Source organism: Biomphalaria glabrata, chromosome 1, assembly GCF_947242115.1.
Source record: "Biomphalaria glabrata chromosome 1, xgBioGlab47.1, whole genome shotgun sequence".
Lineage (NCBI taxonomy): Eukaryota > Metazoa > Mollusca > Gastropoda > Planorbidae > Biomphalaria > Biomphalaria glabrata.
Genome location: NC_074711.1, coordinates 17,120,306 through 17,264,484, shown reverse-complemented (window position 1 = coordinate 17,264,484; position 144,179 = coordinate 17,120,306). Strand labels below are relative to the sequence as shown.

Below are 144,179 nucleotides of genomic sequence, written 5' to 3'. Positions count from 1 at the left end.
CAGAATGAAATTCTATCAACTCCTGTATTGATTTTGCAGGTCACGCGATAAATTGAAAAACTACTTATTAATTGTTGTTTTAAATTATGTTTCACTTATATGCATACTAGATAGAATCTTTTCTCTTCAAAAATAATTGTAATTTTAGGTGTTAGTATCACAGATCTTACTTAACTTTGTAACACAATTGTAAAATTATTTTTTTTTTACAAAACATCTAAAACCGTTTTAATAAATGTGTTAAAAATATGGTGAATAGTAATCTCCCTTACTAAATAGACTCCAGTGTTTGGTACTATTAATAGTAAGTAGTTGTAAAAATGGTGAATTTTTATGAAAAAACTGCTTGCATACTTGATTTTAAAAATTAGATTTTTCTCTTTCAGAAAAGAAACAAGTAGCTTTTGCATCAGAACTTTGAATGATCTAAAATGCTATTATGTCGGATTTTCCCTATCTTTTCTAGTTTACGAGATCTAAACGGGACGGACGGACGGACATTATTTAAACTCGTTTTATCTGTTTGAAATAGGTGCTTCCATGACAACTAGTAAAGCGTGACTAACAGAGAGAAAGACAGACAGACAGACAGACTGATAGATAGATAAATAGATAGATAGATAGATAGATAGATAGATAGATAGATAGATAGATAGATAGATAGATAGATAGATAGATAGATAGATAGATAGATAGATAGATAGATAGATAGATAGATAGATAGATAGATAGATAGATAGATAGATAGATAGATAGATAGATAGAAAATCAACTCCATGGAATCTACACAAAAAATTCTTGCTATGTTTGTTATGAATATAATGTACGCTGTTAATTCGTTTTTAAATGGAAATATTTCGTAAGATTGAGAATGTAAAAACCACACTACAACTTTTAAAAATCCTTTGTTTGTGTCTAGACGACTCCATTGCCCCAGAAACACTATTCATCTGAATCTTTTTATGGCCTTCGTCCTGCGGGCTTTGCTTTCATTTCTGAAGGATAATCTTCATGTCATTCACATTGAACTGTTTCAAGAGATTGAAGAGTTTGCTCCCGGAAGATACCGATATCAAAGTCCATCTGGGTCGGTGAGTCAGTCTTTTCTTTTGAGTCAAGATAGAGGGAAAAACAACTCCAATATTGCAGGGGGGGGGGTAGAGAAGAAGGTTTAAGAAATAAGAGCCCATTGAATAGAAATGGTAAACAAAACTATTTTTCATTCATTTAAGCCCATGACTAGAAACACAAAACGACTAGTTGAAATACTCAGTATACATTGTCAAACTTCGTTACACTACATCGACACAAGGGTACTGCCACTACAACTTTTGTCACAATACATTGTCACACTTTACTGTCACACTACATCGACACAAGGCACTGTCACGACTGCTTTTGTCACAAGACATTATCACACTACATTGTCACATTACATCGACATAAGGGTACTGTCACTAATACTTTTGCCACAAGACATTGTCACACTTTACTGTCACACTACATCGACACAAGACCTGCCACAACTACTTTTGTCACAGGACATTATCACACTACACTGTCACACTACACTTTGCATCACAGTGTCACACTAGATCGGCACACTACACTGTCACACTAGATTGGCACACTACACTGTCACACTACACTTTGCATCACAGTGTCACACTAGATTGGCACACTACACTGTCATACAACGTTGACACAAAAGTTGCACTACACTGTTTTATAGGCATTGTCACAATGCAATGCCACACTACACTTGAACTTTACAATGTCACGTGACACTAATGCAAGACACTGCCCCACTACATTGTCACACGATACTGATAGAAGGCACTGTCACAATGTGCTAAATCTCCTATCAAAGCAACTGACTCCAAAAGATACAAATACTTTTATATTTTCACGTTTGTTTTAGGTTTTTACTTTTAAAAAAATAAGTACACTAAAGACTTATTGCAAAATCAGCGATTACTTTTACACAATACCCAACAGTATTTGATTTTAAGAACGAGGTTATTAATAGATACAATTTGTAATAGATCGTGATTTTAAACAGAAATAATGTTATTTCTCGTATCAATCGATGGGCTGATTTTTTCAAGAAAAGAATTAAGAGAAAAAAATAAATAGTTATACTTATAACTATAGTTATATTTATAGTTATATTTATTGTATGCTATAAAACTGAGTGACTGGCTGACCGCTTGGTCCATTTGTTTCTCCTTCATTACAGCACTGGCAGTGTAAGATTCTCTTCACCACATTCCACTACGTCCAACTGACCAGCAGTGCCTGGGTCTTCATTGAAGGGTTCTACCTGTACATCCTGGTCACGGTCACCATATTCTCAGAGCGCCGCTACATTCGATGGTGTACGCTTCTAGGATGGGGTCAGTACTCTAACTCGTTGTGTATCTCAACCTGCCATCCGCGGTCTTCTCAGGGTCCGTTATCTTCTCTCATTTGGTAATCGGGCATCAATTTTAATTTATAACATTTAAGAAATGTTAATACCTTTATGTTATTGTCTCTCGTACTAAAAATAGATAGTGTCACTGATTTGTATGAGGATTACTGCCTGTGTCTTTGAGATGAACTGAAATTATTTAAAATTACAAATAGCTTTCAATACATTATAAACTGCTTGGTATACTATTTACTCTCATGGACTACGTTCATTGTGTAAATTAGAAATGTGAATGTAAAACTAGGTTAAAGACTGTTAAATAGATTAAACTTAGTTTTACGAAAAATGTATATTCAAAAATCTATCGCTCATCAAATGCTTAGGTTTGAGCAGTGTTTCCCAAACTGTGTTCCCGCAAGCCCTACAGAGGTGTTCCATGAGCTACTGAACTACGCCCGTTGATGTGTTCTCTGGCTTTATTCGGGGCAGGGTATGAACCCTTGACCCTCGAGACAACCAAACGACAGTCCATCGCGCATACCGCACAACCAAGTATAGTCATGTAGGTCATTTAGTTGAAAGGTCATGCTAATGACGTAATTGTCGTGGATTCAATTTTTTTTCTTACGGTTTAAAGGATCAAAAACTAAGACTGATCACATCCTCCATGACATAAAATGGCGAAGATATAAGTGTCCTACGTCATCATATGCATAGTAAAATTAAAACTGCAAGGAAATAAATCACTTTCTTGGCCACATAAGCGTTGTGATATTTATCATGTTACAAAATTATGAACAAATAAATGAATGTTTTGTTTATCTGTACTATTTGGCCTTAATGTAATGGATTTTTTTCTTATATTACAGAACTTGTTTATTTTTTGCTGTTTTTTTTTTTTTTAACTCGAACATTTTAATAGTTCCATTTCTTTCAAAAACAGAATCGTGTTATTGTTTGTTTGTGTGTTTCTGTTGTTGATCACCATTAGCATTCGTTTTACTCTGGAGCAGTGGATCCCAAACCGGTAATTGATTTCAAAACTAGGTGCCATGAATTCAGAACTGATTAGACCTACTGATAGTTTCTTAACAAACCATGTAGGTGCTATATCCTTATTGACACTTAAATTTTGACACTTTGATTTTTTATTGAAAAATAATCACTAATTATTAGTGGTTGTTGACATAGAAAAACACAATGCAAGGGTACTCCTTCAGATTATCAGAACCACTGCTCCGGAGTCAATTTTCAGTGTTATTTTAACAAGATTCCAAAATCTATTTTTGCAGCTGGTCCCTTGTTATTTCTTGTGCCTTGGGTCATCATACGGGCCACCATTGAGGATGACTTGTGAGTACTTTTGATTACAGCTCTATATTTAGCCCTCGTTAGTCTTCGACTCAAACTCTTCCCTGTTGTACTTTGTTTTTGTTTTCAGAAGTGGCTATTTCTTAAGATTCTCGTCATTAGTAGTTGCTGTCTCTGGGCCTCTCCTAGTGACCACGTCCACTTTCGTCTGCTCGCTATCATCTCACTTTGTCAGAGTGTTGTCCAGAGTGCTGTCCAGACTGTTGTCCAGAGTGATTCATTTGTTCAGCGAAAACAATTCTCTCACTTTTATTTACTATTTGATTTTATCCGTTTATACCTATCTTCACATTGGTATCTCTATTCTCACTTTCTCTCTTTCTCAAACTATCTATCTCTATCAAACTATCTATCTCTATCTATCTATCTATCTATCTATCTATCTATCTGACTGTCTGTTTATCTATCTATCTATCTATCTGACTGTCTGTTTATCTATCTATCTCTCTCTCTCTCTCCCTATATATATATATATATATATATATATATATATATATATATATATATATATATATATATATATATATATATATATCACCCTGTCTGTCTATCTGTCTATATATATATATTTATAAATATTTATTTAGCTATCTATCTGTATGTCTGTCTGTTTATTTTTCTATCTCTCTATTTATCGATTTATCTATCTATCTATCTAATATCCACAACTACGTATTTGGTCGAGATGTTGAGCGATTGTTAAAACATAGATATGACACAAAGATAAACATGTCATTGTCATTAACTAGATCTATAGTCATCTTTTAAAAAAAAAAGCAACGCAGTAACAAAACAGAAATCTGAAGTTGTCTTTCAAAAGGATTACATTGAAGCGTTGAGGCTTTTGAAATCCTGGAAGCACTCGTTAAAAAACAAAATGAGACTCTGACGTGTACTTTGGAGAAGTAGAGTTTGTTGTTCTTTGTATAGTCACCCATTTCAAAGGTTTTATTTTCTGACATTTATTGTTCTGTTGCTTTTACCATGGGACTCCTTAAAGCTTGTTCATTGTTTGTGTTCCTTCTGTTAGCTTCTGGGTTTATTCAAATGTGGTTACCAGGACCCTGTCTGAGTGGTGGCGCGATTAAAACACTCATTCGTTATAACTAGGTCAACATCAATCGTGTATCCCTCTCTCTCTCTCTCTCTCTCTCTCTCTCTCTCTCTCTCTCTTTTTCATCGATATCTTGCAATCTTGTTTATATCACCAAGTGGCTGATTTTATTGTTCATTCAGAGCAAGATTGTCGTGTGTTTGAATCACTTCCGGTTCGATCATATCAAACATGGCCATGTGTATTTCTTGGGTCTGTAATCCATTTAAAAAGGAATGGGAGTGATAAGTTCCAGAGAGTCGACTAAAACTCTTCCACTTTTCATGACTTAATTACGTTTCAACTAATCGCGTTATATTTGTTTTTCTAAACTGCATGAATGACTGGGCTATGATGAAGAGTTGGTGTCTGTGGTATATTCAAAGACTATAGAGTCATTCTATTATAGGGGGGAAGGTACCAGACTCTAGACGGTGGTTTGGTTTCATATAAAATGATGGAAAATATTTCAAGAGATGGAGGTGAAGATTGTTACGTATCTAGTCGATACCCGACTCCCAGCTAGTGGCAAAATGCATAAGAAACGTCACGATGATTGTCTTAAGTCTGAAGAATGAACATTTAAACTATCGAGACAACAATATAAGAATTTTTCAAAAAAAAAACAAACTTTGACCCCATGTTGGGATTTTTTCGTCACACACACACACGCAGGCAAACACACTGAGAGAGAAAGAGAGTGTGACCTGATACGTAATAGTTGCCATTTTAAAATGTGTGTTATTTATTTATTGTTGTTTTTCTCTAGATGCTGGAATACACATCCAACTACAGGATATTTCTGGATCCTAAAATGTCCACAAGTAGCTATTGTAGTTGTAAGTCAAGCTATAGTGTAGCTATTGTAGTTGTAAGTCAAGCTATAGTGTAGCTATTGTAGTTGTAAGTCAAGCTATAGTGTAGCTATTGTAGTTGTAAGTCAAGCTATAGTGTAGCTATTGTAGTTGTAAGTCAAGCTATAGTGTAGCTATTGCAGTTGTAAGTCAAGCTATAGTGTAAAATAAACGTTACGAAACATTTTGTCAGTCAATGAAATAAACTTGTACCTGATACTCCCATTTGTAGTGAGTGCTGTGTTGGCTGACGTAGTTAGATATAAATCAGTTCAGTAGACAGAAGCATGAAATAAATGAGTCTGGGAAATAGACCTAGGCCTACTTCATGTATCAGCATCTATGAGTACTTCAGAAAACTTTTGGAAAGTACTCTTTTGTAATAATATTCAGTATTTAGAGTACGTTTAATACATCAAAATTGTCTCAAATTTTGTTTTTCCTAAATAACTGAATTGTATATTTCTTAAACAGGAGAAAATTAAATCAAATCTTTTTTTTTTCGTTTTCTTTCCAGATCAACTTTGTGTTTTTCATCAACATTGTGAGAGTTCTGTTCACCAAACTGGTTCGAACTGCTCCGCCTCGTGCCAGGAAATATCGATACAGGTGGGGTCAAGTGATCTTCCGTTTAATTAGCTCTATCAATGAATGATACCTCCCTTGTACCGCATTAAGAAGGCGTTTGATTACATCCACATAATGGAGGTAAAGGCAACTAGTTTTCCTGTCCATATGGAATGACTTCGGGGATTGATGACTTCATCTCATTACGGGCTAATCCGAGGGGGGCATCTGAGGACAACGTTACTCGCACTGGGACAATAGTTGATGCCATTTGAAATGTATGTCCATGCAGTTAATCTATTCATTTCGTTATTTTAGGGATAGAGGTTTTAAAAACGGGTTTACATCTAGAAGAAGGTTGTGTGGTAGGAAAATGTGCTTCAGACTGGCTTCACGGTTATCCCGGGTTAGAACCGTGCCCTCTGTCATCCCTTGCCGTCCTACAGGAGGTCTGAGCTAGGACCAGTGGCGTCACTAGGGTCGGTGTCACTCGGTGTGGACCGCACCTCCCCCCTTGTGACGCCACTTGCTAGGACGTAAGAATCTTTATTTTTGAAGAAACGCCCGAAACTTTTAAAAAGAAACAGTATCTGTATCGATACTAGATCAGCAGTCATTGAAGTTTCTCTGTAGTATCACGCTTAAGAATTCATTACAAAAATGTCGATTAGAGGGGTGTAAGATGGGGGAAAACAGAACATCACCTGCAGACTGTGGATTTTACTAAATAGAACATCACCTGAACTCTGTGGATTTTACTAAATAGAACATCACCTGCACTCTGTGGATTTTACTAAATAGAGCATCACCTGCACTCTGTGGATTCTACTAAATAGAACATCACCTCCACTCTGTGGATTTTACTAAATAGAACATCACCTGCATTCTGTGGATGCCACTAAATAGAACCACCTGCATTCTGTGGATACCACTAAATAGAACATCACCTGCATTCTGTGGATGCCACTAAATAGAACATCACCTGCACTCTATGGATGCCACTAAATAGAACATCACCTGCATTCTGTGGATTCTACTAAATAGAACATCACCTGCACTCTGTGGATGCCACTAAATAGAACATCACCTGCACCCTGTGGATGCCACTAAATAGAACATCACCTGCATTCTGTGTATTCCACTAAATAGAACATCACCTCCACTCTGTGGATGCTACTAAATAGAACATCACCTGCACTCTGTGGATGCCACTAAATAGAACATCACCTGCACTCTGTGGATTCTACTAAATAGAACATTACCTGCACTCTATGGATTCCACTTAATAGAACATCACCTGCACTCTGTGGATTCTACTAAATAGAACATCACTTTCCTCTGTGGATGCCACTAAATAGAACATCACCTGCACTCTGTGGATTTCACTAAATAGAACATCACCTGCACTCTGTGGATTCCACTAAATAGAACATCACCTGCACTCTGTGGATTCTACTAAATAGAACATCACTTTCCTCTGTGGATTCCACTAAATAGAACATCGCCTGCGCTCTGTGGATTCCACTAAATAGAACATCACCTGCACTCTGTGGATTCTACTAAATAGAACATCACCTGCACTCTGTGGAGTCCACTAAATATAACATCACCTGCACTTTGTGGATTCTAATAAATAGAACATCACCTGCACTCTGTGGATTCCACTAAATAGAACATCACCTGCACTCTGTGGATTCTACTAAATAGAACATCACCTGCACTCTGTGGATTCTACTAAATAGAACATCACCTGCACTCTGTGGATTCTAATAAATAGAACATCACCTGTACTCTGTGGATTCCACTAAATATAACATCACCTGCACTCTGTGGATTCCACTAAATATAACATCACCTGCACTCTGTGGATTCTACTAAAAAGAACATCACCTGCACTCTGTGGATTCTACTAAATAGAACATCACCTGCACTCTGTGGATTCTAATAAATAGAACATCACCTGCACTCTGTGGATGCCACTAAATAGAACATCACCTGCACTCTGTGGATTCTACTAAATAGAACATTACCTGCACTCTATGGATTCCACTTAATAGAACATCACCTGCACTCTGTGGATTCTACTAAATAGAACATCACTTTCCTCTGTGGATGCCACTAAATAGAACATCACCTGCACTCTTTGGATTTCACTAAATAGAACATCACCTGCACTCTGTGGATTCCACTAAATAGAACATCACCTGCACTCTGTGGATTCTACTAAATAGAACATCACTTTCCTCTGTGGATTCCACTAAATAGAACATCGCCTGCGCTCTGTGGATTCCACTAAATAGAACATCACCTGCACTCTGTGGATTCTACTAAATAGAACATCACCTGCACTCTGTGGAGTCCACTAAATATAACATCACCTGCACTTTGTGGATTCTAATAAATAGAACATCACCTGCACTCTGTGGATTCCACTAAATAGAACATCACCTGCGCTCTGTGGATTCCACTAAATAGAACATCACCTGCACTCTGTGGATTCTACTAAATAGAACATCACCTGCACTCTGTGGAGTCCACTAAATATAACATCACCTGCACTTTGTGGATTCCACTAAATATAACATCACCTGCACTCTGTGGATTCTACTAAATAGAACATCACCTGCACTCTGTGGATTCTACTAAATAGAACATCACCTGCACTCTGTGGATTCTAATAAATAGAACATCACCTGCACTCTGTGGATTCCACTAAATATAACATCACCTGCACTCTGTGGATTCCACTAAATATAACATCACCTGCACTCTGTGGATTCTACTAAAAAGAACATCACCTGCACTCTGTGGATTCTACTAAATAGAACATCACCTGCACTCTGTGGATTCTAATAAATAGAACATCACCTGCACTCTGTGGATTCCACTAAATATAACATCACCTGCACTCTGTGGATTCCACTAAATATAACATCACCTGCACTCTGTGGATTCTACTAAATAGAACATCACCTGCACTCTGTGGATTCTAATAAATAGAACATCACCTGCACTCTGTGGATTCCACTAAATATAACATCACCTGCACTCTGTGGATTCTACTAAATAGAACATCACCTGCACTCTGTGGATGCCACTAAGTTTTGTTTGAAAAGTCAATCCGATCTGGTGAATTAGTGTAAGATTGTAGAATAGCCTTATTGCAAGTTATCTATAACATAATAACATTATAACTAATGAGTTAGCCAGTTATCTATAACATTATAATTAATGGGTTAGCTAGTTATCTAAAACATTACAAACAGCTAGTCATTTATAAACATACACAAAATTGCCAGTCATTTAAACCACCACAAATCACTAGCCATTCATCATATTACAAATAGGCAGCCAACAGCATATAACATCTAGCAAGTCATCCACATCACAGCTAGCCACTCATTCACAACATCACGGCTAACCAGCCATCAACAGCATTACAACTAACCAGCTATCAACAACATCACAGCTAGCCACTCATTCACAACATCTCTTCTAGCCAGTTAGCCATACCATTCCAACTAGCCAGTCATCTATAACATCACAGTCATCTCTATCGTCAATCATTTGAAACTAACTTTCAACTTGTTTTCCAGACGCTTAGGAAAGTCTACACTTGTGTTGATACCGATTTTTGGTGTTCACTACTTAGTAACTATTGGTGTACCAGACAACATTGATCCTGTCTTGGAGACCATCAAGCTGTACTTAGAAATGTTCTTCAATTCCTTCCAGGCGAGTCTCTTGACAACTTACACACTCTATTATGACGTCGTATTACTCTACCTTGAATTTCATTGTTTCACTGTACCGATTAGCCATTAAAAAAATAGCATAGACCATGTCTGGAACTTGAAAACAAAACTGTAATTTAGATTTAATCTTTTCGTAGATAGAGACCTGAATTCTCTTCATGTTTTTTTTATTCTGTTGATATTGTTTGTGCATTGTCTAACACATAGATTTAACCTTGCGAGAAGAATGTCAAATGTCTAAAATGTAAATGACACGCTTGTCACAGGACATTTACATCCAAATGTCTCCTGTGACTGCCATATAAATCTCAAAATTTGCTAATTTGATGCGGCGACATTAGACATATCGTCAACTTTTGAGGCATCACGTCTAACCAAATAAGATCTGTAAATCTACAGTAACTGTGGGCACTTGACAATGTCAAATAGAAGTTACAGTCCTTTTCGTCTTCATTTGCTAGCACCTGCACATTTCAGTTTGGGAAGTGGGCGTAGCTGCTCTAGAGTGTGAGAACAAGGTCACAAAACAAATAAACGCTTTCGTTTCAATGTTTGAAACTTAGAAAGTGATTAAAAACAAAATGTGTTTGAGGTGGCGGGTGGGGTGGAAGTCGTCAAATATTGTAATAGATCTAGGCCAGCAAATCAACAAAAAGGAATCAAAGAAAATGTTGAGTTACAAAATGAACATGATAACTAAACGAACGCACGACCGTCTTGGACGCTGACTTCTACTTTGTCATCACTGTCTTCCACAACAATGTCTATAGTCCCGATGGTGTGATGGTGCGAGTATACATGTATCAAGAGCAAAGATTGAACAGTTTTAACATGAGATGCTTGCGACGCGTAATGTGCGTCTCATAGAGCGATGTTTTTCAATCAGGAAATATTGAAATTGGCCAATAGCCACACTAGAGACACAGTGAGCATTACGCTGGCTCGGACATGTCACCCGCTTACGAGATGGAAGATTTCCCAAAGACATTGTTTATGCAGAGCTTGTTTAGGGAGTCAGACTCTAGGACGCCCTAAATAAACCGACAGAGATGTCTGAAAGTGCAATATCAGGACTACAGCTATCAATAAAATGTGGTGAAGGGTGAGAAATCACCCAAGATTGGACAGCATGGAGAAGAAAGAGCGTGCTGGTTCGAACCTCGCCGAGAACATAAGAACTGAGGCGGCCCTAAACAAGAAAAATAGATAGAAAGCTGCCCTATCCGATAGCCCTAAAACAGGTGCATCTTCACGCGCGAACTGTGGCAAACTTTGCCGCTCCAGAATAGACTTAATTAGTCACAACATATTCTGCCTGATACAAGTAGAAGAAACCTACGCCAGTAACTTATCTGTTTCAAAGATTGAATTTTAAGATTTGTATATTTTTTTTCTTTATGTCTTGAACAATTTATTTTATGATATAGTTTCTCTATGTGTGGTGATTATAGTTATCATCTCTATGTGTGGTGATTATAGTTATCATCTCTATGTGTGGTGACTAATATGCATAGGGAGTTTGTGAATCGATATTTAAAGATAATAGTTATGAACATGAATATAAAAAAATGTTATTTTGCTTAGAGTAGTATCATTGTTTGAAGCCTCCTACGTAATCGTCCAAGATCATCAAATCTCATTTTCTCTGTGACTCGATGATGACTTTAAAGACCAATCTTCGCCAAAAAAAAAAAGATGTTATATTTGGCTGGAGCATTTTGTGTCTAGATCAGTTTTATTTGTATTCAGTTTCTCAATTTTGGATTGGATTTCAACTGAAATGAAATGTTAGAATGTATGGACTCCATTGTGTTTTAAGGAAAGAGAAATCGTTATTGTCCTCAGTTAAACAAATTGTATCTTTTTTAGCCTTTTTTATTTGATTTCTGGTGCATTGTAGGCCTATGTAGGTTTTTTTTATTTACTTTTTATTAATAGTGTAAGAAGCAGGGGATCTCAACAAGATATGATGTGTGAAAATAAGTACTTAGAATTCAAGTTTGTTTGTTTTTTTCGTTTGTTAATTGTTTTAATGTCTGGAAATGTCTTCATCTTTAAAAGCTTTGGGATATTTTGTAATCTTAACCTTGACCTAGATATAAATTCACTCAGCTTGAGTCTACAATCAGCGTGGGGTCATGATGGCGGAGTGGTAAAGCGCTTGGCTTCGAACCGAGGAAGACTGTGATTTTGAATTTCGGTATTTATAGTACGCCCCTGAGTCCATTCAATATTGGGTCCGCGGAACTGTTTTCTCAAACAGAAGAAGGGGCGAAGTAACTGGCGTCTAAATCAGTAAGCTTTGGGCTGGAGGGACTCATTAGTCTGGGCTTGCAACCCACCTAGCAGGGGGAAAACTGAATTCAAACCTCTTCTGCCTTGCAGATATACCCTAAACATGGGAACTGTTTCGTGGGTCAACCCTTGGAAAAATAAGGAGCCGATGACACTTAGGCAGTATGCAGCACACAGCGCTACATCCTGACAGAGCCTGCAACACCGCTGATCCCAAACTGTATATGTTGTTTGCAGAGAATTACAATCTTTTGTTATAACTCATACCACCGATGTCCCTACTGTATTGTTGCTTAAAGAAATGGGCTTTAGATAATATGAGATGTACGTTTAATTCAACAGTTTTTTAAACTACTTTAACAGCTGGTAAAATCAATGTTTTATCTATAGTGTTTTCCGTATTTGGCTATAAGTAAAGAAATTTTCTAAGACGCGCACAAACCATCATCTTCTCTATATGATGTTGAAGAAAGATTTTGTGGGTCTATAGTGAACTTTATCTTTGAGAGTTCAAAATGTTTTCAAACCTTTTTCTTTTTATCAGGGTGGCATAGTCTCAATTGATCCCCCAGCGTAATTAGTTTCATATCATCATAAAAAGGCACTTGGCAACCGCTTGTTTGACAAGGAAGAAATGAATCCCAATTTTAAAGTACCAACGCTGTATAGTCTACATTTCTTTTTGTTACATGTAGAAAAAATTAAGCCATTTAAATAAGTATTGAAATTAAATATCACAATTTTTCGTTTGAATAGCAGGATAAATATTGAAAGGATTAACTAAGGTACAAATCAAATGAAATAATTACATTGAAGGAATGTAAAAATTAAAGTCACGACCTGCTTAAATGAAATCCATTGTCATAGACCCCCATGCACATGTCATAGACCCCCAATTTATGTTTTCACTTTCGTAGACCCCTTGGAACTCATCGTAGACCCCTGGGGGTCTATATAGACCACTTGGGAATAACTGTTTTCCACTAACGTAATACCATTTTTAGCGGCCCCAGCGGGAAAAGACGCTATTAGTTTTGTGTGAAATGTCTGTCCGTCTGTCCATCCGTTCCGTTTAGATCTCGTAAACTAGAAAAGAGAGTCAAAATCTAACATCATAATATTTTAGTCCATTCAAAGTTCTGATGCAACGGCTACTTTTTTCTTTTCTAAAAGCGAAAAATCTTTTTTTTTTTTTAAATCACTTATGCAAGCAGTTTTTTCATTAAAACACTTGTGGACCACTTCGGGGGCCGATTTTGAGTTTGTGTTTCCACACAAACTGTCTTGTTTTTTCATTTATTTTTTTTTTTTTGTAACATCTGTATACATTTTTGTTAATTTGTGTATGTTGTAATATATATATATAGAACGGCGAAGAAGTGTATGTTAAATGTCGGAGAGTCAAGATGGCCCTAAAAATAGAAATTAATATACCTGAATTTATTTCTTTAGAAGAACGAAATTTTTTTAACAAATCGGCTAAACCCATTGTCACAGTACTTTATATTAACTATGAAATATATCAGCTAAACAAGTAAATCGGGGGCTTCCTTTGTAATACTCTTTGTAAACATGTTGATATATTATTGTTTTTAAAGTTTGAAGTTTATTCTAAATCGTATTATCGTGACTTAGATGACACAGTCAACTATATTTTGTATTCGACTTATCGCTTTGAGCAGCTTAGTGTAACACTGAACATTTAACAATCAATCCGAAAATATTTTTTTCTTCCTTTCAGATATGTTTTAGAGCGTCATAAATATGTCTAAAGTGCATTGCTATTTAGAGATGCCAATATCGAATGTAAGCCCCTCGCTCAGACCTCTGAGTGCCTCAAAGTGTAGACCCATTTATGAATGTTGACTGAGTCTAATGACGGGGGAGAGGCCGCGGCTGTTTTCCGTGGAGCTTAGACTTTGTTACATTTACGGCTTACTCTCCCCAGTCCGTGTCCTCTCTTACAGTCTCTGTATTTACAAAACATCTTAATGCATGCGTATTCCATCACATAGTAAGCAGAGCTGTTATAAATAAGCTGTCTCGTTGGCATAGAGATAAAAAAAAAAACATGTATTTCTATTAGGAATATTGCTGTACATAAAAATAGTAATATAAATGACTACATCTGGATCTATTTTATTGTGGTCATAACCATTCTGGTAAAGGATCATGAGTACTTTTTTGTGTGGTATTATATAATTTTGACAAAATACTAAGACAGGGAATTGTGTATTTTAAGCAACTTCCAAAATTAACTTCCAAGCCTGATAAAAAAGATATTTGAGTTACAAATCAAATTATTCAACATATAGTTTTAAAATGTCGTTTAAATTTTAACATAGAATATTTATCTTTGACCTATGTCTATTGCAAACAAAGGATCCTTTATTGAATTAACACAAGCTGTCACAATGATATAATATTTTTGACGTCTATCGTATGACCTATCCCTTACAGAAACCTGTTTTCATAGTGAACAAACATGACTTTTTGTTGAATAAATACAATCTGTCACAATGTAAATGTACTAGCCCCAACTCAAAACACACACACACCAAACCCTGCTTTAAAACAAGTTTCACGAGTATGCCATATCTAGCTAGGACAGCACACTTTCTATAGTTTAAAGTTGGTCAAAGTAGAAATACTCACGGCAAGTTCTATTTTCATCCCCATAAAGACTCATTGTGTACACTGTGTGGTCGCTTACAATGTGCCAACAGAGTTAATCGTAAATATCTCAAGGTTCCAGAACTCTTAAAGACGACATTGTTTCTGTAACATTGTAAGGTTTACAAAAAATACCGATAAATTAATTCTACGTTGTTGTTGTTGTTTTTTTCAGGGTTTATTAATAGCCTGCCTTTTCTGCTTTATGAATGGGGAGGTACGAGGCACAGTCAGTATATTCTATTTTCTTCCTTTAGTTATCTCCCCTTGTGCTTGTTTGTCTTCCCTTGTTTACACTAGTAGCCTGTTCCCTGGGAAGTATAATAGTTCCTTGTTTTTATTTCTTTATGTTCTCTACATCTCGACTTTTGTCTGTTTCAAGAATACAAACTTTGTTTTTTCTGTCTAAAGTTTGTGTTTACTATTTAAAAACAAATTTAGACACTACAAAAAGCTTAAAATCGGCACCATAACTAGTTGATGAAAGTAGGGGTTAAATGAACTTTTACTATTAGTATGGACTATTTTAGATACTTCGATAACAGTTTAAATTGATGTGTTTTCATTTTGTTGTTGTTTACTCCTGAAGAAATCGATGAAGTTTTATCTTGGAGACATTTTCATAACCTCTCTCGGAATTAATGTTTATGAAAAAAATTAATTAATTACGGCATTCTAGTAACAACTTGTTGTCATGGTTTTAATCTCTGAGTAATCTAAACATTTTTTGCCTCTGAAAGTGTACAAAAAAAAGTTAAAATTTAGACTGATACCGGAAGAAAAAAAATGATATTAAAACTGTAAGAGGTGAATAAAGTGCAGGAAAATATTCTTTGATTCTTTGCAGCTATTCGTGAATAGATATTAATGGCATAGATAACATGAACATGTTTTATGGTGTAAACTTGTAGTATTTGAATGTCAGTTTTGTTTTTTTCCAACCCTTTGCTTGTTGTGTCAGATTCATTGTACTAGATCTTTGATATTTGTGTCCAATTTTTTTTTTATTTGTAGATTTTGAAGATTGTTTTGTAATGTTTACTTTTAAATTATTTTTGTCAAGATTTTTTTTGTCAATTTTGTGCATAGAACTTATCTGTTTCGGGTACAGTCCATTAAGTACTAAATTAATTCCTAACCTCTCAAACGAAAAGATTTCCAAGTAAATGTTATTTCAATTGAGTTTAACGTTTATTTCATAACGTCACGATACAAGAAATCTCCCAGTAATTTTTAATTCGTTCACATGGATAGTTTTTATGAAGATAACTAGCTATGCTGGGTTTTTGTGAAGATAACTAGCTAGGCTGGGTTTTTGTGAAGATAACTAGCTAGGCTGGGTTTTAAATGAATATAACTAGCTAGGCTGGGTTTTTATGAAGATAACTAGCTAGGCTGGGTTTTATGAAGATAACTAGCTAGGCTGGGTTTCTCAAAGAAATTGTGCAACTTGATAAGGCCTTAAGCTATTAGAAATATGGGGCCCATTAGAGGCAATTTTTTTTTGTCTATAGGTAAACCCAGCACTGCTTATAAGTTAATTGTGGGCCAAATCTAAATAAACTTTTATTTTTATTCCAATAGCTATAAAGCTATTTACTAATTCTCTAGGATCAACGAGATTTATTGTATTCGTTCTTCCATTAGGTGAATGTTCTTCTATTTGTGAATTAGTTTTATAACCATAACAAGTTAGAGAGAGAGAGAGAAGGGAAAACGGGGGGGGGGGGGGGGGGGGAGAAAGAAAGAAAATAAGATAGATAGATAGATAGATAGATAGATAAGATCAAATAAGATAAGTTAAGATAAGATAGATAGATAGACAGACAGACAGATAGACAGACATAGATAGATAGATAGATAGATAGATAGATAGATAGATAGATAGATAGATAGATAGATAGATAGATAGATAGATAGATAGATAGATAGATAGATAAGATCAAATAAGATAAGTTTAGATAAGATAGATAGATAGATAAGATCAAATAAGATAAGATAAGATAAGATAAGATAGATAGATAGATAGATAGATAGATAGATAGATAGATAGATAGATAGATAGATAGATAGATAGATAGATAGATAGATACTCACAACCTAGTTTTTGTCTATTATAATGGTTCAGGTCCAAACAGAAATACGGAAACGCTATATTCGCCACAAGCTGAGGGTCAATTCGCGCAAGTTTCATAACAAGTACGCGACCACAGCCAGTTCCCATGTCCGGCCAAGGACCTGCCCTTCCTGTTCACCCCGTCACGAGTCTAGGTAAGAGCACGTAACTCCAGGTCCAGGGAGAGAAGTCAATAAATGTTTCGTCCTGTTTCTAGAGCAGCGGTTCTCATTCTTTAAGACTTGATTTGTTTCTTTAAGATTAATAAGGTCTTGAAATTATAGTTAGAAATTAAAAAAAATAGCTTGAATGCTTAATCCTTAATATAATGTTATGTTTACCAGTAAATTTATCCATTACAGAATGAAAATTTTAATTGTGGAGAATTTTATTTGCGTGAGATGTCATGTCTAAAAGACTTAGGGTTTCAAACGTGAAGGAACTGCTTCCTGTAAACGTGCGAACAGACAATTTCTTCTATCTCGCTATTTTTTTTTCATTCACTCATTTTTTTTTATTTGCCAGGACGGGGTACTTTCCGATATTTCTGTTCTTTTTTCTCTCTATCTCTCCCTAGGCCTACGTATCTTTTACTCTTTTCATATTTTCCATGTATCGCTTTTATCTCATTTCACGCTCTCTTTCTCTCTCACTTTCTCTCTCACTCTTTTTTTTTTCCTCTCCATCTCTATCTCCACGCACTAAAAAGATTGTAGTCAGTAATGCTTGCTGGCCGCCTGGTTGCATCCAAAATGTCTTCAATTACACTGGTCTTTCTTTTTAATCTACAAAAACAGAGACTGAGTCATGAACCAAAGGGCAAGGGTTCACTTTGGGTGTCATCATAGTCCAGGAGCTTTAAGAATGGGTTCCTCGGTTCATTTAAATTGAATGCCCCTTGTCAGGGCCGGTCGTAGGCCACTGCAACCTATGCGGCCGCAGTGGGCCCCGCACTTTCATAGGCTCCGCTCGATTCTAGGTGTAAATAATTAAAATAAACCATTTTAACTTATTATTAAAGGGTTTCTGGAATTCTACTGACATTGTAAAATATACGAAAAAATCATGAACATTTGATTATTAAAATCTTCTGAAAACTGATGCTAATCTTCTTAAAAACAGATAAAATTGTCATTTCGGGGTGTCCTTCAAAACGGAAAACGTCAATCCTACTAGCAATTTTAAAAAAAAAACGGCATTGTCAGCTTTTATTTAATAAAAATGTAATAATATGGCGAATTGTAACCAAAACAAGAAGTTCACATTCTTAATTTACTTTAATAGTCACTGGCATACAAATATAGATCTAAATCTATCTCGACCTTTAAAAACAAAACACCAAAAGCGATATTTTGCTAGTCGATAGTAAATCTAAAAGGCAGATCTGAATGTTTGTCGGCTTTTTGTTGGAAAACTACTATCTACTGTAGATGGCTCGTAAAGTTAATGTGACAGTGATTTTGTACTTAGTAAAGTCTAATAAAATGCAAAGACGAATTTAGTTTCTAATACAAAATCTTAATTTTTTAATTATTATCCTTATCACAATCCAGAATAGGCCCCGCGCTATCCGTTTCGCATAGGGCCCCGCAATCTGTAGGACTGGCCCTGCCCCTTGTTCATAAAGATATAGGCTAGTGTCCGTGTCAAGAGCTTTAAGAATGGGTTCCTCGGTTCATTTAAATTGAATGCCCCCTTGTTCATAAAGATAGGCTACTGTCCGTGTCAGGGCTGTTGCGGACCGAATGTTTTTTCGTTTCTCTAGTAGAAAGAGTTACAATAATTCCTCGTTTTGAACATGGACCGTGAAACATAACGTGCCACTAAATGGGGTATTTGGTTTAGGGTTCCGATCACACTCTCTGAAATAGTTTAAGGACAATTTTCAATTCAAAAGATGTCTCCTAAAAATAATCTATTCATTGTGTGATTCATAATCATTATTTGAAAGATGTGACCTTAATGAAGGAAGCCTTTGTCAGCATCTTTTTTTTTTTCAATGGGGAGGGGGGAATTTAACTCATTTCACAACATAATCTCTCAACTTTTGACTCCCCTGTTTCAGGGAGGTGAACTCTTCCAGCGGCTCGGACCACAACCAAAGTCTCGAAAGACAAAAGCTGAGAATCTACATCCAACCAATGCGCTACTACCGCGCCCAACCCCCGGTCTCTTCTCCCATTGACGTACGCCCTATCATCTACACGAGCAAGAAGAACAGTTATGTGTAGCATACGACACACTTCAGGTGCAAGATTTTGTAACACGTTCTATTACAACTTCCCTCAAGAAGCCTTACTTGACAAGGAGCGTAAGCTGGCATATCGTATGTCAGTGCTATGACAGAAGCGAGATAACTCTTACCTCTGGTTGGTCTGAGTAGTCTACCTTCATCTTCAGGTTCATGTCCAAGATTATGTCTTGCAGACCTTGGCAGCCCCACATATGTTTGCATGTGGTGTCAGCATTTACAGCATTTACGAGTGATGTATAAGCTCTTTAATGTCAAAAGAAAACATTTAAACTTTTGAAGATTAAATCATTTGTAGAGCGCGTTAATTTGTCGACACGGTTAATGACGTTTACCAACTTTTGAAACTAATAATGGATTAACTTTTTTCCATTATATCAAATCATCTTTTTGACTTATAGGAACATTTACATTTGTTACAAGTACAGTAATCGTGTGAATATTTTGTGAAAGATAAAATCACTTGTATTAACATATCATTAAAACAAACTATTCTGATGGCCCTTTTACATCCATGTGTTATATGTTTTAAATTCACATTATTTATCAAAAAGGTCCTATGAAATCCCATAAACTATCAGTAAGGTCTTATCTTGGTCTTATGGGCCTACATCAGCATGCTTTTTAATGAAGACTGTGCCAGTCTTTTGTGCTTGTTGCCAATCGACCAAAAGTTTTTTTTTATAGTACATGCCAAAAAAAGGTTATAAAAACTTATAATCTTAAATAAACGTATTTATACAAATTTGGAAAAGTGAAGACTGCAGATATAAAAAGTGTTGGTGGTGTTGGGGTTCCGTTATGTATTTTTTGGTATAAGACTGCCTAGTCATACGCGTAATGGGCGCACTTTGAGTCTCTGCAGTATAGCAGCCATTTTAGCTAGAGATAAACAAAATACATTTTTTTTTAACTCGTGAAGTTCAAATGTCCTTAGTTTTATATCATTACAAGCCCCACCCTTACCTTTACTATGTTTAGAGACTTAATGAGTTGAATTCGCAGGAATCAAATCAACCACTTTTTTTCTTGACATGTCAGTTTCTTCGATTCCATTAAGTCTTCTTTTCATCAAGGCTGCTAATTGAATAGATCTAATGCAATGTTTCTCAAATTATTACTAGTTAGAAAAATTTCGTTCGCACCCGCCCCCCTTTAGCATCTGGGGACCTAAAGGAGCACTATAGGCGACCCCCTCCCTTTGAGAGGATGTGGCGCGCCCCATAATTTGAGAAAGGCTGATCTAGAGTTTATCTCTATAGTCCTCCATTTGTTGAAATCAATATCAAGGCCTAAGTATTAAACGTGTTTCATTGATCCCATTTGTTGTCCACAGAAGTCAATCGTCTCTACATCTCATCTGTTTAATTTTCACCTAGTGTCTCAGTTCATTTTGTCTCTCATGTGATTTGTTTTCAAAATGATCAAAATAAATAAATTTGTCTGAAAACAAACTGAGTTCTTTCAAATCTGTTTTGAGAAATTGGCTAGTTAAAAAAAACAACTTTGTATTAAACGAAACAAAATATTAAAACATGAATTCAATTTCAAAGATAAAATGTTAACAGAAACTTATTACCCTTGGCACTGCTCAGCGGAAATTGTTTCACTTTCGGGCTTAACGCATTTCATGATTTTTAACTGTTTATGAAACATTTCTAAAATTTCTACTGATGTGTTGTCCATAGATTTATATATACTATATAATATATAAGTCTATGGTGTTGTCACTCTTTTCTAGAGTGGCAATGTTTTTACGACTACTAGAAATACGTGTCACTAAACAACTGATTCAAACAAAGGTCCTGCTTGCACATTAGTCTTATGTTTAGTAGTGTCAGTATGATCTTGTACATCTACTTGCAATTGAGATTGTGGTATTAGGTCAGACAGTGCATATGGCTTTTAATAACTCTTCTCATTTTTTTAATGCTGGGAAACTTATTCTGAGTCATCATTAAATCTTTTTTGAAAAACTAGACCTTATTTTATTAACACAACAGGGACTTTGAGCCAAAGTATAGCTTGACAACAAAAAAAATCCAAATAGAAATTAAACTGCTGAACCTTATTGATTGTTGGCTACTATCGTAGATTACAAGTTTTGTTCTTTCAAGTTTTTATTTTGACGAATTGGCAAGTTAATAGTTTGAATATTAAAAAAAAAAAAGAAAGAAACAAAATAAAGAATCGACAGATCATAAGATGCTGTCTTTACCGAAACTGAACGGTAAAGAAACCAAAAATGTCGTGTTGAGAGCTTGCATTGTTGCATGATGATTGCTATCATAGAGAAAGGCTTCCAAAATATTGAGTAACAAGTCCTAGTTAATGAGAACTGATCTGATTGCGAAGCTAACGGTGACAAAGAAATTTACGAACGCGGGGCCCCCCTCAGGCGCGGGACTTGCCACCCCCTATGGCCTCTACTGCCATGCATGAACATTGAATCAGGCCTGGAAACAAGGCAGAATTTGACGAGGTTGTACAGAAATGATATATTACATGTAGCACTGAGGACAAAACTTGAAGAATGTTTTATGCTTCATGCAGATATAATTAACAGAATTTTCTACCTGGGTCATGGTTTCATTATGTTCAAGGGTAAAGGCATTAAAGATTCAAATTAGTTTGATCAGCAAAGCATCTAACAAAAGTTTGTGATAACAATTAAGGTTCACAGAATTCACAGGTGCTATATATCATTTGGGTAAAATAGCTCAAGCAGTGTGTCTCTCCTGAGAAATAAATTTGGGTAAAATAGCTCAAGCTGTCTGTCTCTCCTGCGCAGTAAACTGAGCTGATAAAAATAGTGGAGCCCTTTTTGGCAACTTCTGTACCTAATGCTAGCCTTCAAAAGATATATTTCTATTTCTCTTGTGCAGTCTCAGTGGAACATAGAAAGAAATAGTGAGAAAGTAAAGCATAGTATCCAAGTAAAGTACAATGTCATTTCTAACTGTGAGCAATGCTTTGAATACTTGTTACAAGATAAGTTTTTAGACAGAATTAAAGATTCATCAAAATATGCAAGAACAACTGACATCTGGACTCTTCTTTATCCTATAATGGTACAAATGTCTCTCGTGGGTAAGAAAGAAATGCAATGTACTGTATTCAGAAATAATAATTGTGCTCCTGAGTACAGGCTGGGATAAATGCCACCAGTATAAGATTTTCATGCATGGCGAAAAAAAAACTATAAATAGCTAACTTTTGGGTGTACAAAATACTTCTTTTGAAAGGTTTGTGATCATTTTTTGTTCTATTTTTAGCACCGCAGAATCAAAAGTTCTAAGCTCTTGTTGTTAAAATTATAGCTCAGTTAGTTTTCACATAGTTGGCAGCAGTGAAGTTCAATTGGTCGTCCTTCACACTGTTTCGTTTCTTGCGGGCATCTCCAATACAGTGTGACCTTTTGTTTGGTTTGGATATTCAAGTAAAATGTCCATTTAGCGACACATGTGAAGACATTACCCAACGTCTTGGTGTGTTAAAATTCCAACAAAACATGTCGACTTATTGGTTCACAGCAGTACAATAAGCACAAAAATAATCTGTCCTGGTTTTGTCCAGGTTTTTATCTAGGACTTGTCCTACAACTAGTTCCCTCTATCTACTCACCCTAGTTAAACCTAACTTTTTATACTAATAAGAATTTGAATTACACACACACACACACACAAAGTGCTGAATAATCAAAAAATATTTCAGTTTAAAAAAGTCAAATATAGGCTTATATATATTTTTTATTCGAAAAAAAAAAAAAAAAAAAGATTCTTGGATTTTTATGGCACAATTGCCATTTTTTTTACTTGTCCTTAAAGCAGGACACCAGGAAGAACAGTGTTTCTCAAACTTTTCTCCATGGCGCCCCTAAATGAAAAACAAAAATTCGTTTGCGCCCCTTTAATCACCAGGGGACCAGAAGAAAAGCTGTAGACCATTATGGTTAGGGCCGGTTTTCTGAGAGTAAGAAGAGCGCATGTCAGACAAAAATGCTAACGTATAAAATGGGGATTGGGCGGTGAGGATACCGGAAGTGATTTCTTGTTAGCACAGTGCACTAGTCATCCTGGTAAAAATAAAAGGTTGCAGGTGTAATTAAGTCTAATAATTAAAGAGGCAGCACTGGCCTATATTACTATTGAGGGACATTCGATGTAAATGAGGTGCACGTACATATGTACTAAGCGTGATCGTCATAAGATCATCTTAGTGTTAAGTAAGACGTCATGTCAACGTTTTTTTTTCCTTTTTCAAAAGTGGTCAACATAATGATGTACAACAATCAGGAGAATTTCAACCCTACTGATACAATAAATTGACAAGAGATCACACCAGCGGAGACGTTTTGAAATGCTTTCTTTAAAGAGTTTTGAGTCAATATTGTTGGAGACGCTTCTCGAGTTCATGAATTAAACAATAAAATGGCGTATTTTACTTTTAAAATATTTTAATGCCTTTTTATCTGGTTAATATTCCAACATGGATTGACAATTACAATGAAAATATTTGTGTTCACCCCTTGAAAAATAAATGGACGTCGCGCGCCTCTAGAGTTGACAGTTGACTGTTTGAGAAAAGCTGGAGTAGAATGTGGGTTAGATGTGACAGAGGGGAAAGAACTCTCGACTTCTCAATCAATCGCCTACCTCCCTTTCTTTCCGACTGGTTTCATTTGAAAATGTTTTATTAGCTTCACTAATCTATATCTGCCCTCCCACAGACTTCAGACAGAAACTTTTGATGACACACTTTTAAAATCTATTCTCCATTTTCTTAAATTGTCTAATAATTCCATAAATAAATGCACTTCGTAAACATAATAATAATAATGAGCACCTTCATTGAAAATAATTAGACGTTTTTAATGTCTAAATTGCATTTGTTTATTTTCTTAAGGAGTCGCCGAAGGGAAACGTCGCTAATGGCTTTTTGTTGTCTGTCTGCCACGTACAGATATAAACAACAAACAATGCGATTCCGATTTCGATATATTACACATGCACCTTTTTTAAAACAAGATGTAAAAGTTATATAATCATACTTTAAATATGGACATGTAGATGTCCATCATTCACAATGCTCAAATCTTTAAATCTTTTTGTAATGTTTATAGCTCTATAAATAACAATTTAATGCAATAAAAATGTTAAACAAGTGTTCGTAGATGCAACAACTAATTATTTTCGTGCATTTTTTTTTAAATCAAGCCCACGTAGCCTATGTATTGTGTATGCTCAGTAGACGATAGCTGTCGCGTAGCAAGCGTCAGGAGAGCCTATTGCGCATTTAGAGAAGGTTCGTGTCTTTTACCCTTGAGGTTATGATGGTGAGGGAACTATACCATTCTGGTTGGTAGAATTGTATCTATGGTAATGAGGGAATTATACCATTGTATTGTGGTTGGTAGAATTGTGACTATGGTAATGAGGGAATTATACCATTGTATTGTGGTTGGTAGAATTGTGACTATGGTAATGAGGGAATTATACCATTGTATTGTGGTTGGTAGAATTGTGACTATGGTAATGAGGGAATTATACCATTGTATTGTGGTTGGTAGAATTGTGACTATGGTAATGAGGGAATTATACCATTGTATTGTGGTTGGTAGAATTGTGACTATGGTAGTGAGGGAATTATACCATTGTATTGTGGTGGGTAGAATTGTGGCTATGGGGATAAGCTTTAAGCAAAAAACTTTGAAACAAAGATCGGAATCTTAAGCTTGTGCTGCATTTTATTATAATTGTTTTCTGTAGTTGTCGATTCTATTTTTCAACTGTCGATAAATAGATCAAAACTTCTGAAAATCAGAAGCAAGAGTCTTTATCCAAAGATAGTTTAGAGACTTTACCCAAATATAGTTAGAGACTTTACCCAAAGAAAACTAGATATTTCACGCAACTTTACTTAAGGACGTTACACAAAGATGGTTAGAAACTTTACCCAAATATATTTAGAGTCTTACCCAAAGATAGCTAGAGACTTTAGCCAAAGATAGCTAAAGACTTTACTCAAAGATAGCTAGAGACTTTACCCAAAGATAGCTAGAGACTTTACTCAAAGATTATTTTGAGACGTTACAGAAAGATTGCTAGAGACTTTACCCAAAGATAGCTAGAGACTTTACTCAAAGGTTATTTTGAGACGTTACAGAAAGATTGCTAGAGACTTTACTCAAAGATTATTTTGAGACGTTACAGAAAGATTGCTAGAGACTTTACTCAAAGATAGCTAGAGACTTTACTCAAAGATTATTTTGAGAGGTTACAGAAAGATTGCTAGAGACTTTACCCAAAGATAGCTAGAGATGTTACACAAAGATTGTTTTGAGATGTTACACAAAGATGGTTAGAAACTTTACCCAAATATATTTAGAGTCTTACCCAAAGATAGCTAGAGACTTTAGCCAAAGATAGCTAGAGACTTTACTCAAAGATAGCTAGAGACTTTACCCAAAGATAGCTAGAGACTTTACTCAAAGATTATTTTGAGACGTTACAGAAAGATTGCTAGAGACTTTACCCAAAGATAGCTAGAGACTTTACTCAAAGATTATTTTGAGACGTTACAGAAAGATTGCTAGAGACTTTACTTAAAGATAGCTAGAGACTTTACTCAAAGATTATTTTGAGACGTTACAGAAAGATTGCTAGAGACTTTACTCAAAGATTATTTTGAGACGTTACAGAAAGATTGCTAGAGACTTTACTCAAAGATAGCTAGAGACTTTACTCAAAGATTATTTTGAGACGTTACAGAAAGATTGCTAGAGACTTTACCCAAAGATAGCTAGAGATGTTACACAAAGATTGTTTTGAGATGTTACACAAAGATTGTTTTGAGATGTTACACAAAGATTGTTTTGAGATGTTACACAAAGATGGTTAGAAACTTTACCCAAATATATTTAGAGTCTTACCCAAAGATAGCTAGAGACTTTAGCCAAAGATAGCTAGAGACTTTACTCAAAGATAGCTAGAGACTTTACCCAAAGATAGCTAGAGACTTTACTCAAAGATTATTTTGAGACGTTACAGAAAGATTGCTAGAGACTTTACCCAAAGATAGCTAGAGACTTTACTCAAAGATTATTTTGAGACGTTACAGAAAGATTGCTAGAGACTTTACTCAAAGATAGCTAGAGACTTTACTCAAAGATTATTTTGAGACGTTACAGAAAGATTGCTAGAGACTTTACCCAAAGATAGCTAGAGACTTTACTCAAAGATTATTTTGAGACGTTACAGAAAGATTGCTAGAGACTTTACTCAAAGATAGCTAGAGACTTTACTCAAAGATTATTTTGAGACGTTACAGAAAGATTGCTAGAGACTTTACTCAAAGATAGCTAGAGACTTTACTCAAAGATTATTTTGAGACGTTACAGAAAGATTGCTAGAGACTTTACTCAAAGATAGCTAGAGACTTTACTCAAAGATTATTTTGAGACGTTACAGAAAGATTGCTAGAGACTTTACCCAAAGATAGCTAGAGATGTTACACAAAGATTGTTTTGAGATGTTACACAAAGATTGTTTTGAGATGTTACACAAAGATTGTTTTGAGATGTTACACAAAGATTGTTTTGAGATGTTACACAAAGATTGTTTTGAGATGTTACACAAAGATTGTTTTGAGATGTTACACAAAGATTGTTTTGAGATGTTACACAAAGATTGTTTTGAGATGTTACACAAAGATAGTGAGAAACACAAAATAATTGCAAGGGATGCTAGAAGAAGCAACATAACTAGAAAAGGTGTTTACAGATCTAACAATTTTAATGTGGAATGGTGACTCTTGCGGGCAAGCGCAATATCTGCAGTTTAATATCACTGCGGTATGTCACTGAATCTTCTACTTTGTCTTCTACATTAGGTTTGAGATCAGTATGTATAAATTGTATTATTTATTGCCCCTTATAAAACATAAATAAATTTAAAAAAAATTAACCAGATAATTAATTAATTAGTGGTTTTAAATTAATTTTGTTTCATATAAAAAAGGAAAAAAAATCTTATAGTAATGAGACATATAACTGTAAATATGTAGCTCTTTCCCTTACATAGGCTTAGTTTTTTAAAGTATTTTCTTACATTTTGCTTGAATGGTGCGTTTTCATCTGTGATTAGCTGTATGTAGGCTAGAATGTCTGGATAGTAGACCTACAAGTGTACAGGGTCTCTGTTAGCAGTACTCCTTATAAGTAAATGGTGATGGTGTATATGAGAGTCTCTTTATTCAAGTACATTTTAGCTGTTTTTCTTGATGCGAACCCATTTTTGTCAACGGATGGGCTCTACGTCATGCACGGTGTGCAGTTCTGTACCAGCAACTGAACTGCGATGTACCAGCAACTGAACTGCGATGTACCAGCAACTGAACTGCGATGCACCAGCAACTGAACTGCGATGTACTTAACTGCGATGCACCAGCAACTGAACTGCGATGTACCAGCTAATGAACTGCGATGTACCAGCAACTGAACTGCGATGTACCAGCAACTGAACTGCGATGTACCAGCAACTTAACTGCGATGTACCAGCAACTGAACTGCGATGTATTAGCTAATGAACTGCGATGCACCAGCAACTTAACTGCGATGCACCAGCAACTGAACTGCAATGTACCAGCAACTGAACTGCGATGTACCAGCAACTGAACTGCGATGTACCAGCAACTGAACTGCGATGTATTAGCTAATGAACTGCGATGTACCAGCAACTGAACTGCGATGCACCAGCAACTTAACTGCGATGCACCAGCAACTGAACTGCAATGTACCACAACTGAACTGCGATGTACCAGCAACTGAACTGCGATGTACCAGCAACTGAACTGCGATGCACCAGCTAATGAACTGCGATGTACCAGCAACTGAACTGCGATGTATCAGCAACTTAACTGCGATGTACCAGCAACTTAACTGCGATGTACCAGCAACTGAACTGCGATGTACCAGCAACTGAACTGCGATGCACCAGCAACTGAACTGCGATGTACCAGCAACTGAACTGCGATGTATCAGCAACTGAACTGCGAAGTACCAGCTAATGAACTGCGATGTACCAGCAACTGAACTGCGATGTACCAGCAACTGAACTGCGATGTACCAGCAACTTAACTGCGATGTACCAGCAACTGAACTGCGATGTACCAGCAACTGAACTGCGATGTACCAGCAACTTAACTGCGATGTACCAGCAACTGAACTGCGATGTACCAGCAACTTAACTGCGATGTACCAGCAACTGAACTGCGACGTACCAGCCACTGAACTGCGATGCACCAGCAACTGAACTGCGATGTACCAGCAACTTAACTGCGATGTACCAGCTAATGAACTGCGATGTACCAGCAACTTAACTGCGATGTATCAGCAACTGAACTGCGATGTACCAGCAACTTAACTGCGATGTACCAGCAACTTAACTGCGATGTACCAGCAACTGAACTGCGATGTACCAGCAACTTAACTGCGATGTATTAGCTAATGAACTGCGATGTACCAGCAACTGAACTGCGATGTACCAGCAACTGAACTGCGATGTACCAGCAACTGAACTGCGATGTACCAGCAACTTAACTGCGATGTACCAGCAACTGAACTGCGATGTACCAGCAACTGAACTGCGATGTACCAGCAACTGAACTGCGATGTACTTAACTGCGATGCACCAGCAACTGAACTGCGATGTACCAGCAACTGAACTGCGATTCACCAGCAACTTAACTGCGATGCACCAGCAACTGAACTGCGATGCACCAGCTAATGAACTGCGATGTACCAGCAACTTAACTGCGATGCACCAGCAACTTAACTGCGATGCACCAGCAACTGAACTGCGATGCCCCAGCAACTGAACTGCGCTGCACCAGCTAATGAACTGCGCTGCACCAGTAGGCTAGTATGCACCAGCAACTGAACTGCGCTGCACCAGTAGGCTAGTATGCACCAGCAACTGAACTGCGCTGCACCAGTAGGCTAGTATGCACCAGCAACTGAACTGCGCTGCACCAGCTAATGCGCTGCACCAGCAACTGAACTGCGCTGCACCAGCTAATGCGCTGCACCAGCAACTGAACTGCGCTGCACCAGTAGGCTAGTATGCACCAGCAACTGAACTGCGCTGCACCAGTAGGCTAGTATGCACCAGCAACTGAACTGCGCTGCACCAGCTAATGCGCTGCACCAGCAACTGAACTGCGCTGCACCAGTAGGCTAGTATTGCACCAGCAACTGAACTGCGCTGCACCAGCAACTGAACTGCGCTGCACCAGCAACTGAACTGCTATGTACACGTTCTGTACCAGCAACTGAACTTCACCAGTTCTGTACCAGCAAATGAGGATTCTAAAGCCCATTCATGCACGTCAGTATACATGTGCTGAGGAATACTTCTTTCTCATCACGTTTCTTTGCATTTGCCTAGTTAGTTTTATGCTAGTACGTTGATCCACTGCAAGGTCTCGTGAACCTCTTGTTTTTTCATTTCTATTATTAAGTTACGCTTTCGTTATAGTAAAAAGGATTAATTTATCGAAATCTGTAATTTTAACAATGAATTTCTACTGCTTGTGACTGTGTGACAAAAGATTTTATTAAAATTTCAGAAAGATCACTTCATTAATTATTACATTAATTCAATTTTTTTTCTTACTTGTAAAGCCCAGTGTTAAATCTACCAGTCTGTGCTGGTCGTAACTCGATTGCTTTTCTTTAAAGACAGCAGATTAACTTTATTGCAGCACGAAGGAGACAAAAGCACTTTTCATTATATTTTGTTTTCTTTTCAATTTATTCGTGTTTTTTTTTATTTTGAAACACCATTTAAATGTACAATTCCTTTGATTCAAACTTAATGTTATTATGTAGCTAAATATAATATATCAAAAAAATAAAAAAATTTCTAAAAAATTAACTAGTCCTGGCAACATTTGTACTGTACATCTTACAACAAGGTTAGTGTTCACATGGGTTTTAATAAAAGATCTTCGAAGTGAAAGCTACAATCAATGAAAGACATAGACATACTTTCTATTCTCTTCTAAAATGTAGAAAAAAAATTGTTATCAATAGATCAACTAAATTCAAAGTTGTCAAAATTTACCCAAACATTCTGAAGAACTAAATTTATTTATATAAATAAATACAATGATTAAAAAAAAAAAAAGAAATAACAATTTATCAATTAGAAATGTGTTTATAAATTGGCCTATAACAGAAAGATAAATTTTTCTTCTTCTTCAAACATTGCTTGGTGCAGCAGGCTCTTCTAAAGGAATAACTTTAATTTTATTAATTTTCGCCAACACATTTGCTTCCTGAGCCTTAATTTTGTTATCCAAACTGGTCTGTGAAAGGAAAATTAAGTTTAAGTGCATCAATATAATTAACCCTAAATATCTGGATAATGTAATTCTGACAAAGATGCAACTGACAAAGGAAGCTGTCAGCTGTCAGAGAAAGTTTAAGCAAAAACTAAACCAGAGTGACTAGTAAATCAAAGTTACAACTTTTAGCCAAAACAGAATAATCAAACAAAAGCCTGAAAGGCAAAGTTTGTTTAATCATTAGTTTTACATGCTTCGAATGTTTATTCAAAATTAAAGATTAGTATATCCTAGCCCAAACTTTCCACAGGATGGTGGGGAATGGTGGCAGGCTGGGTTCAGCCTAGAAAAGCAACTTTTATTTTCATACTCAATGTTTACACCAAGAGTAGTAAGAAAGAGTTCTCTCTTCCTATTCTGCTTTAAAAATTCTTAGCTCAGTTTTAAAATGTATTTAAAAACAAAACATATTGTGTCAAGTACCTGCAAATTTTGTATAACTTCAGTGGTAACTTCTTGAATAATAGTTTTAACATCCTCCAGAGTGAGTTTTGCAAATAAATCCTCAACATCTTCAGGTAAACTGACATCAAACAGCAAGGAGCTCGATGTCACTGAATCTTCTACTTTGTCCTGATTGGTAAAATATTGAATGTGTTACTTATTAACTGAAATCTTTTGATTTATTGTTGGCATGATCTCTAATCTTCATGTTTCTCTTCAGTTTATTCTGGTGTAAAGCATGTTGTTTTAAGTGTAGCACATTGATATGTAGCATGTTGCTTTAAGTGTAGCCCATTGATAAATAAAATGTTGTTTTAATTGTAGCTCATTGTTAAGTAGTTTGTTGTTTTGGGTGCATCTAATTGTTTTAAGTATAAAATAATATTTGTCAGTATATTGCTTTAGGTTTGACACATAGTTTCAAATGTCTAAAAAAAAAATATTATTGCACTTGAAGGCTGTAAAGCAAAGCTTTGTTTTCAACTCACAATATATTCAAACTAAATAGTTAAAAGTGAATTGCACAAGAGGAAACAAATATTAATCATAATGTTGTTGTATGTAAGATAGTTTTCAAATCTTTTGTTGCAATTCATGCAAATTAAAGTTTGAAACAAAAAATTTAATTTCCATAAAATCTCTCAGTGATTACTGTCAATAGACGAAGTCAGAACAAGAAACACTGGAGCTAAACATTTTGCAAGTATTCACTAAATAAGTTTGAGAATGCCATTGCTTAGTACTGAAGTACTAAGTACTGAATGAAAAAAGAGGTTTCAAAAAAATAATGTCTCTCTTGTCAACTCTGTATAGATTTCTAATTAGAAAATGTTTTCTCAATTAAATACTACTTTAATAAGCAATATTTTATGAGTTACTATTAAACTTTTTTTGACTCACTGATGATGATGAAAGGGGTAATACTAAATAATCTTTGTAAACACTTTCAGACAGTGCTTCATCCAAAGGGGGTGGGTAAGGTGTTTTGGCTGGTAATGGGACTTCCAAAGTCAGCTGAAAACAAACAATAATGACAAAAAAATTATATATCTATATATATAAATCTCTACATGGTTCAAGAGTTTGAACACCACGTAAAGGAAAGATCACTCTTTTATTTCTAAAAGTCGTACTAGAATTACCTTACAAAAAAAAAAGGGGGGGGGGGGGAAAGATCAAGTTTTATTCACCCGTCACAAAATAGCAGGGCTGGACTTAACCCTTGTGACCAAGAAGTCATGGAAAGATCACTCTTTTATTTATTTCTACCCCACAAATTTGTAGCGACGAAAAAAAAAGGGGGGGGGGGGTAGAAAACAAGTAATCTACTCTGTATTCACCCATCACTAAATAGCAGGGCCGGTCTCAACCGTTGTGGGACCCTATGCGAAATAGATTTCGCGGGGCCAAGTTTGGGTAGGGGTACGGATAATACGTGAAAATTAAGAGTTTGTATTAGAAAATAAATTTGTCTTTGCATTTTATTCCTTCTTTACTACATACAGAACTACTTTACGAGCCTTGCGTGTAGCGAAGTCATATAGTATATCATAAAAAATCTATTTCCTACATAGATCACGCTCAATAGCAAGAATTACCAAATGTTTCAATCTATCTATGAGAATTGTTGACCTCAAGTAAATCTTCAATAGTTTGAGGTGCGAGAAGCTTCTTTCAACAGATTACACAATAACGTGTAATGCATCATGCTGTTTTTATTTATCACGCTTAGGATTGCGTTTTTCATATTGAATGACACCCCAAAATGACAATTTTTGTCTATATATTTCAGGAGATTTGTATGAGTTTTCAAAAGATTTTTAATAATTTCCATGACTTTTTCGTATATTTTGCAATTTAGTAGATTTCCAGGAGCTCCTGGTAAATCAGGCGGCCGCGGGAAATCTGTTATAAGCTATAAAATAGTTTAATTTAATAATTTACACCTAGAATTAGTGCAGGTCTTATGAAAGTGTGGGGCCCACTGCGGTGGCATAGGTTGCAGTGGCATATGGCTGGCCATGCAAAATAGCGGCGCATGCTACGCCACCTGTCGACTAGTATTATAGTCGACTTTTTGTGAATAGTAAATGTATTTAGTTTAGTGGTAACTTCCATTGATTTAAATACATTTTCACCATGTGGTAAATATTGTAAGCCACAGCTATCTATTTAAATATATCCAAAGACTGACAAAATTACTATCTCAAATCAAAAAAGTTAACGAAAATTGTGATAAAGCATACATAGTAAGCATACATTTAGAATGCAAAATAATTAATTGATCAGAAATTTTTTAAAATGCATATAAACTGAAAAAAAACATCATGCTGGTGCTAGGACTATGAGTATGGCTTAAAAGGAGAAATGAAAGAAAAAAATACAAATCTAATTAACATTGGATTGACAAAGAGAGCTAGCAGAAACTTTGCCCAAACTGTCAGAAAAAAAAATAGCTTACTAATGAATGTCAATGGCCCAATGTGTCTAACAAGAAAATATAATAAACAATTAGTGTCATATTATGAATAGAAACTGACTATAGTGATAGCAGAAACTGAAAGTGACCAAAATGTGGGTGGTACCAATATTAGGAGATGGCAAAAGTAATTAAAAAAAAATAAATAAAAGTCAAAAGTAACAAAACTGACTAAACATATCTTTAGACATAATATTATATTGCCAAAAAAATTATATCAATGGGAAGCGTGGTCGAGAGGCTAAGTGCGCTTCAACTCGGCTTGTCTTGGCTACCTAGAAGGGGGCTCGAGGTTCAACACCCGACTCAGGCAGAGTTGCGTTTACTGAGCGCCTAAAGGCAGCACGCAAAACCAACTCCTAGATACCCCCCCCCCCCCCACTGGTCCACAAATGAGATTGGACCAAAGTGCTCTGAGCATGCTATAAGCATGAAAGTAGCGCTATATAAAAGCTATAATAATAATAATTCCTTCACATTGGCAATCCAAGTTTGTTTGTTGTTGTTTTTTATCTTGTTTTTTTTTTGTTAATTTATTTATTTATTTTTTATTACTGTATATTATCTTATCTTATCTTATATCTTATATAATACAGACGTTACTTCAAAAAAGAAGATGATTACGTCCTACGCGTCATGCATTTAGTCATGCATATTAACCAATGACTTAAATTCTGCCAAGTCACTGGTTTTCCTGGCTAGCTCAGGCAACCCATTCCATGCTCTAATAGCACTAGGGAAGAAGGAGTATTTGTACAAATTTGTCCTAGCATATGGGACGAGGAATGTGCCTTTATCTTTGTGTCTTTCAGAGTATTTTATTAAATTTTGTTTTTGTATTTGAAGATTATGGTTCAGTGTTTTATGTATTATTGCTACTTTACTTTTGAGCCTTCTGTCCTGAAGGCTTTCTAAATTTAGTGATTTTACTAAAGGTGTTACTCTAGTCAAATGTGAATATTCGTTTGTTATGAATCGCACTGCTCTATTTTGTGTCTGTTCTACTGTAAAAAGAAATGTTTCCTAAAGTGTATCTTTTGACAAAAATGTGAAACAAAATGTCTAAGGGCTCCATTGTTGGTTTTAAAAAGAAGTCAGTACATAAATAAAAAGTTGTACCCTTACATTGCAGCTCATAATTTCTTCCATCTGTGGTTTTGTGAACAAGAAATCGTACAATTTAAAATGCTGAAATATGCTGCGAAAAAGAAAAACATGATTTTAAAAAATACTTAAAATAATTTTTATCTCTTAATGTTAAATACAATATAAAATGAGTGTACAATTACTATTGTATAATATAGAAGTTTTTTTTATGAAACAGGTTGGATTGTTTATTATACCTTGACTGTAAATAGTCAGTTATATGTTTGGCTTGCTCTATATTAAAGAAATCTAAATCACCAAGTTTGTCCTCTGTGCCTATGCCAGCAAGCTTGTGGTGATATGTTTTAAATAAATCTACCATGGAGCAATGTTCTTCTGAAAGAAATACAGAAACAGGTAGATTAAAAAAGAGAATGTGTGAAACACTAACTGAAAAGATGCCCCTACGAGTAGATACGATGATCAAATGGTGCATGTTATCTTTTCCCACCCTCATCATGGCAACCTTATGGAAATGTTAGTTCATACTATACAATTCTTTTAAGTATTGTTTAAAAAAAAAAGGTTTCTTCATATAAAAAAGGATGGATGTTGGATATTTAATTCTAAAACAAGCACAATACAAAGCTTATATTAAGTGTATCAATTAGTTTGGATCAATCATGTAATTAAATTTGTAATAGATCTAGACTAATAATAATAATTCTGTGCAAGTAAAAATATTTTTACCAATTGTTTTTGTTTAGTGCAATTTCATGCTTTTAGCTTTCTCAATATGCTATTATCCTATCACTTGTTTGGACCAGTTGGTAAGCGGTATGGGGAGAAAGAACGTAGTATCTGGGTTATCGCTTTTTAAATGTTTTTTTTAAAAAGGAGATACCTGAATTCAAACTTGTGGGCTAAAGCCTTCTATGGCTTCTCAAGCCGACGCACTAACCACTCTGCTAGCAAACAATCTGGGAACATGGAAGATTGTATAGTTATCTATTGTTTCTATTTCATGTTTGTGTTCACTAAGCCTCAGATGACAATAAAGGGAACTAATTCAGTTTATACAACAACTTCAGTCAAGTACAATTTCTTTCCCTTGCTATCGATAGGGCAGAAGATGTTGAGGTCATCTGTTTCTTTGGCCAATGGTTAATGAGCAGGGTGTCATAATGACTCTGGGGTGCCCTAAAAATCCTTGAAATTTTTGAAATTTAAAATCCCTGTCTTAACTGAGATTCCAGCTCAGGTTCAGAAGCCAAGCTCTTAATCAATCAGCCACCACACCCCATTAGTAACATACCTTGAATTTTATGCAGCAGTTGATAACATATAGAAAAGAAACCAGCAAACTGTTTCACATTGTATCCTTGTTCTTTAGCCCAGTAGGCAGCTCCAACATAATAATCTAAAATGGCTGCATCTTTCAGGTCTGTTGCAGGTTGAAGCTTAAAGAAAATTGCCAATTCACTGAAATATTTTTTTGTGTGTTAAAAAGTGTTTCCTTCTTTTGCTTCTTTTAATTTCTTTTTTAAAAATAAAGTATAGCATAATACATTTTTGTTACTCTTTTTCATATAATTAGTAGGTATAATTAGAATGATATAAGTAATATTCTGATGTTTTTCTTTCTGATTCTTTTTCTTATTTAAGCTTAGATCTACTCATTAAATATATACTTAATATAGGTTCACATGTGGCATAATACTAAAAGTACCTCTCAATTTCATTGACTGTCATCTTTATAAGTTCCTCACATTTGACTTGTGTCAAAATAAGAAATGGAAACTCCGTCTTTTTAGAATGATCATTGTCCTAAACAGAAATAAAAAAAAGTCTTTGGATTAATGTAAAAAAAAATATGTTAGTTGAAATTCAATTAAATAACCACTAGATAAATGTTAAAACTTAGAACTTACTTAGAAAAAAATGAAAAAAAAAATTAAAGAAATCATGCTACATACAAAGTCTATAACAAGGCTGTCATGAGTTTTTTGTGTCTATTACAAAACTAGCCTTTATACATTATCTACAACTTGTATTTTAATTAGAATATAAAACTGAGAAAAAAGTCAGGAATATAAAGAAAGGATGGCTGCCTGGTCATGTGGTATGCACTCTTGATTGGGGCTCAAAGCGCTCCCCCAGACCCCCCTTGCTGCTAAGGGTGGGGTGTCTACAATTTTCCAGTAACTCCAGGAAGAACCTATTCTAGGATACAATAAACGACTTCTGAAAGAATTAATGTTCAGAATTCAATAAAGATTACCGAATATGTTTATATATATATGTAGCCTATATTTAAATGTCGGAGGGAGAGAAACATCCCCCCTCCCGAAAAAAATCCTGGCTACGCCCATGATATATCATATTTTAAACAATATTTCATCTGATGATCTGTGTAGCATTTTGAGCAAATTAGAGTGTGTGCAGAATAGGAAATATTCTAACCAAAATATGACTCAGTTAATTAAGACAAAGAATCTACTAGAGTCTCGTATTGTGGTAAAAAAAAAGGGGGGGGGGAAGACTAGATTTAACACTATCCTGCTTATTTATATAACTAGGTCTAGAATCTACTTAGTGATACTCAAAACTCGATCTAGATTTAGGCCTAGATCTAGGTCTATATCATCTTATTTAATATAATACAGACGTTACTTCAAAAAAGATTATTACGTCTAGTCATGCATGTTAACCAGTGACTTAAATTCAGTCTAGTCACTAATGTAGTATTGTGCATTGGTCAACTTACAGTTATACTAAGATTTTGATTAGTAGCCAGAAAATTGAGATATCCATGGCTGATTTTCTTATCTGAGAAGCTATGTTTCCTTTCGCTCAATGGCGTGTCTTCACTATATGCCTGCGGGCTTCTGGAAGGTTTTGCTTTGCCTTTTTGCATTTTGTTTGGATCTACCACTCGTAATCTTTTACTGGCAATGAACAATACTATAAAGAAGTACTGGAAACGTTTAGAATCTAAATTGAGTTTTGTTTTGTTTTGTAGGTTGGTACGCGTAACTATGGGGGAAAAAACATAATTTTCGCAATGGAGAATATTTAAGAGAGATAACTCACCTCCGCATCTTTACCCTCTTTCAACTTTGAATGCAGCTAATTTAAAAGAAGGAGAAAAAAAAAAGAATGCTTTTAAAAAAAATCACAGATAATTTTTTTTAGATGTAAAGTTGACATACAATTTAGTGGAACATATCATCTAATAGTTTACAGTATGCAATTAATAAGCTAATTGACCTAATAATAGGATATAGCGTCGCGAAGGTAAAGCAAAATTTTTATGTCTGCGAGGACCTGACTATAACCTCCAGATTACTAATGCAGATGAAGACGTTTTGTCTCCTGGAGCATGGAGGAATACGTCTAATATATCTATATTAATATTAGGATCAGTAATAAATAATGCGCGTTTTATTTAACTTTTAAATTTAAAGAAACAGCGACGGCAGGATGGCATGTGCAAAGCACAGATGCGGTAGCCAAGAGCCATCACTGGCATAGAGGAAAGCAGTTCGCAGCGGATGGCCACTGAAAGAGACAGTTGCTGAGTGGTAAAGTCATTCGAAATCAAGAAGTCTCGGTTTCGAATCGCGATGAAGTCTGGAAATTTGGAATTTCGAATTTTTATGGCGATTCTGATTTCTCCCAACTTTAATGGGTATCTGACACTACTGGGGAAAAGTAAAAGAAGAGGGTTGTTGTGTTGGTCACATGACACCATTGTTAACGGTGGATCAGCAACAGAAACAGCTGACTTTACATAAACTGACCTATTGATCGCAAGGTCTAAAAAGGCGTAGGCCTACTTCATATATAGTTGTGTAACTGGCACCTAAACCAGTAATCTTCGGGCAGAATTTTAAGGGGCTCATTACTCGTCATTATAAGCCTTGACTGGCTACTCTGAATTGAAACCTCTGCTGCCTTGCAGCTATACCTAAACATGGGAAAGGCTTCGGAAGTCAACCTTTAGGAAAAATCAAGAGTCAGCTACCCTTATCCATTGCAGCACATAGAGCTACACCCTGGCAGAGCCTGCGACGCCTCTTTATCCCAAACTGTATCGGCACTTGCCTCTCCTTTGCATGGAGAGGGGGGGATTGCTGTGTTGGCAACATCATCCCACCAAATTTAATGCATTCCTCTTATTACAGAGATAATCCATAATCGCTTTGCGACTGAAGGAGATCATATAGTTATGTTAGTAATAAACTAACTTATGAAAGCACTAACAAGTTGCTAACTCACCTTTGTCTTTGATTTAGACATACTGATTTCTTTTGAATTTTTTTTTATGTTTCTTCTAGTTTTTTTCTTGCTGTAATTTAAAGTATAAAAAATGCAAATTTTGTTTTTAAATACTATTCAATTCATTCTACAAAAGTTTTATAGTATTGGCATTTTCTATTCTGTCAATTTAAACAAAAATTCAAGTCAGGAATATTTGATGTAGGCCTAAGATTTCGTTAAGTAAGCTTTATCAAAGAAAGAAAGAAATGAGAATACAAAGAAAGAAATGAGAATAGAAAGAAATGAGAATAGATAGCAATTAAGTTAGCAAGTAAACATTTTTTTAATAATATCGTAGCATGAACAAGTTGCGTTTTTCTCATAACGTTCAGTGCAACATCAGTAAATAATAAACTATTCCATCGATAGTCATACAAAAAAATAGCGTAAAAAATGGATCTTTAAAGGTATGATGCGGGAAATGTGCTTAAGTCATTTTGTTGGCAACGTGATAAGGTCAGAAAATGGACCACAGAAACAAAAATAACTCTAAAACTTTGCATCACTATCATTTCTTAATATCTTATAAAATAAAGTAATTGTAACAATGAAACTGCTATGGTTTGCCCTACCTTAGGCATTAGACCCACTTCGCGCTTCACTTAACTACTATATATTATAGATTCTATGCTTTATTTACATTAAGGCCTGGCCTGTGGAGTTTTGGATTCTTCACGTTTGATTTAAGTTCTAATAGTTAAAATTATAAGTATAATGAATTTATTCATCTAAAGCCCTATAAAATAATCTTTATATTAAGATTATTTTATAGGGCTTAAGATGAATAAATTCATTATTATTATTATTGTTTTAACTATCATAACTTACCAAACGTAAAGAATCTAAAAATTTACCTACCTCTTTTTCTCATCAATATATATGTTCTAAAATGTCAATGTGTGGTTGCGGCCCTTCGATTAGGCCTATACTTGATTACACACTATGATGAAACATATTCTGAATAAGCAAGACAAGCATTAGATCTACGTCATAATAACTCTTAGAAAAAAATATCAACATGCATACTCTTATTATTCCAATCCTAGGTTTAAATACGATTGATAAAGCTTTGAAAATGAACCGAGCAAAATAAAAGGGATAAACTAAAATTTTAACTTCATTACTTTTCATGTAACTATGTAAACAAAGGCAGTGGCGGTGTAGATACAAAAAATGTATGCACTAAAAATAGTCTGTCAAAAGTTTATAGCACTGTTACTCATTGTAAAAAAGTGTTTGTTGTTTAGCTGGGGGGGGAAATAGTTTCTTTAAAGTTGAAATAAAAAGAATATTTTTTTACTCTAACAATAAAAATATCGTTTCTAAATCATTAGAGAGCTAAATTGTGGGAGCTTCCTCTTTCAAATAAAAGACGTTTTTTCCAAGCCTTCTGTTTTTAAAACTGAATGAAATATTTGTTCTATTTTGTTTAGAAATTCCTTCAAAGAGAAAATAGTAAAATCTACGTCGTACACCTATCCATGTGTTAACCTAGTCCATGTCTTTCATGTTAGCTAGAGATTTAAATTCTTTACTTAGGTCACTGGTTTCCTGGTTGGTTCAGACATCTCGCTCCTCTAGGATAGGTGGAGCACTTGTATGAATGTATCCTAGCAAATGGAATTTTTAAAATGTAATATTAGATTGGGTTTTGTAATTTTTAAGTAATTAGGCTATATGTGTTTAAAAACGTTCTAGTTTCTTTATGTTTCTTTGAGTTGAGGGATCCAAACAGATGATACATAGGCCTATTCTAAAACTGGTCTAAGCAAGGTTAAAATCATTTTAGTTTATGCTCTTTCTTCCCTCGTGCCTTTAAAGCATGGAACGGGCTGCCTGAATCAGTCACGAAATCCAATGACTTAGTAAAAGTTTAAATATCTAAATGAAACAACAATAGGCCTACATATATGGCGTAATTATCTTATTCTTTTAAGGAACCTGTGTGATTTACAAAATAAGATTTTCAAACATTTCTTTTAGAATTGGAATGTTTTATGATTCAATCGTTGTATGGTATGCGCTCCAGACTATCACCTCAATGGTCACAGGTTCGAACTCTGACCACCGCCATATCCCTTGCCGTTCTGCAATAGGTTTGGGCTAAGAGTAAAATCTTATACTTTCTGAAGGAAAATTCAAACTAATGTAAGTGAATTATAAAACAAAGTACACAATAAAGTACCTAATTAATTTAACTTTTCTATTTAAATGTACATATTTGAATAGTGTTTATTAGGCTACTAGGCCTGAGATAAGAGAGCTCCACTAAGTTAACAATAGGCCTATAATGACCTTTACATGACGGTTTCTCATAAATGATGATAATGACTGTGACATCGTTTACTCTAAATATAAAGCTATTCTATAATCTACAGTTGTTCATCAGAAAAACACTATCATTGCCATTCATGTTATCTCTAGATTTGAAATGCATTAAGTCATCATCTTCTTCTTCCTCGTTCTCATTTTTTGTTCGAGCGTTCAGATGACTTGATTAATATATGAGATGAACTGCGTAGTGGTTTCCAAATCAGGGAGCTCTCCATATAGTTTTCTTTCTATTGGGATGTTTTGGGGCCAGTGTCTTGTACGGGCCTCATAGTAAAGAGAACAGTTTTGAAAGACATGGTCGGCATTCTCTGGTGACACTCCACATGCACAGATTTCACTGGTAGGCCTACATATAGCTTGAGTTTGAGGTTTGAGTTTTGAGTTTAGGTATATCGGCACAATTTTGGCCATGTCGTGCCCGTAATCCTTTAAGGATCACTCTCCCTTTAAATAACAAGGGATAAATTCTATACAGTTAAATCATTTAAAACAAAGTCTATTCACAGTTAAAATAGTAAAAATTTAATAATTTGGTAAAAATCTTATGTAAATATTATATGTTCACAATTCATAAATCAGATCTTGTTAGACAACCCCACCTCCCGGACAAAGCCCAGTATTTTCCCAGGGTTGACATTGTCGAAAAGTGTTTTTAAGTTGTGTGCTCTAAAAAATTTCTCCCTGACATCCTGGTATCTGGGGCAATCAATGAGGATATGTTCCACGGTGAGGCGAGAGTCACAGTACTCACAAAATGGGGGCTCCTCTCTCTTCAGCACAAAAGAGTGCGTGATGTAGGTGTGGCAAATCCTAAGTCTGGACATGGTCGTGCTACCACGCCTTGTCATTCGCCACATATAGCTTGTCTCATTCTGTTGTGTCAGGTCCTGAGTCGAAAGATTAGACGTTGATCTTGTCGGATATCTTATAATAGGCGTCATCTTTCTTGTGATTCGGATGAGAGCGTGTCCATTTCTCATTTATTTTATTTACTATTAGTTTCTTCATTTTTTTCTGAATATAGTGCAATGTTTAATTTTGAGTTTGTACTCCCACTCTTGGCGAGTGTGTCAGCCTTCTCTTTTCCTTCTAGTTCTATATGTGCTGGTATCCATTGAATGACAGTTGTTTTGTTTTTTTGTGTGTTGTTTAGCTTTACTAGTGCTGTCCTGAGTATAAAGTCATCAATTCCCCAGACTTTTTTTTAAGCATTTAATATTTCCCCTTTTGCACTGGTATATGGACTGCTAAATGTGGTTATCTTTATTATGTTATTAGCACAACATAAGTTTAACAATTATAATAATATTTTTATATTTGTAAGTCATGATTTTTTATTATTTTAAATCCCAACTTTGCTTTAGAAATTTTTTTTATTTTTTGGAGCTTCTCTAATCTTGTAGGAATTTATTAATGACGAAAGAAAAAGAAACAGAAAAAGAGGGGAAGGTGTGATTCAGAATGTCTAAAAGTGCAAGTATGTAAAAAATAATGCTATTTAAAACAAAATATTTACTCAACCCATATAGGGATGATGGCTGAGTGGTATTTCAAACTAAATGTTCAAATGTTGGTGAAGACTGGGATATTGAACTTCAGGATATTTAGGACAGCATTGAATTCCCCAAACTCTAATGGGTACCTGACATTAGATGGGGAAAAGGTGTCTGGTTGTGGTGCTGGCCACAAGACACACTCCTTAACCATCTGCCACAACCATGACCTTTACATCTGCCATAGAAACAGATGACCTTTACATCATCTGCCATAGAAACAGATGACCTTTACATCATCTGCCATAGAAACAGATGACCTTTACATCATCTGCCATAGAAACATGACCTTTACATCATCTGCCATAGAAACAGATGACCTTTACATCATCTGCCATAGAAACAGATGACCTTTACATCATCTGCCATAGAAACAGATGACCTTTACATCATCTGCCATAGAAACAGATGACCTTTACAAACTTTGACCTTTACAGACATCATCTGCAAGGTATGAAAGGGGTACTTCACTTTTTCTTCTTTTAACAATACCCATAGTTTGAGCAATGTAGTTTATGCATTTTCATTATTATATTAAAAATTTTAATTAACATCATACTATGCAAAAATTATTTTACAATTAGCAATTTTAAATGTTTATTAATAGTAAAATTATGTAACTGTTCTTTTCATTTTCTGCAGTAAGTTATAAGCATGAAATTATGACAGAGAAGAATCATTGAAGCTACAATTTCTGTTTTACAAAAAAAAAAAAAACAAAGACCCAGAAGTTAAAATTTTTATAATTTAATTTAAATTTTGGAAAGTTAGGGACAACATACATTTTCCAACTAAACATACTTTTAGAATCATCACCTATATAAAAAAAAATAGTAATATAATAATATGTTGTTTTTTTTAAAACACAGACTACAAAAATACAACATAAAATACTGAACATGCCACAAATTTCTGGATGCTAAGAAATATATATGCTCAAAATCTGGAATGAATTTTGCTTTCAGTTATTTGTGACAAAAAAAAAGGACAACATTGACTTTAATAGCTAATGACAGTCTTATTGTCATTTTCAATGAAGTAACTTGAGCTCAGCAAAACATTGATACAAATTATTTTGTATTCTGTAAAATAAAACAAGAAGCAAAGTGTCCATCTCAATTTCACAAAATTAAGCATACAATCGCACTTCCTACATTATCACAAGATAAATTCAATGTGAATATGACTTTATACATGGACATTTTTTACATAAACATTATATATGTAATTAATTGTTGATTAAAAGCCTTGTGTTAACCAAGATCCCCAGACTTTGCTTGGCGTCAAACAAGATGAGTTTGAGAACATCATTGGTGAAAACATGACATCATTTGTACTCATTTTGTCATGGTCTAATCACATTCACCTAGGTCATTTGTTTTTTTTTAATCATTAGTTTTGGTGACAGTAATTGTGTAAAAATTGTTTCAAACACAGTTTATGATTAAGGCTATTTTATTTTGTATACAAAAGATATAAATTAATAATATGGCATTCCAACATTTAGAAAACATGACATTTTGACTGATAACTCAAAAGTTAGGTGACTGTGAGGACTTGACAAAATGTCTTATAAACTTCAAAACAAGTGAAATCTTGTGTAGAAAACCAAACAAACCTGTGTAACATTCATGAATTTAAATATGTATTCAATCACACTGGGACAGAATTTGTGAATTTTGTTGATAAACTTTTAAACCATTTAAGTCCCTTTTTTTAAAAAAAAAAAGGAAATATTCAAAATTTAATTAATGCAACAGTTGAAATACAGTACACAGATAAATCCATTTGATAAACTTAAATGTGTAAAGTTTAACTATATTTTATATTCATTTGAGATATAAACTAGAAGCAGTATATTTGCTTTTGTGAAAATTAACTTTGTGATACATATATAGTAACTTAAATTAAACAAATCGATAGAAATCATATAAACCTTGATAGATAATATAAAAATATGGCAATGGTACCTGTGAGAGTATGTGAGGGAAGAAAATGTTACACTAATCACTTTTAAAGTGAGACAAGGTATGGTTGGAAAATTATTTTATTTGTTTTTTTCATCAAAGGAAAAAAAGATGCATACATTCACTGTAATAGACAATTATTATACAAAGACAAAAAATTATAATAAAATAAAGACTTTCAAGCTATTGCTTTAGCCTCAGGCAGAAATGTTTCCCAATACTTGATTAGCTGAAAAACAACCACAAAAAAAAAAAAAAAAAAAAACAGAATTAGCACAACATAGAATTAATTAAGTACACTAGGATTTTCAATTACTGTTAATAAAATTTAAAATAAACAAAACTTTTCATAATCAAATTATGTTGTTTTTGTAATTATTACAACTCATTAACTTTGAAGTACTCATTTTCTATTAATATAACATAATAATATTATAGTATTATAACAATATAATTAGGTCAAAGTAGATTTTGGAAAATACAAGTTTAGAAATATAAATTAAGAGATAAGTCGTTATACATATATTTTTAATGCTCAGTGTAAGCATACAAATAGTACAGGCATTGCTTTCAAATATTGCCACAATCTTTCTTTTTTTTTTTAAAGTAACTATCTTTTTTAAAATGTGTTTTAATCCTGGTTAGATGCAGGGATCTGGATAAGATGATCAAGATGGAACCTCATTGAACTGACAAATGAGATTATGTATTATTTTCGAATGGGAAAAAAAAAATTATTAATCCTTATGTTCAATCAAAGGCACATCTGTTGGAGTCAGTATTAATTATACCAGTGAAATTTTTTATTTCTGGCATTCCAGGCATATTGTTGGGTGAAGCACCTTTGGATACTTGATAGAACCAGCAAAGAAATAAAAGCAAAGTCTAGTCAACACTAGGTCATAGACACAACAAATCTAACTTCAAGACAAAAAACAAAGAACCAAGAGACTTTGCCTAACAAGTTTCTAAATCCTGACCCACGTAGGTAAAAGTACTCTTCAAAGTGAATGAGCTTCAAGTGAACTTATATAATTAAAGTGTTTTTTATTTTAATAATTTTGTTAGTGATTCATAAGTCATTCAGTCTTGTGTGAACATAGATTTTTTTTTTAAATTAGCTTTTTTACATTTAGTCCAAGCATTGATAAAGTGTGATTTCCTTTTTTTTTTAATTGTTTTTCATATAGAAAATTGGGATGTGGCTAAATTTCCCTTTTAAGTTTTCTAAATGCAAAAGTAAAATACCTTCTCCTGGTTATCCATAAGTATTTCCAGATATTTAATCACATTGTCTCTGAAGTCATTGACTCGAAGTTTTTCAAACCTAGACATTTCTTTCTTAATATTTTTGGAAATAGTTTCAAAGTCTTCTTGACCCTTCTCAACTTTTTGCTCCCACTGTTAAAACAGACAGAAATACATTTAAAGTGTAATAAAGTGTCAATAATTGAAACTCACACCAATAAAATCTGAAATTGTCACAATGCTTTAATTGTATACAAACAGATCCACTAACAAAAAAAATAAAAATAAATGAACATTTATGAAGGATATAACTTTTAATACTTATTTAATGTTTTTAAATGAAGAAGAAATGTTCAATGTATTCAAATACTGATACCTCAGTGATCTCTGCCTGAGCTTGAGTAATTTTGTCTAATTTATTTTGCATTTCCAGCTTAACTTTAGCGTCTCTCTTCTTGGCCAGTGTGCTTTCAGCATCTTTCCAGACCTTGTAGGTCTTAATTCTTTCATGAAAAACATCCTGAGGCCAAAGAAATTTGTTTTAGTTGACTGAATATCAGAATAAATTTAAGTGTCATGTATAAAAGTCAATTATTTGGCCACATCCTGGTTTTCAAATAGGAAAGGTATAAATAAAAAGGACAAATTTGTTTAGATGGTCTGTAAATTTCAAGCTTAATATTTATATAGCAAAGTATATACATTGCAGCAGGGACTTCATAGCCATGTGAAATACTGCACTGCTCCTCAATCTTTGGACTCGAAGACAACTCTTATATTAAAAATGGGGATTTGTTATATATTATTAATTTTGTATTGTGTATTTTTACTTAGAATATTGTGTGTTTATTCATTTTATAAATTCAATTTGCATTATTGAAATTTTCCATTCTTTTCACCAATTCAAATATCTCAAAATTGGGTCATCAGAAGTCTGAAGGTATAGAACTGTACTAATCACCCAATACTATCACCCCATTAAGAATCATCAAATGACAATGACAGCAATTACCTTCACAGCACCCATGAGGGCTACATAGTCTTTCATTAGCTCTGCCATTAGGAAAAAATCTGCTTCTGATTGTTCTTTGTGCAGTAGCTCAATCTTTTCTTCTGTCTCAGCGAGCTGCGAGAGAGCGCGGGACAATGCAGTGTGTTCCTCAACATTGCCCAACATGGCTGCACTCTTTGCAAAAATAGCTGTACTCTGACTAAGTTCTAGAAAGTAATGAGATTGTATAAACACAGCAGAGAAGGAGCATAGACTTCCATAAAAAAAATAAAAATAAATAAAATATAATCAATGTCCCATAACACACATAATTAGTATTTACAGACAGAATCATAAATCAACATGGTTAAACAGAAATTCAATAATAACTGCTAGTGACACTAACATAACTAATAATAATAGCTGTGTATTTGTTACAGTTCAAAGAATTATTTAGAACAAAAGAGACAAACAGAAATTTAAAAATCAAGATGCATTTGGGAATAGGTATTGTATAGCCAGTTGGTTTGTATTAAAAGAATAAGAATCAACATAATTACCTTTGCGATGAATTGAAAGTGTTTCAATATTATTATGAAGTTTCCTTAACTGTATGTCCAATGCTTCCACCTGTTGTTGCTTTTCCTCAAACCACTAGTGAGTAATAAAATAGCTAAGTGTTAAGAAGTGTTTACAAATTTTTCCCTACTGTAACAGTAAAGCAAATACCAAACTTTTAATGAGTTATAAGATTTTTTTAATTCCAACATTAAAATTAAAAATTACAAAAATTATTTTTTTAAACTTTAGATATTTAGATAAAGTTGTTGTTTTTTTGTACAACTTTATATATAACTAAAAAAAATAATATAACAGTAACTGTAAAATAAATAAACATGAAAGCTTTATTTTGTTTTAAATAATCTTAGGTAATTTAAAAAAAATTCTTCAATTATTCAAAAGTTAAAAAGCACTATGTACACAAATGTTTTCAAACTAATAAGGTATTAGTATATTCTAGCTTTAAAATAAATTAGAATAAACAAGTTGAATACGGAATCTAAAGATATAAAATAATATTCAACATGCAAGGAAAATGAGAAACATTCCCAACAAACAAAATGCAACTAAAACAAAAATACTCACATTAGCAGAACTAAAATACTAAATAACAAACAAAATAACAACACAAAATGAGTTTTTAAACTAATTTTTTTTTTAAACAAAGGCATAACTTAAAATAAGGCCCTGAGGGGGAAATTTAAAACATTTATTTCTAGATTCCATAAGATAAAAACTATTGAAAATTCTAATTGGTCAAAATCAAATTACTAACTGATGCATAAAAAAAAGCATTTGCTTATTTCTTCTTCTTCTTCGTTCTCATTGTTATGTTGGAGCGTTCAGATGACTAGACCAATACATGAGATGAACTGCGCAGTGGTTTCCAAATCAGGGATCTCTCCATATAGTTTTCTTTCTATTGGGGTGATTTGCTTATAATAGTCTGGATAATTTTTTTGTCCTTATTTATATCTTAAAGAATCTAGAACTATCACTATTCAATTATGCAAGCATTATATTTTGAACAAAAAGCCATTTTAATAAAAATATTTCACATTAAGAGTAGAGGCACAAAACTATATGACCATGACAAAAAAACAACATCAATATGGAAACAAAGAACAAACACCATCAAATAAGCATCATTACCTCCACCTCTTGATTCCACTGGCCCGAGGGAGATCGTGGGATGATTGAGCAAAAATAGTTATGGAAGTATAAACCCCATGACTGCAGACATGTTGATGGGGAAAAGGGGAGACAAAAACATTGATACACATAGAGAGGGTCGCTCTCAATTTAATAACATGGAGAGATTCCCAGATAATTGTAAAGCCTTATATCCTTCCCAAAAGAAAAGGCATAAGCAGAAAGATTCTCGTCAAATTCTTAACTTTGTAAAACATCTTTAAAAAAAAATAAATTTTAGAAGCCTGTTTCTTTTTCTAAACAACAGAGCATACATGGTTTAAAAATTCAGCATTATAGCAGTTCTACTAGTGATATTGACTTTTCAATCTTTACAAAGTCACTGGTTAATAAAAGGTAACCTATTGTAACTTAAGAAAACATTTGTGCACAAGTCAGGACAATTAAAAAGAACAAGTACAAAAAACTCTAACCAAGGGCAGTAGCTTCTCAACAAATACATCACACCCATAGTAAAACCCACAAAGAAGATAAAATAGAGCTTCTTAAGCAAATATAACTTATGCAAATGTTGGGTTCCAAAGTGTTTGTGTCAATGAGAAAAATGTTTGAAAATGATGAACCAACCTCATCACTTTCATCCACTTTGAGGGTGATCTTCTCCAGGGACTCTCCAACTTTGTGAAACAATCTCATTACACCTGCCCCACTTAGTGCTGATGTACTGGTTGACTTTGGGAGATCTCCATCTTTTTCAAGAAATTCTATAAAATCAGGATCACTAGCCAGAGTAGGGTGAGCAGCTGTTCGAACAAGAAACCTATGAGGAATTAAATAAGAAAATATTTACTATAAAAAAAAATAATAATAATAAAAAAAGCTATATTAGATCAATCTCAAACATTAAAGTACACACATAATTAAACAGGATTCAGAATATCTTGGTGGACTTCTCATTTAATTTTTTGGAGTTGCAGATAATCTCCATGCAGCTATTGAATATCATGAACTGCCTTTGTTATTATGTTAAAAATGGTTTATATATATAGATTTATGAGCAATAATATGGATTCTTAATTTTAATAAACAAAAGGATGCACTTTTTAAAGACTAAATGTATAGCCACTTCATCTATTTTGAGCTTGATAAAGATGAATGGGAAATTAGTTTACAAACTCTCTGATTTTCAATTCTGAGATAGGATCATGCATAATTTCTTTAAAACTTTTTTCAATAACGGTACACAAGTTTATTTTTTAAAAATATGAACAATCAACTGAAAAAAAAGGACTCTTTTGAAGGAAAAATGTAAAAAACTTGTTTTTTTTTAACCTACTTTACAAGTCTAAACCTGAAACAGACAGCACAAATTAGCTTTTCCATTTGACTTGTAATAACATAGAAAATAATGTACTACCTCTCAAGTGCTGCTCTGCGCCTTTCAACAAAATCTGATGAACCAGATTCTTCTTTGGACATTTTCACCTTCGTCATTCCTAAATAAACATTAAGCTTATTAACAAAAAACTAAATAATTACAAATAATTTTTTTTAGGTATAAGCTGCAGACCAAAAGGCCATTAGGGTCAAGGTCCTGGTGAAGACTTTAATTTAGACTGGAAACCTGCACACCAAGTACACATAACCATAAAATTTAAAAAAAAAAAAAAAAGACACGAGGCTGGTCATGTCTTGAACACACAATACATTTACCCTTAAACCCTAGGCCAAATACGCATCTAAATGTAACATCACCTGGCCTACGGACTTCTCTAAGTCTCTTGCCTCTCTATATATATTTATATACATACATATACAGTTCACCATACTTCCAGATGTGACAATGGACAATGTCATACAAAGAGAGTCACATAGGGAAGCAAGTCAAATTAAAGTTCTTGTCTTTTTCTCTAAGCAGATTAAATGCTCATCAAAATGAAATTTATTTTTTTTTCTTTTCTATTTTTTTTTCATAAGTCACAAAGATTTAATTTTAAAAAAGAAATGTGTCAAAGAAGTATGTCAATCATTAGATTCAAACTGACATGATGAAATGGAATACCTAAAACACTTTTTTCTGGAGCAGGTGGCACAATAATTCCTAAAGGCACATGTTTTTCAACCAATTTGGCGTGTAGCCCTAAGAAATCACTAAAGCGTCGGAGTACTGCATTTGTTGGTCGCCTGTAGGCAGGATTTGATGTCTGAAAAAAATTTTAAAATAAAATAAAAACTCAGTTAAACTTTTAGTAAGATTAATATATTTCAATGCCTTTTTAAATTCTTTTATACTTAGATAAATACCTTGGTTATAATTTTATAAACAATATAAGCTGACATTCCCTCTCCCATTTTAGAAGACTCTGTTATTTTTATTTCCATTTCATAGGCTTCTTTCTCATCAGTAGAATCAGAAGGCTAAAATTTAAAGCAAAAGATACATTAATTTTAAAAGTATCCATGTAAAAAAAAAGTATTTATATCCTTAATTATGGATGAATGTAGCTGTGAAAATTAAGTGATTTGACACATATATATATATAGCCCTAACAAATAAGAACTAAAAAAAAAAAGGGCCTGTGATGTTCATTCATAAATCCAATGATGACAGCACATGAAGCAGGACGTTTTGACTCAGCCGTTTTGGAGCGAAGATCGCTTTGGTCATATTAACATTCTTTGTATTATTTTTTTAACAAAGAATGATACATATCTATGTTTCGTGTGAGTGTTTTTGTTAAGACGTATTTATCAGGCACAGAACAAGAGATATTTTTGTCAGTTTTTTTTTTGTTAAGCTTGTTATTTAATTATTGTTAAATGTGACCAGAACAGAGGGGGCAGGATAGGTGTCACAGGTAATGACCAGTCAGAAGAAGATGATCGCCAGACGCAAATGACCAGTGCTCTTCATTTGTTTGACTTGACTTGCGTCAAGGGGAGATGTGTCACCCAAATCACCCCTACCCCATTTCTCAAAATATATCTTTTAAAAGTATCTTAGCTTGTTCTGATATTAAACTGATGTCAACACTTTTTTTTTTTATATTTCTTCTGGAAAGAAATCGAAGAATGCCATTCAGTGCGCTTAGCAGACATATATAATTAAAGGGAAGGAGGAGCATGTCATTACTATTCAGGAGTCTGACTTATTATATATTCATAAAATAAGCAAAACTTTTATTAAAAACAAAAAAAATTTGCTGGATGGTGTTAGAATTTATACTATACATACAATACTATACTAGAATGAAATAAACATTGTGATAAAAGCTATGCGGTTATTAAATTATTGTCAAATTATACATTGAGGCAAAACATCATGTACCAGATAGCACAATATCAATAACATTAGCAATAAACACATCTTTTGTAAAAAGACAGTAAAGAGATATAAAGGAGGACTATTTTTTTTTATGAGAAAGAGGTTTTTAAAGTAGAAGAATAAGAAATCACATCTACAGCCCAAGATCTTTTAAGACTTTAGAAAATTTATAAAGACATTTTTTTTTCTTTGATTATTTCCCTTTCCCACTGTCACAACACACAGATGTCACAACGTGTGTTGTGGTGCCGGGGATTTCACTTGAATTAAAATAGTTGAATAAATGACGATCTAGGAATCACAATAAAAGATTCTTTGCTAAAACACAACTCTGGAACTTTATTTAAATATAAAACGTAAGTACAGCTTATGTACAAGTTACAGATCAACAAGTATAAATAACATTACAAAGGCTTTAAATCAGAGCTCTTAGAAACGTGACTATCTACTATGGAATTCTTTCATCGACTGGCGTTCTTTTTCCCTCGTCAATTCTCTTGCGCTAACTCTTTTTAAAAAATGTCTTTATTTATTTTCAAATCAACCAATAGATTTGCAACATCATAATTACGTCTTGGGTAAAACCTGAGGTGCTGTCAAGGGTCTAGATTTGTGGGGTAATTCCTGAGGCTCAGTCAAGGGTTTATATTTCTATTTACACATAAGCTTTTAAATGTGAAATATACAAATAAATCTATAATGGCATCTGTGACACCCACCATAAAAAATAAAGTCTAGTTGTGCTTTTTTTAATTGACAGTCAATTCCAAAATAGGAAAAATAGATACAGAGATAAATATATTTCTTACATCAACAGATTTTAAGGAAGGCGCTGCTACTTTTGTTTTTGCTGTTGTTGCTTGTGAAACCAAAATTTGAGGAGTCGACTCCTTGGCTTGGGAGGCCAATGCTTTCTCTGGCTTAGAAGACACTGGAGCTTTATCTCCATTGTCTTGAACTTCATTCTCTTCATCGGAATCAAGTTTAATTTCTGAACTTCCACCTTCAACAAAAATAATAATTCTTTTAAGAAATACAACAATTTTTTTTTCAATTGTTTGCAAATAAAAACAGAAGCAGTAAGATTCATGCATTTGTAAGTATCCTTTTAATTAATAACAACAGTCCCTTAATATGTGCTAGATAAAGGGTGGACATTTTTTTTTAAATAATTCAATTCCTCTGACTAAATAAGAGTCACTGAAAAAAAACACATCTATCATCCTTTAAACTATAAGGAAAATAGGCTAATCTTTTTACTACTTAAAGTCTCTCCTCATGTCCTCATTAGATCCTTTGTGTGTACACCTTAAATCGTTCTATAGTGTAAATGCTCCAACAAGCCTACCTTTAAATAATTCATCAATGTCGTCATCAGGCGTATGATCTACACCATTATGAGGAGGGTCAGGAGATTTCTCAGTTTCTGGTGATGATGGCTTCTGTAAAATACAGTGACTTTTTAGGCATATGTAAATAGAACATAACTTCTTATTTATTTATTATTTGTTTACTGGCATCCAGCAACTGTACTGTTTTCTAGAACTTAGTAATTATTAGAATGATCTACTAATCTATTCATTCTTAAGACTTAAGTCTACTGATCTACTTTGGGGAATCTGGAAACTATTCTTGATAAAAATAAAAAGTAGGCTGATTAGCAGATCTAGATTCTATACTATAATACTAATAGGCTTCCTATAGGGGATAGCCACTATAGTTAGTATATAGTTATATATTAGTATATAGCCTATAGGAATATACTAGGTATGGATATGAATAGTATGAATCTATAGACAGTATAGATCTAGATTACTATTGTCACTATTGACATAGTATTGCCTATTGATCTATAAAAACATTTCAATAAATTTGATATAAAATATAATACATCTATCAAAATATCTAGATCATCTATACTTTTAAGTTTGTAATATATCTAGGCAGAATATAAAATCTATAGACAATCTAGATCTAGAATATACTAATATTATAAATATAGGCATAGGATTCCTGATACTGATCCTGCCGGAAGCTTGTCTCTAACTCTAACTCTGAAAGTGAATGGAAGTTATTGCCATTGGAAGAACTATCTTATTCTTTGTATATTTTAGTACATTTCCTCTAACTTATATTACGTTAAAAATAAGTAAAGAAGGTAAGATATATATTTAAATTGTTATTTTAATACCTCCTTGGCATCTGAAAATAAATCATCGTCCTCTTTTACATCTTCTTCATCGTTGTCGAATGGGGGAGGTTCCACTCCGTCAGCCATTTTGAGAATCACGTGATAACTCTGAACGCTTTCACGACTGGGTTTACACCCCTTAATTTCATACCATATTAATTTCGCAAAATTACGAATTTAAAAAAAAGGGGGGGGGGTGAGACAAAGGCCCAGATAGACCAAAACGGCCTGTCTGGGCACTGGTGGATACAGAAGGGGGGAGGTAGGGCACAAACAGGCACAAAAATTCATTTGTCCCCCTGGCAATCAAATCACTAAATAAAATTTAACGATCTGATATAAAATTTTTCACATGTAAATTAAGAGTGAGTCTGGTGTGAGCCTATATTTTGGTTTTCTATAGTTATCATTAGGGCCAGCATCGGACCGATAATGGCACAATAAGGGTTATCCCTAATTCAACCCCAATGAAAATCTCAGTTACTAAACCTTTGGGGCTAGTATAAAGATTTTCCCTAATTGAGCCCCAATAAAAATGTCAGTTACTAAACCATTGGGGCTAGTATGGGCTTGATTATGGTGCGATTCTGGAAATCCCTACTGGATCCGGAAGTGGTTTTGCCCATTCTGGGTCCGATATTGGCATGATTAGGGCTGCCCCTAATGACGCCAATGTGCAAACGATAACCGCACTCATTAGGGCCTACATGGGGCTATTTAGGGCTGCAATTAGGGCAAAGGGGGATAATCCTAATCAAAACTGATACAGGGCCATATTGGGCATGTTTATATGGATGTGTTGTTTGGTGTAAAGCACAAATATATGGATATTGAAAATCATTATTATTAAATGATTGTGTAAAGTTTCAACTTTATCTGAGAATTTATGTGGGAGAAATAATGTGTACAAACATTGTACCAGACAGAGTGAATTGATATAATTTAAGCTTTGTAAAAATAATAGTTACAAATAAGCATATACAATAGCAAAGTTTAATTTTACCTTGAGGAAAACTTGGGCCCACTACTGTTTCTGATTTATATAAATGACCTATCAAATTATTTGCAGATGATGTGCATAATATATAAATAAAAACAACACGAGATACTGAAACTTTGCAAAGAATATAGCAAAAATGAGAATCAAATTGAAGCACGTCTTTCCACCCATAAAAATAGTTAATTAATTATTAAGTGTAACAAAAAAGCTAAAGCAAATAAAAAAAACTACTTATCTAATTCATGGTAAACCAGTTTCACAGACTAAAAACTCAAAATAGATTAAATGTGTAGGCCTAAGACATAATTATCTTCCCTTTTGAAGTAACATCTATAATTTAAAAGATACTATATAGGCTATATGATAAATGAAAAGTTATCATGGTATCCTCATACTGACGAAATTATTTTTTTTTAAAAGCAATAGGGTATAGAATTTCCTGTTAACCCACCTAACTTTCTCGGCGACAGAGAGCGCGGCTCAGAAAAAAAAAAGAGGGGTGGGATAACAAGTAATCTTCTCTGTACCGGTAGGCCTATATATATAGGCCTAATTATCTACGTCGCCAATAACATATGCATACGCATTCCAGGCAGTTGGCAGATTATCACGTGATCTCACAGGTGAGACGCACCCATTTAGAGAGAAAACAATACTATTGGGTGGAGATTTCCGACAAATACTCCTGTCATTCTGCGTGGCTCCCGAGCAACCAGTTGCATTAACAAGCGACCTTAGTGGCGTCGCATGCATGTACTTACACTGACGACAAATATGAGAGGAGAGCTCTTCCTGGCGAACTACATTTCGCAAAATGGCTTCTCGATGTTGGAGATGGGACAAATGGAACACCTGTAACAGTACGGTCACATTGTTTTCCTGTTTATTTTGATCCCGTTCAACAACTATACGGCGACCTCGACTTCAAAACTGTCACGCCGGAATAACTCAGCACGCGAGCTATATTAAGTGTCACGAACGAAGACTCCCTGCACCTGAATGAACATTGCAAGTATTGAAACTTATCCCAACCGACTATGCAACTTTCACCAGCGTTTACCCCTACTGGCCTCTTCATAAACTCAAAATTAAAAATGGCTCAGTCGTCATGCTTCTGAGAAACCTCTTGCCAGCAAGAGGTCTCTGTAATGGCACTAGATTGACAGTTACCAGCATTCATGGGACCGTACTAGAGTGTAAAACTATCGCAGCTGCTACCTCACAAACTGACCTTATTTACCGGATATCCCTGACTCTTATCAGATTCAAATTTGCCTTTTACCTTTACGCACAGCACAAGGCGAAACATTCAAAAGATCTGCTTATATCTTCCAAAACCTGTTTTCAGTCGTGGACAATTGTATGTTGCTCTTCATTCATTCACAGTCGTTTGCCCAAACCCACCCCATTTGGACAACTGTGTCTTTCAGGAAGTGTTCACCCGTCACTAAATAGCGGCGTATGCTACGCATCCTCTATTTGGGACCCCTCAACTCAAAAAAAAAAAAAGAAAGAAACTAGAACAGGCGCAAAATAGAGCAAAGAGATTTATAACAAATGAATGAATGACTAGAGTAACACCACTAGTAAAATCACTAAATTTAGAAATGCTTTAGGACAGAAGACTCAAAAGTAAAGTAGCAAAAATACATAAAACATACCTACTTAAAATAAAAATACTCAGAACGACACAAAGAGAGAACAAATTGCTACAAGTGCTCCTTCTTTCCTAGTGCCATTATATCATGGGATGGGTTGCCTGAATCAGTCAGAAAAACTAACAACTTGGCAAAGTTGAAGTCAATGATTAATATACATGACTAGAATGACATATGGATATGCATAGGTCATAATTATCATTTCTTTTATAGTAACGTTTGTAATTTATAGGTTTCAATATATTTTATAATTACTGATAGATTTCAATTTTATCTTCTTTTACCACTATTACTAATAAAATAATTTAATCTAATTTAGTCATATGTTTTGGTATGTAAAATTTGCTTTACTCATTAGTGTAAGTTCAAATATTGTTCAGAGCCCTAAATGTTAGAACTAAATCTTTTTTTTTTAATAATAATTTCGATAGTGGGTTAATCTATTTATTTTTTGTGGTCATGTTAAGTTTTAACTTCTCTTGACTCAAAAACAGAGCATTATAAAAGAGAAAAAATATTTTGAAATTGTATCCTTAACAAAAAGTCTATATTAATACATCATCATCATCTGTCACTTGACTTTCATCGTAGTAGGGGTGCTGTGATAGTTTGCATACCCAAATTCCTCCACTTTTCTTAGCATGATATCAAGAGTCAATTCTTTTACATTGTCTAGCCAACTTTATTTTGGACCACATTTTCTTCATGCTCCCTCCACTATGCCTTGACTTTTGACAGTAAAGAGATGAAATGTCTATTAAACCTAATATTATTTCAACATATTGATTATTTAAATTAATAACAGGGTGAGATGATTTCAATACAAAACTGATGTTACATATTTCATGACTTATTGAAAATTGGTGTGACTAACAGGCTTCTGTAATGGCAAAAATTTATGTTATCAAAAGATATTATAAGAGCATTTCTATACAGCACTAGAAAGTAGGTTACATGATGATTTTCCTTCGATATTTATAAATCGAGTTATACATAGAGTAAGATGAAGACTGTGTCTTAAATGTATTGTGATCACTCATTTTCTTCTACACCAATATTTACCAACAGTTAAAATATGTGTCTATATAAGCATATAACTGTCAGACTGTAAGGATATGATAAGACCTAGATCAGTTTTCACAGTAAAAATTATAGCATGATGTTCTTCAATAAGTGTCCAGTTGCAGACTTAAAAAAGGTTCAGGTCACTGAAAAAAAAAGTTATCGTCTGTTAGAGGAATGCGACAACATGAAAAAATAAATTTACTTACTGAAATAAATGTAACAAAAAAAAAAAAAAGTAAAATGCATCAAATGTACTTTATTCAGAGTCTTATTAAAAAAGAAACTTGTATAAATTAAATTAGTCACAGAAGCTGCACTAACCTCCGATACTGATATGGACATATAGCAATATTATTGCTACTAAAACAAAACACAATAGCTATGATGTCACAACAATTTGTTTTACTAATATTTAGTTTTGTTTGATGTCAACATTGAGAAAAAATATACAATAAGCGATAAATGAGATTCAGTGGCTAATAAAATATACAGTTTAAAGTCTTATACACATTTTAAATAACACAAACTAAAACAAAATGTATTTCTCTCACACTGAAACTAAAAAAAAGTATCACAACACTTCATAATAGCTTCACAAAGTTAGAGGCGAGGTTAATCTGAGAAAAAAAATCTCTCAAGAAAAGATATATAAATCAGGAAAAAAAAAAAAAGATAAATGTAAGTTACTGTTTTTGAATGTAAGTCTCACGTGATATCACAATTAAATTTTAAAAAAAAAATAGTTAAAATGTCTAGCAGCAGTGGTTCTTAGCCTTCAATGACGCAAAAAGCACTAATACATTTTTCAACTGTACCTAGTAGTACTAAAAGGTCATCAAAGAAAATCATGCTGTTTGCACATTGAATGTCTTTAATTTCATCAACTGTACAGATGAAATGATTCAGGTTATGTAGCTTAAAAAATGAAAAGCTAAAACTACATATTAACTACCTATTTTGTCAATGTGTATGAGTATAAATCAACAAAGAATTCTGGGAAATCATTTGTAAAACAACAAAATAAAACTTCAAATGCATGTTTCATCATATGAACATTACTACTTGTTTTTGAGTTAAATGAAAACACTGCAGATTTCATCTAAGTAAGACTCTGTATTACTCTGTTTTGTTTCAGTTTTTCTAATCGACTGGCTAACTGTTTCTCTACTTTATCTGGAAGTGTGGGATTGGTGAAATATTCTGAAATAGTACCAAAAAGAAACAATAAAACAATACATTTAAGAAAAAAGTATATATATATAATATCTTTTATTTGTCTAAGGTAAGAAAGGTACCTTTTTTCAGACCTTGTGGTCTATGGGGGCAGATGATGTATAGCTCATCTGTTTTTTACAGCTGACATTTAACAAGGGTGTCATGTGGGTAGCACAATGACCAAAAACCTTTTCTTACCCAGGTATATCAGGTAGCCCCTTGAGTACAGTGGACTCATAAGCATCCTAAAGACACCAAAGTTCAAATCCCAGTCTTCACAGGGATTCAAACTCTAGTGTGTAGGATGGACAAGAGGTCAAGGATGTCTACTTAATATCAGGTTGTCAGAGAGAATATTCTGGGGACAAGGATATTTAAGGAGCCATGAAGGTGCTAATCAAGTTAGTTGGTCAATAGTCATTGTATAAGCTTGCTTGTTTTTTTTTTTTTATCATCATTATTATTAATGTTCCTGTATCTACATTGTATAAACGCTGTATCTACACTTCATTATTGTTTCAAGTTAAGAGTTTGGTCATTTCATTTTTTACTAGTCATGATTGATTTGTATTAACAGCACCTCAGAATCCACATGTCAGATGATTGTGGCAAAAATATAACACAGCTCTCTCTTGAAATGCAATCGTGACAACAAAATGGACAACTTTAAGAGTCAGTTAAGTCACTTAAGTACCGTATGGCAAAATAAAATGTCTACTGTTATGGTTAATACATTTTATCTATATTTGTAGCTAAATTAATAAAAATAAGATTCTTTAGTCAATTTGAGAATTTAAGTGACTATATTTGAATTGTAGGACCAATAGAACCAGAACAGATCAGTTTCTGATGATGATTTTAAATAAAGATTTTATCTGAATAGCACAACTATAACGGTTTATGCTTTTACCTACAGACTCAATTAAGTATGCATTTCAACTGGGTGTACTCAATAAAGTTTACCTTTGAAAGTTTTAAATGTAGATGTAAGGCAAAAGTTTAATGAGGATGCCATGTGGACAACACAATAACCATAAATGTAAATGTATTTATTTTCAGGAAAAATCATTGAGCTTCCATTTTTTTTTTTGTAATCCTGGAATACCAAATTTATTAAAAAAAATTCAAAAAAAAAATTCTAGCCACTTTGGCAATCAAACCTAAAAAACTAGGTTTGATAGTTAAGTATTTTGCCATTCAGCCGTCTTAAGAATAATGCTAAGATTTTTTAAAATATAAGAAATTATATATCTAACCTGCAGCAAATTCTCTAATGCTTTCTGGACGTTTCATAAGAACATCGCTAAAAATAATAAAAAAGTTTTAGAATTAATTTTTGTAATTATTTTATTACTTACTAATTGTTATTCAATTATTTGATTCTAAAAAAAAAAAGAAAACAATGCAAATACAAAAAAAAAAAAAAAAGTAAAACAAAATAGTTAAAAAAAAAACTTGTAATATGTTCAGATATTTTGTGAGAAAGGAAAAATATCATTTCCTAGTCTTAATTTCCAAAAGAAATGCAATGCATGAGAATTCATATGGTTTCACCTTGAAATTAATGTGATGACAGTTTAAAGAGCATTTTACATTACCAGGCAATCCGAAATCACTTAAAGGCAATAGATATTCACACTTCATAGGACTGTCTCAACTAGTTCAAATTCTTGTTTGATAAAAATAATGAACATATTGTAGACTCAGACAGAATTTTAGAAAAACTTAAGAATAACTCAAATTTAATGAATCTGTTTGATATAATATCTTATTTTTTCTTACCACATTTATTGTTCCTATTTTCACTTGATAATGTTAGCTAGTTTGCTTAAACATTTTGCAAAATATGATTCAACAGAAATCTGTGTGTATTCCAAGCTAACCTAATTTTTTTTAAAATTTGGACTAAATTTTACTTAGCAGTTAAACTATCCATATTGTTTATGTGTTGCATTAAACATTCTCTCTAGAAAGACATTTACCATATGCCAAAATGAATTAAAAACTGACTATCTAGTAATACCTCAAAAACCCAGCAATTAAACATTCAACTTCAGGATGTTCTCTTAAATATTTTTCATTCCCAATTCTAGTTTTTATCTGAAATGAAACAAAAAACATCAATGGTTATTATTTTATGGGTCACAGTGTTCTTTGAAAGCCAAAAGCTGTCATGTGTTTTCTATGCCAGAAGGAAATAAGACACCTGGGTAAAAAACAGTTTTGTTTTTCAATGCTCTCTAAAACAACTAAATCTTAGTCTTCAGGCTTATAATGAGCTGATTAAATTATCATTATTTAAGTACAGATGATAGTTTTAGCCCCACTGTATTTGGGGTATCTCAGTCTATATAGCTAGGGAAAAAAACAGAAGTGCGGAAGAAAAAAATTACAGACAAATTAAAGATTGCATTTTTTTTGTGTTTGTTCACACAGGTTGCACTTGGAAATAGATTATACGTACTTCATGAATGAAATGTAAGAGGTTTTAAAGAGGTGTTATCAACTAATTTAGACAATGGCCTATATGATGCCTAATGAGGAGGTTTTTTTTAAAGTTAATTACGTTTTTTAAATTTATTATGAAAAATAACCTTTTTTTGTTTTTACCAATTCAGAGGACAGGAAAAACTTCAAACGTTAATTTTTTTCCCTGGCCATAATTCTACCAAGTTTAATCGAGATATATTTGCAGTTTGTTTACAAAGTTGAAAATACAGTTAACATTGAGCCCTATGGGAATTTACAGTTTTTGAGATAGTCTATATAAAAAATTTGCTTAAAGAAAAAAGAATGTCAGGCCTTGTAAGGCCTAATATTTTGCATATATTAATATAGTTGTTTTTTTTTAATAAACAAGCTCGCAAGAGTCTAACTGCACATTTTCAAAAAATTGTTTCAAACTATTTTGATCACAATTTTTTTTTTATTTTTTGTTATTTCCTACCATCACAACTCGCCATTTTGCCCACACCCCTCTGACATTTCTTGTAGCTCAAGACCTGATAATTTGTTAATTTCCTTCAATATTTACACTCTTAACAAGTAAAGTTCATAAATATTAATGAAATCAGCTTTGTGAGCTAGAAATTTAATACAAATACTAATACTAGATCTACTACTAAATTTCTTATTTAATAAGTAGATCTGGGGGTGTGTCTTGCCTGGCCTAGCCCTGATTAGCCAGTGACAAAATCTCCTCATGCATTCCAATGGGCTCAATGTTAGGTAAAAACGTGACCAAAAAAAACCCATAACTTTCTAACTGTCATCATTTATTCATCATTGGAAAGATCTAATGAAGTACTTTAATGAAGAAAAAAAAAATTTCCCCTCCCTATAGAACTTCTATAGACACTGTCTTATACTTTGTTTATTGTTTTCAATCTATAGTCATTTTCATCTAATGAACACCCCTGATTTTCTGATTACACACCCTACAATATTTGTTAAAATTAGCCTTTATTTTGATAGTTATGACGAAACTAGCATATTTTTTTTGTTCATACTCCATTTCTTTACAGTTCAGACATATTTAGTTTTTTGTTTACTCTGATGAACAAGGGTTTTACTTGGGTTCAAAGAGCACTGGTATGATGATGTCACTTTTTTTCTTCTAGGACAGAAGGAGGGTAGGTCCGGGGTTGAAGTTTTTTTTTTTTTAGAAAATTTAGCTATCAGCTAAACAAAAAAAGAACATTTGTGATCTATGGCGCAGATAATGTTAAGGTCATCTGTTTCCATTGCCAACAGTTAACGAGCAGGGTGTCATGTGGCCAGCACAACGACCAACTGCCTTTACTTTCCCCAACTAAAGTCAGGTACCCATTAGAGTTGGGTGGATTCAGGGGCGCCCTAAAAATCGCGAAATTCAAAATCCCAGTCTTCACCGATATTCAAACCCAGGACCCCAGGTTCGGAAGCTGAGCACTTAACCACTCAGCCACCACACCCCCATCTGCTAAACATGGCATATCTAAAATGCTTCTAAATAGGCCCAAAAACACATACATGTATGTCATAATCATGAATCATCATGCATTAGATAGATTAGATCATTAGGTAGTACGTTGATAGATTACATTAATAATTTGAAGGAAATGTATCTTGTTCTAGTCTAATAATTAAGTAAGTCACTCTTGACTCTGGATTAGTAGAGTAGAGATATGTATAATGTCAGAATTATAATTTTGTGTTAGAAAATAATCTGTCTTTGCAATAAATTTTTATTAAATGAAAGTTGATAATGCCGCTTTTTTTTTATTGCGCGAATATGATTGGCACCCAAAAATGAAAATTTCATCTATTTTTCATGAGATTTTTATGATTTTTCATGAAATATTAATAATTTCCTAAAATTTCCAGGAGGCCCTGGAAAATCAGAAGGCTGCGGGTCCTATCAAAGTGCGGGTCCTATTGCAACAGCATAGGTTGCAGTGGCCTAAGGCCTGCCCTGATCTATTCTAATCAAATTTATCAAATCTAATTTAAAGATATCTAGATCTAGTTACTGTCTAGTAATTATTATCTATCTCAAATAATCTTAATCTTGTAATATGATTTAAATATATGTTAAATATGTATGTCTTTATGATATCGAGACCTAGACTAGCTATAAGTAGGCCTATAACTAAACTAGTCTAGATCTTGACTCTCTTCTCTAGTAACTCTAGAAAAATAGATATAGAGCATGTGTGCAGTTGAGGTCACATCAGTATGTCACAGTATGTCATCATACATGGTAACATGCGGATAAGGCATAATCATAAGGATAATAGTAATAGACAGCTGCCAAATAATTGATATGAAAAACTAGGGGCCTTAGAATAATTAGATTTAGATGGGGAGTTTTACCCTAGACCTAGATCTAATATAACTAAAGTTAAAGTAACTTAAAGTAGTAAATAAACTAATTATAATAGAAAAAATAGATATAAAAAATAAAAGATCTAATTATTATAATTTAATAATTATTATAATATAATATATTCTAATAATATAAATAAATTATTATTATTTTTTATAATAATAATAAATTTAAGACAGGCATAGTCTAACTCTAATAACCTTAAATTGGTTCAGATCCGCTTGTTGTGCCTGGCTGAGGGCTCCTAAATCATTTACGCCACCTAAATCATGTTTTTCCATCCCGTGAGGAGGACCATGTTTAGGTTGGTCCGACATCTTTTACTCCTTGACAACAGCAGAAGAAATGCAGTTTAGATCTAGTCTATATAAAATGCAAGGCACAATTTCCTATTTCCTGTTATTGGTATTACGGTGAACTGTCTGTTTATTATCTTTGAATTTTATCCTAACTTTTTTTTCTATATTGGAAAAACAAAAAATAAGGTGGCGTCACTAAGGGGATGCGGGCCGCATCGGGTGACACCCAAAAGGGAGTGATACCCAAGTCAGAAAAATTCACTTTTGTAATACAAAATATATAAATATTAATGGTTATATACCCGAACATGTTTATGCACAATTGACATATAAATCTATAGTGCCTATAGTTTTTCTGCTTAAAATAATTTTGGTTGAAATGTCATCAAAATGTACACACTTTAAATCTCCAGCAAAACGTTGTACCTTAGTCTCATCTATATACCAGCTGCATGGATATAAACTCTGCTTCGATTTAAAGAAATGTTTTCATCAAAGATATTGAAAAGTATATACTATCAGAAAGCCAACTGACAGTCATTTTTTATCAAATGACAACAGTCTTTAGACATTAGGCCTAAGTGTGCCAAAAAAAAAAAAATCACGAGTCGTTTGAAAAATATTCATTAGGCTTTGAAAAATGTAAAACATTAGCAGCGGACTTACGATACAAAAAAGAAATGACTAAGAAATTTGTTGTATCATATTGACGTTTTTTTTTTTTTTTAAATTTGATATCACACGTCATTGTTTCTAGCAAAGCAGAATTTGACATTTCATTACCATACTGACAATGAATATTTATTGGATAAAAGGAATTTCTTTGTGATGTGTTTTCCAAACTATGATTCAGTATTGAATGAACAATTTATATGACTGAAAAGCAGCGACGCGCAATAAAACAAAAACAATAATGCACAAATTGTAAGACACATTTCCAAACGGATAATAAAGATTATTATTATTATTATTATTATTATTATTATAAATCAGAATGAGGTAATGAATATGTTTGATCGGATGTTCGAAATTAAACATTTACAAGATTTAAAAAGAGAACAAACCGATAAGATCACTTCTGATACCTAAAAATACCATGAAAGGGATGAGCTTTACTTTACAATGATGTGTCGAGCTCAGGGATATGACAATGAAGTTATAATGCCTAGCTGGAAGAGTACAACCAAGGTAATAGATAGGCCTACTTCTGAACTGAGTCGATCTGAAAAAAAAAATATTTCAGCAACCGATAAAGTATTGTTGATGTTCAGTTCGTTTCAAAACAAATCGTTGTCAATGCTGATTTACAAAAGTTTGACATTTGAATAGAAACATCAAGACTGAGAAGACATCGATAGGCATCTAAAGTTAATATAACTGGACATTATTATCAATTTAAGCTTTCGTTTCCTACCACCTGCGTGTCTTTGACGTCATGTGAAAGATGCTGTTTAAATTGAAATTAATTAAGTACTATTTAAGATTGACCTAATAACAAAGACGACTTTCATATCTAGCAATTTGATCTATAGAAAGAGAGATTACAGAGGCTATTCGCTATGATGAAGTTATTGATAAGTTTGCAAGTTTGAAATCTAAAAAAGGAAACTTTATTGCAAGAGCATTTATTCGTTGTTGTTTTTTTTTTTACGCTTTAAGATGTTAAGTTTATGAACATATTTATTTTTTAGTACGGGGTAAGGGGTGACACCATGAGCAGACCTCACCGGCTGACACCCACCCTAGTGACGCCACTGGGTAGACCCATAGACTGCTAGTCCATCTCATGGAAAAAAAATATTAATGGGGTCTTCACAGATGTTGCTCCAAGTATATTAGTAAGGAGTTGATCTGGATTTCAATGTTTAGTACATAATGAGTAATCAAGACTGAACTCACTGTATGATTTACGAATATCAATAAAAGACACTGCCACAAGAATTGCAAGAAATGAAAAACGTGATTGCAAGGATCAAATCTACAGCCTCAACTTGTCTGGAAACATCCGATCCATCAAATTGTCACTTCAGCTTTAGCAAACAAAGCTAGAAGAAAATAATATTTACATGTTGCCCTATCTGCTTTCTGTGAGAAAAATAACAAACGGAAAAAATGATAATTTCTTTGAAAGAACATTTGCGCATGATTGTTTCTTTGTTTTACATGTTTCGGATGTTCCTTCAGAGTTGAAGATAGTTTATTTCCTAGTCCAAACCTCCCGCAGGACGACGGGGGATGGGAGCGGGCAGGGTTTGAACCCTCGACCGTCGATAAATCCGAACGACAGTCCAGCGCGCAAACCGCACGACCAGGCAGCCATCCGAGGACTAAATTTCAAAATACTTTCTAAATCTTCCTCAACTCCCGTTTGCATTGCTAGAAGTCCATTCACAGTTCAAAATATTCCGGAGACATCGCAGAAAAAGTGTATTTAACTCTTTACAATAGTGATGCAGCAAAAAAAAAAGAGATTTCTCATCAATGCCAGTTACACAAATCTGGATCAAATGTTTGCAGTCATATCCCATTTAGTCTTGAGTTTCGCTTTCTTCTTCCATGTCCAATTTACATATTTCTACAAGTCATGGTTTTGCAGCATAAAGCTTATTAAGTCTAAAGACAGAATTGGACTTGATTCAGAAGATGATATTCATTGTGATCTTGCAAAGACTGCCCCGAGAATTCCTGATCTGATGAAACAGAAACATACTCACCTATCCCCTATCGTACTGACAGTGTCTTGTTTGCACAGACTATCGCCCCAACTGCTACCCGTACTCCGGAGGGTTCGGCATGGGGCTAAGAGCTCAAACTCTGTAAAATCTCAATTGCATACAGAAATGGAGAACTATAAACACTGAGCTCATTTTATATGTGGCGATGGCGGCCAACCCCCGATGACGGTGTTAGACCAAATCCAACAGGACGACCAATGCCCGACATGGCAAGCCTTTCAATGCAAAAAAGCCCACCCTAATTAGTAACCAAACGTATGAACGATGAATCAATGCGGCTGGACATCTTTGGAAACTGCGAGATGCGGTGGACATCAAGTGGACAATGCAGAAAGTACCATCAAGGATAACTCATATAATCAACTTCAAACCACACTTAATGAAACACCCAGCCATGACCCCATTCTACTGATGGGAGATTTTAACCTCAGTAGGGCCTATCAGTTGCAAACCGAACTGGCTTTGAATACGTAATGGGGTCATGTAGCTCTGCATAACTGATAATGGTGAGCGCTTGCTTTCTTTCTGCACAGCCAACAGCCTGTCAGTCGGAAACACATATTTTAAGCATTAAAAAAATACACAAGAAAACATGCCGATCACCAAATGGAAAAACCTTCAATGAGATATTTGCATCTCTTAATGGTGGAGGTCATATCTATTGTAGGCCTACGTGCGGGCCCGTAGATTAGTGGATATTAACTTAGACCATTACCTCCGGCTGATCGCCAACGAAAACGAATCACACGACCCCAACTGTAATACCGTGGACAAGTTCAAAGAATGCAATATTGCAGAATAGTTGCAAATGACACTGAATGACCACTTCGAGATATGTTGACCTTTTGAAGAACTTTATAGAGATAATACTGTTGAGCGTGCAGAGGAAGTCATCGGAGGGAGGCGAGGTTCATGCAATGAACGGTGGATACAAGACATTGATCGACGAGAGAAAAGATACCAAACGTAGACGAGACCAGAAAAATGTACCACAGGATCGCAGCTTAGAGGGTAAGCAGATCTGAAAGTAAAGAGAAGTCGTCGAGATAAACGGGGCTGAATTGATCAGAAGGGCTAAGAAGCCCAAGCAGCACTGTGCATGTTTAAAATTTATTTGAAAATCGACTGTTAACATCGAAGGCCATAAAAACAACAGAAAAACCCTAAGAAAAATAAGTATAAGCATTTGTAAATAAATCCACATACTCATGATTTTTATGCATCTGAAAGCCACAAGTTGGGTTTTAAAAGGCTTTGAGAAGCTAAAATATTAGTTTTGAATTTTGTTCTCACAATTTATTTTTTCACCACTTTAGCTTCTTTCAAGATACCTGTGTGTAGTCAATGAATGAACTCTTTATGTTGTCTGTTGTATTTATGTGTATTTTTCTGTTGTGCTGTCTTTATATGAGAAAAGAGTCCTTGTAATCACAACAAATTTCCGTAAGGATCAATAAAGCAGTCTTAGTCTTCGTTATTTTTAATTCAATCCCTCAACAACAGTGTATGTTTGTTGTGTTTATTTAAGTTTATATATATATATATATATATATATATAATATATATAGTTAATGTAGACTAAAACAAATAGCAAAATATTAAGTTTAATTTTATAAAGTTGTATTTATTCCTCCATATGAGCATGAAAATATATGTCCTTTTACAGAACAAGTTCAATATAGCATTTTCAGCACACAATAGTTATAAGTTCATATGAAATGTTCAGTAAATTATAAATGTAAACATGAAATAAAAAAAAATTAGGATATGTAAAGTAGGCTTACATTAAAATGAAATGTTTGTTTTTTATCTTCACAATACAATGAATATCAGTCAATGACTAGAACAAGTTTCACTATATCATATAATGATAAATATAAATAACAAAATATACCAGATTCTGTTTATAGAACATTCTATAAGTTTAAGTATCTATTCTATACACATTAATCTTCTGAGTGACCTTTAGGCTTTCAAATCAGACCATCAAAATATTAGTAATTAGGAAGACCCATCATACTGGAAAAGTTAATAGACATTATAAGGCACCACGAGGTAAACCTTTCTCTTCACTTACAATATCTTTTGATTTCAGACCAAGCAAAATAAATAGGATGAGATTGACAACAAGCATAAAAAGCAAAAGTGTAAAAATTGATTATGTAGATATCTAAAATCCAAAATGATATTACACTAAAACAACAATAAATAAATTGAAAAACAAATAAATTACAATTCAATGTCATACCATGAATTACATTATCGTTCAATTCTAATTTCCAGTCTAAAGCCTGTAAACAATATTTGCTTAAACAGGGACAATGTATTGAAATGTATGCCCAATAGGATAAAAAGTTATTACCATAAGCGTTCATTTATAGGGAAATGCTTATCATTGCCTATGCGGGTATAGTTATTTTGAATGGATGTGTGTTTCTTTCTCCTGAAACTAAACATTTTAAGATATAAAAATTATTTCTCTTTGTTTAGACTAAATTATTGATTTCTGAAAGCAAATAAATAATGAGTTACCAAGCAATATGTCATTGTCTTTAAGAACTCAAAAATCATTTGATAAGATTTAAAACTGCTGTTTGAGATATGATTTTCCAAAAATACTAAAAGGGCTGTATAATAAACAAATTTTATACATACATATCTTTCTTAGAGTATTTTAATAAAGTAAATTTTGAAAAAAAAATTGATGAGATGTGAACAAATTATTCTTTTAAAATTTAGAAAAACATTTTAACAAGAAATGAATGGATACTAATACAAATGACAGATTTCTTTGGTACGCAGGAAAAACATTTAGACTTTAAAAAGATTAAAATACAACATTGGTCTAGCAGGTTTCTTATTAGTATGTTTATGGTATCATTTCCCCCTGCAGCAGTAAAATATTTTTATTTTTCATATATTTCTAGTACCGATACTGTCTTCCTAACACACACACATCAGAGAGAGATTCAAACATCTAGTTCTAGTTCTATGTTTTAATTTCATTTATCTTATTTCAACATTTAAATTTTCTTCCAACTTGCTCCAAGATATTTTCTTAATGATTTTTCATGTTTGTTTATAGAATGAAAAAAGCATTAATTTATTTGTAAAAGACGACAGATGGGAAAATAAATTACTACTATTGATAATAGCTAGAAATTTGTTGCTAAAGTATGTATTTAAAGAAGTATTGAGAGCCTTCCTTTTGATTTCCAATTATTTGCTTGCAATGCCCTATTGCATTGCACATGTCATTTAGTCATCTATTGTAAGTACAAAAACTATTTTGAAAAGGTTTTGCACATTTAAAATTGACTTAAAAAGATTCTTTTTTTTAAAAAAAAAAAAGCTCCAACTTTTCCTAGTGATGTTTAAATGTAAATTCTTGTTCAATTCTTGTTCCACAAAGTTCCATTGACAGTTTTCTATTCTTTTCTGCTTTTGAAGCAGATAAACATTTACCACTAGCTGGGTTGAATAATCGGAATGTATCCTGTAAAAAAAAAAAATTTTTAATGGGACATATGATATTTTAATTCATTTGATAACCTTAAGAATTTTAAAGAGTTCTTGTAAACCTAAAATGAACCTTTATTAGGACATTTTTAAAGAAATATTTTGATAAAATTATTTTTTTTATGCAGATACATAACATATTAAGTACAATTTTGTTTTAAAAAAAAAAAATGGAGGATCCCTGACTTCAGTATTGGCATTTAAAAAACTAAAAGTCAAATTTTCACCTTAAATTTTTTCTGTATCCAAACTTGTGCACCACCACCTGAATGACATTTCATCAAATAAGCCAAAGTAGAGTCTCTCTTTGTCTCTTTGCTTTCTAAACAGTAGCGAGTGTTCTGTATTTTAATCTGGTAATCGGATGTTAAAATTAAATTCTGAAGAAAAGAGGAAAAAAAGACGTTAACGTCTCAAGGTTATCATTCAAATCCTTATCCATAATAACAATAATAATAAATAGTAATAGTTTTATAATGATTGATATTTTTAAATGGTAGTTAATTTAATTGCAGTTATAGATTGGAAATCTAACATTACCAATGCTTTATCACAGTTTGATAAAATCAAAAGAGAATCCTTTTGAGGTGGATCAGTCTCTGCATGGACACAAAGACTGGATGAGAAATGAACGAGCTGGAAGGAAAAAAATGTTTAAGAATGTTTCCAAATCTTTAATTACAAATATTTAAAATACCCCACTGATTTCAATCTAGTTTTAACATATTTAAGTTCTTGTTTCTCTCCTTTATTCTTAACCAGTCATATTGAAAGTAAATTAATTTGAAAAAACACTTCATAGTCTTTATTTTAAACTGTATTAGGTCTTTTATTAATTAAAATAGGGACTATATAGTCCCACTAGTCATGAAATGTATGCTGATTAAATAATTCAGACAGTATATTGTAATGGTAGAGTTGGGAAAAGATCAGTTGGGAGAAAGCAGTGAGATGTATGCTCAGCAACAAAAATATCCTTTTTTTTTATAATTTGCCCTTATGTTTACTAACTGAACCATAGAAGATTACTACCAAAGTAGTAGAAAATATAAAACATATAGTAGTAGAACAATAGTAATAGTACATAGCAAAGGCATTTTAACGTTGATGTAATGAAACTCTAGCTCCAGCTGGAATAACCTGCCCAGTGTGCAGCCGAACATTCCGGGCTCACATAGGTCTCACCAGCCACATGAGGAGGCATAAAACCCCAGTGCAAAGCCCTCAGCCCCCTGGATGACAAAGTGGTCATCATCGAACCACGATGGACGAACTATATAATGAAACTCTAATCACTCTCAGTATATTAACACTATTAGGCATTATTCTTAGCTAAAGAAATGTGAGATAGTCACTATGGTAACTAGCATGCTACTAATGGATCAATATTAGGTCAAAGTAAAAAATGAGATAAACCTGAAAAAAAAGTTAACATTTAATGGTTGGATCAAACTCCAGAAGTATCAAACCTATTGAGTCAGTCCTCTGAGCTAATAAATACAGACTGATGTTTTTTTTTCTCTCTAAACTTTTATATCAAGATAATGAGAACATGTGAAATGGATTCAGAAAATGAATACCAAGTCAAGATCCTTTAGGTTTGAAACAACCCCCCTCAGAGCTTAACTTTCACTAATCCAAAGTCACCCTACACAATTTACTCCAACTATATGTAGTGATGGGAACTAAACTAATTTTTTTTAGTTAAACTAAAACTAAGTTTGAACTAAAAAAAAGTAATTAAACTTTTAGTTAATCACAAATTGAAAAAATTAGTTAAACTAAACTAAGAAACATTAGTTAAACTTTTACTAACTATTTTGACCTTTTTTAAGGACGCAACAGCCAAACATGAAAAATATAAAGCACAACCAATCTCTTTAGCAAAATGTAATAAACATTTATTTGTGCACATGAAAAAAGATTTAAATGTCTTTAATGGGATAGATGTAGATCTTAATAGAATCACTAGAATGATACTATTATAGAAAGAAATTAGAAGTAGCCTAATTGTCCATGTTCTAATATAAGTTACCTTTAGAAGTAGGCATAATGATAAAACTGCATGTTGACTCTCTAACTTAGATTCTAGAATATTCTAATATCTTCTACAAACGAAATGATCAGAAATATATTCTGGATCTAGAATTAGATCTAGCTACTAGACCTAGATCAAATAATTAATATTTTAATCTAAAAATAATCTTAAGAAATACTAGTTACTACTACTACTACTAGATTTAGATCTAAAATCTAGATAGTCTAACTCTAGATCTAGAGATTTTAGATTATTATAATTATGATTATAACTAGATATGAGTATTTAGATCTATATACTCTAGTAGATAATACTAGATCTAGATCTAATATAATATCTAGATAGTAGATATAAGTATAATTATAATAGAAGTAGATCTAGTTAATTTAGTATTAGATCTAGTATAGTGACGACTATTATAGTATTATAGTCATTATAGATCTATCATCTATGACTATGCATCTTAGTGTTAGGTCTTAGTATGATAAGTAATCTAGATATATCTAGATCTAATCTAGACTCTAATTCTAGAATAGTAGAATCTCTAAACTAATTGTCTAAATAGATCTATTCTAATAAAGTAAAGTAATATAGATTTCAATTAATAGATCTATATTATTGACTTATAATTTTAAATTTACATCTAGATCTAAGACTAAGACTACTAAGAGTTAGACTCTACTTAAGACTAAAATAATTAAATATAGACTATACTATAGATCTAATAGTAGCAATAGACTAATACTAATAGACTAGTCACTAGACTCTAACTCTAGATCTATCTAGTAAAAAGTTTTAAAATAAAAAGAGTCAACATTTCTTTTAGATCTATACTCTATAGTAAAGCAAAATTCTTTGCCTGCAGCTATACAGGAACACACTGGTGTTTAATTAATAAAAAGCAGCAAAATGTAGATCTATAGAAGCAAGGAATTATCAGGATTTATCAAGCAGCGAAACTTGCTAGAAATATAATAAACACGTTTTTTTTTCTCGCCTTTCAAATGCCTTGAATTGGCGGGAATAGCGACCATTATAGGGAAAAGGTCAAAAGGCTTTCTAGTGACCAGTGCACCATCTAATTTATTCTCTTCTCTATTATTCATTATATTTATTCTCCAAATTACATAGATCTGAATATTTATTGGTATGTGTGTTAAAAAAGTTTGTAAAATTTGTAATTAAACTTTTTAGTTTGTAACTAAAAAAAAATAATTAAACTAGGATTTTAACTAAACTTTTTTTTTTTAATTAAACTTTGGCCATAACTATTTTTTTTTAGTTAAACTAAAAGTTAGCAACTTTTTAGTTAACTTTTGCCCATCACTAACTATATGTTTAGATTTTGGCTAATAAGTAAATATTAGTGATGTGTGTTTGGGGGGGGGGGAGACATTTTGATAAGAATACCCTTCTATGGATTACACAACTTTAGAAAAGTCAAAAAGATCACAAAGAGCATTTTGTAAAGTTTCTCAAATAATTTTTTTTTTTAAAAGTCTTTTTTTTTCAGTTTAGCAAATATTATAAATTAAAGCAAAAACATATTTTTTAATCTGATCTCTCAAAATAAAAGAAAAAAGTAAATAGCTTAGTGAATGGATTTGACTCTTAAAATTCATTTCTTGATTCAACAAAATGATACAAAAGCATTGAATTGAAAGAATAAATAGCACCATCTTTGTTTTCTAAGATTAAGGATGAGTGCAGTGTTTCACATGGCCATGCAAAACCCAGTTACAACCTGCATATTTTCCTACACCTGAGGCAAACAAAGCTATTAATAAAGACTTTAATGAAGAACCAACACTACCTTAGCTATTGGTTCTTAAGAAAAAAATTGCAAACCTTTCCTTGCTCTACAATGATATCTTTCTTCATTTCTTTGCGATGAGCATATGCTCCAGGAACCTTAGCAGGTTCACCAGGAACAAGCTTAAAGAAACAAGAGAATGTAACAAGAAAAACATTAAAATACTTTTTTTAAAAGACAATACTTCCTTTATACAACTTATAGAGCGATTTTTTCTCACTTAATAACTAATGAATGTTAGATTTAAAAACTAGTTTACCCCCCCTCCGGGGAATGAATCCTTCAACAATCCTAAACCATCAATGTGTCAAATGCAATTTTACATACTTGTTCTGGGTGAATGTTTTCCAGGTACCAGCGAAATGATTTACAATTGAGCTTTTTTCTTAAAGCCAATCTAGCACTAACATCACCATAATCCATGGTATGAGCTGATGGGCGCAAGTCATAGAAATGTTTCTAAAATTGAAGAAGATAAAATTTATTTTAGTCATAATGAAAAGATGTTACTACTGCATTACTGTAAGTGTCTTTGATTATTAGCATAATAATGCATTAACAGATACTATATTATTTAATTTACATAGAAAAGACAATGACAATATTTTTAAAAAGATCTGAAATTTAAAATAAATACTTTATATTCATCCAGCCAGACTTCTGCCACACGGGCAGCATTTCTTGTAGCAGTGTCTTCACCAGTAGGTGATGCATATGGACGAAACTGTCTAAAGACATGGCCCACTCTTGAGCATGGTACAATTTCTAGTGTCCCACCACATTGCCAGATCTAAATTCAAACAATATTTTTAAAAATATATTAGCTTTTTTGTGTTGTTTTTTTTGTGCAATCAAAATTTGAATACTTTTCCTTTTGTAATGAAGTAGATATAACTTAATATATATGAGAAATATATTGATAAATTTTTTACATTTTAATTGATCAATTCAAAGAAGTGAAAACCAATATTTGTTTGTCCATGTAAGCAGTATATACTACTGTAGACTATTATTTAGTCTAGAGAAAGTAAATGAATATTACTTCATTTAATTGTCCAATTAATTTTAAAAAAAAAAATTCTTCTTCATTCTCATTCATATGTTTGAGGGATCAGACTAGTAGTCCTATATTTGCAATGAATTGCATAATGGTTTGCAGATTTGGAAGCTCTCCATATAGTTTTTGTTCTATAGGGGGGTTTTGGGGCCAGTGTCTTGTTGAAGGAAATGGTCAGCATTCTCTGTTGATGCTCAACAAGGGCAAATCTCAATAGTCCTTATTTTTAGCTTCCAGAACATGTCTCATTTTGTTGTGTCTGGTTCTGAGACGAAATAAATGTTAGTCATGTGAGGAGAGCTCATTTTTCTTGAAATTTGGGTGAAAGCTGGTTCAACTTTTATTTATTCTATTCTCTTTTTTTTTTAATTTTTTCTGGGAAGAGGGGATTTTTAATTTTTTAAGTTATTCTCCCATCTTTGGCCAATATGCCTGCTTTTTCATTTCCTTCTATTTCAATGTGTGCTGGGATTTTAGATTATAATTGATGGCACATAGGCTCTAGATAAGAATTGTTGTGTCTTTCTGCTAGCTAATTATTCCTTTTAACTAGCATAAAGAGAATCCTGTAAGTATTTAACACAAGCATAAAGCAAGGTCATTGAAAATGTCTGTATTATACATTTAAACAATCTAAAACACTGTATCCCATTTTTCTTACTAGTCATAAACAATATTAACTTTTGAACCCATAGTTTATAAAATTTCAGGTCTGTAGCATAAGGAAAATAATTGTTCATATTTAATGGAATGAGGGATTGGTGGAAAGACTGCAGTGTGAATCCTCTAAATGAGGCAGGTTACCCTCCTTGAAAAAAAAAAGGCAATAAAGAAAGCATCTTTTTTCAAGAATTCAGTATTTTCTGGTAATTTCAAATGCTTAGGGCTTTCTTTTCTTCTCTGCAGCCTCAATTTCCCATCACTAAATTGAGATCTGATATATCTTAAAGCATTATATTATTAGGAGTAAGTTATAAGTTGGTAAGTTTAGATAAATTGAGAAGAAAAAAAACAAATATAATAAGTGTTTAACCCTCCTTTAGCTAATAACAAACATAACTTAACTATTTTGGTACCTATTTTATTTGACGAGCTCAATTATAAAAGTTTAAGAGCTTAAAAATAGCAAGATATTCAATAAAAGCAGACTAGATATAATGGTCACTGACTATTATAAAGAAACATACCCTAAATGAAATCTCCATATTTTCACCTCCCCAAATGTCCATCAAGGAATCATATTCTCCTAGTTCATAGAAGTAGCTTCTGTCCATTGCAAATAAACCACCTGGCATAGTTGGTGAACTGTAAAATACATCAATAAAATATGATAAAAACTAACACAAACTTTCAATGATTATAATTATATACTTATACTAGATTTATGGAAGGAATTTGTGTAATTAATTTAACACATTTTTTAACCTTAAAAATAAAAAAATAAATTACGGAAATGGATTTGCTTCTTTTTCAACCTCCTTGGCAACATCAAGTGGAAGTGTTTCCCAATTATGCAGCAATGACCATGTGAAACCTCCCCTCATAATGTCAGCCCTGCGATATGTAAAGGTTTCAGCTTCTATGGTATCAACAACAGGAACAACCACTGTCTTTCTATTAGCAGCTATTCTATCGAGTAAGGGTTCAAGCCAAGTGTTGCCAGCCTCTATATGACTGTCAAGAAATACAAGCACCTTGAAAACAGAATATGATTTACACTTTACTTACATACATTTTTTTTATTTTGCTGTTGTTCTTAAAGTTGCTTAATTGAAGGAAAAAAATGATTCTCATTGTTTAAGATAAAAAAAAAAAAAAAGTAAAAGGATAAAAATATAGGAGATACATAGTTTGAAAAAATATATTTCAGAACAATAATTCTTGGAAATGCTTGTATCCATGAAAGTTAATAGTTGACATTTATCAGAACTGGTCAACTATACAAGATAATATGAAATAATAATTAACTCAACTAGGAACTGCTGTGAACTGGATCAACATTAGTGCCTCTTAAACAATCTCTCCCACCTGAATGTATCATCTATAAAAGTCTGATTTTATAAGTCTCCATCTATTGGTGATTGTATATGAGAAAATCATTTTTCTATATTGTTATTTATTTCTTTTTTAAATACATACATCACCAGTGGCATATTTAGCACCTTCCATTCTGGCACGTATTAAACCTAGACGCTCTTTACTCCTAATAAGTTTTACTTTACTAAAATTCTGTGTGATGTAATCTTCCAAAGCTTTACCAAGATGTTCTGTTAGAAACAAAAAATTAGACATAATCCTAAAAAAACAAGAAAAATATTAAAAATACTTTTTAAAAAATGAAGCTTATATTAAGTGTAGTTGTATCAATTAGTTTGGATCAGTCATTTAATTACATTTGTAATAGATCTAAAGTAACAATAATAAACTGTGTGATTACAAATATTTTTACCAATTGTTTTTGTTTAGTGCAATTTTATGCTTTTAGCTTTCTCAATGCGCTTTGATCCTTCACTTGCTAGTTGGGAAAGGGGTTTGGAAGAAAGAAGGGGGTATCTGGGTGAATATTACTGTGATCACTTTTTAAATGCATTTGTTAAAAAAAAAAGTTCAACAACCTGAATTCCAACAGAAGGCTAAAGCCTCCCCAAGCCAATACACTAACCACTGTGTCAGGGTAGTGCTTATGAAAATAGCAGGTTTTATAGTTATCTATTGTTTTCTCTCTACTATGTATAAAGGGGACTAATTCAACTTATACCACCACATCAGCCAAGAACAATTTCTTTCCCTTGTTTGAGATACCAAATAAAAAAATTAATGACCAATAGTTAATTAACTAATTGGTAAATTTTTTTTAAAATCTTGTTTTGTGCGAAATTTCAGCTTGATCCGAGATTGGATGTGGGAGAAATAATGTGTACAAATACAAACTTTTTACCAGACAGACAAACAGATAGACAGAGTGAGTTGATATAAGCTTTGTAAAAATACATGCAAAACTTAATAATCGTAATCTATTAGGATGGCCACAAAACTAACCTAGAGAACTGTTGTCATCAATCAGAATAATCTCCTTCAGCAAATTTTCTGGAGTTTGTTTCAGAATGCTGTGTATGCTGCGTAGTAGCGTGGACCATGCTTCATTATAAAAACACATGATTATACTTGCAATAGGTAAAACATCAGAATAATCTTTGTCCATACACCTGCAATAATGTATAGAAATAATATTATGAAATAAAAAGATATTAAAGTTTCAAAGAGAATAAAAAAAAATGTTTTTCTAAATGTACAAAATCAAGTCAATTGTAAGTGCATGGCAAGCTGTCAATCTTGAGTTCTCAAGTTCAAATGTTCATGAACGTATGACTTATAGAACTTCTTGGAGGTCATCCATATCAAAACTTTATTAAATAGCTAAGTTTTGTTAGTGAAAAAGTGGTTAGTGCACAGATAATTCCCATATTGGTTTGAACACATTCCAAACTATGAAATCTTTAATAAGTCATAGAATGACAGTATCACTACCATAGCAAGCAAAAATCTGTTAAATATTTGGGAAAGGAAAATCCTTAGAAAAATATTTAGAACTATACAAGATGAAACAAGATGGAGGGCATGAACTTATCAGAAAATATAACAATTATAAGAAGACTCAACTATAGTGACAGAGATAAAAAAACAACAAATTATGTTGGAATGTCACCTTGAAAGAATGTCAGAACCTTAATGACTTTTGCTGTGATTTAGACTTATAAGGGCATTTTCACAAATAGAAGTAAATATATAAATATATAATTTTAGATTTATCTGATGTACTGAATATTAAAGTATTGATAGTTACTTATTTATACAAAGCATATACTATTTTTGTTGCATTTTTTTAGCACTGCAGAATCTCTAAGCTCTTCTACTTATAACTAGATGGAATTTTTAGTTGTAAGTCAAATATGTCAAAATAGCGTTATTGATTAGTTTAAACTATTTGTTTATTTTAAAGGCTCTACCAATTTTCTTTGTTGTGTTCTTACATTTTTCTTTAAGTTTCATTTAATCAACCTCATAGTTCTCAATAACTTTTTTTTTCAATCTCTCTCTTACTGTTATAGTTTAAACATGTTTTTAGAAATGTAAATCAAATCTAAATAAAAAAATAAACAAAATGTAAATAAAGATTACCATAATTTAATTAAGAATATCTCCTATAAGACAGATCATGTCAGTAAACCATGCTCTTATGATAAATGTACTATTATAAAGCCAACAGCTTCTTCATACACAAAATTAAACTATGTATTTCCTAATATAATTTGTGCACTACTAATGAGAATAAAGACATGATTAGAAAAAAAGAGCAGCAGAGATGAAGAAACAGCAATTGAAATATTGTTTATTTCATTGTACTAAAAGTAAAAATGGAACTTGAGAACATTATAAAATAAAGATTTTGAACACTGTGTGACCAGGAAGACTTGCAGTGTAATTATTGCTGTCTGTATTATCATGAGTTTTATGATTAAAACATCAATCATGCTAGAAAACTTGTGAATAAATAATTTTTACCTGCATTTAATCTATTTAAACATTTATAAAATCTCTCAAGTCGAGTTGCTGTGAAAAATTATAGGATTAAATAATAAATCATGTATATTATTACATATCTTGCAAGCTTGATCTGACTAGATTTTGTTAGATTAGAATAACCAAGCATAAAGTTCATGAAAGTTAAAAGAAAATTGCAGTGACTAAAAAAAATAATATTGATATAATATCGAGAAACAAGAAAGTCTATGTCAAGATGCAAGCTTTTTGTAATCACTAACCAGAAAAACTTAGTGAAGAATATTGAGAATAGGCCATTATCTGTAAAGAACATTAAAATTATCTGCAATATTTTGTAATGACATTAATAAAAAAAAAAAAAAAACTTAGTAGGCATAGAAAAAAGAGTAATAAAAATTAGTCACAAAAAACAACAGAACAAATTGGTTTAGTAAAAAGGGTTATCAGTATAGGTAATAGCTATTTTCCTGAAAACCTATTACAAAGATATCAAAATCATACTTAGAATTATTATGATCAGAAATGTGTAACACAATAACTAAAACTTTCAAATTTCTGTAAGGACAAATATTAAATGTCAAAGATTGAGAACATTATACTTTGTGAGAGTAAAATTAGTGCAGAAATATCAATTGTTTAACATATGTCAGAATTACTGATCAAATAAACAAAAATGTAATTTATTTCAAAAGTATTTTGCTTCCTATATTGATATTTCAAAATACATACAGGTACTAAAGCAGACACTTCATATTTCAAATCCTATCATCTAGAAAACAATAAAAAGACAACTCCTTTGTTCTGATCTGGTAGAGCTGTGTGCAATGGGAGCAAAATATCCTTATAAATTTCACATCTGAAGATCATAAGAGTTAGTAGATGTGTCAGGGATTTTATAAGAGACTTTTTTTTAGTTATTAGTAATACGGATCTATTGCTAAACCAACAAGTGATAGTAGATGTAATTATATTACTTTGAAGTAAAGTAGAAAAAAAAATTAAAGCATTGAATTTCTGAAGTATTAAAATGTTTGTATATTCTTTTGTGGAAACTTTATAAGAGATATGACCATGATTGCTTGTTATTTAACACCTAAATGGTTCTTTCTACATTTTGGCCTTTTTTTTTTTAAGATCTACAAGGAAATTTTTCTTTTCTTCTATTAGTAATTTTTTTTTCCTGGATGTTTACTGTTACATACTTGTTTACACGTCATTATGGATTGTTTTGTGGCTTCCAATACATTTTACCAAACTATTTATTAAAGTAACAGAGCATAGCTTGTTGCTGGTACTATTATAATATCTGACATTTTATATGGTTGATGCATTAGTTAAATGAAACACTAAAAATAGTAAACAGCTGTTCAGCACTAAATTTTTCAGTACCCCCAATTGCTATAAATGAAAACCTCAATGATTTATAACCTTTGCTCATGCTGAATAAGTAGATATATAAAGATAGAAGAGAAATATCCAAAGACAAAATCTAACACAGTAAATAAGAAGTTAATCCTAACTGGTCATTTTAAATCATTTGCAAACTTTGGGTACCTGACAATAATTGAGGAAAAGTAAAGGTGTTCGGTCATTGTGCTGGCCCCATGACATCCTTATTAATCATGGACCACAGAACAGATGACCTTTTACATCATATGCCACATATATCACAAGGGTCTGAAAAGGGAACTTTCCTTTTTTAAAGTTTTCAATTATTCTTTATCTTCTAGATAAAAATATAATTTTTTTTATACTGATAAAAAATTGCAAGGTGGGAAGATTGAGTAAGGGAGGCAACCAATAAACATAAAATGTGACTATTCTAGTTTCGCCTGTGGATGCATATACAGTGTAAAAATAATGTTTTATTTTTCCGTTAATACAATTTAGTGGCAATGAAGACTTACGCTGTATGTCTGACATCAGGAACTTCACGCAACAAACCAACCTTTTCACTTGCAAATTCATTGAATCCATGTTGAGTAAAACCTACAAGAAGAAAAAAATAATAGTACATCTAATCGGATTATAATGTTATGGTCTTTGCCTTCTTTTTATGTAGTTTTTTTTAGAATGAATGAATTGTGCTGTTGTACCTGCTAACTTCTTTTGCTCTTCATCCTTAGTTTTCAACATACAGAGATCATATTGATTCATCTCAGAATATTCAGGTAGTGATGGTTCTGTCAGAGTGAATACTACATTTTTGCTTTTTCCACAAAATGAAAGGATATAATGTGAATGAGGCACTTTGCATAACAAGATATCAAGGAATTCCAAATTTAGTCCACATAAAGCAATGACAGCACACAAAAGTGGCACAGATAATGTCAAGCAAAACAGTTTTGATGCCATTTTATTATGAGCATAAGTTCTTTTGATGCTTTCTTGACATCAAAGTGAATAATATTTCAACATTAACACTAATTCCTGTGGTAGTATAAATAAAGTATGAAGTTAAATATATATATATATATTGAAAACTATTTTATAAACCTACATTAATCATATAGTTAAGTGATTAATCTATACACATACATTAAATATATACACAAAATGCTGGCTTTCAAATGAATTTAGTTTCACTATTTATAATAACTATGTCAGTAAAAAAAAAAAAAAAAACTAAAAATAGTAATTCATTCCATCAGGAGTCTATGTGGCACTTGTACATTTAGCTTACAAAAAATGTGCCATTTAATCTGAGAGATAACAAGTGCAGCACCAGATAAGAAAGTATTTCATTTTAACAATTGTATTCAATTAAAACATAGTTTAAAAAAAAAACAACTACTTGACACATACAACATTATAGATTAATCAAGGGTATGCACATGTTCTGTATCTCAGGACTATTTATTTTACCATATTTGAAGTCTGCTTTAAATTTCATATTAGAATATCTACTTCTGTGCATTAGTAGCAGAGTGCAGTGGCCCCCAACTTATGTAGCTCTTAAAGTTCTTAGGCTAGTAATAATAATAGAATACTGCCTTCAGAAGAAATACATTTGGAATAATTAGTATATTTGAACAATCTAGGGGACCTGGGCCTGGCCAGGGAAGGGGGGGGGATTGGTGACTGTAGTTTTGCAACAAATTCCTTAAGCATAGCTTGAGGTTAAAACCCCCTCTAATAAAAAACTAAAGCAAAACTGCAATCACCAATTTCCGTTAGCATAACCAATAACCAAGAGGGGTTTTGAGATAACCCCCTTCTTATCCAATAAAAACAAAAGCAACACTACAGCCACTAAATTCCTTGAACATAGCTAAGTGGTTTTTGAGGTAACCTTTCACTTTCCCCTGAAAAAAATATTAACTAAATAAAAACTACATAAGACAGCAGAAAGGGGAGTTTAAGGTTCAACCCCTTCCCAATTAAAGTAACTGGGCTACATTAATATAATAAATTTACAATAAATTCAAGCAACAGTCCAAGAAAAACTAAACCAGAATATTGTCACCAAATTCTAAAAGTGGTTGAGGTTAAGCTCTTCCTCACAAATAAAAAAAACTAAAGTATGGCAAAACTATAGTTACCACATGCACCTAGCGATAGGGCATTTCTAGATTCACCCCACACACACACACAGACAAATTCTCACTTTGATTTGTTTTCCTACCAGTTGCTGGAATCCATTATCAAAGTACATCTACAAGAATTCAAGCTACAACCTTAAAAAACTAAAGCAAACCACAATGCCAATAAAACATTTCACATATTGATGTTTTTCTAACAGTTGCTGGGCTCCATTAATAAATTACAGAGAATAGCAGATTAGATATTTGACCTCTAATTTTTTGTTAGAATAATAATAAATTATCTTCATTTTTGAAGAAATGTATGTTATAGATAAGATGAGATAGCAGGATAATTAAAAAGTGCTATTGAAAATGTAATTTTCCCATTGCCAGTATCATGCTCAAAATAGGTTTTTGTCTTATGCTTTCTAAAAGTGAACAATCCCATTTGTAAAATTAAAAACATGAAAACCTTTATCATAAAATTAAATCATTTAAAAAAGAAGAATTAACAAGTTTTGTATATAGTATACATTTACAAAGTATATTGCTCAAAGAGCTGTTAAGTGAAAAAGGAAATTATCAATTTTTTAAAAATCTTTTTTAACATGTATATAATTTTATTTATTGTCAAATGAATGTAATATAAAGAAAATTATGTTAGTTCTTAGGTACAATGGCTATTTACAGTCTTCAAAAGGTGTACATTGTTGTTTTCAAGCACTCAATATGTACATTTGTACAACTACATAGATACATTTTTTAAAAGCAAGATTTAATATGCATTTTACGTTACTTAATAGCTTTTTGTGATCTGAAACTAATAACTAATTGGTCCATCTATCTGTCTACAAGAAAATCTCGGCATGCTACCCTGCCTCATAGAGGCACCTAGGTGGAGTTCCCAGACAAAAAAGCATGGAAAAAATATTTTTCAGTTATTTTTCAAGAACAATATTAGATACAGTATCGTAAAATATAGAGCCAATATTTTTTATTTTGATGTTTTCATTATTTTTTCAGTCATTTTGCAGGAACATTTTAGATACCTTTAAATATAATATGCAAACATTATGCAAGAATTATAATAAGTTAAAATGAATAATTTCAAAATATATCATCTATTTACATTCCAAAAGTGCACTTAAAAAACATGCAAAGATACTTTCATACTTGTCAAATCTATACATAAAAAAAATCACGAAGTTATCAGTGGCTTGTTTCCATAAATTGGCAATATAGCTGCAACATGTCTGTCAAGTTAGGGGTAATTTGTCTTGCTTGCAGCTTGACTTTTTTTCTCCAGCATTGTACCTCAGAATCTTGTTCTCAGTGTTCTCCTGGTCTCTGATGAAGTGAGAGATTAACTTTTAGACATTGGGGTGATGACCATCAAAAGACATCTGAAAGGCATGGGGCCATCCCTCCACAGAATTGTTTGTTCATGGTAGATAGTCCTCTATTCAATCTCTAGCATTCCATAATGGTATCAGAAATCTTGTAGTCACTCTAAGGTTTTGTCTCTGGCGACCAATATAGTTATCCTCCCAATAGTCCTCCAAATTCCCTACAACATCTGGCCGAGCATCATTTAGTTCTTCAGATGCAGTATTTACAGATAAGAAATGTGATCACCAGCTTAACTAATCCTGACACACCTAAGTTTGTCAATATTGCGGCAAGAGACACACTGGTTTAATGAGAGACGCACTGGTTTAATGAAAGAGAGATGATGCAGATAATCTGATTACATTATACTACACATGTGTAACTCACACATCATCATATACCTAACCCTTGAACATATATCTATATATTATTTTTAAAAGAAAACAATTTTTTATGCAGTTTAAGTTATAAAGTATTTGATAATTTGGATTTTATGCGAGTAAAAAATGCGTTAACCGTGGAAAAAAAAAAAGATTCATATGAGTATTTTAGTTCTAATTATAGCTTATATTTTTAGGGCTAAATTTTTCATATGCAGAGTAATTATTTTAGATCTTGATCTATTTCCAGATTTATTAATTAGATACCAATAAAATTATTAATTATTTATTACGTTTACGTTTTTATTTAGGTTCTGTTATGCCACACCCCCGTATTATTCCAAAAATTAAAATATAAACTAGTAAATTACAGTGATCAAATTACAGCAATCAATTTAATCAAGAAAATCTATGCTTGGAGTGAACAATATAAGATATGTTTGTGTGTGTGTAGTCAGGGACAAAATCACCGCAGGCCAGCGCTAGACGGGTGTATCAACCAGAATGGTTGAGTGACAATCTGTCAGTTTCTGGGACCAGTGATGACCCTATATAAAAAGCGAAGCCGGTTCACTACACGGCTTGGCTTGGTTCAGTTCTGTGCGGTTCTGTACAACGCATTACGACGGTTCGTTGCAGAGTATAGCCAAGACATCTCGCAAGTATAAGGCGACATATTGATCTGAGGTCAAGACAGACACAACAATCCCAGTGTGTGATGTCAGTCCTGAACAGTAAAACCTAGTGTACGTACGGGACGAAGCAGAGAGGCCAGCATAGTTTGATACAGTGGTACAAAAGTTTATACGGTGGTACGGTTATATATAGTGAAATATTTGTACAGTCAGTGTATTGTACGGTTATATACAGTGAAATATTTGTACAGTCAGTGTATTGTCATGTTTGTAATGTTATTGCAGTGCCTTGAGCCTACATTTTGTTTGTTAACAGCGCTTTATAAATAAAATTATTATTATTAAATTATTATTATTACGTATTGCCAATTTTACAGTATTGGCTGCAGAGGGGGCCTTTGCAATGTAATATGCGGGGCCCTGAGCTGTAAGGGAAGACTATATCTATTGTGCTACGTCACGCTAATGGGATCGTCCGCCTCTAACAATGAAGGCCTTATTTTTGTTACAAAACATACTATCTTACCTTTTTTTTTTTGGCAAGGTACTGAACGATCACTAGAATTCTTGCTAAGACTGCGCGCTAATGCAGTTTTTCTTGTCTAATTTGTTCAAGCTTCAAGTTATCGATTGCGCTACCATTGGACATTCTCATAGCATAATCCAACCACATGGATACATACTTATAATTTAAGATGGATGACTGCAAGGTTAAGCGGAAATCGCTCTGGACTGTTGTTCGGTCATCTCAATGGTCATGAGTTCATACCCTGCCCGCTGCCAACCCCTGTTGTCCTGCAGGAGATTCGGACTAGGAAGTAGATTATTATTATTGCGTTTCATTTTGGTGGACAAGGACACTCCGGACTCGCGTTCGGCCCCTGTCATTTTCCTTTGATCTACCAGGCTAACCGTGCGGGACACGCTATTTATGCAACAGCTCCTTGAAGGATGGCTGCTGGATGTTGACAGATCGCTGTAGGAACTTTTTTGCATCCCTGCATCCAACCACCCACAGCTAAAATACCAAACAAAAGCAACCAACATATCAACCAACCACCCATCCATACAACCTACCAACAACAACCAACTATCCATACAACCACAACCAACCACAAGCAATCATACAAAAATTATCCATCTAGCCAACCAATCACAACCAACATAAAAGCCAACCATCACCATCCATCCAAACAACTAACCAGCCAACCACAACCAACATATAAACCAACCCCCTAAACTTTCACCAACCAGCTAACCATTACCAATCATCAATCTATCCAGCCAATCAACAACAAATAACCATCCACAACCACCAAACCATCACCAACTATCCCTCCATCCAACCAACCACACCCAACCTAACAACCACAACCAACATATCAACTAACAGCCAACCACCCATCAATACAGCCAACCAACAACAACAAACTATCCATCCAACCACAACCAACCATACCAAAATTATCCATCTAGCCAACCAACCACAACCAACATGCAAGCCAACCACCACCATCCATCCAACCAACCAACCAAAATTAACCAGCCAACCAACCAACTTAAACCATTATACATCTTACCAACCAACCAGCCAATCATCACCATCCATACAACCAACCAAAGCCAAAATACCAACCAACCACAACCAACATATCAATCAACCCCCCCATCCAACTAACAGCCAACTACCCATCCATACAGTCAACCGACAACAACCAACTATCCATCCAACCACAACCAACCACAAGCAATCATACAAAAATTATCCATCTCTAGCCAACCAACCACAACCAACATGCCGGCCAACCACCACCATCCATCCAACCAACCACAACTAACCAGCCAACCAATCAACAAAACAATTATCCATCTTACCAACCAGCCAACCATCACCATCCATCCAACCAACGAAAGCCAAAATACCAACCAACCACAACCAACATATCAACCAATCCCACAAACCTTCACCAACCAGATAACCATTACCAACCATCAATCTATCCTGCCAATCAGCAACAACTAATCAACCACAACCATCACCAACCATCCATCCAACCAACATAACAAACAACCACAGTCAACATATATCAATTAACAGAATCCATAAAGCCAACCAACAACAATCAACTATCCATCCAACCACAAGCAATCATACAAAAATTATCTATTTAGTTAATTTAGCCAACCAACAACAACTCCACAACCAACATACCAGCCAAACAATCATGAAACATCATCATCCATCCAACTAACTCTAACCAACTATCATTCAACTATACTATGAACCATAATCTAAATATTACATCAAATTCAAAGTATCATATTATTCATAATCATATCATCATCATGAATGACCAGAATGATCATGATTATACATGAAAAAGACATGATTGATTATTCATGCCATCATTTATAGAATAATATAATTATATAATTGATATAATGAATTATTATTATAATGATACTCTGAGTCTCCATCTAACTAATCGTCTAGATTGCCCTAAACAGATCCAGATCTAGAATATAGATTTAGGTCTAGAATAACATAGGTCTAGATATAGATCTATCTAGATATCTATCATCTAGACTAGATTTATTCTATAGATTCTAGATCTAGAATCTAGATCTAGAATTCTAGATCTAGATCTACGTCGTCTACGGACTACTGCAAGAAAATTGCCAAACTTGTTTTCAACGATAATTTGTTACTGCTAGAATCTATTGTATAGTAGAGGCTATAGCACAAACCTATATATATTTTATCAAATCTAGATCTATAGATAAGAGTTTTGTCAGTGGTTCAGAATTTTGAAAGCTTTTACTGTCTTACTCTTGACTCTAATGAAGTTATGTTCAGAACGTAAACAACAACTAAATAAGTTCAATAACAAAAAATCTAGAACTAATGTTACCTTACTTATAGGGGGCATAGTCACTCATGACTCATAGTCATACTCATAGTGATAGTGGTAATAGAATCTAGATCTAGTTTTAGAATTTAGATGGCACTACGACGGACTACGTGACTACTACTAGACTCTAGTCACTACTAAGACTAGCTGCTGACTAGCATCACAATGAAATGTGACAATCAATGATCATCATCATGAATCAATCAATGAATTATTGTTTGTATTATTATATGATTATGAATCATTCACAACAATGATGAATGATTTCAATGATCTATCTGAATCTATGGTAAATAATGATTCGTATACTCAGGCAACCCATTCCATGCTCTAATAGCATTGAATTCTATAACAATAATTACTCAAAATAGAATCCATGGACTATCTAGACAACCTAAGTTTAGATCAAATCATTAAAAAGCCAACTAGATTAAACAACACATTAGATCTCTTCTTAACCAACAGACCTGGATTAGTAGTTGATTATAATATTATCCCTGGTCTATCAGACCATGAGTCTCATGAGATCATAAAAATACACAGTCAGATAAAAGCAGTAGCCAATACAAAACCCAAAAGAAAAATCTTACTCTGGAATAAATGTAACCTAACACAACTACACCAATTTGCATTAAACTTTCAACAAACATTCTTATTAGAAAAAGACATTAACCAACCAGTCGATGACCTCTGGAATTTCATTAAAAACCATCTTAAAAGCATTATAGAAAATCATATACCAACTAAATACACATCAAACAAAATAAATAAATGCTGGTTTAATAATAGACTAAAGAAGCTTTGTAAACAGAAGGAAAACCTATATAGAAAATTTAAAGAAACTAATGCAGAAAGAGTTTACAAAAAGTATATAAAAATTAAACACTTAACCCAAAAAGTAAGCAGACAGCTGCAGAGTGAATACATAAACAATGTAATATCTAAAGACAACAACAAAAACCTATGGTCATACATTAAGTCTAAGAAAATGGAAACAACAGGCGTAGCGCCATTAAAAGATGAACATAACATAATACATAATGATAATGAAACTAAAGCAAACATTCTAAACAAATACTTTGCATCAGCATTCTCAGCCCCAGGAGACAAAGACATATTACTGAATTTGAACCAAGTAGACAACATAGAAGATATAGTAGTACAAGAAAATGGAATTCAAAATCTATTAGCCAACACCAAACCAAATAAAGCTTCTGGACCTGATGGTATTCCAGCTAGATTACTCAAAGAACTAAGTAATGAGCTAGCCCCAGTGTTCAAAATACTCTTTCAGGCTTCACTTAACCAGGGCAGAGTACCAAAGGACTGGAAAGAAGCTAATGTCACCCCCCTATTTAAAAAAGGAGAAAAATCTGACCCAGGAAACTACAGACCAGTATCACTTACCAGCATCACATGTAAAATCCTAGAACACATAATATGTAGCAACATCATAAACCACTTAGACAAACATAGTGTCCTCACACCATACCAACATGGCTTTAGGAAATATAGATCATGTGAAACACAACTAATAGGACTAATTGATGATTTTTCAAAAGGTTTAGATAATAGTGAACAAATAGATGCTATCTTACTAGATTTTTCTAAGGCTTTTGACAAAGTTCACCACCATAGTTTGCTTAAAAAATTAAAATATTTCGGCATTAATGGTCCACTGCATCAGTGGATTAAAGACTTTCTGATAGGGAGAGAACAAACTGTAATAATAAATGGCTCTAAATCAACACCGATAACAGTAAACTCAGGTGTACCTCAAGGAACAGTCTTGGGTCGACAACTATTTTTAATTTACATAAATGATTTACCAAATTGCATTACTTCAGGAACAAAAGTCAGATTATTTGCAGACGATTGCATAATATATAGAACAATAAAAACAACACAAGACACAGATATTTTACAAAGAGAATTAGATGAATTACAGAAATGGGAATCAAATTGGAGCATGTCTTTCCACCCAGAAAAATGTCAGTTGTTAAGAGTAACAAAAAAACTAAAACAAATTAATTCCACTTATCTTATTCATGGCAAACCAGTAACACAGACTAAAAACGCAAAATACCTAGGTGTTATAATAAATGAAAAACTGTCATGGAATCCACATATTGATGAAACTACAAAAAAATCAAACAAAGCATTAGGATTTATTAAAAGAAATTTCTATAAATCAAATAAGAACATAAAACTAAAATGTTATTTAACCTTGGTTAGGCCAATAATAGAATATGCATCCTCTGTTTGGGACCCCTCAACTCAAGAAAACATTAAGAAACTAGAACAGACACAAAATAGAGCAGTGCGATTCATAACAAATGAATATTCACATTTGACTAGAGTAACACCTTTAGTAAAATCACTAAATTTAGAAAGCCTTCAGGACAGAAGGCTCAAAAGTAAAGTAGCAATAATACATAAAACACTGAACCATAATCTTCAAATACAAAAACAAAATTTAATAAAATACTCTGAAAGACACAAAGATAAAGGCACATTCCTCGTCCCATATGCTAGGACAAATTTGTACAAATACTCCTTCTTCCCTAGTGCTATTAAAGCATGGAATGGGTTGCCTGAGCTAGCCAGGAAAACCAGTGACTTGGCAGAATTTAAGTCATTGGTTAATATGCATGACTAAATGCATGACGCGTAGGACGTAATCATCTTCTTTTTTGAAGTAACGTCTGTATTATATAAGATAAGATACTCAAAGAACTAAGTTAGAGCTAGCCCCAGTGTTCAAAATACTCTTTCAGGCTTCACTTAACCAGGGCAGAGTACCAAAGGACTGGAAAGAAGCTAATGTCACCCCCCTATTTAAAAAAGGAGAAAAATCTGACCCAGGAAACTACAGACCAGTATCACTTACCAGCATCACATGTAAAATCCTAGAACACATAATATGTAGCAACATCATAAACCACTTAGACAAACATAATGTCCTCACACCATACCAACATGGCTTTAGGAAATATAGATCATGTGAAACACAACTAATAGGACTAATTGATGATTTTTCAAAAGGTTTAGATAATAGTGAACAAATAGATGCTATCTTACTAGATTTTTCTAAGGCTTTTGACAAAGTTCACCACCATGGTTTGCTTAAAAAATTAAAATATTTCGGCATTAATGGTCCACTGCATCAGTGGATTAAAGATTTTCTGATAGGGAGAAAACAAACTGTAATAATAAATGGCTCTAAATCAACACCGATAACAGTAAACTCAGGTGTACCTCAAGGAACAGTCTTGGGTCCACTACTATTTTTAATTTACATAAATGATTTACCAAATTGCATTACTTCAGGAACAAAAGTCAGATTATTTGCAGACGATTGCATAATATATAGAACAATAAAAACAACACAAGACACAGATATTTTACAAAGAGAATTAGATGAATTACAGAAATGGGAATCAAATTGGAGCATGTCTTTCCACCCAGAAAAATGTCAGTTGTTAAGAGTAACAAAAAAACTAAAACAAATTAATTCCACTTATCTTATTCATGGCAAACCAGTAACACAGACTAAAAACGCAAAATACCTAGGTGTTATAATAAATGAAAAACTGTCATGGAATCCACATATTGATGAAACTACAAAAAAATCAAACAAAGCATTAGGATTTATTAAAAGAAATTTCTATAAATCAAATAAGAACATAAAACTAAAATGTTATTTAACCTTGGTTAGGCCAATAATAGAATATGCATCCTCTGTTTGGGACCCCTCAACTCAAGAAAACATTAAGAAACTAGAACAGACACAAAATAGAGCAGTGCGATTCATAACAAATGAATATTCACATTTGACTAGAGTAACACCTTTAGTAAAATCACTAAATTTAGAAAGCCTTCAGGACAGAAGGCTCAAAAGTAAAGTAGCAATAATACATAAAACACTGAACCATAATCTTCAAATACAAAAACAAAATTTAATAAAATACTCTGAAAGACACAAAGATAAAGGCACATTCCTCGTCCCATATGCTAGGACAAATTTGTACAAATACTCCTTCTTCCCTAGTGCTATTAGAGCATGGAATGGGTTGCCTGAGCTAGCCAGGAAAACCAGTGACTTGGCAGAATTTAAGTCATTGGTTAATATGCATGACTAAATGCATGACGCGTAGGACGTAATCATCTTCTTTTTTGAAGTAACGTCTGTATTATATAAGATAAGATACTCAAAGAACTAAGTTAGAGCTAGCCCCAGTGTTCAAAATACTCTTTCAGGCTTCACTTAACCAGGGCAGAGTACCAAAGGACTGGAAAGAAGCTAATGTCACCCCCCTATTTAAAAAAGGAGAAAAATCTGACCCAGGAAACTACAGACCAGTATCACTTACCAGCATCACATGTAAAATCCTAGAACACATAATATGTAGCAACATCATAAACCACTTAGACAAACATAATGTCCTCACACCATACCAACATGGCTTTAGGAAATATAGATCATGTGAAACACAACTAATAGGACTAATTGATGATTTTTCAAAAGGTTTAGATAATAGTGAACAAATAGATGCTATCTTACTAGATTTTTCTAAGGCTTTTGACAAAGTTCACCACCATGGTTTGCTTAAAAAATTAAAATATTTCGGCATTAATGGTCCACTGCATCAGTGGATTAAAGATTTTCTGATAGGGAGAAAACAAACTGTAATAATAAATGGCTCTAAATCAACACCGATAACAGTAAACTCAGGTGTACCTCAAGGAACAGTCTTGGGTCCACTACTATTTTTAATTTACATAAATGATTTACCAAATTGCATTACTTCAGGAACAAAAGTCAGATTATTTGCAGACGATTGCATAATATATAGAACAATAAAAACAACACAAGACACAGATATTTTACAAAGAGAATTAGATGAATTACAGAAATGGGAATCAAATTGGAGCATGTCTTTCCACCCAGAAAAATGTCAGTTGTTAAGAGTAACAAAAAAACTAAAACAAATTAATTCCACTTATCTTATTCATGGCAAACCAGTAACACAGACTAAAAACGCAAAATACCTAGGTGTTATAATAAATGAAAAACTGTCATGGAATCCACATATTGATGAAACTACAAAAAAATCAAACAAAGCATTAGGATTTATTAAAAGAAATTTCTATAAATCAAATAAGAACATAAAACTAAAATGTTATTTAACCTTGGTTAGGCCAATAATAGAATATGCATCCTCTGTTTGGGACCCCTCAACTCAAGAAAACATTAAGAAACTAGAACAGACACAAAATAGAGCAGTGCGATTCATAACAAATGAATATTCACATTTGACTAGAGTAACACCTTTAGTAAAATCACTAAATTTAGAAAGCCTTCAGGACAGAAGGCTCAAAAGTAAAGTAGCAATAATACATAAAACACTGAACCATAATCTTCAAATACAAAAACAAAATTTAATAAAATACTCTGAAAGACACAAAGATAAAGGCACATTCCTCGTCCCATATGCTAGGACAAATTTGTACAAATACTCCTTCTTCCCTAGTGCTATTAGAGCATGGAATGGGTTGCCTGAGCTAGCCAGGAAAACCAGTGACTTGGCAGAATTTAAGTCATTGGTTAATATGCATGACTAAATGCATGACGCGTAGGACGTAATCATCTTCTTTTTTGAAGTAACGTCTGTATTATATAAGATAAGATACTCAAAGAACTAAGTTAGAGCTAGCCCCAGTGTTCAAAATACTCTTTCAGGCTTCACTTAACCAGGGCAGAGTACCAAAGGACTGGAAAGAAGCTAATGTCACCCCCCTATTTAAAAAAGGAGAAAAATCTGACCCAGGAAACTACAGACCAGTATCACTTACCAGCATCACATGTAAAATCCTAGAACACATAATATGTAGCAACATCATAAACCACTTAGACAAACATAATGTCCTCACACCATACCAACATGGCTTTAGGAAATATAGATCATGTGAAACACAACTAATAGGACTAATTGATGATTTTTCAAAAGGTTTAGATAATAGTGAACAAATAGATGCTATCTTACTAGATTTTTCTAAGGCTTTTGACAAAGTTCACCACCATGGTTTGCTTAAAAAATTAAAATATTTCGGCATTAATGGTCCACTGCATCAGTGGATTAAAGATTTTCTGATAGGGAGAAAACAAACTGTAATAATAAATGGCTCTAAATCAACACCGATAACAGTAAACTCAGGTGTACCTCAAGGAACAGTCTTGGGTCCACTACTATTTTTAATTTACATAAATGATTTACCAAATTGCATTAATTCAGGAACAAAAGTCAGATTGTTTGCAGACGATTGCATAATATATAGAACAATAAAAACAACACAAGACACAGATATTTTACTGTTTGGGACCCCTCAACTCAAGAAAACATTAAGAAACTAGAACAGACACAAAATAGAGCAGTGAGATTCATAACAAACGAATATTCACATTTGACTAGAGTAACACCTTTAGTAAAATCACTAAATTTAGAAAGCCTTCAGGACAGAAAGCTCAAAAGTAAAGTAGCAATAATACATAAAACACTGAACCATAATCTTCAAATACAAAAACAAAATTTAATAAAATACTCTGAAAGACACAAAGATAAAGGCACATTCCTCGTCCCATATGCTAGGACAAATTTGTACAAATACTCCTTCTTCCCTAGTGCTATTAGAGCATGGAATGGTTTGCCTGAGCTAGCCAGGAAAACCAGTGACTTGGCAGAATTTAAGTCATTGGTTAATATGCATGACTAAATGCATGACGCGTAGGACGTAATCATCTTCTTTTTTGAAGTAACGTCTGTATTATATAAGATAAGATAAGATATTCTAGAATAATAGAGAGATTTACCTCTAGACCTAGATCTATAATATACTATAAATAATTTAAATTATCTATAAAAAATTTAAAGAAAAGTGCTGTAATGCCATTGCAGTATTTCATGTGGCTATGCAATTCTAGCTGTGATCTAGATCTATATATTAATATTATATTTTTGTCCACATCCAGTGCAGACATAACCATTGCCTGCAGGCTGGCTGCAGGTGGTCTGTTTACGTTCATTTTTGGCCATCTACTTCTGACCTCAGCCTTAGATTTCCTTTTGGTTTCTTTTGCAGCCTTGTAATAAATCTCCAGCTTTCTTATTCAGAAACTTTTTGCAGCCAGGTGCTCTCTACTATGTCAATTAAAACTTGTAAGCTAGCTCCTAGATGCTGGTCTTCAAAGCATTTTTGGGGGGTACCTTTGATATGTTTACCATCTTTCAGCTCACCAAAAATAATGGCTTTTGGCAATTGGTCATCCTCCATAGTATATAGACTAAGACTGCTTAAATTGATCCTTTTGGAAATTTGTTGTGATTACAAGGACTCTTTTCTCATAAAAAGACAACACAACAGAAACATACTCATAAATATAACAGACACAACATAAAAAGTTCATTCAGCGACTACACACAGGCATCTTGGTCCTTTTCATGTTTCCTGATCAAGGAGTGGAGGTGATATAGTCTGATCGAGTATGGTACGAACAAGTTTTTTTACCACTCTGTTCTTGTTTTGATTGACAGTAGTCGCCCACTTCGCGATGACCTGACATAGTTCTGATGGAGCAGGTGGCCATTGTCTTCCAAGATTTTTTTCGATTTTCCTTAGACACTTTTGTTCAAAAAGTTCCTTTAAATGTGGTAATGTTGTGAGTGTAATTTTTGATGCTCTTTTTATGATGGTTTCTAGACAGCGCAACAGGTTAGATGAAGCGTTGCCTTGCCAACAAGTTATTCCGTATGTTAGCAGTTTTTGTATAGTTGTGCCGTAAAAAGTATGTATATGTGCTCTGCCTAGTGTAGCTGTCAAACTATAAGCAGCCTCTCTATACTATCCATACTATGCTGTCATTCACAAGAACACCCTTGTTTGTAGTGTGGTCTAGCCATTGTTTGCCCACAATGGAGCAATCTTTGATGAAAATGTTAAAGAAAAGCTTGGCAAGTGGTTAAATTAAATAGATAAACATAAAAGCAAAAGACTTAGGCATTAGATCTTATAGTCATTAAAAACAAACCAACCCTGTAAAAAAACTAGAACCGATTGTCTATGGGAGATAATGGCACTATTTCTGCCTCATTCACTAGCAGATAGTTAAGTGCCTAAAAAGGCTAGCGTAGTAGTCTAGTAAAGAAATATAGTTTCTGGTGATATATTATATATATAAATTATTGTTATACAACCTACTGTTATAAAAAGATTTCTTAGAAATGTTTCTTAACATAATTATTGTTCAAATTTGCCCAGGGCATTTTTTCCTTATTTTGAAAGGCATTTTTTGTTCCCTCATTTTCTGCTTTTTTTCAAGATAGTTTTTGCTGTCAAAGTCTGTTGAATTGGTGCTTTATCCTGTCAAAGTTTATACATAAATAATAAGCCTTAAAAAAGTATTTAATTTTGTCTTATTTTTGAAAATTTCATTATAAAATTATTATTTTTTAATTGCAGGTTTAAAATTTTTTAAGAACAATGGATTAGTCAATACATTAAATGAATGCCTGATCTGCACTATTATTTAAACATCAAAAAACATGGTTAGAATTAGAAGATCAAATTTGATCTTTGCCTTGATTGCCTTTAGCATAGTGTTTTGGTTTCTCTTGTATTGGAACTTTTCTTCCATTTATGCCCACCAAAAAGGCCTGCGATTGAAATCCAAGTTCAATAGTGATGAATTTCAGGCCAGAGAACAGAATGTCGATAATGAAATTGAGATATACAGTGAATTATATCTTGAGAATCTGGCTGAAGTGAAAACAGCAGATGACCAAAGGCAATATGATGCAGGTAAATAATATTCAGTACTTGAAATAAATGTTTAATAATTCTGTAGACCTGTACAGAAATATATATATATCTATATTATAAAGTAGAATGTAAGGTGTATGTATGTATGTGACTTATAGACATCAAAACCACTTGATAAAACTTGGCAGGAATGTTTCTTGGGTACCAACTTAGACCGTAGTGTATGTATTGTAGCCCTAAAACAAACTTAAGACCCTAAAAAAAATAAAGTTGTCTGACTCTATTACAGCTATAGTATTTTATGGATCTAGGCCATGTCTACAATGTTGACATGAGAAAAGATCAAAAGGATTTAGACTCTAGAGTCTAGATCTATATTCATTCATGAATCGCGTACTAAAAATTATTTCGTTTAATTGTTCACTATATAATCCCATTCATTTAACAAAGCTATCGCTCTTTTTGTTTTTAATAGATATGAATGTATCGGCTTCGGGTAAACCCATTTTTTGCAAAACTAATTTTATTTTCGTAGCGAAAGAGAAAAAACTTGAAAGGATCATTAGCTAAGTTTAACATACATCTAAATCCAATCCACTAGATTAGTAAACACAAACTTAGACCCGCATGCCGCGGGTAATGTCAGTCTAGTATATATATATATATATATATATATATATATATATATATATATATATATCTATATATATATATATATCTATATTATAAAGTAGAATGTGAGGGGTATGTATGTATGTATGTATGTATGTATGTATGTTACTTATAGACATCAAAACCGCTTGACCAATCTTGATAAAACTAGGCAGGAATGTTCCTTGGGTACCAACTTAGACCGTAGTGTATGTATTGTAGCCCTAAAACAAACTTAAGACCCTCAAAAAAAATAAAGTTGTCCGACTCTATTACAGCTATAGTATTTTATGGATCTAGGCCATGTCTACAATGTTGACATGAGAAAAGATAGAAAGGATTTAGACCTAGATCTATTTTAAGAAATACACTTTTCGCAGATAGTTTTTTACTTTGACACATGAAAATACAAAAGAAGATCCATTGATTTCATTATATAATAAAATTAACCTTCAATTTTGTGTTTCAAAAGCATTTTTTACATTAATTAGTTCCTTATATCTGTGACTACAGATTTCCTGACGAACATTCTTTCATTAGACAATACCGTAATGAATCGCGTACTAAAAATTAATTCGTTTAATTGTTTACTTTATAATCCCATCCCTAGATCTAAAACTCTAATTCAACTCTAAGATGATAAAACTTCTCTTCGCACGGATAGTTTTATACTTTAACACATAAATATATTAATTAAAGTCCATTCATTTCATATTTTGATCAAATAAACATTCAAATATGGTTTTCTAAAGCTACATTCGCTTACGAAAGCTGCGAAGCCGAGTTGAGATAGGCCTAGATCTATATTCATTCATGAATCGCGTACTAAAAATTATTTCGTTTAATTGTTCACTTTATAATCCCATTTATTTAACAAAGCTATCGCTCTTTTCGTTTTTAATAGATAAGAATGTATCGACTTCGGGTAAACCATTTTCGCAAAACTAATTTTATTTTCGTAGCGAAAGAGAAATAACGTGAAAGGATCATTAGCTACGTTTAACATACATCTAAATCCAATCCACTAGATTATTCAAAAGCAAATGTTTTAATTTAAAAAAAAAATGGATTTAAGCCTATTAGCTATTTTTACATTGACACATTCGCTTTACTTATTACATTATTATTTCGTTTAATTGTTTACAAAACACTCTCAGTTACTATATCGAAAGTAATGCGCAAATAAAGACCCGCGGGTCGCGGGTAACATATATCTAGTATATTATAAAGTAGAATGTGTGGTGTATGTATGTATGTATGTATGTATGTTACTTATAGACATCAAAACCGCTTGACCAATCTTGATAAAACTAGGCAGGAATGTTCCTTGGGTACCAACTTAGACTGTAGTGTATGTATTGTAGCCCTAAAACAAACTTAAGACCCTCAAAAAAAATAAAGTTGTCCGACTCTATTACAGCTATAGTATTTTATGGATCTAGGCCATGTCTACAATGTTGACATGAGAAAAGATAGAAAGGATTTAGACCTAGATCTAATTTTAAGAAATACACTTTGCGCAGATAGTTTTTTACTTTGACACATGAAAATACAAAAGAAGATCCATTAATTTCATTATATAATAAAATTAACCTTCAATTTTGTGTTTCAAAAGCATTTTTTACATTAATTAGTTCCTTATATCTGTGATTACAGATTTCCTGACGAACATTCTTTCATTAGACAATTCCGTAATGAATCGCGTACTAAATATTAATTCGTTTAATTGTTTACTTTATAATCCCATCCCTAGATCTAAAACTCTAATTCAACTCTAAGATGATAAAACTTCTCTTCGCACGGATAGTTTTATACTTTAACACATAAACATATTAATTAAAGTCCATTCATTTCATATTTTGATCAAATAAACATTCAAATTTGGTTTTCTAAAGCTATATTCATTTACGAAAGCTGCGAAGCCGAGTTGAGATAGGCCTAGATCTATATTCATTCATGAATCGCGTACTAAATATAATTTCGTTTAATTGTTCACTTTATAATCCCATCCCTAGATCTAAAACTCTAATCCAACTCTAAGATGATAAAACTTCTCTTCGCACAGATAGTTTTATACTTTAACACATAAATATATTAATTAAAGTCCATTCATTTCATATTTTGATCAGATAAACATTCAAATTTGGTTTTCTAAAGCTACATTCGTTTACGAAAGCTGCGAAGCCGAGTTGAGATAGGTCTAGATCTATATTCATTCATGAATCGCGTACTAAAAATTATTTCGTTTAATTGTTCACTTTATAATCCCATTTATTTAACAAAGCTATCGCTCTTTTCGTTTTTAATAGATAAGAATGTATCGACTTCGGGTAAACCATTTTCGCAAAACTTTTATTTTCGTAGCGAAAGAGAAATAACGTGAAAGGATCATTAGCTACGTTTAACATACATCTAAATCCAATCCACTAGATTATTCAAAAGCATTTTTTACATAAATTAGTTCCTGATATCTGTGACTACAGATTTCCTGGCGAACATTCTTTCATTAGACATTACCAAATGGTTACACATTAACACATCTCTCTACTGAGTCTATTCCTAGGCCTAGGTCTAAAACTCTTATTGAACTCTAAGATGATAAAACTTCTTTTCGCAAAGATAGTTTTATGCTTTAACACATAAACATACTAATTATTGTACATTCATTTCATATTTTAATCAAATTAACATTCAAATTTGTTTTTCTAAAGCATTTTTAATACATTCGTTCGCTAAAGCTGCGTAGCCGTGTTGAGATAGGCCTATATTCATTCATGAAAAAAAGTTCACGCATGCGCAGCACAGAATGAACTCTATAAAAGCCAATTTTTAACTCTAGATTAGTGTAGATTTAGATCTGTGTCTACCTCAAGATCTACTTTATACTTTATACACATGAACATACAAAATTTAGTCTATTCATCTCAAATTTTAATCAAATACATGTAGGCCTACAAGCAATTGTTTTAATTTGAAAAAAAAAATGGATTTAATCCTATTAGCTAATTTGATTTGATAGCTTCATTCACACTATTTTTACATTGACACATTCGCTTTACTTATTACATTATTATTTCGTTTAATTGTTTACAAAACACTCTCAGTGACTATATCGACAGTAATGCGCAAATAAAGACCCGCGGGTCGCGGGTAACACATGTCTAGTATATATATATAACCAAGGTGAGGTGATATAAGAGTGTGATTCTCATTGTCTAAACATATTATGATACATTGGTTAAAGTTAGCATTTTTACCAAGCAAGCAAAATTAATCCTTCATATTTGATGTTATTAATGAATGTAAGTTTGAATAAGGCCTGAAGAGATCAACAGCTATACTGGCACAGGTGTTGAATTTATTTTTAAATAAGTTTGTATTAAAAAATGTATTATTAATTCTCTAAGAAAAGTTACAAATCATAAGTAAAAACAAAATTAACTAAACCAAACAGTGACTATCATTTACTCCAATCAAATGCTAGACATGAAATTCAGTTAACACCGAATTTTTCACTTCCAGTTAATGCTCAGTGCTTTAATATCTAATTGTTAGTGGTATTTATAAGGTACCAGTAATCATAATTAATGTTTATGGCACATGCTTCATATATTTTATGCGACCTTTTTTTTAGTAATCTTCAAATTAATTTTTAATTATATCTCCTATTTAAAAGAAAAAACAATATTTTAAAACTCTGTTATTAACTTTTCACTATGTTACCACACATGACCACAGGGTAAATACTTCACAGATACACTTTTAGTTAAAAATAAAACAACTAAAGTTCCCCTTTTAGACCTTGCAATCTATAGGGCAGATGATGTTAAGGTCATCTATTTCCTTGGCCACTGTTTAATGAGCAGGGTTTTTTTTTTAGTGGCCAGCACACTGACCAACCACCTTTACTTTCCCCAACTAAAGTCAGGTACCCATTAGAGTTGGGTGGACTCAGGGATGCCCTAAAAATCCCAAAATTCAAAATCCCAGTCTTCGCTGAAATTCATACCTGGGACTCCAGGTACAATAGCCAAGTGCTTAACCACTCAGCCACCACGCCCCCTCCCCCCAACACTTTCAAAGCTATTGAGGTTTGTAGTTTTTGTCAAACACTATGGCTTTTTAGCAAGCATGTTGGTAAACAATGTTTACTGGCTTTATCTAGTTTAATAAAAAGAGCATTTTCATATGCCAATCCTTGACTTAGTGAGAGTTTTACTTGGCTTAATATGAGTAAAAATACTCTTTCAGGCTTCACTTAACCAGGGCAGAGTACCAAAGGACTGGAAAGAAGCTAATGTCACCCCCCTATTTAAAAAAGGAGAAAAATCTGACCCAGGAAACTACAGACCAGTATCACTTACCAGCATCACATGTAAAATCCTAGAACACATAATATGTAGCAACATCATAAACCACTTAGACAAACATAATGTCCTCACACCATACCAACATGGCTTTAGGAAATATAGATCATGTGAAACACAACTAATAGGACTAATTGATGATTTTTCAAAAGGTTTAGATAATAGTGAACAAATAGATGCTATCTTACTAGATTTTTCTAAGGCTTTTGACAAAGTTCACCACCATAGTTTGCTTAAAAAATTAAAATATTTCGGCATTAATGGTCCACTGCATCAGTGGATTAAAGATTTTCTGATAGGGAGAAAACAAACTGTAATAATAAATGGCTCTAAATCAACACCGATAACAGTAAACTCAGGTGTACCTCAAGGAACAGTCTTGGGTCCACTACTATTTTTAATTTACATAAATGATTTACCAAATTGCATTAATTCAGGAACAAAAGTCAGATTGTTTGCAGACGATTGCATAATATATAGAACAATAAAAACAACACAAGACACAGATATTTTACAAAGAGAATTAGATGAATTACAGAAATGGGAATCAAATTGGAGCATGTCTTTCCACCCAGAAAAATGTCAGTTGTTAAGAGTAACAAAAAAACTAAAACAAATTAATTCCACTTATCTTATTCATGGCAAACCAGTAACACAGACTAAAAACGCAAAATACCTAGGTGTTATAATAAATGAAAAACTATCATGGAATCCACATATTGATGAAACTACAAAAAAATCAAACAAAGCATTAGGATTTATTAAAAGAAATTTCTATAAATCAAATAAGAACATAAAACTAAAATGTTATTTAACCTTGGTTAGGCCAATATTAGAATATGCATCCTCCGTTTGGGACCCCTCAACTCAAGAAAACATTAAGAAACTGGAACAGACACAAAATAGAGCAGTGAGATTCATAACAAACGAATATTCACATTTGACGAGAGTAACACCTTTAGTAAAATCACTAAATTTAGAAAGCCTTCAGGACAGAAAGCTCAAAAGTAAAGTAGCAATAATACATAAAACACTGAACCATAATCTTCAAATACAAAAACAAAATTTAATAAAATACTCTGAAAGACACAAAGATAAAGGCACATTCCTCGTCCCATATGCTAGGACAAATTTGTACAAATACTCCTTCTTCCCTAGTGCTATTAGAGCATGGAATGGGTTGCCTGAGCTAGCCAGGAAAACCAGTGACTTGGCAGAATTTAAGTCATTGGTTAATATGCATGACTAAATGCATGACGCGTAGGACGTAATCATCTTCTTTTTTGAAGTAACGTCTGTATTATGTAAGATAAGATACTCAAAGAACTAAGTAATGAGCTAGCCCCAGTGTTCAAAATACTCTTTCAGGCTTCACTTAACCAGGGCAGAGTACCAAAGGACTGGAAAGAAGCTAATGTCACCCCCCTATTTAAAAAAGGAGAAAAATCTGACCCAGGAAACTACAGACCAGTATCACTTACCAGCATCACATGTAAAATCCTAGAACACATAATATGTAGCAACATCATAAACCACTTAGACAAACATAATGTCCTCACACCATACCAACATGGCTTTAGGAAATATAGATCATGTGAAACACAACTAATAGGACTAATTGATGATTTTTCAAAAGGTTTAGATAATAGTGAACAAATAGATGCTATCTTACTAGATTTTTCTAAGGCTTTTGACAAAGTTCACCACCATGGTTTGCTTAAAAAATTAAAATATTTCGGCATTAATGGTCCACTGCATCAGTGGATTAAAGATTTTCTGATAGGGAGAAAACAAACTGTAATAATAAATGGCTCTAAATCAACACCGATAACAGTAAACTCAGGTGTACCTCAAGGAACAGTCTTGGGTCCACTACTATTTTTAATTTACATAAATGATTTACCAAATTGCATTAATTCAGGAACAAAAGTCAGATTGTTTGCAGACGATTGCATAATATATAGAACAATAAAAACAACACAAGACACAGATATTTTACAAAGAGAATTAGATGAATTACAGAAATGGGAATCAAATTGGAGCATGTCTTTCCACCCAGAAAAATGTCAGTTGTTAAGAGTAACAAAAAAACTAAAACAAATTAATTCCACTTATCTTATTCATGGCAAACCAGTAACACAGACTAAAAACGCAAAATACCTAGGTGTTATAATAAATGAAAAACTATCATGGAATCCACATATTGATGAAACTACAAAAAAATCAAACAAAGCATTAGGATTTATTAAAAGAAATTTCTATAAATCAAATAAGAACATAAAACTAAAATGTTATTTAACCTTGGTTAGGCCAATATTAGAATATGCATCCTCCGTTTGGGACCCCTCAACTCAAGAAAACATTAAGAAACTGGAACAGACACAAAATAGAGCAGTGAGATTCATAACAAACGAATATTCACATTTGACGAGAGTAACACCTTTAGTAAAATCACTAAATTTAGAAAGCCTTCAGGACAGAAAGCTCAAAAGTAAAGTAGCAATAATACATAAAACACTGAACCATAATCTTCAAATACAAAAACAAAATTTAATAAAATACTCTGAAAGACACAAAGATAAAGGCACATTCCTCGTCCCATATGCTAGGACAAATTTGTACAAATACTCCTTCTTCCCTAGTGCTATTAGAGCATGGAATGGGTTGCCTGAGCTAGCCAGGAAAACCAGTGACTTGGCAGAATTTATGTCATTGGTTAATATGCATGACGCGTAGGACGTAATCATCTTCTTTTTTTGAAGTAACGTCTGTATTATATAAGAAGAAGATTGTGATAGTAGGAGTAATATTCCTCAATATATTTTATGAAACAATGAACCATAAAACTGTAAAATTAAAAAATTGACACTAGTTCTTCTTTTTTTATTTCTACTTAGGTTATCATAGTCATTCTTTCAACCAAATGTTAAGTGACAAACTTAGTTATACAAGACCTCTTCCTGACTATAGAAACAAAAGGTGAGTTTTATAAAATACTAAGTATAATTAAAGGAAGCCCTCTCTTTCTAACTGGCTTTGATTGCCATGTCCTGTCCACTGTAGACTCTGCATATTTCAGATCGTAATAGACTGCTCACAACAGTTACAAATGAATTTATTTGTTGAGCAAGGGAAGGAGGACACAGTTTTACAATATATATTCATGACATATTTACCAAACTTTTAAGTCATTTTCTTAGGATTAGCACTTTCAATAGCTGCAGTTACATATTAGTATGGCATTAATTACTATTGTATTCCTAATCATTTAAGGTGAACATACAATAATTTGTTTCAGATGCAAAGATCAACATTATTCTAGCAGTCTTCCGCACACAAGTGTTATTATTTGTTTCTACAATGAAGCCTTGTCAACATTACTACGCACAATGCACAGCGTATTGGCAAGATCCCCTGTGGAATTAATTCATGAAATTATACTCGTTGATGACTTTAGTGACTTTGGTAATATAGCATCAAAACTGTAAAATTAATATTTAAATTTCTTTAGCCTTTAGTCATATTTCTCTTTCTTTTATGCTACTTTAGTGACTTTGGTAATATAGCATCAAAACTGTAAAATTAATATTTAAATTTCTTTAGCCTTTAGTCATATTTCTCTTTCTTTTATGCTACTTTAAAAGAAAAATAAATATAACTCTTACATTAAAGATTACAATTTAGTTTTTCATAATTGCTGATTCTCTAATCAACATCAATCTTTACAGATTATCTAAAATCAGATTTGGAAAACTACATTAAGAGTTATTCTAAAGTGAAATTATTTCACACTCCAGATCGTCTTGGTCTCATACGAGCTCGTATGTTTGGAGCCAAGCAGGCAACTGGCTCAGTAAGTGAAAGCTTTAGTGTCATACATTTACAATGTTAATTCAAGACTTAAGGTAAAATTTTAAGCATTTTATTTTTGCGTTTATTATTAGCTCAGTTACAAAATGTCTTCTTGAACTAATTATACATTGTCTGTATTTTGTAGGTGTTATTATTTCTAGACAGTCATTGTGAAGTAAATATTGGATGGCTGGAACCTTTGTTAGATGTTGTTAACAATGACCCTCACACAGTTGCTGTACCAATTATAGACATGATCAATCCTGACAAGTTCTTCTATGAAGCCTCAGACTTGGTGCGTGGAGGATTTAATTGGGGCATGCATTATCAATGGGATCCTTTACCTTCCAATTTAGTGAAAGATTTATTTGAAAAGCCAGAACCATACCAGTAGGTATATTGTGTACTCCAATTTTTAAACTTAGCACTGGTATCCATTAATAAAGTATATTTTTTGAAATGTGGTGAATTAAGATGTCTGTCATTTGAATCAACATCTACAGGTTCCAATCCTGGTTTGGCTAGGAATTAAAACATTGTTACCAAGTGTGAAGGTGTCTTACATATGTTATAGAACATATACACACCTGTTACCAAGTGCGAAGGTGTTTTATAATGTTATAGAACACTACCAAAATTATTAATTTTCAAAAAAACTAAATTACACTTCTTCTATGCCTATTTTTAGAATTGAAGTTCAATTCAATCATTTTTCTATTTCTGAGCTACTTATTCAGAAACATTTTATTGAAGATGATATTAAGGTCTGTTAAAACATGTATTGCATCTTAACATATTCTTTTCATGAATCTAAAGTTTATTTAAAATTGTATCTTCTGAAAATGTAGAAATTATAGTGATAAATGATATATATTAATTTGAAAATTATTTTATTGCAGAACTCCCACCATGGCTGGTGGATTGTTTGCTATAGACAGAGAATATTTTTATCATCTTGGAGAATATGACAGTGGAATGGAAGTGTGGGGAGGAGAAAATTTAGAAATGTCTTTCAGGGTAAATTGAAACAATTTCAGTCAAGTTATTAAATGATCCACCATATTCAAATGGTCTACAAAATTGTGTACATTTTATTCACTTAAAATCAGATACTTGTGATTTACTATTTGTATTTGTCACTTGAGGTTCTATAAGAATATTTTTTCAACCTATCAAAAAAAGCTTATTTAGCTTAAAACTTCAATGTCAAAATTATGTCAAGTATCTCAAGCAAAGCAGACTCCCACTCTCTTGTAAACCAATTTGGTCTAAATAGTACAGTATATAGTTATAAACTTATTAAATTATTATTAAATTTCTAAATAATGTATAATAAATGTATTAATTGTTTAGTTATCTTTTGAAATAGTATGAAAATCTCAAGAGATAAATAAATTTTCAACAGATATGGATGTGTGGAGGGCGTTTGGTGATTGCTCCTTGTTCTCGAGTTGGGCACATTTTTAGAAAGCGAAGACCATATGGCTCTCCTTCTCAGGACAGCTTTACAAAAAACAATCTTCGAGTGGTACATGTTTGGTTAGATGACTATAAAGTATGTGGTAACATTTTTTTAGAATAAAGTTCACTCTAAATAAGATTTTTTTTGTTGTTTTGTATAAATCTTGTATTCATTTTTTTTTTTTTTTTTTTTATTCCCAGAGATATTATTTTCACATTAATCCTAGAGCAGAAGACATGGAGTTTGGGAATATTACTGGTAGACTTCAGTTGCGTAAGAACCTGAACTGCAAGTCGTTTCATTGGTATTTAGAAAATATATATCCTGAACAATTAAGTGTAAGTTTGTTGTTTTTTTAGAAAAATATTTTTTTATTTTTTAAACATTAAAACTACTATAATTAATTTACTATCATTTTAAATGTGTAATATCTGTCTATATATGTTAAATGTACCAAAGAATCAGTAATAAGCTCATCATCATCACTTGTCCCTTGACTTTCATCATTGGGGTGTGACAGTTCGTGCAACCAAAGTCCTCCAATTTTCCTGGTCAGAAGCTGTTTTAGCAGGATATCAAGAGAGAGACCAGTCTATTCTTTTTATTATCCAGCTAGCTTTTCTTTGGATGATCTTTTCTTAGTGCTCCCTCCACTGTACCTTGAAGAATGACTTTTGATAGTGAGTCATGACTTACAGTATGACCAAAATAGCTCTGCTTTCGTCTCTTCACAGTATTGATGAGTTCTTCCTTTTTTCCAGCCAGAGTGTTGACTTGTAAAAGTACAAACTCATTTGTCTTTTTTTCCTGGTATCTAATACCCATCATTTTACTGTAGCATTCTCAAATGCTTGGATTCTTCTTTCAGCCTCAGCATCCAACTTTCACAACCATACATAAGTATATAGACCACTAGCAAAGAATACAGTTTTAATTTTACTGGAAAGCTGATGTTATTCTTCCAGATTTTTCACTGTTTGTTCACGGCAGCGGATGCCAAGCTTAATCAGATGAGAGCATGAAATGACTGCATTGAGAAATAAACAAAAAATATATATAATAGCTGGATATTAATCAATAAGAAAAGATTAATTATAAAGAATTAAACTTTTTTTTTAAGCTTAATTTTACTCTTAATTAATTTTTTTTAATATTCTAATGCAATATGTTGATTAAAGCAAAGTCATTAAGATATGTTTAATAATAAAATATTTTTTTAAAGAAATTACCAGACTTAAATCATTCCTACCATGGCCAGCAGAATGGACCTAATGACCCCATTGCTTCAAAAGTTATTGTTCGAGCTCGAGGTTTGGTAAGTACTTATTGAAATGTGTTTTTAGCATCCATCATATGGGAAAAAAAGCTGCTATTAGTTTAGTGCAATCTTTCATGTTTGGATCTGAAAAACTTAATGGATTATTAAAAATCAATTCACCATTACTTGTATCATGCTAAAAACATGTTTAAGCCTACTTTCTTGTTTTAAAAATTAAAGTATGCAAAAGACTTTTACATACACATACTGTACTTTCAGATAAAGGTTGTTTTTGAGGGCAACATAAAAGAAATTATTTTTTTTTTATTCTGGCCTCTCTTAAATCATTCATTTAACAACCCTGCTATTCATTATCACAAGTTTATTCACCATCTTTTGCATTCTAATATTTACGAATCTAGAAATTCAACTGCTAAATTTGCTAGAATATATTTTAACCCATAATTTTTTTATTTATTTCATTTTATTGAATAAGGCTGTCAGAAATTATTTTGGTACAGATGTGAGAAAAACAAATAAAAACAAAAAAAAATTTTTTATCTGTAATAGTTTAGATTTTTTTCTGCATATTCTTAAAATATAAGAGAAATCTGATTATGCCTATCTAGTCATGTAAACTAATACCCTGCCTAATAAAAATGTACATTATACATCACTATTTCTTTTTATTCACTAATCAGTTGAAGCATGCCAGCTCAGGCCTGTGCCTGCAATCTGAAAAGACAGTCTATGATAAACGTGCTTTAATTCAATTAGCTGTATGTAAACCAGGAGATAAAAATCAGGTAGAGATATATTTACATGAAATAGATTTAAGAGTTACATGTTATCCAAGGCCTGCATTTATGGGCAAATATTACTATCACATTTTCTTAAATATATTGCTTAGCTCAGTGATTTTCAAACTTTTTTTTTATAATGTCAAAACTTGCTCACAGACCCCAAAGTGAAAAAGCTACATAAATGCACCCTTTATAAATTTCATCTGGAAACAAAAAATCATTTTGTTGATGGCATGTTAATTGAAATTATACCTTTTGTTTAAAATAAAAGTTTTAAAAAATAAATGACTTGAATGAGATTAACAACATTTTATGAGTGTTTTATGTCCCACTCAATGTTTCTAAGTAGTAACCACAAATCTCCATGAGCACAAATGTCTTGCAGTTTTTAGCAGCCCCCAAAAGGGGGAAAGATGCTATTAGTTTTGTGTGCAATGTCTGTCCCATTTAGATCTCATAAACTAGAAAAGATAGTGAAAATCTGACTCCACAATATTTTAGACCATTCATTCTGAAAGCAAAAAATCTAATTTTTTAAATCATTTATGCAAGCAGTTTTTTCATAAAAATACAACTATTCACTATTAATAGTAATAAACACGAGAGGCTCTTTAGAAGGAGAGATGACGATTTACCATATTTTTAACATTTATGTCAAAAAAATTTTTTTATTACATTTGTATTGCAAAGTTTAGTAAGTTCTGTCATACTAACTACTACATTACATTCTTTTTTTTTTAAAGAGAAAAAATCTATTTAGTATGCATATAAGTTGGACATAATTTAAAACCACAATTAATAAGTAGTTTTTCATATTATCGCGTGAACTGCAGTACCTCAATATGGAAATAAACTTCTTTTTTTTTTACGGAGATATTTTTTTCTTGAGGATTTGAATAAGAGATTAATCCTTTACAAACAATTAGATCAATTAGATATTCATTATAAGACATCAGTTAGGCCAGGTTCACATCTAACTTCACTTTCACCTATCCTTTGGTCTGCTGGACCGCTGGGGCACCACACAAGATCTGTCAACCTTCTTTCTCCATTCTTCTCTGTCATTTGTCTATGATAGAATTTCATTCTGATGTTCTTTCTGAAAATATTGAAACCTGCCTTTTTACCTGCCTGGGTGGACCACTTTGGGGGCCAATTTTAAGTTTGTTTCCACACAAACTATCTTTGTAACCTTGTTTTATTTTTGATGAGGTTCATAACGGCACTGAATCCACATTCTACCAAATAGAAAGACAATAACCCATAATGCAGGGCGTAAAATTGGGATCTGTTTTTTAACCAGAATTTGTGGTATCCTTGTTCAAACATTGGTTTAAATTCCTCATTTTAATAATTGATCCTGTACTTATTTGGATTTCTCTGTGATAGGATCTGAGTTTGTCCATGTGCAAAAGGATTCAATACCCATTGAGGAATATCCAAGTGAAGAATGTCTTCAAATTTATAGTTTAGGTCATCATAGAATAGTTCTTAATAGACATATTAAACAGTAGTGAGTTGTTATCTAATTGGATAAACTGGCTTTCAACAAAGAAGTTATTTTAATCGTATACAATTTTCATCTTTCTTCGGACCCTCTACAGTTGTCTCTGGGACCAGATTTTGAGAACCACTGGCTTACTATAAATGAAGCAGTTAACTCATATTGCTTTATTTTCCTGAAATTAACACTCCCAACAGTTCAGACAGCTGATTTCATGTCTTTTTCACATATAATATCAGCCTTTACCTCATCTGTGTCAAAGGTCACTTTTGAAAGACATACAATTTAAAGTTACAATTAATACTTATAAAAAAAAAATGTTTTCCCTTTTTTTTTCTGTAGTTATGGTTTGAATCTGAGCAGAAAGATTTGCGCCTGGCTAACTTGTTATGTTTAGATGTAAATGCAGATGAAGGTCCCTATGCAAGGCTCATGAAGTGTAAAGGTTCTAATCAACAGACCTGGATCTGGTCAAAAATGGTAAGACCTGACTTTTGTTTCTAAGCCAAGATTTTTATGGTAGTTTAAAAAGTTTGATCAGATCTGTGTAGGATATATGGTAAAATTGAAGAAAAAAAAATTAGCAATAAAATTATTTTTTTTTCAGGGATACAAAAGTCAGTTGGTCAATTATGGAACTTCAGAATGTTTGTTTGCAGAAAATGTAGAACCTGGAGCTCTTCTTACAACAAAATCATGCAGTGACAGTCCTTTTATGTTATTCAGTCTTGTCATGTAAATATAATATGCCTAACAAAAAAATGTGAAGTACTAAAAGTGTAAAGCACTAGTAGATCTGCAGTGTACTAAAAAGCGTGGCCATAATATTTATTTGTCAATTGATAAATTACACTTTCAGTTTAGACCAACTTTTAACATTCCATTCCATCATTTATTTTTGGTGAACTGGTTTCAGCATTATTGCCACAATGTGTAGTTGTAATGAATTGTTTTTGCTTTTATTGGTTTTAAAACATAATTTGAATATAAATGGTCTTTTTTTAAAAATCAAATTGTATGTACATAATAACTAAATATTGATCAGGTTGTTATTACTGTGTGATATTTAACTTTTAATTATGCTGCATTTATGCTACAAGTACTCAGTATCAGTATCTGATACACTTGCAGTTGTTGTTTTTTTTTCTTTTACAATGTTCTTTACCTATTTCTTGAATTTTTTTTTTTTTTTTTTGGATAATGAATAAAATTCTTACCTTGAATAATGTATGTAAATATATATTATATGCTAAAAATGTATTTAATACCTTGTATTAATATGGATAAAGCTCAACACTTAAGTTAGTTTTGTTGTTGTTGTTGAGGTTTTCGATTATGAAAACTAGGGGTGCACCGGATAGTACTTTTTGATATCCGGCCGGGGCCGGATATGACCGGATAGTAAAATTTGATATTCGGCCGGGGCCGGATACCTAAGTGTCTTGTTAATAGCTTGTGTTGCGGAACATTTTACGAAAACTGTTAAATAACATACCTATATTGGTTGGTTTTATTTTTTTCCCTTTTATATACCTTATTGTTTTAAACTCTGTTACTGATTGATTTATTCAAACTTAACAGTATTTCTAAAAATCTGTATAGCATGATTGTGTCTGTGTGTATGTACGATGCCACCAACTGTAAAGGATGTGTGTAGGAAGGTCAATGTAAATAATGTTAGTATATATTTAACTAGTTACTAATGTAAATCTCATAAGTAAAGTGCAATCTGCCTTGTACAGTGGTCGTATGTATGTGTTCATGAATTTCAGACCAACAACCTGGTCAGATATACCTAGTGAGCCTACACATGTAGTCCTAGTGTAGTGTGTATAGTTGTTTGTGTTAACCATCAAGCATTGTTTTTTTTCCTTGAGCATACGCACGCAATAAATTTGGGTGTCAGTCAAAAAAGATAACACATTGGCATGGTCAGTCAAGCCTATAGATAAATTATACCTGTCCACTAGTTAGAGGTCAAGGTTGTTTTTTTTACGCTCCAGCATATTGTTTCTTTGTTTGCTAGATCTAACTGCGGTACTATCATCAATTTATTTTATGCGGTTTTAAAATTTACTGTAAGTTTTTCCGTTATTTATTAAGTCAAAAGAATTAAACAATGAAATTAGTTTTCTTTCTAAAGATTTTAATACAAGGCAAAAAAATACACACACGCAAACATGCACATCTTTGTTTTATTTTATTGTGCAAAGAACGTACGTAAGAAATATTAAATGCAAAGAACGTATGTTAGAAACATCTTCCTTAATTAATACTTATTAATTATTTTATTCGTGGTTTCAGTAACTGTTACAAAAAGGAACCATAATAAGCCTATGGATGTCAGGTGTGTAAAAGTCGTCCTAACCTGATACACAGTGGCTAAGTACGCATCTTAAGTAAAAAAAATAGTAATAACAAAGAGTTAATTGACTGTCACAAATTATTAAGAATATTGTTATCAAATCAAGACACTTAACTGCAGGAGTAATATTCAAGTTAACACGTTAGAAAAATTATTTAACCGTAATATTTATTTACAGTGTAATATCCTTTGTTAGCACGTTGTGTTTTTTCATTCTGGCTTAAAAATGGTCAATGTCTATAAATAAATTGGGAGTCAAGGACCAAAGAAATAAAATAAGGAGTAGGGGGTGTTTAGCTCTTCTACAAAATAATTAGTTACTGGCTTACTGGGCTATATAATCTCGCGGTTTGTGTTCTGTGTAGCCAAAGGTCACTCGTTTAGGTGCGTGTGATCTTTAGTCCAGCTTACTAATTGGGATGTTCAAGTAACTCGGCACACTTGAAAAGGTGTGGCCTCTAGCCCAACCATGTGATTAAGATTTTTCTCCAAATAAGCAAACTTTTGTCCGGATACCCGTGTAGATGTTTGGCTTGAAGTCCAGCCCCCCCCCCCCCCCCCCCATTAAGATTAACTACTAAGCAAACAAACAGTTCCCTCGTGTGACCTCTAGAGAGTGCTTGCGTCCATCGTATCTGACTTGGGGTCACCTGTCAATCAATGAACTCAATGTGATGAACTAAACAAATAAAAGGGGGAGGGAGTTGTTCATCTGGAAATATACCTAGTCCTAGTTACCTTAGAGGTGTGGCTCTTGTAGTCCAGCCCCCCTAATAAAGATTAACCACTAAGTAAACAAACTCAGTTCCCTCGAAAGGTGTGACCTCTAGAGAGTGTCAATACGCTGACATTAAACCTACGTCCATCGTATTTAACTTGTGGTCACCTGCCTATAAAAAAAACTCAATGTGATGGACTAAACAAATAAAAGGGGTGGGAGTTGTTCATCTCTACCTCTGGAGATATACCCGCACAGCTAGACAGACATCTGGTCAGCATGACGTAGTCAAGGAATGTAGCATTTTAACATGTTAACTAACGTACTCAAAGGTCAAGACAAATTGAAAAAAGTGCCAGCCATTGCTGCTCTGTATGTAAAGCGCATTTATGATGTAAAGTTTCATTTCTATTTATATTAAGTTATTAACACGCCTTGTCTTTATAATAAACGATGTTTGGTGCATATTCATAATGGCTCTATTTTTAAGCACATTATTTTGTTTTAATATAAACATTAATACATTCTACAACAGACATTAATGGAACGAGGTCCACTTTATGCATTTTAAATAGGTGTATTTTTTACTATCCGGTAGTGATATCCGACCGGAGCCGAATAACACCGGATAGTAAAAAATGCCAGATATTCGGCAGAAGCCGGAGCGACTATCCGGTGCACCCCTAATGAAAACCAATTCTGATGAAGATACAGCATATTTGGATTGTACATTTTGCTACAGGACTATAAATTGTATTTAGTGCATTTTTTTGTGGTCATTTGTTAACAAGGGAATTAATCCCTTGGCCAGCAAAATAACCAAAAGACTGTATTTTCCCCATCTAATGTCTGATACTCCATTAGAGCTGTCGGAACTTTTCTTCTCAATGTACAACTTAAAATGTCTAAATCATGACCTTGTGATCTATGGTTTTTATATGCATATCATTATATCCTTTTTATGTATTATATTTCTTTTTTGTATAATTTTAACAGTAGTCAAAGGAAGAAGGTGATTCTATACTATTCCTATGTAGCTATTGTATAACTTAAATCGCATTTTTTATTCTGTTTTCTAAGTGATGTAAAGGTACTGGTATGTTCTTCAAGCATGTATACTTTATTTTAAAACAGTTATGAATTAAGTTGACCATAAATAGTACAATGATCATTAAGTCCTATCACAAACCTCTTGCAGACAGGGTTTAAACTTGAAACCATGTTTTTTTTGCCTGAACCTGCCACAGTGATATCATCAGCAACATTTATATGACTGATGAGTCTTCTAGTGCTTGTGTTAGATTTGTTCATGAAAATGTCCCCATTCACAAAATCTGAAAGGAAGCCTTGTCCATCAAAACCGACCATAAGGCTTTATCATTGTTGCTAACAGACTGGAATTAAGGTGAATGTGAATAAGGTGAATTAAGGTACACGTCAGTAGGCTTCCTTTATGTCTTGTTTTGAGAAGATTTTGACATTTACTATCTGGGGTAGTATACCTTCTAACCAGGAATGCTTGGTCAGGTAGAGAAACTACAAACACCTTCAGAACAGAAACACAATGTACAGTACTCATAATTTGCATAACAATAATAATTAATTACAAAAGACATTGTATTAAGGATGAGTGCAGTATGTCACATGACCACGCAAACCTATTTACAACACATAACAATACCTGAATACATAATAGTTACAACATCCAAAGTGCATACCACAAGACTAGACACTTTATTTTTTAAAAAGGTACACTTTCAAACACTTAAAGTAGACAAGTAGACATTGCTCCTAATTCAAGAACAATGAAGGGGATTGTGAAATATGATGTAAAGTATCATCTTTTTTTCAAAACAGAGACAGAACACAAAGAAAAATGTTTCCTGATAGTTTCTAACATTAGATCTTATTTACATACTCCATATTTTGCCTTTTTTTTTAATATTAAAGGTTAGATTTTATATGTTCTTATAAGATTCAAAGAAAGAAAATTCTATTTAAAAGAAATATAGTTTTCAGGTGTTGTTCTTCCCATTACATTGATTTTCTTTTATTCTACCATGCAGTAAAATGTTTGGGGCGGGGGGGACTAAAGCACATAAAAGTTAATCAAAAATGAATTTGCCTATTCCAACCTCCTCTGCCAACTCAGCTTTCTCTATACATGTACATTTAGGCATGTCTTACTGGCCAAAGTTTGTAATACTGTTTCCCATAAAGAAGAACATTTTTTTTTTAAATTGTATTTTGATGATGACCACAGAATCAATCAATAAATGTTGTTTTTTTTGCTTAAACATTGTTAATGTAAAGCTATCACAAAAGTTTGATGGAGAGGGAGTTTTGTTATGGCTTTTATCTTTTTTTTATGACAATATTTGTGTTAATTTATACAATTGTATTATATGTAATTAATACAGTATAAAGAAATAGAGTGAATCTTGAAAGAGTATAATGTACACCTAACTCAAAAGGTTATTCTATGACTCAGAGTGCATTAAAGAGGGGGTGATGGGTATTTATATTGAGTATATAGGACAAGATAATGATTGTTTCCATAGTTGATCTTGTTTGATATTATTTCCTTTTTATTTTAATTCTGATATACAATGTTTGTACTTTATTAAAAGCCTTAATTTTGACCATGTTTTCTTATTTTGTTGGAAAATGCCTTTTTTTTTTTAAATGCCTTCACATCTGTGTCTTGTTTTTCAGATATGAATTAATTTTATCAATAGATCTCTTAGTTATTATTCATCATTATCACCTAAGCTTCCTATTTCCTGAGAAGCACAGTCTCTATATTTGCAAATGTTTCTATTCTTACAACTTCTTAGTTTTATTTAGTCGGTTTATTTAGTGTTGCAGGGTAGGTCCTTTATTTGGACATAAGGAAATTATGGGATCACATACAAATAATATACAGCCTCCTAAACTAAGACTTGCGACATGTTCTAAAAAATGTACTTGAAATGTGCTCTAGACTAAAATTCTCAAAATTTAAACTACAAAAAATCTACAAAAAATTCATCAGTTAACTCAATATCATATTTTACATGGAACTTAGCCAGAAATTGAAACAGAGCTCCTTGTATTACTATATACTGGAAACTCTTATTAGATAATGAAGAAGCATGATTTTATTTTGATAATATATAGAAAAGAATAAAAAATAGCAAGGGTAAATAGTTATACATTTCTGATCTTAAGCCTTTCTTTTTTAGTTGTAATTTTCATCCACCATGCTTACTCTACACGCATTCCTAGCAAAAACAAAAACAAAACATTTTAATAAACATTTTTTAATAAAGTAATTTACACCAAAACATCCCTAACGTTGAGAAGGCGTGCCACGTTTAGCCTCTTCCTCATGGTGTTTCTCAACCTAAAAAAAAAGGAAAATGCATTAAAAATTTAATTTTTAATAGGTAATTTTTTACAAATAGTACAAGTATTCAACATCATTATAGTTTGATAAAACATGTCATTGATTTCAATCCCTTTTTTTTAAAGAGAATGGGCACACAAGTGAGCATCATTCTTTCTCTAATTCATTAGGCACCTGTACATGATGCATCCATCCCCATTATCTGTACTTAATACTGTATACTAGAACTGTCTTCTTAGAAGCTTTACATTTAATATACTGTTCTGAAAGAAGTTTACCAATGTTTTATACAAATGTTGAAGCAAACTTCATATCAATTTCATTGATGGCTTTCCATTTTGAAGGAGACATGATATCATATTATGATGATCATGCTTTTTCCCTGACAGCGTTCTTTAGCATACCAGAAGACTGGCTTACTTTCCCAAGTCAAGCAAATAAACAAAACAAAATAGAGAAAAACTTACAATTTTTGAGATATGTGCCAGTGCCTTGCATCCTTCAGCACAATACAGATCTCTTGGTCCATAAGGTGGTTTGATTGTCACATCTCCCAGTACAACAATATTTGGCCCATCCCATCGACAATCATTTATTCTGAAAGAAAAAAGGTTTAGTGAGATTCAGCTTTTCAATTAATAGAATATAAGTTTTTTTGTTTTTTTTTAAATCTCATTGCAAGAACTGGCAACATCTAAATTTGCTCCTAACCTCCACCATAATTGTTATATTTCAATTTTAAGCATATATTGTGTTATAATATAATCCTAAGAACATTTCAATACTACTACTTTTTGGTTGTACATTATGAAATATACAATTTAATAAAATATTTTCTAATTTTACTAGCAATGAACCCTGACTAAATGTCTGAATTTTATCTTAAAAAGCAAAACATGTATTTTGTGCTTGCATTTTATTTCTAATGTATTTCAAACTACCAAAACAGGGTAAAAAAAATAGCCAATCAATGTAAAGTGATAAATACTCACGTTTTTGATATGGTGTTCATAAGTCTTTGTCCTTCAGGAGACACATTTTTTCCAATAAATTTTTTTTGTTTCAATCTGTTTTGTTCTTGCTCACTAAGCTTTTGTGAGATCTGAAATATTTATAGATTTTTTAAATCTAATAATCTAAGATAAAAAGAAAAGGGTTTTAATATTTCAGAAAATGATTAGCATGGTCCAATTCAATATCATAATTACAAAATATATTATCTAGAGTCAGAGAAATATATTTTACTATTTTAAAACAAAATGACAGGCCTTCATGACCGCAAATGCATTAAAAGCATATAACTGCTTCTAAGATGGAATCTTACTTTGATTTCAATGTACTTTTAAAATACATTATGGGAACTTTTTAAAAAGTAGGAAAGTGTTGTGTTAAAAAAAAAATTATCAGCATTTATCTAAAACCAATATTTATTTATGAATATGATACAAAATGATCTACTAAGTGTCTTAATTACAAGGAATTTGTATGAAAGAAAAAATGTTAAATTGAGTTACTAGTGAGGTGAGAGTATGCAGACAAAGCCAATGAGCCTGACAATATATGTCTTGACAAAACTGCTTAGCATTTTATGGTTGCCTGACTAATCTATTGTATTAAGACATGGGAAGAAACATTCATCCTGCTGCTAAGGATGTGAAAATGTGACATATGTCTTGCATCTACCCCAGGCTTGAAAATAAGAATTTTTATTGTTGTTTGGACTTACAACGCACCACTTTGAATTTTTTTTACAAGCTGAATAAAGTTCAATATGACTGTCTAGTTGGGGATATAAGATCACTTAGATGTCTTAAGAAACTTGTAGCATTCTCAAAAAAAGAAAAAGTCAAGTGTATAATCAATTTGAAATAAATATTTTTTTTTACAAAAAGGAGTTGTAGGTTTCTCTGAATATTAATTGTTCATACAAATTAAGCTAAAGTACATGTTAAAACAAAATTAAGACCAAACAGCACACCACTTCTCACCTTAGATACATTTATATATGGTAATGGTTCAGGTGTTTGTTTGTCTTCTAGAATTTCAATGTTTGCAACATAATCCAAATTAAAGATGTAAATGTCAGAAAGCTGTGCAACTTCTCGAGAAGGTGTTTCTAAAGGATTAAAATAACAAAGCATTTTTTAAAATACATTTATATAAGTGAACAATTATATATGTAATTTTCTTTTTGGTATAGTTATTATATATTTCAATGATTGCTTTGAATGATTTCTTAAAAAAAAAAATGTGCATGAGTTAGAAATGCTGCTGAAAAATTTTAGAAGACTAGGCACACACTGACAAGTTTAGTAGCATGTGTTAAGAGTTGTTGGGTCACAGCATTGGCTCCAGGGGTGTGTGTATTGTGTATAAGAGACAATTGGAAGACCAGACAAGCTGTGATCTGTACTAAGTGATTCATGAAGACAGGTGAGGAAATAAATGACTGTTGTGTCATGACTAGAATTTTAATAAATGGATTTAGAAACACATTCTATTAAGTTGTAAGTTGTTAACCAAGTACTTATTGTTTATATAAAATGATGATTGGAAAAGTCAAATTACTGTCAATGTACATAGACTGAAGTAAGGTGAATTATATGAGAAGCAGTGGTTAGAGTCAGTTGACTGTCACTGTACATAGACTGAAGTAAGGTGAATGATATGAGAAGCAGTGGTTAGAGTCAGTTGACTGTCATTGTACATAGACTGAAGTAAGGTGAATGATATGAGAAGCAGTGGTTAGAGTCAGTTGACTGTCACTGTACGTAGACTGAAGTAAGGTGAATGATAAAAGCTAAGAAAAAGACAAGCTCCTTAATGGCCATAAATGTTTCAAAATGGATAAGAATGCATATTATAATATTTGTTAAGTTTAATTATCCTACAAAACAGAATTCAAAGAGAAACCTCTTACAAAGATTTTATCAGTTCACTCATTTTTGTGACTATTTTGTTTTTGTGTACCATTATTTAGATATAAAATATCCAAGGGAAAAAAATGTAAAGAATGCTATTTATTATAACACTCTTTGAAATGAACACTGATGTAATGTTGATTGCTGAATGTCAAGTCATGTTCATTGCAGACATGCTATCAGCAAATTGCCGTCACCATGTCATCTGGTTGCCACCGGCAGGTAGTAAGCCTTCTGTTTCATTATAAATCTCGATTTTTTATCCAAAATTCTAGATCTAGTTCAAACAGTTATAAAATATAAGTAAATATAATTTAATAGAATCTAGAACTAGAAGATCTATTATATTTATATATAGACATAGAGTCTATGTCTATATATAATAATTATATATTATCTATATATAATTCTCTTCATGGCTCAATAGTTTGGACACAGAAAAGTAAAGAAAAGATCACTCTTTTATTTCTACAAGTCGGACTAGAGTTACCCCACGAAAAAAAAAGAGGGGGAGAGAACAAGTAATATTCAGCTGTCACTAAATAGCAGGGCCGGACTTAACCATTGCGACCAAGAAGTCATGGAAAGATCACTCTTTTATTTATTTCTACCCCACGTAACTTTAGCGGCAAAAAAAAAAAAAAAAAAAAAAAAAAAAAAAAAAAAAAAAAAAAAAGAGGGGGGGGGGTGAACAAGTAATCTACTCTGTATTCACCCGTCACTAAATAGCAGGGCCAGACAACTGTTGTGGGGCCCTATGCAAAACGGATTTTGCGAGGTCAAAAATTAAGAAAAATAATTTTATTCATTCTTTACTACATACCAAATTACTTTATGAGCCTTGCCTGTAGCGAAAAATTATATTTCCTACATAGATCACGATCAATAGCAAGAATTACTGAATGTTTCAATCTATCTACGAGAATTTTTGAACTCAAGTAATTCTTCATTAGTTTGAGGCGGGAGAAGCTTCTTTCACCTGATTCCACAATTACGGGTATTGCATAATGCACGTAGGATTGGCTTTTTCCATATTGAATGATACCCCAAAATGACAATTTTTGTGTGATGAGAATGAGTAAAAAGAAAGGGAATATAGCTAAACATAGTGCTGATGAGGGGTAGAGTTGGGTATAATGTGAATAATGAAAAAAATAATGTTTTCATGAGTGGTACAATCCTGCTCTCTCTCACAATCACTCACAATCTTTTTTCAGTCCTTGTTGCTCTGATTATTATACCTAGCATGGTATCATCAACACAGTACCAGGAAAAAAAAAGTAGCGGGAGGGACAATTATTAATCAATCAGGTACCAAATTAGGTCACATTCACTGAGTGGAGTGAGCAGGCTAGACGCAGTTGTTTTTTTGTTTTTTTTTGTCGGGTCAACTAGATCTAGGTAGGTCACAGTATATATATATGGCCCTTTGTAAAGTTGAAGGTTTAACAGAGAAGGGAGCAATTAAAAGAGGGAAAAGTGACACTAATCTGTCGGTCTTGAGTTAGTTTAAAAAGAAATTGATAATAAAATTTAAAAAAATTGAAGATAATATTATTTTTAAGTGCAAGTTAGTGTACAGACAGTGTTTGTTAGTGTACAGAGTGGGGAATGGTGTTCGTTAATGTTAGCGACCCTCTTCAACATCATAATTTACTGTAACTATGCGTAGCATAACAAAACAATATAGCTATTTTTATTGACAAATGGATGACGAGTTTATAGATGTTTGTAGTTTTTTTCTAGGACTAATCTTTACAGAGCTATAAAAATTCAAATGTAAAAATTGCGGCAGCAGCGCTAAACTTGTTCGGAAGAGGGAAATTACCATATATTGATATATAATAAATATATATATTAATGATGATCTAGTTATAGATCTATGGTATATAATAATAATAATGATTACGATTATACACTAACTATCTATTAGACTTAGTATTAGTATTACAGTCAGACAATAGACAGAGTACAGTAGACAGACTAAGAGTATACAGTATAATATAAAACTATAACTAGATTAGATATAAATAATATAGATCTAATTATTTAATATTTTTATAAATATTATTATATTTATATTATATTAATATTACTAATCAAGGTCCCCTGAGCCTTCAGGCCTAGTCACTACACTAGACGTGACTAGAGTACTAGAGACAGTACACTGAGTACAGGTAACAGAGTAGTTATCTGACTAGGTCGTCTAGGTCTACCAATTTTATTTTTATCTTTATGAACTTATGTCTTTAATTATAATAGTTTAATCTTATTCTTACCTATAGACAGGATTTTCGTAGCATAATCGAATGATCTAACAGCACCTTTGTATGTATCTTGGTGACAGTCAACAATTTTTATCACACTACCGATGCTGAAAAATTCGCCGTTTTCGAGACTCATTATCAGGTTAAATTTAATCTTAATCTAGGTTAGATTCTAGATCTAGAGTAATCTAGACGGTCATGTTTTTTTTTTTTTTTTTTTTTTACTAGATCGAAAAAGAATAGTTGCCCTTTGTTAACGAAGGAAGCTGCCAAAAACAAATGCAAACGTTGGCCAGATTTTTAAAAATTGTTCAGACTATTCTACTTTTTGTTATTATTAGACGATCTTAAGATTGAGAAGAAAAAAATCTTTCAATTAAAATTGTTGACACAAAAAGGCTACTTAGACTGGTCACTTTGTTATGCCCATCTCAGTCTTTCAGGAATTCAAAGGTCGTCCTTTCGTAGCGTATGCTTAGCACCCATTACACAAGAGAAGAAATGAGATGAGCAACATTCGGATATTACTTTTAAAGCCAAAAAATCACATTTTTATGTACCCCCCCCCCTCCTTTTGTAAAATAAAAAAAAAAACGTAACAAAATCCACCCACCCCTAGAGTAACACAACAAGAAAATTCGAATTTTACAAAGGATTTTATTTATTAAATATCATTTTTCATCATGGTATCGGTAGAAACTATGGGAAAATATTGACTTCTTTGGGCGCTTCAATCTCATTATCGAAATTTTGAAGACAAATTTCACAAGCGTTTATCCATTCCAACTCATCCTCATCAGAAACGAGGACTTTAGGACTTTCTTTCGTCGCTTTATCAGTCGCTTTGGTGTCAGCTACACATGCAATTTGTGCTTTCAAGTCATCCTTTAATGTTAGCGAAAATGAGTTGTCGATGTTTTATCACGCTCACATCTGCAGTATTTCAAGTTTTAATATCACTGCCTTGTAGGGGCAATTTACACATTAAAAATAAACTTCATAAAATCCCAAATGCTGTTAGTAAGGTCATTGGCAAAAAAAAAAAAAAAACTTTTGGGCAACTGTACAAGAAAAACATTCATAAGAATTTGCTAAAAAAAAATTAGAAATGAAAAATCACCCTCTGTGCAGGATTTTGTTATTTTGCCATTATAAAGCAGATACAAGACACTGACCGATACAAAGTCAGACTTAAGAACTCTTTAGTTCCCTAGATCTAGTGCTAATGGAGCATTGGGGGGGGGGGTCGCCCCTACCGCCCCCTCCAGCCCAGCAACTGCCAGTATGTTTGTAACTGTGTCGCAGGTCAGTGTTCTATTACGATTAGTCTCGAATCGCGTCAATGTAGTTTGTATTAAAAATTAAAAACGTAAGCAGGATATCAAAATATTTCGACCATTTGAACCGATTGTCGTGGGAGTCATTTTTTGAGAGCCGGTTTTCGGTGAACCAGTTGTCTGTAAAACAGACAATTGTCGAATGCAAAATCCCGCAAGACGTTGGATGTTGGCGGCGGGCAGGGTTCGAACCTGGAACCTTCGAGACGACAATTGTGGTTGAACTTGAACTAGTTTATGAATGCAATGGCGCAGTGCAGTAACTTAGTTTGAAGATTTAAAATTTCCCAAGAGATCTAGTCTAGTCAAGATCAAGAAAGATCTAGAATAGGCTACTGCATTGACAATTTTTCAAAATGTATTTTAGTTATTAAAAGTAGTTTTATAGTTTGTCATAGATTTATTTTATGGTCACATTGGACTTGTATCCAAGTTTGAATTTCTTTATTGTTAATCATTTCATCCAGGAGAGGTTTCTGTCAGTCTTCCTTAACCTTTGAGTCTTATCTTATAAAATACAGAGGTTACTTAAAAAAAAAAAAGAATATGATTTCCTACGCGTGTTCTTAGGTCAATCTAGTCATGCTTGTTAACCTATGATTTAAATTCTGCCAAGTCATTGGTTTTCCTGGCTGTCTCAGGTAACACATTCCGTGTTTTAATATCACTAGGGAAGAAGGAGCATTTGTAAGAATTTGTTCTAGCATATGGAACAAAGAATCTGTCTTTTGTCACGTGTTTATTACGTTTATTTAACTGGCAGATCTTGATACTATAAACGTGTGACATATGTGGGTTCGGAGGTGCCTTGATTATAGTTCAAACACTTTAACAAGTAATGAAGTAACAAAGTGCTGATATGTTTTCTTTAGTTTTAATTATTTAAAACTTGAACTTGAAACAATAAATGTATGTACAAAGATATATATATAACAGATACAGGATTCAGTGAAATGTTCAATAAAATGAGTAAATATTTACTTTAAAAACTAGCGACTACTAAGTCTAACTTTCTAGCGCTCTCTCTCGTCTCAAGCTAACAGTCCGCCTTTTATATCTTTCTTTAGGATAAAGAACAGTGACAATTCAATACCCATCCTTGACTCCTTGACCCGTTTACATTTAATTTTCCTTTTAATTGTTTTTGTAATTTAACCTACGTTAATTATGTTTCCCTGCTGTAGCCTTGAACTAAGCTTTAATCGGCGTCTTTCTGGCATTTAAGCGTGGGTACGCTGACCTGATTTGAGATAGGTACAATGTCCTCATTTGTAAACAATGAGGTGTCACTAGGGACGTGACATATACCCCCCTCTTCCTAAGCGGGATGCATGTTGAGTAAAACGGAACTGCAACCGCTCAATCTTATATATGATAATGTTACAAACGTACAATGATGTTACTTCTTTCATGTATAAAATCAGTCATAATATTCAATAATATGTAGTATTCTAGTTTTAGAGTTCTTCACAATAATAACATATGTAAGCATGGCAAATGCAGGAAAAATATCGAGAAAAATTATTATAGTCATAAGACTTGAAAACTTCTATCCAATGTAAATATTAAAATACATATACATTTCATATATAATCATTTTTAGTCAATGTATGAATCAAATTTTAAATCAAAACAAAATGTACAAGTTATGTTACTGGTAGTTGTAATCTAAGTACATCTCGACAGGGTGTCTGCTAGGACGTTCAGCTTCCCTGGGATTGTTTTGACTGTGAACTGGTAGTCTGTTAGCATTAAACTCCATCGTGTTAATCTGCTGTTAGACAGTTTTCTAGTGTTTAGAAATTGGAGAGGAAAATGGTCTGTAAGTAGGTTGAATGGTTTGCCTAACAGATACTTGGTAAAGCGATTTATGGACCAAACTATCGCTAAACACTCTCTTTCAATTGTAGAGTATCTGGTTTCCGCTGGTAACAATTTCCTGCTAATATAGAACACGGGATGTAGTGTTCCATTGTGCTCTTGCATTAAACAGGCTCCGATCGCTTCGGAAGACGCGTCCGTCGCAAGGTGGAATGTTTTGTTTTGGTCTGGTAACTTGAGAATGGACTCGTGTGAAAAGGTGTCCTTGATTCTCGTTACAGTGTCTTCCAGTTCTTGTGAATGAAGTACTTTGTTTGGTTGACCTTTCTTGGTAAGGTTTGTCAAGGGCGATGTGAGAGTTGTGTAATTAGGTATGAAACATCGGTAGAAATTACATAGTCCTATTATACTCCTGATTTGTTTCTTTGTCTTAGGCACTTGAATGTCTAATATTCTCTTGATGATTTCATCTTGAGGTTTTAAAGAGTTGTAGCTTACTTTGTAACCTAAAAATGTTACTTCATTCATGGCTAGTTCCATTTTGCTGGGTTTGATAGTGAAGCCATGCTGTCTTAGTTCATGAAAGATTTCTTTTAGTCCTTGCAAATGTTCTTCCCAACATTTGTGAAAGATACATATGTCGTCTATATATGAAACAGTTTCTTTTCTTTGTCCGAATAGTCGGTGTATTGCTCTGTTGAATGTACTACTTGCATTGACTAAACCAAATGGCATGTAGTTCAATTGGAATAGTCCAAATGCAGTAGTGAAAGCTGTGTATGGTTTACATTGTTCTTTCATTGGAATTTGGTAATATCCCCTTGAAAGATCTATTTTTGTAAAAAATTTTGCTTCAGCAAACTGTGTCATGAGATCTTCTGAATTTGGCATAGGGTAAGAGTCTAGGCAAGTAATTTTGTTGAGTTGCCTAAAGTCTACACACATTCTAGGTGTTGTAGCATTGTGTCGTTTCACAAGTAGGATAGGTGCTGCGTAGGGCGAATTTGAATGTTCAATTATGCCTTGTTGTAGTAATTGGTTGATTTCTTTTTGTAGAAAGTCTCTATAATGTATTGGAACTGGATATAGTCTTTGTTTTGTTGGTTTGTCGCAAGTCAAATTGATCTCATGTTCAATAACTGATGTTTTGCCTGGAACGTCGGTAAAAATTGCTGAGTAATTCTTTAGTATCTCTGATACGTCTTGCTTTCTTTGACATGATAAATTGTTCAATTTTATGTCTTTCCATGATTCTGTTTGTGTTGATATTGGATTCGGGAGTATAAGTTCTTGTGTATCATTTGAATCACTTTCTTGAAGAACAGTCAAACATGTAATTGTGTCTTGCACTGTTTCATTTTCTTGCATTTCTTCATTATATTTATGAAGCATATTGATGTGATAGACTTTCTTTTTGTTGTTTATTTCAATTTCGTAGTCTACGTCTGTGACTTTCTTGGTAACTAAAAATGGTCCTTGCCACTGATTAAAAAACTTGTTCTTTTTAACTGGCAATAATAGTCTCACTTTATCTCCTGGTTCTAATTTTCTCAAAGTTCTGCTTTCGTTTACTCGTCTTTGGGTAGCTATGTTGGCTTTTGCTGTTTCTTGTTTAGCTTTTTGACATGCTTGAATGACCATATTTCGAGTGTCTATGACATGTTGAAATGCTGTTTTTGTTGCTGTTGCATTCTGTCTTGGTGCCATTAATGATTCTTTTAGTGCTGCCATAGGTCCTCTCGGATTTGCGCCGTAGAGCATTTCAAATGGAGAAAAACCTGTAGTTTCTTGTTGACTTTCTCGGTAAGCAAAAAGTGCTGCTGGTATTAAAAGATCCCAATTTTGTGGGTTGTCATTTGCTATTTTTGATATGATTTGCTTCAAACTAGAATTCATACGTTCGCAGAGCCCGTTACTCTGTGGGTGGTAGGCCGTTGTAAATTTCATCCTTATTTTGTACATGTCCATGAATGCTTTCGTAATTTCCGCTGTAAATTGTCCCCCTCGGTCGCTTAGTATCACCTCTGGTAGTCCGGTTCTGGAGAAAATTTCTGACAAAGCTCTGGTAATGTCAATAGCTGTTATGTTGACTAATGGTATTGCTTCTGGCCATCTTGTACATGTATCAACTAAAGTAAGTATGTATTTATGCTTTCTTGCTGATTCAATTGGTATGGGTCCAATAATGTCAATGGCGACTTTCTGGAATGGTTTGTCTGTGAGTTCTACAGTTTGAATGGGTCCTTTCATTTGACAAATATGACATGTACTGACGAACTTCTTCACATCTTTCGTTATGCTTGGCCAATAGAAATGTTGTAGAATTCTTTTCTTTGTTCTGGATACCGCCATATGTCCAGAAAAAGGTTTGCTGTGTCCCGATTTGATTATTGTCTTTCTGTAAGTTTGTGGCACGACTATTTGATCAATGATTTCATTTTTGTTTTTGCTTCGTTTCATTAGCATTCCGTTGTCAAGATATGGTTCATTGTTTGATTCTGGATTTATATTGGTCTGTGCTTTCTTGTATAGCCTTGATAAAGTAGGATCTTTCTTTTGTTCTTCTTTAAATTCTTCATTGTTGAATTCAGGCGGGATGTTTGAATTGCTAGTCATTTCATTTTGATTAGTGGTTTCTTGATCTGTAGTTTCTTTGGTTGCGTTGTCATTTTGTTGATTTGAGCTTGATTCATTCTGTAGATTTTCTGATTCAATGTTTTCTTTTGTCATTGATCTTGTAATGACTGCATTACATTCTTGGCTTACTTTTATGGCTTCGACCAGTCTTGTAGGTCTCGTTGAGTGCAATCACGAACTCCTTTAATGTTGCCAATCAACAGATTTACAGGTAAATTGTCTGATACTAGTGCTTCTACATCACCACTGTAGAAAGGTGTTGTAATGTTAATTTCTGCTACAGGTAGATTGCTGACTGTACCATTGAAAGCTGTAGCCGCAACATATTTGCCTGTGTATTGATGAGTCTTAACAAATTTTGAATGTACGACCACGGATGTCGAGCCTGTGTCTCTGATCACTTCCACTTTCTGGTTTCCAACTAAACCTGGATAGTATTCTAGACCTTTAGACTTTGTAACTATAGTCATTGTTGTGTGGTCAGATCTAGGTTTTCTGTTGTAGAATTTGTTTTGATTACCATAGTTTTAATTTCTTGTAGATTGTGGCTGGTACCTGGATGCTTGTTTTTCTTTGGATCTGTCACTTAAGTTGTTTTGTTTCTTTCTACATTCGTTTGCGTAGTGACCTTTAAGATGACAGTAACTGCATTCTATGTCTCTGGTTTTACATTGTGAAGCATAATGTCCTTTGAAATTACAGTTTGTACATATTGGCGTTTTTTCTGGTCTTGAGAATCGTGGTGTTCTGGTTTCTTTGGTATAACAGATGAAATTTTCTTCTGCAGACTGTTTAATAGGTTTGTTTGGATATGCTGCCCTGTATTGTCGTACTATTTGAGTCAAAGTTTGAATGTCTTTTGGTTGTCTTTCAATGATAAACGATTGAATATCTTCTGAGTGTGCATGTGTAATGGCATCTATGATGACATGCTCTCTCAGATTTTCGTATGAATTTTCTATTTTTGACAAGGAGATCCACCTATCAAACCACATGGTCATGTTTGATATAAATATTAATGGATCATCTTCTTGTCGAGGCCTTTCTGTATAGAACTTTTTTCTGTATGCGTCTTGTGTAGCGCCATACTGTCTCAGGAGTGCTTCTTTGACATTGCTATAGTTGTCTAGTTCGTGCGCTGGAAGTTGAATGCAAATGTCTATGGCTTTACCCGTAAGAAGGCTCATGAGAGTTCTAGAGTATTGTTCTTCAGGTAGACCTGATGCTTTTGCTAATTCTTCAAAACGCATCAGATAAGAATCAATATTGTCTTTGGATTCTTGAAAATTTGCCATTTTTGACATTTGTTTATATTTGTCAAAACCTGCAGACTTTTGTTGGGCATTCGCTGCTTCTTTTTGTGCCTGAGCTAATTGTATGTCTTTTTCTTTTATAAGGCGTTCTTCTTCTTTGATACGGAGTTCGTGCTCCATCTCTTCTTTTCGTTGTGCTAATACTTCATTTTTATGTTCTTCAAGTTCTTGCTTTGCCCATTGTAGTCTTTCTGGTTTAGGCATGGCTAATTCTTTGGCCATCTCGAGAAAATCTTGAAGTGTCAACATTTTAGCTGCCATGGTAATTCAGTAGCAAGTAGTCTTGTACTTGTTAAATTGTTGGTTGAGTCTAAATGATTGTCGTTACTCAAAAGTAGACTTGAATATACTTCAATTGAAATGTTCTTAGGTTATTTTTATTTAGAAGATACACAATAGTTCAATGTTTCACCTTATAAATCGTCGTTATAAGATGATGATTTCTGATCACTTGTGAGTGACAGTAAATAATAGTTTCCGCTTGATTAGGCAATATGGAAAACAATTACTAGTAAGTAAATATACAAGGCGATCTAAGTTGATAGATCAAGCCTGTAAAATGACGTAAGGTTGTACTGACCTTGTCATAAAGACATGTAGTAGACTTGAACGTGAAGTTTTCGTCGTAGTGAGAGGCTGAGTTGTGACGTAGAACTATCGTCTGTAGTTCTAGTTTGATGCAACACAACTGTCAAAGAGTTGTTTCGATGCAGGTTGGTTATCGTGGCAGACGTCAAAGGTTGCCAGATGAAAGTATTGATCCTGTAGTAGTTATCACGTTGATGAATAAATTCGTTGTACATACAGCCGTCGGAGGTGTCAATTTATGTCACGTGTTTATTATGTTTATTTAACTGGCAGATCTTGATACTATAAACTTGTGACATATGTGGGTTCGGAGGTGCCTTGATTATAGTTCAAACACTTTAACAAGTAATGAAGTAACAAAGTGCTGATATGTTTTCTTTAGTTTTAATTATTTAAAACTTGAACTTGAAACAATAAATGTATGTACAAAGATATATATATAACAGATACAGGATTCAGTGAAATGTTCAATAAAATGAGTAAATATTTACTTTAAAAACTAGCGACTACTAAGTCTAACTCTCTCGTCTCAAGCTAACAGTCCGCCTTTTATATCTTTCTTTAGGATAAAGAACAGTGACAATTCAATACCCATCCTTGACTCCTTGACCCGTTTACATTTAATTTTCCTTTTAATTGTTTTTGTAATTTAACCTACGTTAATTATGTTTCCCTGCTGTAGCCTTGAACTAAGCTTTAATCGGCGTCTTTCTGGCATTAAAGCGTGAGTGCGCTGACCTGATTTGAAATAGGTACAATGTCCTCATTTTGTGAACAATGAGGTGTCACTAGGAACTGTGTTTGTAACTTAAGCTATGCTAATTTTGTTTCCCTGCTGTAGTCTTGAGCTAAGTTTTAATCGGCATCTTTCTGGCATTTAAGCGTGGGTACGCTGACCTGATTTGAGATAGGTACAATGTCCTCATTTGTAAACAATGAGGTGTCACTAGGGACGTGACATCTTTATCTATGTGTCTTTCTGAGTATTTTATTAGGTTTTCGTTTTGTATTTGAAGATTATAGTTCAGTGTTTTATGTATTATTGCTACTTTACTTTAAAGTCTTCTATCCTGAAGGCATTTTATAATTGGTGATTTTACTAATTGTGTTACTCTGAATCTCACTGCTCTATTTTGTGTCTGTTCCAGTTTCTTTATGTTTTCTTAAGTTGAGGTTCCAAACAAATGATGCATATGCTAATATTGGCCTAACCAATGTTAATACGTTAGTTAGACACAATCACAACATAGGCATGTATCATTTACTTTTAAAGAAATAATACAATGAACATAAACGATGTGATCTAAACATTTTGCGCCAAAACGTCCTGTTTCGATTTTTTTTTTGGACTACTAAACAAGAGGAGAATTTTTTATGAACAAAAACATTTGTTCCTAAAACATCTATTGAGTTCTCTATGCATCTATGTCGCTTTTTCACTTAGGTGTCAGTGGGCAAGTTTTGACTGTAGAAGAGGGATCCCCGGGTAAAAAAAAAACTGAGAACCTCTGAAATATTTAAACGTGTTCTAATAGTAATTTATGATTTATTTCTCCCATGTGAAGCAAATAAAAAATACTTTCATGTTCACTTCTTACGTGGTCACACCACTTGTTATTAACACATGCAATAGCTAACCGTCCCAGAATTCTATCAATCTCGGAAGATCCAATGAAAACGAGCAATCAACAATCAAAACAAAACAAGAGTGCAATAACGAAAACACATACACACACAACTCTGCTGAAGTCTGAATCTATTTGATATGTTTTATTATACTAGAAACAATGGTATCCACAGAGCAGTCTATATCAACTGTTACATGTCTTTCGAACTCATCAGGCTCCTCTAGTATGTCAATCTGTGACTGGAGGAGTTCGGCGGGCATGAAGTGACCTTTGCGCTCCTTTAGACGGGCAGAAATCAATGTAGGTGAGCCTTTGAGGTAGACAAAGAGTACAGGGCAACCGTTCTCCTGAGTGCCAGCATGTTCCTTTCTTAAAGCGTCCTCGCCAAATACCAAAATGTCCCTATACTTTCGTTTCAGCGCCGAGCAAGTTACAATACCTGGTGTATTAGAATCTGATAAACTGTGAAAAGGGAGGTGGAATTTATAAAGGCATAATAATATTAACTAGAAATTGATTCCATTTGTAGGAATATCGAGATTTAATAAGTAAATCATATATTAATATGATACGTGCACTTATGCCTATATGAAAAAAAAGTTATGTACAAATTAGTATTGGCACCACAATTATTAATTTATGTTAAAAAAAATACTGGTATGTGCATTTTTTTTTATCTTACCTTTTTATGTAACCGTATATAGCGAGGAGCCAAGGTATTCTATCCTTTTGACAATAAAAAAAAATAGAGTGATAAGACAAAGAGTTTAAAAAGTTGTTAAGTATCTAATTAAATTCTAAATCATAGCTAGGCCTATAGCCTATGTAGGCTAGATATGCATAGTTAGCCTATATACAGCTATGCATAGGCCTAGTTAGGGCCTATATATAGGGGCCTATGCATCAATCATTAGTAATTTTAATGATTAAAAGCAGCTAAAATTGAATTATATTGTTGCAAAATAGATTAAAATTCACAAATACGATGATAGTTTTTTAGCGCTACTAGTTTTGTGTGAAAAGTCTGTTCGTCCGTCCCGTTTAGATCTCGTAAACTAGAAAAAATAGTGAAAATCCGACATCATAATATTCTAGTCCATTCAAAGTTCTGATGTAACGGCTACTTTTTTTATTTTCTAAAAGCGAAAAATCAAATTTTTTAAAGATAATTTATGCAAGCAGTTTTATACCACTTTTACAACAATTCTCTATTAATAGTAACAAACACTGGGGACTCTTTAGTATGTCCTCCACTTATAATAATTCAGATGTTCTTTCTGAAAATGTTGATACCTGCCTGGGTAGATCACTTCGGGGGCCGATTTGAGTTTGTGTTTCTACACAAACTGTCTCTGTGACCTTGTTTTTTTTTTAAAAAGGTAAAAACAATTGGCATAAAATTTATATTTCAAGTAAGTATTAGGCTTACATAGGTTTGATAATATTAGGACTATTAATTCTATGATTTGTATCAATCAAGATTAATCTGTATTTTTTTATGTGAATAAATATATGTAAATAAGCCAACCTCATCAGTTAAAGGGTAGCCCGAGGCCATTTTTTTCTTATTTTCCTCACTATGAAAGTTGTCGGCATCTCGATAAGAGCAATGAATCTGAAGAGAACGAAAATTCGTTTTCATTTAAATGCATTGCGTTGAATTAAAAAAAAAAAGATCAAATAAAGTTGAACACAATAAAGAACACGACTAAGCAAATTGATTTTCCTTAGGACTTTATTTTTCTAAAAAATTCAATGTATTTCTAGCTTATAGCCACTTTTGATTGCATTCAAAAACAAGAATAACTAACATAATGAGGTTAAAAATGTTGATTTATCGATTTTTTATATTTATTTTTACATTGACCGATGTATGTAACATAGGCCTATGACAAAATCCCCAGCTAAATATTCATGTTACATTATCGCTGACTGCAGAGAGGAGGATCATTGCAATGGAATTGAGATGCTACAGAAGGATCCTAGGTATCACATTCAAAGACTGCATCACAAGCCAAGAGATTAGAGATAGGGTTACTGCAGCGATTGAACCCTCATGATAACCTGCTAACTATCGCTAAAAATCTATGGCCATATTACAAGATCTTCAGGGCTCGCCATTGAAAGGCAAAAGACAGAGAGAGGAATGGAGAAAGTCGGTCGAAGAATCTTGCATGGTGCCCCAACGGTCTAACAGACTAATGGTAAAAGGTAAATATCCATCTAACATAAAAGCCTTTTTTCAAAAAGACATAGGCCTACGGTTGTCCTCATTAATGCATTGACACGAGAAGCGTCACGATGTAGCGTCTTAACTGTTCTCACTTGAATGCGACGGAGGCTGATAGAAATTAAAGGCCTACACTTAAACAACGGAGTTGAAACTATAACTTGAGTTCTAGATCTAAATAGTTAAAACGCCATATAGGCTACAGTATCAACAAAGTAACCTCACCAATTATAATAATCCAAAATTATAGAAATAAATAATGAAATACACGTAACATATTTTTTGCTATAAAAACTTTATTTTGGGGAAGCTAGAGTAAAGGCGGTTGGTCGTTGTGCTGGCCACATGACACCATCGTTAACCGTTGGCCACAGAAACAGATGATCATTACATCATCTGCCCTATAGACCACATGGTCTGATAGGGGATCTTTGCTTTTTTTCTTTTTACTTTGTCAACTAACCTAGTCCCGGTGTTTCTGGACTCCCCTTATAGGCCTGTTTATCTTCCGATGTTTCTAGACTCCTGAATCGAGATAGTTCTGGACTACTCTAAATCAATTCTGAAATCCAGGAGCTATATATATTCTACTAATTCTAGTACGAAATTACGAACTCGCAAATTCAACGAGTGGTGACGTCGCGATAGTAGGCCATTGGAGTGATCGTTAAATGAACTTGTGTGTTACCCGTGCTTGTAATCGTGCTAGTATTTGTAATCGTGTTCGCATTATCGTAGTCTGTGAATCGTGACCAGTCTGTACTGTGTTATTGTGTGTATCAGTCGTGTTTTATTGAAATAAAGCCTTGTTTCTAAGGTTATGAATTGACTTAGTATATTACAATTTATTTCAATAAAACCATTCTTAAATGGACAAGTTTTTGCGTCCCAATAGACTGGATGCTGATCCTAGTTCAACTAATGCTTCAGTTACATGGAAACATTGGATTTCTTGTTTTGACAGATTCGCAACGAAGGTAGGGGCTAGTGAAAGCGAACAGTTTGACCTGCTATGCAACTTTGTGTCTCCATCCTTATATCAGTACATTTCTACCTGTTCTAAATACTCAGAAGCAAAATCTATTCTTGAGAATTTATTTGTGAAGGCCCCTAATGAAACATTGGCCAGACATTTGCTTGCAACTTGCAAACAAGAAGTCGATCAAAGTCTTGATCAATTTGTACACAAGCTGAGAGTGATGGCCAGAGATTGTCAGTTCCGAGCTGTCAGTGCTGACAAAAATGAAGAGGACGCCATTCGCGATGCCTTTGTTAGCGGCATGCGTTCGAGTGTAATTAGACAGAGGCTACTTGAGAAAAGATCCCTTGACTTGAAAATGGCTTTAGATATTGCCAAGACTCTCGACATGGCCCAAAAAGAATCCAGTTCATTTAGTACTCCGTCTCAATTGGTAGAGTCATCTCTTTCGTCATCGGCAATCTCAACCGAAGAAATGGTGGACTCAGAAACAATCGCAACAGTGAATACTAAATGTTTCTTTTGCGGAGGTAGTCGGCATCTCAGAGCGAAATGCCCTGCCAAAGACTGCATGTGTCATTCGTGCGGGAAAAATGGACATTTTTCGAAGGTTTGCAGGTCTCGCAACACTCCTATAACCAAAACAAAAGTCAAAACATCTCCTAGCCACGAGATTAAAAGACAATCTTGTAAAGATTGTAGCTGCATTAAGGACTCTACACATCTAACATCACTAATTGCTACTTCGTCTGTACCTGGTTTAACTAAATCAACAGTACACATCTCTGTAAATGGCGTGAACCTAAAAGCCCTAATTGATACAGGTAGCGGGGAAAGCTACATTTCTTCAAACATACCAAGAGAGTACGATTGGTCAGTGACACGTTCAAAGCACAAAATTTCTATGGCGTCATCTCAACTGTCAAGCGTCACAAGAGGCCACACGTTTGCATCACTAAAATACAAAGGGGAAGTTTACAATCAATTCAAACTTTCGTTACTAGATGAACTTTGCACTGATGTAGTGCTTGGGTTAGATTTCCTCACATTACACAAAGAACTGATAATTCCATTCAACGGTGGTCGACCTGCATTTCATGTCTGCTCGCTCAATGCTGTTAAGGTAGAGGCACCACAATTGTTTGCAAATTTATCCCCTGATTGCAGACCTATTGCTACTAAATCTCGTCGTTACTCCTTCCAAGACACACAATTTATTAAATCTGAAGTTGAGAAATTGATACGAAACGGTATCATTGAACCTTCCAAATCACCTTGGAGAGCTCAAGTCCTTGTCACGACCAATGAGAGGCACAAAAAGCGAATGGTCGTTGATTATAGCCAAACTATAAATAGATTTACTTACCTGGACGCTTACCCCATGCCTAGAGTGGATGAAATGGTGGAGAAAATTTCCAGGTATGAAATCTTTAGCACATTGGATCTGGAGAGTGCTTATCACCAGATACCTATCCAACAGAGCGAAAAGAAATACACAGCCTTCGAAGCCTGTGGTAAACTCTACCAGTTTTGCAGAATACCCTTTGGGGTCACTAACGGTGTAGCTTGCTTCCAGAAAACCATAGACACTATTATAGAAAAAGAAAAGTTGTCTGACACGTTTGCCTATGTCGACAATGTAACAATATGTGGTACAGATGTAGACTCCCATAACAAAAATCTGTTGCATTTTCAGAAGGTAGCTCTGGAACACGGAATAACTTTCAACGAAAGTAAAAGTGTATTTGCTACTAAGAAGGTAAAGCTGCTTGGATATGAAATATCCAAAGGGCATTTGAAGCCGGACCCTGATAGATTCAAGCTCTGCGAGATTTGCCACCTCCAAAAGATCTGAAGTCTCAGAAAAGGATTGTAGGACTTTTGGCATATTATGCTCACTGGATACCAAATTTCTCCGACAAAATGTATCCTATAATGAAAAATCAAATTTTTCCTGTACCTACAGAAGTAAAAACAGCGTTGGAAGACTTGAAAGAAGAATTGCAGAAAGCAGCAATTTTCACCATAAAGTATGACCATCCTCTAATTGTGGAAACTGACGCTTCTGACATCGCAGTAGCTGCCACTTTAAATCAGGAGGGAAGACCTATTGCATTCTTCTCTAGAACTCTTTCACCTACTGAAAGGCATCAATCTGCCATAGAGAAAGAAGCCACTGCAATAATTGAAGCCATACGCAAATGGAAGCATTATTTGTGTGGCAATCATTTTACCCTTATTACGGACCAGCGGTCTATTTCATACATATTGAAAGACACTCATGACAAGAAAATTAAAAACGATAAGATACAAAGGTGGAAACTGGAACTGGCAAACTTCAAGTTTGATATACAGTATAGACCTGGGAACGCCAACACAGCAGCAGACACCTTGTCTAGAGGGCACTGTGCAACCATGACAAAACAAAGTAGCCTGAAGATGTACCATGACTACCTGTGTCATCCAGGTGTCACTAGACTTCTACATTATGTCAGGTCAAAGAACTTACCCTTCTCGGTTGAAGAGGTCAGACAGACCATTCAACAATGCAGAACCTGCAATAGAATTAAACCGCAATTCTATAAGGAATTTGCAGGTACGCTCATCAAGGCCACACAGCCGTTTGAAAGAATAAGTGTTGACTTTAAAGGTCCTTTGCCTTCAGCTACTCGCAACAAGTATTTGTTAACAATGATTGACGAATATTCGCGGTTTCCATTTGCTTTTCCCTGTCCTGATATGACATCTAAGACAGTAATAAAGTGCTTCGACCAGTTATTTTTCCTCTTTGGAACACCCAGTTACATCCACTCTGATCGTGGCACATCATTTATGTCCACAGAAACTACAGAATATCTACATTCTAAGGGCATAGCCACTAGCAGGACAACGCCATATAATGCCAAAGGAAATGGGCAAATAGAAAAGCTGAATAAAACATTGTGGCAGGCTATTTTATTAGCATTGGACTCAGGGAAGTTGGAACTATCACGATTATATATTATACGATTTCCAAACGGCCGGGAGGAGACAGTGTCGCTTAGGCACCTGGCGCCAAAGGTTGCAGCTAATAAGTTCAACCTCTTGTACCAATGGGTCTAAGCGACACTGTCTCCTCCCGGCCGTTTGGAAATCGTATATGGAAAGGAAAGTTCCACGAACGACTATTTCGAACCAGAGAACGGTATTCTGCCTCAAGAGGTCGGTGACTCTTTGGATCTCTCACCAGGGAGTCGCTACGGGCCTGAAACTATCAGTAATTCACAGAGTCCCACCCCAATGATGTACAACCAGCCAGAAGTCATCAGTGACTCACAGGGGAGCCACCCAATGCCAGAGGCCAATATTGACTCGAGTCCCGTACAGGACAGTTACGACTTGCAAGGAGAAAAGTCTACGCCAGAGATACCTCCGGATCCTTCCCTTCATACGCATGGTTATAACCTAAGACCCAGAAAGAAATAAAGGAGGGGTGAATGGAGTGATCGTTAAATGAACTTGTGTGTTACCCGTGCTTGTAATCGTGCTAGTATTTGTAATCGTGTTCGCATTATCGTAGTCTGTGAATCGTGACCAGTCTGTACTGTGTTATTGTGTGTATCAGTCGTGTTTTATTGAAATAAAGCCTTGTTTCTAAGGTTATGAATTGACTTAGTATATTACAGCCATAATCGTTGAAAACTTTCGCTGTAAAATCCTCTTGCGCTTGAGGATAACTTTTTAAAATGTCTTTTATTCATTTGGCGGGGAAAAAAACAAACATCTTCATCTAGGAGGTCACGACAAATAAACTCGTCACCATATAGACAACAGTCACGGCCTAGCAAACGTAAGGGTTAGTCAGGGTGTTTTGTTTAGCCATCATAGCAATTAACCGCCAATATATCCTTCAACAAATTAGACAAATATCAATTGATATTAATAGTTTAAAAAGTTAGATGGGGTTAGGCCTATGCAAAAAAAAAAAAAAGAAAAAAAAAAAGCTTTTTAAAGTAGAATTGGGTTAACTGGACCAGCCATTTATACGGACCGAATAATTAAAAACCAAAAACAATTTTATTATATATGTGTAATGTTATCAGGTTATTTGAAAATAATTCCACAGATAGATGATAGGCTATATATATATATATATATATATATATATATATATATATATATATATATATATAGATAGATAGATAGATAGATAGATAGATAGATAGATAGATAGATAGATAGATAGGGAAGTAGGTGCGTAGCTAGGTAGACAGACAGACAGACAGACAGATAGATAGATAGATAGATAGATAGATAGATAGATAGATAGATAGATAGATAGATAGATAGATAGATAGATAGATATTAGCTTAGTTTAGCTATATAATATTGCAGTATCATCGCTTTTTATTGTTTTTACCTCTTTAGATAATTTCCCAGCAACTGTTGTTCTATTAAGAAGAAAGAAAGTGATAAAGTTATTATGGTGTAAATAGTAAAGTTTGAAGTATTAATTTATTTTAAACTTAGGTTTCAAGTGGTATTGACAAAAATATGATTCATGTTATGGTGACAAGGAAATAACTTCTGGATAACTCTTATAGTGACTAACAACGTTTAAGTTAATTACAGATAACAAACCACTAGAAAGAATAAAAACATTACTTTCAAACAAGAAAAACATAAAAAAATATTTAAAAAAAAAGACTACATTTTTATACAATTTATAGTGATTATTTTTCTCTTGATAACTAATTAATGTTAGATAAAAAAAAAACAATGGGACCTTTTTGTACCTCCCTCCCCCCTTCGGTGGAAGAATTGAAACCTCTGCTGCCTTTCACCTAGATCTATACTCAAACATGGGAAATGTTTCGAGATTCAACACTAAGGAAAAATCAGGAGCCGGCAACCCTTACGCAGTTTGCAGCACACAGAGCTACACCCTGATAGAGCCTGCGACGCCACTGATCCCTAACTGTATCGGTAGGCTACTTGCCGTTCTTCGTGGAGAAGGAGGAACTGCTGCGTGGGCGACATAGTTCCAACCATAGCTATTGCCCATATATATTTCCAAATGATATGATCCGTTTAGTGGCTTCCCGTTTAAGAAGGCCATATTAATAATAATAGATACCTGTTAAGCTAGCAGCACTTTTGGTAGCATAATTAGACTATAAGATTTGGTAGAATACGTTATTTTTTCTTCATTCCAGATAAAACAAGTTGTTTGAGTTCTTAAATGGCACCCATATATTTTCAATAGGCATATATCTAAAATTTAATTTGTTCTCGTGACAGAAAAGATCAGCTCCTATTTAAATATTTTAATGAGTGTAATCGGGTATTGTTATTATTATATAGGGGCCTATCTATTTAAAATTTAAAACTTTAAATATTTTTAAAATTGTTATGGACAGATTCAATCTTTCAATAAATATATTCCACTGAGCTGGAGTTGGCCCGCGAGCCATGAATATTCATTACTGGTTACAATAGTAGAGCTAGTTTAATAATATCTCTATACTATACGTCTAGGTTTAGATCTATTTAGGGCCTATGGTATATAGTTTACAGTATTTAGATTAGATATTATCTTATATATTACAGACGTTACTTAAAAAATAAGACAATTACGTCCTACGCATTTCGCACGTCAATCTAAAACTAAAAGTCATGCATGTTAGTCAATTTTGACTTACAAACTCTGCCAAATTAAGTCATTGGTTTTCCTGGCAGGCAACCCATTCCATTCTCTAACGGATGGCAATAGGGAAGAAGGAGCACTAGTACAAATTTGTTCTAGCGTATGGAATAAATGCGCCTCTATCTTTATGTCTTTCTGAGTATTTCATTACGTTTTGTTTTTCTATTTATAAATAATAGCCATTCCTTTTCCTAACAGTAATATTAAACTTACTTGCCACTTCCACACACTCCCATAATCACAAAGATGATAGATTTATTCATTCTATAACTAGATCTATCTAGATTTAGGTCTATGTTTTCATTATTCTAGATTCTAGTCGACAAAGACGAATACATTGGGAATAACAAAATATAACTTATAGTCTACACATATAGATATATATATCTATATATACATAGATAGATGTGAGTTAGTCTAAATTAAATGGAAAGTTCACGGCGTCAATGTTTCCGCCAATAAACTACTATTAGTATTAGTGTATACATAAACTTTGATCGTTTGACCTGTGCACCGACCTAAATACATAATGAGCATGTTTACATTAGTTGATTAAAAAGACATCTTTCCAACGAGTCAACGTAATAGATCTAGAATTAATACCATCCGTGGATAGATCTACTAAATCAATGTTGTTATTATTTTAAATTTTCACAGTGATCGTTAAAGTTAATTTTTAGATGTTTTTTTTTTTAGATCTAATGTAGATCTAATACTAATACAAACGTAAAGAACGCGGTGATCCTCTCTGAAACAAACTCTAGTATTTATGTCACGTGACTTAAAAGCGCCATCTTGTGCACTTCGCATAACTGTGATTCGGGTGGATGCCGTCTTCCAAAGCCAAGGCGTCTGATAACCGTACAAGTGGAATATTTCTAGATTGTATCGGTATTCACAGGTTGCCTCAAAATGTCTGTTTTCCGTAAAAGAAGCAAAAGTGATGCTCAAACTGAATATACTTGCAATATTCGTTTCCTGGATGATACGGAGACGATTCAACTGACTTTTAAAGTAAGCGTGTTTCAGTGACTGTGTGCGTCTGTGTCACAGTGAGTGTGTGATAGTCAGACTCAGTCATTGATAAACTTGATTGAGTATCATAATCATTGTCATTGAGACTGAGTGATTGAAATTTGAAATGATTGATTCTCTGATCCTTATTGGAACTCCAAATGCATGACCCGTCACTATGTCTCTGTGTCAAATATTGCGAGGGTAGATAGATTTAGAGTATAGACACAGTAACTTACGTTTATCGAACAAGTTAAGCTCATTCGCCGACATTTTTTATGTTTGAATTTGTGTATCTCCGTAAAAATTAGACCTAGAAAAAAAACTGATTATATCTATGAACTCCTCATCCATTTTTCTTAAAAAGTAGTTTTATTATAGTATTACTACTCAAAAGTCAAAGTTAAACTTATATTTGATGTTAAAGTGAGTCAGGTCGATGATTTCAAAAGCTTAAATTATCGAACACTTTTTTACCTTTATCTTATCTTATCGAACATATTAAGAACTTATCGAACACATGAGAAGTATGGTGTTTTAAAAGTGTTATAATCTTAAAATTTTGTGAAAAGTATGGTGTTTCAAAAGTGTTATAATCTATATTTTTTTTTATTTATATCATTTTCTTTTTACGCCATGTCAAGACAGACAGATTTTAGTCATTTTCACATGGTCCACATCGAAGAAATCTATAATCTATCACTGATCAGCTCTGCTTAGAAACTGACGGTGCTAGGCCCAGTAACGCATTACCGTAGTACTTATTTAGGTCTAAGCTATTTTAAATCCAGATATTATCTATTTGAGGGAGGGCCTAATAAGCTTTGGTAGCCAATAGATAATCCTCCCCAAGTCATTGCAGCACACAACAGTTTACTTGGTTGACCTAAAAACAAAATATACGGTACGCGGCCCTACGTAACTAGCTGCCGATCTAGCACGCTCAGTGTATGTAACAGCCCAAAAGTCAGTGCTAGATATTTTTCTGGGCGGGGAAGGGGGGGGGGTGCTGAAAAGTTATGGTAGCTTGCGAGCTGTGTTACCTATAGATGTAGATAGATCCGCCCTCCCAAAACCACCTGGTTGACCAAAAAAAAAACACCGTATTTTAGAGCACGCTTAGTATTTGTCACACACACACAAACAACATATATCTATATATCTATCACGCCTAGTGTTTGTGACCTAATTAGCGGCTTGACCTTAGGTACTCGAATGATGGCTCCTCCCCCTTTCCCCTCAACATTGTTCTTACTACAACTTGAACAATGTTTTGGGGCTGCGTTGGTGGCCTGGTTTACACCTGTGTGTTGGGCTGTCACTGACCATTTTTTTTTTAGTTGTGTGTTAGTCTGGTGGCTGCGTTTGGATTGAGTCTTGAAATTTACGTTGACTGTCGTTGTTACTTTGCACTGAAAAAGTGTGAATGTTGGAGAGTGGAATTGCGTAAGAAGAA

General features: G+C 33.3%; 10 protein-coding genes and 1 long non-coding RNA gene across 40 annotated transcripts in view; 4 read left to right on the top strand and 7 right to left on the bottom strand.

Annotated features, from left to right (window-relative positions):
* Nucleotides 1-20,831, top strand: part of LOC106051948 (parathyroid hormone/parathyroid hormone-related peptide receptor-like) — a 147,786-nt gene extending 126,955 nt beyond the window's left edge. For 5 of the 6 annotated variants that reach the window (XM_056025656.1, XM_056025645.1, XM_056025651.1 and 2 more), the window contains 9 exons: nt 920-1,091; nt 2,240-2,396; nt 3,706-3,766; nt 5,647-5,716; nt 6,249-6,340; nt 9,895-10,033; nt 15,197-15,250; nt 17,150-17,292; nt 19,203-20,831. In XM_056025656.1, coding sequence (XP_055881631.1) covers nt 920-1,091; nt 2,240-2,396; nt 3,706-3,766; nt 5,647-5,716; nt 6,249-6,340; nt 9,895-10,033; nt 15,197-15,250; nt 17,150-17,292; nt 19,203-19,368 — 1,054 coding nt within the window. In that variant the 3' untranslated portion in view covers nt 19,369-20,831. The remainder of the gene's footprint in view (nt 1-919; nt 1,092-2,239; nt 2,397-3,705; nt 3,767-5,646; nt 5,717-6,248; nt 6,341-9,894; nt 10,034-15,196; nt 15,251-17,149; nt 17,293-19,202) is intronic. The other variant, XM_056025662.1, reaches the window with a different exon arrangement.
* Nucleotides 20,832-30,169: 9,338 nt separating this feature from the next.
* On the bottom strand, nt 30,170-40,286 carry LOC106073458 (ciliary-associated calcium-binding coiled-coil protein 1-like). Of its 3 annotated transcripts, XM_013234030.2 has the most exons (11): nt 40,153-40,262; nt 39,985-40,066; nt 39,085-39,154; nt 37,897-37,932; nt 36,533-36,630; nt 36,119-36,285; nt 35,061-35,199; nt 34,843-34,915; nt 32,139-32,252; nt 31,218-31,367; nt 30,170-30,755 (listed from the first exon to the last, which is right to left on the bottom strand). In XM_013234030.2, the coding sequence occupies exons 3-11, from the start codon at nt 39,103-39,105 to the stop codon at nt 30,648-30,650; spliced, it is 906 nt and encodes a 301-aa protein (XP_013089484.1). In that variant the 5' UTR covers nt 39,106-39,154; nt 39,985-40,066; nt 40,153-40,262; the 3' UTR covers nt 30,170-30,647. The 3 variants fall into 3 exon arrangements, with proteins under 3 accessions (XP_013089484.1, XP_013089493.1, XP_013089476.1); XM_013234039.2 differs by lacking the exon at nt 39,985-40,066 and having other exon boundaries at nt 40,153-40,286; XM_013234022.2 differs by lacking the exons at nt 37,897-37,932; nt 39,085-39,154; nt 39,985-40,066; nt 40,153-40,262 and adding an exon at nt 37,571-37,834.
* Nucleotides 40,287-41,681: 1,395 nt separating this feature from the next.
* Nucleotides 41,682-47,434, top strand: LOC129925674 (uncharacterized). The gene is made up of 3 exons (XR_008777367.1): nt 41,682-41,800; nt 42,864-42,937; nt 45,802-47,434. It is a non-coding gene; the product is annotated as an uncharacterized LOC129925674 (long non-coding RNA).
* Nucleotides 43,745-54,596, bottom strand: LOC106073477 (sorting nexin-2-like). Of its 3 annotated transcripts, none has more exons than XM_056025571.1 (13): nt 54,449-54,596; nt 53,606-53,699; nt 53,067-53,260; nt 51,237-51,350; nt 50,995-51,136; nt 50,350-50,428; nt 49,560-49,752; nt 48,933-48,950; nt 47,780-47,873; nt 47,241-47,446; nt 46,605-46,748; nt 46,229-46,381; nt 43,745-45,209 (listed from the first exon to the last, which is right to left on the bottom strand). In XM_056025571.1, the coding sequence occupies exons 1-13, from the start codon at nt 54,533-54,535 to the stop codon at nt 45,159-45,161; spliced, it is 1,569 nt and encodes a 522-aa protein (XP_055881546.1). In that variant the 5' UTR covers nt 54,536-54,596; the 3' UTR covers nt 43,745-45,158. The 3 variants fall into 3 exon arrangements, with proteins under 3 accessions (XP_055881546.1, XP_013089505.2, XP_013089511.2); XM_013234051.2 differs by lacking the exon at nt 48,933-48,950 and adding an exon at nt 48,366-48,383; XM_013234057.2 differs by lacking the exon at nt 48,933-48,950.
* A 3,811-nt stretch (nt 54,597-58,407) lies between these two features.
* Nucleotides 58,408-64,626, bottom strand: LOC106073494 (RIIa domain-containing protein 1-like). The gene is made up of 4 exons (XM_013234068.2): nt 64,454-64,626; nt 61,410-61,486; nt 60,643-60,689; nt 58,408-59,371 (listed from the first exon to the last, which is right to left on the bottom strand). Exons 1-4 carry the CDS (start codon nt 64,568-64,570, stop codon nt 59,271-59,273), a joined length of 342 nt encoding a protein of 113 aa, XP_013089522.1. The 5' UTR covers nt 64,571-64,626; the 3' UTR covers nt 58,408-59,270.
* Nucleotides 64,627-68,893: 4,267 nt separating this feature from the next.
* On the bottom strand, nt 68,894-88,868 carry LOC106061256 (polypeptide N-acetylgalactosaminyltransferase 11-like). Of its 6 annotated transcripts, none has more exons than XM_056025534.1 (13): nt 88,671-88,868; nt 82,374-82,707; nt 82,185-82,266; nt 78,754-78,920; nt 77,854-77,981; nt 77,164-77,408; nt 76,902-77,019; nt 75,295-75,447; nt 74,985-75,116; nt 74,693-74,779; nt 71,347-71,442; nt 71,034-71,186; nt 68,894-70,783 (listed from the first exon to the last, which is right to left on the bottom strand). In XM_056025534.1, exons 2-13 carry the CDS (start codon nt 82,630-82,632, stop codon nt 70,652-70,654), a joined length of 1,752 nt encoding a protein of 583 aa, XP_055881509.1. In that variant the 5' UTR covers nt 82,633-82,707; nt 88,671-88,868; the 3' UTR covers nt 68,894-70,651. The 6 variants fall into 6 exon arrangements, with proteins under 6 accessions (XP_055881509.1, XP_055881514.1, XP_055881494.1 ...); XM_056025539.1 differs by lacking the exon at nt 88,671-88,868 and adding an exon at nt 88,509-88,526; XM_056025519.1 differs by lacking the exon at nt 88,671-88,868 and adding an exon at nt 86,732-88,466.
* A 92-nt stretch (nt 88,869-88,960) lies between these two features.
* On the top strand, nt 88,961-114,745 carry LOC106073509 (polypeptide N-acetylgalactosaminyltransferase 11-like). 4 transcript variants are annotated; one of them, XM_013234099.2, is made up of 13 exons: nt 88,961-89,174; nt 97,635-97,973; nt 105,850-105,931; nt 106,251-106,417; nt 106,681-106,805; nt 106,950-107,194; nt 107,704-107,821; nt 108,210-108,359; nt 108,467-108,604; nt 109,489-109,581; nt 110,226-110,330; nt 112,174-112,311; nt 112,439-114,745. In XM_013234099.2, the coding sequence occupies exons 2-13, from the start codon at nt 97,718-97,720 to the stop codon at nt 112,568-112,570; spliced, it is 1,749 nt and encodes a 582-aa protein (XP_013089553.2). In that variant the 5' UTR covers nt 88,961-89,174; nt 97,635-97,717; the 3' UTR covers nt 112,571-114,745. The 4 variants fall into 4 exon arrangements, with proteins under 4 accessions (XP_013089553.2, XP_013089545.2, XP_055881465.1 ...); XM_013234091.2 differs by lacking the exon at nt 88,961-89,174 and adding an exon at nt 89,182-89,406; XM_056025490.1 differs by lacking the exon at nt 88,961-89,174 and adding an exon at nt 89,212-89,227.
* Nucleotides 114,746-118,200: 3,455 nt separating this feature from the next.
* LOC106073533 (protein LSM12 homolog A-like) lies at nt 118,201-123,726 on the bottom strand. The gene is made up of 5 exons (XM_013234128.2): nt 123,503-123,726; nt 120,291-120,418; nt 119,295-119,404; nt 118,770-118,899; nt 118,201-118,299 (listed from the first exon to the last, which is right to left on the bottom strand). Exons 1-5 carry the CDS (start codon nt 123,624-123,626, stop codon nt 118,246-118,248), a joined length of 546 nt encoding a protein of 181 aa, XP_013089582.2. The 5' UTR covers nt 123,627-123,726; the 3' UTR covers nt 118,201-118,245.
* A 2,769-nt stretch (nt 123,727-126,495) lies between these two features.
* Nucleotides 126,496-129,378, bottom strand: LOC129924299 (uncharacterized). Its single transcript, XM_056018557.1, has one exon. The coding sequence runs from the start codon at nt 129,376-129,378 to the stop codon at nt 126,496-126,498; it is 2,883 nt and encodes a 960-aa protein (XP_055874532.1).
* Nucleotides 129,379-132,941: 3,563 nt separating this feature from the next.
* Nucleotides 132,942-142,403, bottom strand: LOC106073613 (probable gluconokinase). 6 transcript variants are annotated; one of them, XM_056025414.1, is made up of 6 exons: nt 142,228-142,403; nt 140,423-140,453; nt 134,343-134,429; nt 134,108-134,173; nt 133,497-133,540; nt 132,942-133,276 (listed from the first exon to the last, which is right to left on the bottom strand). In XM_056025414.1, the coding sequence occupies exons 3-6, from the start codon at nt 134,370-134,372 to the stop codon at nt 132,943-132,945; spliced, it is 474 nt and encodes a 157-aa protein (XP_055881389.1). In that variant the 5' UTR covers nt 134,373-134,429; nt 140,423-140,453; nt 142,228-142,403; the 3' UTR covers nt 132,942. The 6 variants fall into 6 exon arrangements, with proteins under 6 accessions (XP_055881389.1, XP_055881354.1, XP_055881373.1 ...); XM_056025379.1 differs by lacking the exon at nt 142,228-142,403 and adding an exon at nt 141,923-142,142; XM_056025398.1 differs by lacking the exon at nt 142,228-142,403 and adding an exon at nt 141,140-141,645.
* The window catches only part of LOC106073548 (FERM domain-containing protein 5-like), a 34,476-nt gene continuing 32,069 nt past the window's right edge, over nt 141,773-144,179 (top strand). For 3 of the 8 annotated variants that reach the window (XM_056025338.1, XM_056025351.1, XM_013234149.2), the window contains exons 1-2: nt 141,776-141,848; nt 142,406-142,723. In XM_056025338.1, coding sequence (XP_055881313.1) covers nt 142,622-142,723 — 102 coding nt within the window. In that variant the 5' untranslated portion in view covers nt 141,776-141,848; nt 142,406-142,621. Of the gene's footprint in view, nt 141,849-142,405; nt 142,724-144,179 lie in introns of all 8 variants that reach the window. The other 5 variants (XM_013234197.2, XM_056025363.1, XM_013234184.2 and 2 more) reach the window with 4 other exon arrangements.

Coding starts and splice junctions, on each gene's coding strand:
- LOC106073477 (XM_056025571.1), bottom strand. CDS start 54,535: ATGGCTGACGGAGTGGAACCTCCCCCATTCGACAACGATGAAGAAGAT. Junction 53,700..54,448: donor TATTTTCAGATGCCAAGGAG/GTATTAAAATAA, acceptor TGTATTTTACAG/AAGCCATCATCACCAGAAAC. Junction 46,749..47,240: donor CCCTCATGGGTGCTGTGAAG/GTAATTGCTGTC, acceptor CTTTGGCCTCAG/GATGTTTTTCATGAAAGAAT.
- LOC106061256 (XM_056025534.1), bottom strand. CDS start 82,632: ATGGCATCAAAACTGTTTTGCTTGACATTATCTGTGCCACTTTTGTGT. Junction 78,921..82,184: donor CCTGATGTCAGACATACAGC/GTAAGTCTTCAT, acceptor ACATTATTGCAG/GTGTATGGACAAAGATTATT. Junction 77,409..77,853: donor CTAAATATGCCACTGGTGAT/GTATGTATTTAA, acceptor TCTGTTTTCAAG/GTGCTTGTATTTCTTGACAG.
- LOC106073613 (XM_056025379.1), bottom strand. CDS start 141,972: ATGAATAAATCTATCATCTTTGTGATTATGGGAGTGTGTGGAAGTGGC. Junction 133,541..134,107: donor GAAGTGATCTACCCAGGCAG/GTATCAACATTT, acceptor TATTGTCAAAAG/GATAGAATACCTTGGCTCCT. Junction 133,277..133,496: donor ATATACGGTTACATAAAAAG/GTAAGATAAAAA, acceptor CCCTTTTCACAG/TTTATCAGATTCTAATACAC.
- LOC106073533 (XM_013234128.2), bottom strand. CDS start 123,626: ATGAGTCTCGAAAACGGCGAATTTTTCAGCATCGGTAGTGTGATAAAA. Junction 120,419..123,502: donor TACGAAAATCCTGTCTATAG/GTAAGAATAAGA, acceptor TTAATCCTTTAG/AAACACCTTCTCGAGAAGTT. Junction 118,300..118,769: donor TGGCACATATCTCAAAAATT/GTAAGTTTTTCT, acceptor CTTTTTTTTTAG/GTTGAGAAACACCATGAGGA.
- LOC106073509 (XM_013234099.2), top strand. CDS start 97,718: ATGGTTAGAATTAGAAGATCAAATTTGATCTTTGCCTTGATTGCCTTT. Junction 105,932..106,250: donor CCTGACTATAGAAACAAAAG/GTGAGTTTTATA, acceptor AATTTGTTTCAG/ATGCAAAGATCAACATTATT. Junction 112,312..112,438: donor CCTGGATCTGGTCAAAAATG/GTAAGACCTGAC, acceptor TTTTTTTTTCAG/GGATACAAAAGTCAGTTGGT.
- LOC129924299 (XM_056018557.1), bottom strand. CDS start 129,378: ATGACAAAAGAAAACATTGAATCAGAAAATCTACAGAATGAATCAAGC.
- LOC106073458 (XM_013234022.2), bottom strand. CDS start 37,720: ATGCAAAAAGGCAAAGCAAAACCTTCCAGAAGCCCGCAGGCATATAGT. Junction 35,200..36,118: donor ACTGCTGCATAAAATTCAAG/GTATGTTACTAA, acceptor TATTTCTTTCAG/AAGAACATTGCTCCATGGTA. Junction 31,368..32,138: donor TACCCCTTTCATCATCATCA/GTGAGTCAAAAA, acceptor TTTACCAATCAG/GACAAAGTAGAAGATTCAGT.
- LOC106073494 (XM_013234068.2), bottom strand. CDS start 64,570: ATGTCGGACCAACCTAAACATGGTCCTCCTCACGGGATGGAAAAACAT. Junction 61,487..64,453: donor CGGATCTGAACCAATTTAAG/GTTATTAGAGTT, acceptor GTTTCATTTCAG/ATAAAAACTAGAATTGGGAA. Junction 60,690..61,409: donor TTAATTGCTGGGTTTTTGAG/GTATTACTAGAT, acceptor TATTATTTTTAG/CGATGTTCTTATGAAACGTC.